The sequence below is a fragment of the Sminthopsis crassicaudata genome, chromosome 6, assembly GCF_048593235.1.
Source record: "Sminthopsis crassicaudata isolate SCR6 chromosome 6, ASM4859323v1, whole genome shotgun sequence".
In the NCBI taxonomy this organism is placed as follows: Eukaryota; Metazoa; Chordata; class Mammalia; order Dasyuromorphia; family Dasyuridae; genus Sminthopsis; species Sminthopsis crassicaudata.
Genome location: NC_133622.1, coordinates 177547458 through 177691636, shown reverse-complemented (window position 1 = coordinate 177691636; position 144179 = coordinate 177547458). Strand labels below are relative to the sequence as shown.

The 144179-nt window shown below is 35.6% G+C and overlaps 1 protein-coding gene and 1 long non-coding RNA gene across 10 annotated transcripts in view; one reads left to right on the top strand and one right to left on the bottom strand.

The window, feature by feature from the left end:
• Positions 1-37903, top strand: part of NRG1 (neuregulin 1) — an 888216-nt gene extending 850313 nt beyond the window's left edge. For 6 of the 9 annotated variants that reach the window (XM_074275397.1, XM_074275391.1, XM_074275396.1 and 3 more), the window contains 7 exons: positions 10563-10621; positions 16587-16610; positions 21882-21984; positions 24644-24770; positions 26321-26451; positions 28646-28852; positions 33593-37903. In XM_074275397.1, coding sequence (XP_074131498.1) covers positions 10563-10621; positions 16587-16610; positions 21882-21984; positions 24644-24770; positions 26321-26451; positions 28646-28852; positions 33593-34265 — 1324 coding nt within the window. In that variant the 3' untranslated portion in view covers positions 34266-37903. Of the gene's footprint in view, positions 1-9921; positions 9990-10562; positions 10622-16586; positions 16611-21881; positions 21985-24643; positions 24771-26320; positions 26452-28645; positions 28853-33592 lie in introns of all 9 variants that reach the window. The other 3 variants (XM_074275392.1, XM_074275395.1, XM_074275393.1) reach the window with 3 other exon arrangements.
• A 20358-nt stretch (positions 37904-58261) lies between these two features.
• On the bottom strand, positions 58262-134774 carry LOC141545817 (uncharacterized). Its single transcript, XR_012483145.1, has 3 exons — positions 134115-134774; positions 63419-63568; positions 58262-61390 (listed from the first exon to the last, which is right to left on the bottom strand). It is a non-coding gene; the product is annotated as an uncharacterized LOC141545817 (long non-coding RNA).
• Positions 134775-144179: the final 9405 nt, after the last annotated feature.

Sequence of the window (144179 nt, the reverse complement as noted above, 5' to 3'; positions counted from 1 at the left end):
TGTTGTCCTCTCCAAATTCAGAAAATCTCATGAGGTGACTTAGGGAATCCCCTCCTTCTTCTGTGTTTTTATTTTTCTGGCCTACTAACATAGCAAAAGGAATCTCCCTATGAATACCACTGCAGATTTGTATACAAGGCAATGACAGTGATAGAAAACATGGATATATAATGAGCGAGGCTATGTGGAGTACACATTTGATTAAAAATGTGACTCCAATCAAAGTACTCAGCATCAAAAATAGAGGTAGAGAGATTTAGCTTTATACCCAGCATTTCAGAGTTGACTTTGTGAGTCAAAATGTAAATTAATTATATAGATAGAAACTGAAAGTGCTGGCTTGGAGGGATTCCTTTCCAAGTTTTGGTTTCCTTACATAATGAATTAATATAATTTAAGCCTCAAAAATGAGTATTAGCATGTTGATAAATTGAGATTTTTTCTTGTTTACTTAAGAGATCAGAATGACTTGGATATGTGCTATAACCCCTGAGTGTAGCTCTGGATGGCAAGTATTCTCAGTGGAAGCTATATAAAGAGAACTGGGTGTTTCTCTGTGGTCATGTATAAGTACATAGGTAGGGGAGTGAAGAAATGGATAGAAAACTAAGGCAGAGTGGTCATTCCTAGAAGTTTTCTGATTGGATATTTGTTTTATTGATGGAGAAGACAGTTTCCCTTGAGAAAACCAATGGATTTTACAGTAACATCAAGCTTAGAGTTTAAACAGAAATTAGAAAAACACTTATGACCCTGAAGAGACTATGAATATGAATAGATAATAGAATGAGATTTCATCACAGAAATATGCAGACTAATAGTAACAGTGCATTGGGGAAAGAATAATTCACGACACAGAGATTTCGTCAGTGAGTGGGCGAAATCTGGCGCTAAGGCCGACTGGACTGTGGGGTGGAGAGAAGTCAGAATTTGCAATATGAGATTGCAGAAAACCAGACCAGCACTATTAGAACTGTCTGTCTGGCCAACTCAAATCTATGTACTCAAGGGAATGGAGAAAGACTTTGACATCAGCCTCCTGAACTCATGGAGAATCTTCAAAATATATGTGTTCAAGATCAGTTCTCATCATCAGTCATATTATCCATTTTTAAACTGAATGAACATGTAAACAAAGAGACCCAGTGTTGTCTCAAATAATTTCTGAGATGCAGTAGTGTAAGAATAACTCTGGTAAAAGTGGAGAGTTGTAAACACGAGAGTAGATACCTTGTCTTGTGTTCAGAGTCTTCTTTGTTGTTTTCTTTGCTGCCCAATTTCATTTGAAGATGTCATTTCAGAGAAATTCTGCAGTTAAAGCTAAAACGAATTCATCTTCACATCACCAGTTCTCACTTTGCTTGATTCTTCTTCACATGGTCTAATGAGAGTAAATCTGAACACTATTTGAAATGATGGTGATGTTTTGTTCGATATTAAAGTTGTCTTGAGAATACTTTCAGTGAACTTTCAGAAAATGAGACAAAATCCCAAATTTTGGTTGGAATATAAGAAAATCTCATTTTATCTAATTGTACAACACTCCATAGAACTTGGAACTTAAAAAAAACAATGACATCAGGTTATGTATTTTCACCAAATAGGAAATTAAAAAGACACACACAAAACAGATCCTTTATGCTTTGATGTCATTATCCCATGACATCAAATGTGATTTGGGTTCAAGAAATATAAACTTATTAACGTGTATGAAGAAAAGAGAGGGATGGAGGTTTAAAGCTTCAATTGCAAGGACCAAATTGAACCAATAAATGAACCTTGTAATTGCAAATATCTTGGAGTTTTCCAGACATGAAGCATTGAGATATCAAGGAGGTACCTAAATACATTAAGAAATATCCTGGCATCTTGAAATAAAATCTGAATTGGAAGAAGTAACTAATGTTGAAGCAGTCTCAATTTTATGTACAAAGCATAAAAAAGAAAGAGGAAAAATAAAACTGTTCATTAAACACAATAGATTCATCAATCAAATCAGATAGTATGTACTGTGTTCTATCCTCATAGTTCCATATATCTGTATTCTTGGTCTACTTTTTTAAACTAGGACCTGAAGAAGAATTATTTGCATCATCAGCAAAAACAGTTTCCAACTGTAACTTCTCACAATGATGAAATTTCAGGTCTGGATTAAAATGAAAAATAATAAGAAAAATGAGGCAGAGGGGAAAAACAAGTCACAACTATTGATCTGTTAGACAAATGGCCATGGTCCTTGATTTTCTCTCCCTAGTGCTTCCCTGCTGCCTCAGCCTATCTTCTTTTAAGGTGGGACACTTCCTCTCCCCCTCATGGCTCTCACAGCACATCACTGCTGCTGCAGTGTTTTGTTTTGTTTTTAAATTGGGTTGAAGAGGTATAGAAGATGCAGTCTACAATCCTAGATTGCTTTCCACATTGAAAAATCTGACAGAAAGAAGAAATGTATGATTCATAAAAAATCCAAGGCTGTTAGTTAACAATGGTAACTGGTGTTTATGTAGTGTTTATAGTTACAAATGACTTTATAGAATTATCTTATTTGATCCTCAAAATAATCCAGGAAGCCAGCCCAAGTATAATTAACCCATTTTGTAGATGAGAAAAATAAGGTTTAGAGAAGTTGGCACTGGCCCAATGTTACAAAGTTATTAAGCATTAGGCTCTAAATTCCATAGTAAACCCTAATCCTAGATTGAGAGCACCTGAGTTCAAAACCTAGTTTTAATACTAACTCTGTGATCATGATCAATTCTTGAGCTTCAGTTTCCTCATCTGTAAAATTAAAGACTTGGTCTTGATGGGCTCTGTGGTCACTTCCTACTGTAAATAAACAATCATATAAATGGAACCAATGGGGTTCTTGCAAATATTGAATTACAAACAAAATATCTTGTTATTTATCCATTTAAGTAGGAAAATATATTTACAAATCTGTGTCAGATTTGTAATCTGTGTTTAATAAGATTTTATAAATGCCAACTTTGTGAAATACCCTGGGATAAACACTGAGATGTGTTGTCTGTTTGTTTAACTTGGTTCAGACCTATGATTTCAAGGGTATGAAGAACTGAAGCAGATCAACAACTTCTCTGCAACTCAGAGTCTTAGAGAAGGGATTGGGAGCACTAGGAAGTTAAATGTATCAGAGGTAGAATCCTAGTGTCTCCAGCTCCAAATAAGGCCATCTATCCATTATACCTTGCTGCCTATACTCATGCTGGGGGTATACTACTACTACTATTACTACTGCTGTTGCTACCAGTATCAATGATAACTAAATAGTAACTAAGAACTGAATCTTAAAGTTTGCAAAATGCTTTATAAAAAAATCTCATTTGATCTTCACAACAACCTTGGGAGATAGATGTTATCTTTATTTTATAGATAAGAAAACTGAGTGCTAGAGAAGTTAATTAAATTGCCCAGTCTTATGGATAATAAGTGTCTCAGGCCAGATTTGATTGCAGGTGCAGTATTCCATTTTCTGTGACACTGAAACAGAAAACAATGAAACAAACAAAACAGTATACTTCCACAAAGAACTTCCACAAAGAAGTTTATAAATCTAAACAACCTCAACTTGTTTTCCTGTCTTTTCTTTCTCTTCCTCTACCAAAAGTGATTTTATTGATATCCTTCGTTATATCACTTATTTTCCTTTTTTTTAAATTTTATAATTATAAATTTTTTGACAGTATATATGCATGAGTAATTTTTTTTATGACATTATCCCTTGTATTCATTTTTCCAAATTTTCCCCTCCCTCCCTCTACTCCCTCCCCTAGATGACAGGCAATCCCATACATTTTACATGTATATCACTTATTTTCCAGAATATCCTTCCTTTCCCTTCCCCCTAAGCCATTACTTATTGAAAAGGGGGAGGAGGGAAAAGTTATGTATAGCTATTCAAAATACTGAAAAAGTCTGACATTACATGCATTATTCCACACCCATGGGTCCCTTTTCCAACTTTTTTGTTTGTTTGTTTTTGTAATTTCAATATGGTAAGAGATTTAAGCTTAATGTTTCAGTTTAAATGTTTCTCATAGAGATTCTTTAGACATCAGATAGTAAAACTTTGAGTGAGTTTATAGAAGGGAAGCGATAGATAAATATTACTTAGGATTATTGATGCTAAAATGTAATATAGAAAGGTAGAAAGAGACTTTAGCAACATATTAAAAAAACCTGTAAAATTACATCAAGAATTCAGGGAGAGTTTACTAGTAGGAAAAGTATAAGCATAATTATAACATTTTTAAAAGACCATAATTATGTTAAATATAAAAAATCTACAACAAAATATAGTGTTTACTTAATGTTTTTAAGAGATAGAAAAGGAATAAAGAAATCTTTCCAAAAATCATCAAAAATATGAGTTTTCTTAAATAGAATATAAACTTCTTAAACATAAGAATTATTAGTTTTGCCTTTGCTTCCCTACTATCTAGCACATAGGAGGTGCTTAATTAATGTTCATTGAGTAAATAAGTCAATCAATCAAGAATTTGCATTAATGAAAAAAAAAAAAACAAAACAAACAAAAAACCTTGAAGTTTTACCAGTAACATCAGGGATAAAGCAAAGATGTTCATTTTCCACTCTTATTTTCAAGAATATTAAAAATGCCAATTCTTGGTCACAAATCAGTGAACCTAAAAATTTTAAACTGAGCTCAGAGTTAGATAGATGATTTTTCACTTACATATGCATTTTTACATATAATTGATGATTTGCATTTTGCAAAAGAAATAACAATCACCATCATAAGCGTTTCCCATATGGTCTTAAAACAATCCTGTCTGTGTTCTCCAAACTTAGCTGAATGGCTAATGATGCTGAGTCCCTGATTTCTCAAGAAGAAGGAACTGATTTTAGTTTCATCCATGCATTCAAGGGAATATCATAACAAATGGTTTCTTAGAAATTCCTTAGTTCTCTTTTCATCTCAATTGCCCAATCAATTTAGAAAAACTGAGGCTACTTTTTCCAACACCACGTGTCAGGCTAGATCTGCAGCCAACAGAAGGAAAATAAATTTAGCACGTAGAGAGAGTGGATAGATAGTGTCAATGTGGTTCCTGCCAAGTTTGAAAAGGGGCATGAATAAGTGATTCCCCTAGTTTAAATGCCCTGGACTTCTGAAAGTTTCCTTTTATATAGACATTATCATGACATGTCTTAATGATTTCCATCCTTGCTTTGCAAATTATAAAGCACCATGTAGATATTTCTTATGTTCATGACTGAAAAAGCAAAGAGGCCCTGTAAGAAGGAGTTACTTCATCATAAAGTTACTGTAGTATCATAACACTGAATTTCCCTGGAGAAAACAATAAGAAAATATTGGCCAGATTTTTACCCCCTCTTCCCACCTGTTCTGTCTGCCTTTGCTTCCCAGAGCTCTGGATAATTAACCAATGTTTTCCAAGCATTTAAAAAATATATATATAATTGCTTCTCTGTCCAATAAGCACTGTGGTGGGTTGTGGGGTTTTGTGGGTTGTTTTTTTTTTTTTTTTGGCTCCTTTCTTAAACCTTCCATAATGGCAATCCTTGACTAGAAACAGAATGATGTAGTTTTCTTTTTCCTTTATCCAGCTGTCTGTTTCATCTTTTTCTGTGTCCTTCTATGTATATCTGTCTCTGACAAATACATACCCACCCAGCCACACACAAAAGTCCTCCACACTTGTACCTCATTTTTATTCAGAACAAAGTGGCTTTTAGCTGTTTATAATGTAGAGGGCACATTGAACCAATAAGAACCAATGAAAGTGACATAGTCATTGAAGAATGAAAGGGATAGACTGCATTTCTGTAAATTATTTTCAGATTTATGGTACATTTCTCTCACAACAACCTATGAAATAAAAATAAATATCATGATCTCTGATTTATATATGAGGAAACTAAGGCTTTAGTGAAGTCAAGTGAAGTGACTTGCTTGGGGTTAAACAATAATTATCAAAGCTAGATTAGACTCTTAGTATCTTCACTCCAAGTCTTGCCCTCTGGGCTCATTATATTGTGCTACCATGTCCTCAGTCTTCATTACTCCTATAGCATTTTCACAAGGACTTTTAAAATCTAGAAAAGTGAAAACAAAACACTTACTTTGAAAATTAGTTGGAATAGTTAGGTGGTGCACTGTATAGAGCACTGGCCCTAGAGTCAAGAGGATCTGAATTCAAATCTGACCTTAAACACTTAAAATTTACTAGCTGTGTGACCCTGGGCAAGTCACTTAACTTCACAAAAAATGAGTTGTATGTAATATATCTATTTCTTGTGAGTCATTTGTAGGCTACATAAGATGGCTATTATTTAATAGAAATCATATAACTTCTCATAAGTCAATGACTTTCCAAATATCTCTTTATGGACCTACTTATTGAATTTGTAACAAAATCAGTAAAAATAGATAATGTAGAGATGGGGCTCTCAGAACCCTAAAGGATCTATGAAAATTCAAAGCCTTTTAGTATCAGTAACATGTTACATTTAATCTAATGAAGTCCACAGTGTGGAAAGAATGCTGAAGTTTCTTGACCTCCTTTAAAAAGGTTCTCTTTACTCTGAATATACCAAAACTTATGGATATAGTCTAGTTTGTCAAATTTGGAAGTGGACGTAGAATATAAAATTTGAGAACTAAGAGGACCTTGGAATATGAATGGTTACCACAAATAATATTAGAATTGGAAAGGATTATGGAACACAAAATATTAGAATATTGAATGTGAGAGTTAGAATTGATCTTAGAACAATGACTATCATAATTAGGAAGGTGCTTGGAGTTGTTTCAATTGTATATGATTCTGTGTACCTATTTGGAATTTCTTGGTGAAGATACCAGAGTGGTCTGCCATTTCCTTCTCTAGCTCATTTTATAGAAGAGGAAATTGAGGCAAACAGGGTTCAGTGACTTGCCCAGAGTCTCAGAGATAGTAAATATTTGCTTAGGCCAAATTTGAATTCAGAAAGATGAGCCTTCCTGACTTTAAGCCCAGTGCTCTATCAATTGTGCAATCTAATTGTCAATCCTTAGAATATAGAATGCTAAAGCTGGGGTGACCTTATAAGGAACAAGAAAGTCACAGCATGTAAAATTAAAACATAGATAGTTAAAGGCAAAAGGGACCTTAAAATTTATAATATAAGAACATTTAATATTGGATTTGGAAGGGACCATGGACCAATGGAATGTTAAAGTTAAGAATGACCTTCAAGCAAAGAATATCAAAGAGGAATCTTAAAACATTTTTGTTTGTTTAGGGTTAAGTGACTGGCATAGAGTTACAGAGCAAGTAAGTGTTAATTGTCTGAAACCAGATTTGAACTCATGTCCTTCTGGCTTCAGGGCCGGCGCTCTTACCATTGTGCTATCTAGCTTTCCTGAACCTTGGACCAGTTTTAAAGCTGAAAAGAATCTTAGAACATAGAATGTTCCAGTTCTAAGAGGCTCTAGAATCTAATTTTGTACAACCAGAGGAACCCTTGCAGTTTCCCCTAACCCTTTTATTTCACAGATGAGGCAACAGATTCAAATAAACAGAAGGGATTGAAGGTCACCCTGCTAATTAAGCACAGAGCTAGGACTTTAATCCATGTCCTCTGACTCCTCCCCTAATAGAGGGCCTCTTCCATTCCATCTTTTTTGCCTTCCTTGCTGAACAATATTCTTAACATAGTATTTCAAAGAAAGTGTAATAGTAATGAATACCAGGTTTACCTGTATCTTCATAAGAATTATTTCTTACTCCATAGCAACAGCATCACTATGAACTGAAAAAGGACCTTACAAGTCATATAATATAATCCCCTGATTTGACAGATGAGGAAGCTGAGCTCAGAGTTATTAAATTACAAACCTGAAGTTACATAATCAGTATATCAAAATAAAAATTTGAACTTGGATTCCATACCCATAACTTTTTCCACGGACCCATTCTCCATCTGAAATGTTTATGGGGAAATGTTTTGTTATGGAAATGAAATGTTTTGGGGAAAGTCAGATCTTTATATGCTTTTTAGCTTTTTCTAATACAATGAAGAAAATCCTGTGATCCATAAATAGAGGTGTAAAGAATATATGCAGATAATTCTTGCATTCAGTGGGACAAATTTTGCATTGTCATTTTGTCATGCACAAACATACTCCTCAATACATTTTCCAAATACTACTCGGTATTGTTGACTTCATGACCTCATTTGAGGATTTCTTGGCAAAGATACTGAATTGATTTGCCATTTCCTTCTCCAGCTCATTTTACAGATGAGGAAACTGAGGCAAATGGGATTTAGCAACTTGCTCAGGATCACACAGATAATAAGTGTTTGAGACTGGCTTTGAACTCAGGAAAGGTTATCTTCCTAACTCCTGGTTTAGCCCTATCCACTATACCACTGAGCTCCCATATTACTTGGTGTGACTTGATCCTAAATCTATAGATGATAGGACTCCATTCATAGGTTTGTATAGATAAGATTTCAGGCTTCACTTAAATAAGGCAGTCAAGCAAAATTCCTGGGAATGACAAGATCTCAATACATATGAAAAATGGCCAAGTCAAGATTTATGCCATAAATTGTCTCTTAAAAATTTTACATGTATCTGGGGGGGGGGGAATATTTTTTTAAAAAATCAAGAGAATGGTCCATATTCAGAAATAGAATTCATTTTAATTTGTTATTATTATATTGTGTGTGATACTGAGCAAATGACTCAGACAATTCTCTGTATCTCTTCAGTTGCGAATGAGTTGCTGACCCTTTATTGGTAGAGGGAGATTCCATACCAGCACTTCCTTACAGCAATGAAATCCCAGATCCAGGCAAATTATAAATATTAGGTGAAAACCATGGCATGGAGTGAGGTTTTACTCTTATGGCTAAATGACAAGAATACACATTCTCAGAAGGGATTCATCACCAGAAGGGTCCAAAGTGAATCACAAAAATAAACTCCTAAAGCAGTGGTGTTAAATTCAAATAGAAAATATTATTACGTAAGGATCCCTATGGACTAACTGTTGATTTTTAAAAATCATTTATTACCATTATCTGTGTTCTAGTATATTTTTATTTTGCTAAATATCTCCTAATTTAATTACCTTTTACTTATATTAATTATAAGCATTAGTTACATTTTCATTTGTTTGAGCTACACTTAGCTGTGTGGCTGACATCTCTGTCCAAAGGCACTATGGGTGTCACTAGCTGCATGGACAAAAAACATTCTAGCTCTGTAAAGCATTGAACCCATAGAGTGCCCACTGTTGTGTGTGCCTCAGCTGGAGATCTATCCTTGTAGCCAACAAGGCAAATGGGAGGTGAGAATAAGGAACCTCCAGTAGATTTGGAGTGAGAGAGAGAACCATTTGTTGAGCTGATAAACACTAGAATATGAGGATATGGAAATCTTGCCGTATTCACCATCGGCTTTAGTCACCACACACAAAGACAGCTCTTTCTGTAAAATGTATGGCCTGTGAAATGAAAGGTAAATTGGAGGAGCTTTTTGGAAGGAGGGTAGGAAGAGGCAATGGCTTTTTATCTGACACAGTACATGTGCAGAAGCAAAGCTAAATGGTAAGTGCCTGATATATACAAAATACTCCAGCTACCAACCGGGGCCATATTCCCCTCCTTCATTCTCCACCTCAGCTTTATAGCTTTTTTTCCAATGAAATTTCAATGTATTGGCTTTTCAATTAAAAAACAAATCAACAAACTCTTCGTAGTCCTCAATGAACATGGCTTTCTAAATGTCCTCCATGTCATTTTTTTTATTACCTACTTTCATCCCTAAGCTTCCTTTGGGGACAGCTTCATAATCTATAGGAGGGGCATTGACAGTTTAATCACTGGGTGTCTTTAGCCTCTGTTGTTTATCACATTTCTGCCCTCTAGGTGCCAACCTGGATTCACTGGAGCAAGATGTACTGAGAATGTGCCCATGAAAGTCCAAACCCCAGAAAGTATGTTAAAAATAATCTGAACTTTGCTTTCTTCCCCAATCCACAGCAACAATCACTACCACTTGGTGGTTTGACCAACCAGGTGCCTGGGCTCTGCACCCATGGCTCGATGGCACAATGTGTCATTGTCATCACCTCCTGTCACTGGAGACAAGATCTTGATTGGGAAATATATACAAAAATACCAGCAGCTATAGTGGGCAAGCCAGCCATTGACTTCTGACATCTTTGACCACTGATATAAATCAGAATTTCTTGAGTTACCAATATGACTTGGTTTCTTCAATTTACTTCATAAATATTCTCTGCTTTAAAAGGATGCAAACACCGGGGATGTGGTATGCATATCTCCACCATCTGTACCTGTTCATTCAAATTTGTTCGAAACTGGTCTCCTTGGAGGTGTCCCTCATCCCTCGAGCCACACTGGGGCAAAGCTGAGACTGTTCCTGGAGGTGAACTCACCAAGGTCCAGCAGTTGACACTGATGAAGCTTCTTTCTTAGCACATGTTCACTTCTTCTCTTTTCTCTGTTTTCTCTACCGTTGTTTTTGTTTTTGTTTTTCCTCTCAGGTGCCCAAATGAGTTTACTGGTGATCGTTGCCAAAACTACGTAATGGCGAGCTTCTACAGTACGTCCACTCCCTTTCTGTCTCTGCCTGAGTAGGAGCATGCCACGCCCAGAGGGCACTGCTTTCTTGCTGCTGCATCTCCCTCCCCAGATCACATCTAGAGCTAGATTTCTTCTACCAGGTCTAACATGGATGGCCTCTGCCTGTCGCATGAGAATCTTAACCAAAATCACTGTATGAACTGCTCTGTTTATGCCATGTTGACACTGAGACGCTAATAGGCATGTGAGGCTTAGGAGGGATCTCAAGGTGATATGGACTAAGGATAGCTAGTTAGGAGTGACAATCATAATAACTATCTCTAAAGTTCACTTTTATGGAGAAAATACAATAAAATCATTCCACTAAATAGTCTAACTTCTTTATAAAGATGTCACCAGTCTGAAAGGGATCTCACTAACTTGTAACCCATAATGCATTTGAAACTATGGTAAGTTTGATATGGTACAAAATGTGTTATTTATATTAAATAAACCTGACAAACAGAGTGTAGATGTTTCTCGTCATTGCCCAGTCTGCCTTTACAGAATGAGGGAAAGGTGGGAGAGATGTTAAAAGTGATAGGAATTTCAACAACAACCCAGGATAACTCAAATATAGATGCCCTTGATTTGCCCCCTCATCAATAGTGCTAAGCAAACCATACATCTAGGGCCAAGAAAATTGGAACATGTTTTTGAACTGATTTATAAGTAAATCTTAAGAGGGGAAGAAAGAATCACCACCATATTTTGAATATTAATTGGTTTTTCTTTGAAATATGAAATGCTTGCCTCTAGAACATGGGAAACTGAGACCTTGGATCCATTCTTCAGTTTCATGCAGCAAGCACTGCCCATGAAAAAATAGAATGCATTTCCCAGATTGCACAAAAATGTGTTCCCTTACTCATGTAGAATTAAGGCAAAGAATTTTCTCTTTTCCTTTATGCACCATCATTTTAAAAACTTGGTTGAGATGTTATAGTCCCAAGGGCTATTTCTTAAAGGCCTTCTTCTTGGAATTTCCAGTGATAGCCTTTGGAAAACCTTATATTTAGATTGCATTTGGAGAATCCAACAAGAAGCACATTTATGACTTACATCTTTAGGAGCCATTCAGAAAGCTTTTTTAAAAGTTGCATCTTTTCTCATCTTCTTCTGAGGTAATACCTTAATTAATAATCTCATATTATCTGCCTGCCACTACACTACAGGTCCAAGGGGAATTAAATTAATGGTGGTTTTCTGTTTTGGGAAGAATTGGAGGCTGTAGGGGAAAAAAAGAATTTTGCCCATATGATGATTTTTTTTTAAATGGCCATCTATCCTAGAGAGAATAATATAAAGTAATATTCAGGTTAGAAATGAAGCAAATTACCACCACCACCACCACCAAAGCTTGAAATCAACCAAATCTGCAAAACAGATCCAGATTGGAATCTCTTGCAAACTTCATTGTCAGCTGTTAAGGAGTGTTGAGTTCTTATATCATTAGTGTGACATGCTCTGGTGTTGGATTATACATTCATGGACCACAGTACCCCATAAGTCAAGTCTTGAATTTTATTTGACAAGTTAAAACATTTAGGAAAGAAGGTCTTTCTTGGATGGCTTCCTTTCAGGAATAATTTGCCCTCGAAAAGTAAGTGTTATGGCAGGAGGAAAGGATCAAGTAGCAGCCAGTTCAGACCTCTCACTCACTGTCTCTTGGATGACGTCATGTTTTTACTAAGAACATGGCATTGCCCCTACTTACTCAGCCATGTGGCTTGCCTTGATGGATTTCCTTTCCAAATAGCATTGTATCAAGTATTCAAAAATATAAGGCATACAGCATTTGAATCCTTGTATACCATAGGAGGATTCATAACTGTAAGAGCTCTTGGTAGTAGATGAGCACCCATTTTCAATAGTTGGTCCACATTAGTAGGGTCTGAGTCAGGAAATGGATCACCAATGTGAAGAAATATGAACTCTAAATTACAGTCTCAGGTATAACAGGATGCTATTCATCAATGATATTTCTAATGAACATATATATCTGCTATTGAGTTACACACAATTCTGCATTTTTCAATTCCTTGAAAAATGTGTACACTTAAGTAGTTTTAGCAGGATCCTAAAAAATCTAATTTACTCTACCAATATTTTTGATGTATAGTCCCAAGTGTGTATTTCCATCTCAGTCAGAAGGATTCTAGGCCAGCAGAGTGGCCTATAAAGCATGGAAAATATCCATGCTTTTTGTGTCTGGGAACAAGCAGGATACATTTACTTATAAAAGTCACAGGCACCAAATCTTTCCACACTTTACAAATGAAGTGGCAGTGTAGTTAGTTTAATGTGAAAGCAATTCAGACTCATGGCTACCAATCCACAAGGTAAGTGATCAAGCTGTAGGAACAATTGAATTGGCTGTAGTTAAAATTGACAGAGATACAATCCAATCATTTAGGGCAGGATGTTGAGATGATTCATCTGGGCATTCAGAGGTTGTCTGAGCATTTAAAGGCAGTCTCTAAGGGAAAAATGCTGGGTCATTTCAGTTAAGGATGAGTTGTTATAGAACATCATTCAATTCCACAACAACAAAATTATAGTATCATGCTAAATACCGGCTTGCAAAGAATGCCCCAAACAGTGGTCCCTCTATATTCTTATTCTACTGAAGCTTGTATGCTTATTGGAGGAAAAGACAATTATGGACAAGTGAGGTAATGTAAGGAATAAAAGAGCACAAATTATTCTGAAATGTATAGTCAGGGTAAAGTATCACTTCCTTTTTTGGGGCTATTGTTTTGAAATATGGAACTCACATCTTGCTTATGTAGTTGGTAGTAAATAATCCCTATTTAGAAACAATGGAAAATGAATCCCTATTCCATCAAATGTTACATATTTGAATTATTAACCAGTTAATTGATTTTTAGAAAATAATTACATTCTGAAAGATTATCCATAACAGATAACTAAAGTCCTTATAATTTGAATTCATTTTGTGAGTGAGTACACAGTAGGGAATCAATTATTAAAAGAAAGCTGAATTATTTCGTAAATATAACAACCCTTATGCTTCTAAATCATTAATTTAATTTGGGTAAAAAAAGAAGTTCTAGAGAAAGCATCTTTGAAATAATGAGCAGGAGATGTTAGGTTAAATAAAAAAGAGAAAGTTATAAACTGTACATGAAGTGAAAAAGGTTTGGGGACATGTAGGCTATTTTCCTTGAATCAAAACCAAAGAACTAGAAGCATGACTGAATGAGTAGTCAGGGCACCAGAAGGTAATGCATGTTTCATTATTAGAACTTAGGACCTGAGTCCATTTAAGAACTAAGTAGCAATTTTCCATTGACTCCTTTGCAATGGAAGTTACCTGATATGAATATAGTTCCCCGTGAAATGAAATGAGTACAATGACTAAACCATGAAAAAGCAGTTACACATATGCATGGGCATGCTAGTAATTTTACTGCAGACTTAACCAAGCTTTCTATGCTACTAATATATGCCATTAGCAGTGTTCATGGAGGCTCACAGGAACAGCTTTCTGGAAATCTTTCTCTTGCAAACATCAGCAGCAACTGCCAAGGAATGTTGAGTTCTTGTATCATATAGTTTATCTTGTCTTAACCCTTAAAGTCTTCCTGACTGTTTGGGGAGAAGGTGAGCATGGGAATGGAAGACTCCACTGTAGTCTCCTTGTAGGATTTTATTTACTGTCATGTTTCCAAATTTATATACATCAAACAAACAAAGAGTGGCTGAAAAAGTGGGTATAAATTATCCATTGTGGTCCAGAGAGAGAGGAAAAAGAATGGATCTGAGTGAAATTCAGTTCAAGTCACTCTGATCTTCAGTCTGTGAATTGGTAAATGTTAAGGCTTAAGGGATCTCCTTTGGGAGTAATTGCTTTTGTTTTCCCCTTTTCTCCCCCCTACCCCCATTAAATTTGGCAAGTTCCTTAGAATCTCTGGAGAAATTCAGATCATTAGATGAACTTTGAATAAAGGCTCAGGAATGCTTGGAATCTGGAATTTAGGATGTCCTAGTCTAAGTGACTTCTTTCTGGACTTTGGGTCCAGTGTCACATTTAGTACATAAAAGAGTCCTTTTTGATTGCAGAGACTACTCTTAGAATGAGGCACCCTGGCTCAAGAGAGTAGAATCATCCTGATTCTACTAATCAGATAGCTCCTTTCTTAATAACTAATTCAAAAACTAATTTATTTATATATCAAGGACTTATTTGCCAGATATTCTATTCCAAACACTATCCAGAGTATTACAAAGACATAGATAATCAGGGTCTATAACATGCATACAAATATAAAAATGCTAAATATGTCCAAAATATAATCAAATGCATACAAAGCTAAATATAAAGCAATTTCAGGTAGAGGACCTGTAACTGTAATCATTTAGATACAACCTCAGTGCTTAAACATCTCTGTGCACAAAGAGCAAGGATTATTGTTCTTCTGTGTTGTATGATAAAGCTGAGGCTTCCCCAAGATCATCCAACAAGATGAGACCTAGAACAGGTGATCAGGGACAAAAGAGAAGCATATTTTGATGTTCTTTCCTTTCCAGTGCCTCCTATCCACTCTTCTCAAACTTCTAAGATTTCTCATTGAGAGGGTAGGTTTTCTGGCAGCCAAAGAGAAAAGTGATACTTGCCATTTGGGAGATCCTACATGTCCTTTGAGACCAAGTAGGCAAAGGCCATCCCTAAGTCCATAAGGAATCATTCTAATAGCCACTCTCCCAAAGAGGGGCTCTTTCCCTATGTGGCTGTCTTTTTTTGGGCCTTAATGTTGCCCAGTGCTGTCCTATAAGATTCTTTAAATGAAAGTTTCTAAGTTTCTGTGCAAATAATACTTGTCCTGGCAACATTTTGGGTGAAAGTGGAAATGGGGCCCCTGAATCTGGGAGTGCCCAAAGATTATCATCCAGTTAGCTAAATCTTCAAACACTATACTAGGGATGTAGAATTAGACAACATATTGCTGATTTTAAAATAGGCAATAATGGTACCAAACTGCAAGGGGATTACAATCTAATAAGATAAAACGTTTGGAAAACAAATAGGTCAAAAGGAAGCACAGATTAGTGGTGACAGTTCTGATTGGGATCAGAGGGCTTGAGTCTAAATCTCATCCATGTGCCTTATACTACCTAGGTGAGCCTAGGAAAGCCTAGCCACTCATCTAGGTCTGTTTCCTCTTCTATAAAAGGACCCAGATGATCTCATAATACCTCTGTCAGATAGAGAGTACCATGCCCATTTTAGAGAGGAAGAAACTAAAGGCATTGATATTTGGACAATGCCATATAGAAATACTATTGGAAGATTGGAAAGAGCCTCCAGGTCTCTTGATTCCATTCTAGAACTTTAGGCAACAGAGTCTGATGACAAAAGAGTAAAGGAGTAGAGTAGGGAGACATTGCAAAAATGGATTAATGTAAGCCAATAATGCCCCTCACTCTCCCCAAAAGAAGTTAATTCTCTCAAGACTGTTTGCAACCTGTCCAAACATATATCTTTATATGGTATAGGAGGAGGAGTTTGACAGGGAATTTAGCTAAGTGAGGACCTTTTAGGTCCTCAGTTTCTCTCTGTGTAAGGTGAAGATATTGACTTTCTAAGGGCCATAGCAGCTCAGAAACTTATAAACCAAACTCCTGAAAGGCAGCTCTTCTTCCCAGCCTCTCCATCAGTGAAGCCTTTGAAGGGTTAAGCAGAGCACCTTATATACCCTATGGTAGGTGGGTGCCAGTCTTTTCCAGGAAATGAAGTGCTTTTCATAGACTCAACCTTGATGACACCTGCATGAACACTGCTCCAAGAACCCTTCCCCACTGGTCCTGTTTTTATGTGCAAACAAACAGTGTAACTTTATTTTGGACTACCATGTATTGCTCTTTTCTGAAACTGTGTCCCTTTTCTTTCTTTTTTTTTTGTCAACTTTCTGCATTGGCAGAGCATCTTGGGATTGAATTTATGGGTATGGACCAATCATTCCTTTTTTAGTGCCTTCGAGCACATTTTAGCACCTGTGAACTTGACTGTCTCTTACCCTTTCTTTCCCCCTTTCCTCTGGATTCCTAACCAATGTCTTTTTGCTTTAGAAGGGATCATACAGTCATAACAGTGGTCTCTCTGGGCTTTTAGCTATGATTAGACATAACACTAGAGTGTTAGTGAGGGCAGCTCACTCTCATTTCCCAGGCCCCATTTCAGGTTTCCTATCCCCATAACCCATAGCCAATTCCCTTCTCTACCATAGTGTTTGGCCTGCAGATTTCATTTGTTGTGAAAAGGTTGATAAGGCCTTCAGGGCAATCAAATCTCCTGGGCTCCAGCACCCTCAGGGGTCTTCTACCAGTATAATCATTCCAGAAGCCTCCTCATGCCCATTTCAGGTTGGGAGCCAAAGGAAAAATCATCTATTCTTGGGGCAGGAAATACAGACTCTGGTGGGGAAATACAATAGTATGTGCTTGGATTAGATAATGCCTCAGGCTTAGTTATGTTTACCTTCCTTATCTTCTGAGCAAAGACAAAGAAAATATATAAAGAAAATAGGCTCTGTGGCTCTCTCTAGAGTTGACTGAGATTTTCATTGAGAATGTCTATGCTGAGGGAACAGAAGCCAATCCACAAGGATTTCCCAGACAACAAATCCTACAGGATTCTCCCACCACTAGCCTTGAAGAAAGAATCCTGAGTTATTCTTATGCCAGTCTGGGTGCTGATATGGTGGAGCAACTTGATGACTAAAGGCAGAGTTCCCAGAATTTCAGGGAAATGGGTGACAGAACAGATCAAATCAATTCTGAGGCCCTTGGTTCAAATTCTGGTTTTGCCCAATGCTATCTGTCTGATTATAGGCAAGATCTCCACTCTTTCCCATGTCAAGTCCCTGATCCATAAAAGAGAAAGAACAGAGACCCAAACAACATCAGCTCATGAAGAATGTATTATCGGTTTGGTTGCAGGCTGGTGTGACAATTGACTTGGATGAAGAATACCCTTGCTTTCTTTTCTTCCAGCCACTTTAGCGCTAGATGATGACATCTGAGTGGCCTCATTCACATACCTGTTTCCCCAGCTATGTTATCATAGGCTTGACTAAACAGCTTTTCACAAGTAAACATATAGTCTTCATTAATATAATAAACTACACCTAAGAAAATCTGTCACCATATCTTTTCTGCAAATGAAAATTTTCTCATCCTGGCTTAGTTACAAATGTTTAGCATTCTGTCTAAAGGACAACTTGCCTTTTGCAAGGTTTCCCATCCACTGGGGACTAATGCCCCAGAATGGTGAGGGCCCTCTTCCTAGGAAGATATTGGTGACTGCAGAAAGACCATCCAATGCAGTCCAGTGCAATTGAATTCAAGCCAACTCAACAAACATTTATAGCAAAAAACCACAGGGGAGCTCTTCTATGTCCAGGAGAAAAATGTTTTCATTCTATCCAGGGCTCCACCTTCTCGAAGGCTGCAGCTCCTATTAACTCCAGAAAGCTTAAAGACATAGGATCTAAAAGTAGAACAGAGTGAGATCATCTCTATGGAAGGATGGCCAGTACAGGCCAGACCAGAGCCAACCAGATTCAGAGTTCAGTGAGCCAATGCTGCAGTGATGCTGCAGGGACGTTTAGATGTTCCTATTAGCTCCTGGCCTATCAGACTAGTAGCTTTTTTTCCCCCTTTCAATTCTGCATCTGATTTGCTCTTTCTCTGCTGACCATGTAACAGCATCTATAGGGAGGAACAATATCTTTTTTCAAAGATATTGCCATAGCTTTCTCCAAAGATCCTTTCCTTAGTGTTTTTTGAATTACTGCCAAATCTATCACAAAAAAACACAATTAATGTTGTGTGATTCACCTGGTCATATAAATTGAAAGCAGCACAAATAACAGACTTCGGGACAAGATGCGTTCGTTTGGGTGTCTGTTGAAGTAGATAGACTGCAGAAAGCTCACACCTCCATCCTCTAACAGCTGCCTCCCTTCCATTGGCTAATTTAAGTGTGTCTGGATGGCCTTTACCACAAGGAGTTATGGGATTGGAGAGTTGGTAGAAGCAAAAACCTAATCCAACCCATAAATAAAAATAATCTACCATACCATATGCCTAATAAATGCCCATGCAGCCTCTGCTTACAGACCCCCAAAGAACAAGAGCTACCATTCCCTCAGGCAGCCCATAGAACTTGGGGTTTATTAATTGATTTTTTGGTCCCCCTCCCAACCCGCAAATACACTTTTAGTCCAAACCTAAATTTGCTTCTCTGTAACTTCCAGTCATAGGAAGAGGGGAAGTAACAGAACAAATCTAATCCCTGCTTCATCAATATAGCTGCCTTTTAAAAAAACTTTCTTTGTTCCTATTGAGGCTTCTCTTCTCCAAGTTAATCACGTCTACTTCCTTCAACCAATCCATACATGGAATGAACTCCAGGTACTAAATCATCTTAATTTTGCCTCCTCTAGAATGAGGTTCAGCAAACTACAGCCCATAGGCAAATCCTGCTCCACTACCTGTTTTGTGTAATCAGAACTAAGAATGGTGTTTTGCATCTTAAATAGAAAACTACTTTATTTCAAAATGTACAAACCATTCTTTATTGGAAGGTTAGTAAGCACTGATTTTTCAGTGTCTTGTTTAAGCTTTGGTTCCCACCACTTTACAAAGTAAAGATGTGGTTTTATGAGGTATGAGGGCAGAATATACAATAGGACTATCACTTCCCTTACTCCTGGATTGTCACTTTCTATATACTCATCTCAGCCACATCAGCTTCCATTTGACCTCTTGAATAAGGACAGAATGGAAATAAGGTATGTCCCTGGAGAGAGATCCACCTGCCCAATCCCAAGAAATGTTTTTAGGAAGAAAACTAGTACAAAGAGCACAATTCATTGTCCAAATGGTTATTTGCTGTTTCATCATTTCTGATACATATTTTTCAATGAAATTCACAGAAAAGCCCTCCTTGCTTTTAGAGCCAACAACAACAACAACAAAAATAATCCCAGCAAATGAAGCAATATGAAATTAAATTAAATTAAATTAAAAGAGTTGGAAAGAAAAAGAGAAAAGTGGTAGGCAAAAAGATTTGCCTTGTATCAAGGACAAAGAAGGGGTTGAAGTGGGTTACCTCTCATCTATGCCTTCTATTCAGACATCATGAACAAAAGCAATCACAGCTGGGCTAAAATATGTAAGAAAGTACTCCAATCGGGCCTAAAGCCCAGTGGGCCTGGCAATAGGAAAAGCAGGGTCCAGAGGAAGAGAGGCCATGACCATTCCCTCCTGGGGATGAAGGTGTAAATAAGCCATGACCATTCCCTACTGGCATGACTCTTGCTACTTTTGTAAAGAACTAAGGGCAAACTATGTCTCCTGGCCCCCTGGTCACTTGGTTTTTCCACTGCTATTCACAGGTTCCATTAGGCTAGTTAAGGAGTTATGCTGTATGGAAATCCCTGCCAACTTTATTTCCACCTTTTTTTTTCCCCAAACATCTCTTCACATTGTTTTCCCCAGTATGAAGCATGCTATGCAAGAGCCTACAGTTGACTTATTAACATTAATCTTTAACCTTCTCCTGCCCTCACTGTTACTCTCCTTTATCTCTATCTTTTTGTCCATCTGCCTCTGTTTGATTTTCCTTTCACCTTCCAACTCCAACTGTTTTTCATTTGTTTTGTAGTTGTCAATTGTTTAATCCAAGCCATCCTCTCATCCTTTTTGCCTACGGACTTTTCTTCTTTCCTTATTGATAATCAGACTTAATATTAATTGGGTTTGACAATGTTCTTAGCTTGTTAACTGGAATTTGATGACCATGAGCTCAGCTTGTGAAAGATGCCCTAAATAATGACAGAGTGCATTTTATCAGAGAAATTAAAATGTACTTGTTTTCAGAAAAGTGTTGTGCAAACATTTCTTCCAACTGAGAGAAAAAAATGGAAGGGAGTGATAAAGAGGATTTTGTCAAGGGCTGCCTGGAAAATTTTGTTTTTACAACATGCCCTGGTTTGTTGTTCACCAGCTTAATTAGGGAGACGAGTCTCCAGCTTTGACTCAGTAATTACATACACCAGTGGAGTTCTATTTTTGAATGTTCTTGTGAATACATCCTAATCACTGTAATTAATCCAGTTGGATACTCAATTTCTTTGAGATCTAGGCCACTGTTAAATAAATTCCATCTTGTGAGGGGCTCAACTCCAGTCTGACCTAATGCTCATTCCCTCCAAGAAGTAGGATACAACCCACCTATAGTTTGTACCCTCATTTCATTTCTATTGGACTTCATTCCTGAATTGGAGATCAGGTTCCCTTAGAGCCTTGGAAATTCTCCACATCTGAGCTGGGAGAGATGTACTTTGATATCTCAACATTCAAGAGTTCTTTGGCCAAGTGTGACCAACAGTGGCATGTATGGTCAACTCTAAGCCAAAAATGACACATGTTAATGATTTTTTTCCTAATGATTAATTATCTCCATGGCAGGGATGAGGAACACATCTAAGAATAGTTCCTTAAAAACAAGCTGACATTTTGGCTCAATCTCCCTTTTGGGGTTGTAAATCTAACCTTATTCATTGCATTTTCTCTGATACAATGGCTCAGGGCTCAAAGTGAGGCTTTTTGAGTTTTTTTTTACATTGATCTTGACACAGGGTCTTGCCTCATTGCCTTTGGTAACTACAAGCCAAGCTTATGTTTGCAAATGTTTTTGAGTTTGTCCTTTGTTTTCTTTTCACCTTTTCATTGATTAAAATGCTTTTTGTAAAGCCCGCTGGAATTTAAGAAGGTCTTTGGGAATAAAGAGACATCAGGAGGGATCCAGATAGTTCCTGGTTATTCATTGCCATAAAGCTTATTCCAGCTGTCTTTGCAAGAATAACAAACAAAACAAAAAAATCTACAATTATGTATTTTTTCTAAATCTAACATTTATGATATGTCATATTTAAAATGTCTATATTTGGCTTGTTTAATATAATCCCTAAGTATATTTGTAGCTTGCTCTAAATGGAATTCTGTTATTGGATATTTTGGTTTTGAATGGCACCAATATGTTGAAGTTATTCTCTGTGACTGGTTGCCATGCTTTGTTTTGTTTTGTCCCCCTGTTCTTTTCTTGTGAGTAGAGTTGGTACCAGATAGCATGCCAAATGTTCAGTCTGTTTGCTTTTTGGGAATGCAGAGTATACCTGGTAACATGATCTTCTTGTGCCCCTTTCCAGAAGCTGAGGAACTCTACCAGAAAAGAGTGTTGACCATCACTGGCATCTGCATTGCCCTCCTGGTGGTTGGCATCATGTGTGTGGTGGCCTACTGCAAAACCAAGTAAACCTTCCTCTTCCTTGTCTTTCTATCATTAACACAGATGGGTAAGAGGCAGAGAGATCTTGGGGAAAGAATAAGATCCCATCATCTACCCAGGAGCAATGGGGATTATTGTCCGTTGTCTTGACTTCTGTTTGTTTCTCTGGCTATGAATCATCCAGATTCATAAGGGGCCGTGTTCAGAATGGGGAAAAGAAAATCCAGCTCCTTGAAATATTTCATGATAGACGTGGACATAGCCAGCTGATTGCTACTGACTCAACCCTCCCCAAGTTGGGACTACAAAGATTTTAGAACATGTGCATATAAAAACACTGAAAATCCGATAGGAGGAAGACATCAGGTATTGAGTTGACATCAGCCATTCTCATTCAGTACAGATGTGCTGACCACAACAATGAGATCCAGAGCAAATATAGCGAAAGACAAATGGTTTAAGGGAGTCCCTAGATTCCAGTCTTTTCTGTTTTTGATCTTGATCTAGCTTTTCACTGAAATAGAGGAAGTCCCCAAATGAAAATGCCCAGTGTTGATGCTTATTGGTATTTAGAATCTAAGGGAATTCCCTGAGTAGTTGAAAGGTGGGGGAACTTAGTTAGCTCTGGTCTCATAGCTAGATTACAGTAGTCTTGACTGAATGATCATAAGATCACGGGTAGACCTGGAAAAGGAGCTTAGAGAATGAGAAAGATAAGGAAAGTAAGTCTGACAGAAATTAAATACCTTACCCAGGGTCACACAGCTAGGAAGGTATAGTCAGAAGGAGATCTTCCTATTTCCAGCTGTAATCTATTTCTTTTCACAATGTGGCATAATTAAAATAGTATTTGATTTAGAGTCAGAGGAAATAGGTTCAAATCTTACTTCTGCTACCTATATGAATATGGATAAATTATTTCCCCTTTATGAACTTCAGTTTCATCATTGGAGATTAGAATTAATGCCCTTTGTGGTACCTTATAATCCTAAACCTATGACTTAATGTTGGCTGTTTATATGGTTATGAATTAACTATATATGACCACATATAACCATATGTGAAATAGCCAGTTTGGGATATGGAACAATAATGAAGTATCCAATAATTATCTGAGGGCCAAAGCCCCACATCTATTGGGAAATGATAAAATAAATTATTATTTTGCTATTAAAATACAGCTTTATGGAATCTGTGTTGAAGTTTTCCAATTCCACTCAATACTGCAGTTGTTTACAATGTGATTAGTGAGAGTAAAGGGAATTTTGTGAGGAGAAAGGAGAGGATGGAAAGTCTTGGAAAGCACCATTTGCCAAGTTTGGAAAGCCCTATGCATCATTTTCATTGAGTTTTGTGTCCTCCTCCAAATTGTGCATGCTTATTAACAAACAAGGATTTCCTTTTGGGCCTCCATATTCCAATTCACTCCAAAGCTCAGATAAAATCAGATTAACAAAACCTTCTGCTACATAACAGCATTCTTCTTTTGACAGTACTTTTTTCTGTTCCAGCAATGATTTCCTCAGTGATGTCAGGCCAGCTGTTGGAGGAAAACATATTCTTGAGTCAGATACAGATGTCTTTGAAGAACAAAACAAAACAAAACAAAAAAAAAGATCACTTATATGCAGGGTACTATTCAGGATAGAGTGAGGAATAGGCCTTTTAGATAAGGCCCTGCTCTCAAGAAACTCACAATCACAACAAGAGCTAAAACACAAATAGAGATACACAACAATAAAATTATCATCAAATTAGAGTTAAAAAACAGAGTCCTTAAATCAAAGATTTAGAAATAGAAAAGATTCTAAAAAGCCATCTAGACGGAACTTACCATTTTATAAATGAGGAAACTGAGTCCCAGAAAAGTTAAATGACTTGCTGAGTTTATATAGCTCACAAAGTACAATAGGGAAAATGAAAGTTCTCTTTCAAGTTTGCCAAACACAATAGTAATTTTATTCCTAACTATAAATTGTAGAGGAGATTCTTGTTGAAGTACAAGTTATTCACTTGAGGTCTCTTTCTAGTGTGAAGTTCTCTGAGGTTATGTGAATTGTAATAATAAAATAAATGAAACCACACTTCTTTTTCTCTTTTCCACTAGATTGATTTGTCCTTAAAAATTCTTTGCCAATTTAGCCTTGTCTGTAATAAAGCATGCCTTCCAAAGTGGTAACAGCTCTGTCCATTTTCCCATCTTGATACAATTCATGGAACTTATAATCGGGAGGGTTCTTGGAAGCCATCCAAAGAAACTTCCCATTAAACAGATGTATAAACTGAGGAATAGTGAAAGGAAGTATCTTGGCTAGGATAACACAGGTACAAAGTGTACCTAGCATTCAAACACATGATCCTTATTTAAAATCCAATATTCCTTCCATTTTACTTTTACTTTGTCTTTTCTCTCTTATCAGTATCAATGAACACAATACCATTGATCAGGGTTTAGTGAGTGAGAATATATCAAAGATGTTCATTAGAATTTAAGGATTTGGGAAGACTTCCTTCTCCTCAGACTTCTACCTTTAAAGTCCCTTAACTCTATTTTCTAAATCTGCCTCCATAATTTGACACCTTTAATCTATAGACACAAGATCCTGAGATAGGATAATGATTTAATTATTTTAAGAAGTGCTCTATCTTTGACTAAAAATCTATTCTGTCTCTCATATGCAGGAAGCAGCGAAAAAAGCTTCATGACCGGTTACGACAGAGCCTTCGTTCAGAACGCAACAATATGGTGAACATGGCCAATGGACCTCACCACCCCAACCCGCCCCCAGAGAATGTACAGCTGGTCAATGTAGGTTGCTTGAGCTCTGAGAACAAATACTGAGGAATGCTGTCTACCCAACTGGGCTATGCCTTGAGTAAATTCTTATACAGGGTTTATGCTCAGTGACTACTACTCACGTCCTGAGCTTCCCGGAATATGGAATTTCTCCAGGAGGAAATAACAGGAACGTTCTTCAAGTGTTTTGGGTTTATGATAACACAAATATGTTTCCTTTTCCGGCTTTATTCATTAAGTGGTTGGATAATAACATCAAGATTTGTGTTTCTTTTGATAGAGTGCATGAACATCTTGCCTACTTATTTCATCTGAAAAATAATGTAAAGGAAAAGGATCATAACCAAATTAGCACTTGGCCATGAGGATAACAGGCTGTGTTTGGAATCAGTGAGATCTGATATTTACTAACGGTGTGGCTCTAGATACCTTACTTAATCTCTATGTGCCTCTTGCAATATCCTTCCCAAAATAAAAATCTAGTAGCTCATAGATTTCAGGGCAGTGATGGAAGAACTTCCCACACTTTGAGATCCTGTGCCAACAAAATCCTCATGAGCTGAGTGGTATAGTGGCTAGGAGCACTTGTCTTGGAGTCAGAAAGACCTAAGCCTGACCCCTGCTTCAGACTCTTAGTAACTGGATGACTCTAAGAAAGTCAGTGAATTTCTCTAAGTCTTAGTTTCTTCATCTGTAAAATGGGCATAATAAGAGCATCTACTTCATAGGGTTATTGTGAAGATCAAATAAGATAATATGTGAAGTAAACCTTAAACCACCTTACAAATATTTTTATTTAAATGTAACAATAGAAAAACCCCAAAAGGAAATACTCAACTGTTCCTGACTTCAATCCAGCACTTGGAAACTAGTAAACTGGGTTGTAAATAACCATGAACAAAGGGGTAGTATAAATAGAAGCCACAATGAAAGTGAAGAAAGAAATAGGGATTATAAGCTTTAGAAAATATGAAATGATAACATATTATAATTAGGTCAATTAATTTTAGAGTTCATTAATTTAAAAGTAGAGCACATCTGGTTTATGATAAGATCATGGGTGCCACCATTTCTGTGACTGAGATTTAAGTTGAGGAGTACATCACAGGAACTGAGTAGACTGAGGATTGAGAAAATTGAAATATTTTAGGGAATATCAGATGTATATATATTGAATTGTTAGGGCATGAGTTGAGATGAAGAAAAATATAGTAGATCAGCCATTGAATTTGCTGAGAAAGGAAGAGGAATGTTGTTAAATAATGGCCATGAGGATTTGAATTGAGAGATGAATTTGGAAGAATGAACCTCAAAGGAGGACAGAATATTAAACTGGTGTTGGTAGGACAAGAATATAGATGTAGCAATGGAAAGCAAGGAGTGACTTCATAAAACTAATTAGTGTCAAAGGCAAAATTCAAACCTTGATCTTCCAATTTAAAGTTAACAGCATTTCTAAGTTATTTCCTGAAATGTTTACATTCAAAATGTGGTTTCTTTTTCATTTCACTAAACCAAGACTATGCCCAAAACTTCCAATTGTTTCCTCTTTGTCTCTTTAGCAATACGTATCCAAGAACATCATCTCTAGTGAACACGTCATTGAACGAGAGACAGAGACATCATTCTCTGCTAGTCACTGTACTTCACCAGCTCATCACTCCATGGCTGCCACCCAGACACCCAGCCACAGGTATAAGGATTGATTAAAATAACTTAGCCTTGCAGAGTTATTTTCTATGGCAGTTATCTTATGATAAAATGAATGGGCTCTGGAAAAAATAGATTCACATAAGGGAATCAAAAACCCTTTTTTTATTTGTAGGGAAAATATGCACCCTTTACAGCAAGGTCTTGAAATCCACATGCATGTTAGATACTATGTTTTTTCTTATGTAGTTTCCCTACTCCAAATATGAAATTATAGGGCTTATCATGTAGTTACATCTCTTTATCTTAGAAAGCATAAAAACCTGAATATAGACCCAATATTTCTGATCAAGAATTTGTGTCCTTTGACATTGGACTGAAAGAGAAATGCTCTAATATATAACTCACTTTGTTGTTGCTATTGTTATTGCTATAGCATTTCTATGGCACTTTGTTTTCAAAGTGCTTTACCTATGTTACAGAATTTGATCTCCACAACAACTCTGTAAGGTAGGTACTATTATTGTGTCCATGTTAAAGATGAGGAAATTAAACTTCAGAGTTAGTGACTTGTCAAAGTAGCACAACTAATAAATCTTAGAGGCAGGATTTGAATACAGATTTTTCTGACTTAAATTGCAGCACCAAGGGAGTCACCAGGTGGGACTGAGATTTTGATTATTGGTCCAGAGCCTCGGTTATATATTTTGTTGCTTTCTTCATTCAAATTTTTCAACATCATCATCTTCTGAAAGACTGGGCCAATAATACTCAAGCTCTTATAGACCATTTCTAGCTATAAGATTATGGTTTATAGTATAACAACTTATTAGTTTAGTACTAAAAAGGACTTTAGAAGTCATCAAACCCACCTCTTCCAGTTTTACATTTTATAGATAAGGAGACTGAGGCTTGGGCAAATAAGTGTAAGGTTTTAAGATATGATTTGAACCCAGATCTTCCCAACTCAATTCTAATGCTGCAAATTCCAACATATTAGTACTGTTATTTTAGGTACTAAAGTTCACTACAATCCAAAAAATCACTAAGACTTTGTCCCAAGAAATCTGGGAAGAGCTTTCTACATATTTGGGGCTACTCTTAGAAGCTGCTCTAGGGACATGTGGATTTTCCAAAGATGTTTCTAGCAGATGATAATAGAAAAAGGACTTTACTGGTGAAGTAGTAGAAATTCTTAAGCTTCCACCAATACTCCAATAATAATAGCAATCACTAGCATTTATATAGCACTTTTGTGAATATGCACAACACTTTCAAAAATGCTGTCTCATTTGATCCTCACAACAATGAGGATCCTCATAACTATTATCCCCAACTTGGAAATGAGGAAAACAAGGCTGAAAGAGGTCAATTACTTTGCTCAACATCACATAAAACATATTTCAGAGAGGATTTGAACTGAAACTTACCTGAGTTCAAGTCTAGCACTCCATTCACTGTGCCATGAAGATGTCCACTCTGCATCTCTTTATGCACTCCTAAATTCGGGTGATGATCACCAGAGCAGCATGGTACTATAATGAAAATGATGTGCTAAAAGGAGGTGATAGAGAGGCAGCTAAATATATTGATGAAAGTGCCAGTCCTGGAGGCTGAACTGAATTCTAATCCTCCGTCAGAAACAGATGTTGGTGGGCAAATCTATAAGATTATAAAATCATCTATTTAGAGCTAGAAGGGAACTTCAACAACACTGAGTCCAATCCCTTCATTTTACAAATGAGGAAACTAAAGTACAGACAAGTTAAGTCACTTGTCCAAGATCATATAGTTAGTAAGTGCCTATAGTAGTCAGCGACAGAAAGTCAAAGAAGGGGAAAATGAAATAAACAAACAAAAATCTTTAATCTTCCTAAAATCCAGTTTAGTGCCCTATTTTATCTACTTTCTTAGCTACTAAGAACTTTGGTTTCCTCATCTGCAAAATGGATTTTAAATGACAATTATGTAAGTGTGCTATTATATTATTAGAGTAACAGAATTTAGATTCTTACCATCCTGAGCCTCCCCCAAGTGCTGTTTAGGCAAGACAAGGCTATCTTATTCTAAATTCAAACTTGAGAGCAGAGCATGAATAAGAGAGTCAAGAGTACTGGACTTTTGAAATAAGTATTATATGATTTCACCTGGTGGTTGTTTTATTATTATTTTTTGTCTATTATTTGAAAGTGTTTTTTCCCCCTTTCTCACTGTTTATTCTTTTTTTTCTCTTTCAGCTGGAGTAATGGGCATACAGAAAGCATTGTCTCTGAAAGCCACTCTGTGCTCGTGATTTCATCCATAGAAAACAGTAGGCACACCAGCCCAGCTGGGGGGCCTAGAGGACGTCTTAATGGCATGGGAGGTCCCCGAGATTGTAACAGCTTCCTCAGACATGCCAGAGAGACCCCTGATTCCTACCGAGACTCTCCTCACAGTGAAAGGTAAAACAGAAGGGAAAGCTACCTGCAAAGGAGAACCCCCGTAAGAGAATCACAGTAAGAACCCACTGTCTCATTGAAGGGCACTTCCTGGGTAGCAGTAATGAGAGCCAGGAGGTGCATGCTGGCCCCCTATTAAATAAGGCTATTTCCTTACATTTATTACCTTAGGAGGCCTAGGACAGGTCAAAGAATATAGGGGGAAGAGGTACTTTGGAGATTATCTAGTCCAACTCTTGTTTTACAAATGGGGAAAGTGATGTCCAGTGAAAATAATTTGTCCAGGGTGACAAGGGAAAGAACAGGCAGAACTACAATAAAACCCAAGCCAGAGAATCAGACAACCTCTAAATAGGAAAGGATGCCATAGCTCATCTAGTCCAAGCTATACTGAATCAAGAGTTCTCTTGACAATGTATGATCAGTGGCCATCCATACAATTCATTTTCTTTTCTGTTTAGTAACCACATAACAACTCTGTTCATAGACAGAGTCAATACAAATAGAATAAAAGCCAATCAAACAAATATTATATAGGTGCATGACTCCAGCTTCACTTAGTCCTCACAAACTATATATGGATCTATATCGAACTAACAGGTTTGGGATGTATTTCAAGAGTCTGAAGCTCAATCAGTGGTTCCCAGTCTCTCTAGGAGTGAACCAGAGGATTCATGCCTTAGGATGCCAGCTTCATCTAGGCCTCACAAAACATTTGTGGACCTATACTGAACTAAGAGTTTTGGGATGTATTTCAAGGGGTTGAAACTCAACCAGCTGCTCCCAATCTCTCTAGAGGGTTCATGCCTTAGGTGAGAACTTCTTAAACTTTTTCCACTTGTGAATTTTTTATGTGATCCTATCTTGAATCAGAGCTAAGGTGCTTTTGATAGCACTTATGCATGCACAGTGCAAAGTGCATATTGCCGATTCAGAACCAAAGTTACAGTGAAGTGCAACGTGGACAAGTTCTGCCAGAAACACAACAGATTCATTACACGTTTGATGTTACAATGTATTTGTGACTTCCAGGAATATCAAGTCAGCTGAGAGAATTAATCATTTGGATCCACTTAGCTCTTCTTTGTGGCACAAACATCTGTACTTGGGATACTTCTTGGTTCAGAGAGGAGTTCCTCTAGAAACAACGCTCAAACCCCAATCCCGAACTCTCTTGCTTTATCAGTCCACAAAAGCAAGCTTTTAGGTAAAGACTTACAAACTGAACCAGAGTGGTTCCTCTCTTTCCTGAGTATTGCCTTTAATCCTCTATCTCCTCTGTCACAGTTCCCAAGCCAAAAGGGAGTTTGCTCATTCTCACTCATCCCTAATCATTTGGAATCTTCTTATCTTTGGTTTTTGTACATGGGACAGAATTCACAATAGAGGGCAGGCATATTCTTGCTTCCCCCACTTTTGTGGTAGAGACTCTCAGGTCACCATGAGACCACAGTTGCATGTGTTTTACCTCACAAATTCCAAGAATGATTGTATCATTCATTTAATTGCTTAATCAATGAATCCAGCTATCTTTACTGTTGTAAGTATGGCTCTCTATCACAGTGACTATTAACACCACGGCTGGCTCCTGGGAAATAGTTGGATTTTAGCAGCTTAGGGCTTAGAAAGTTGAGTGTGAGCCACAAAAAGAGACAAAGAATGGAAAGAAGAAAGACACCATGTAGGTGTGAAATCACTTTTTGCTCATTATCTTGCCTGGCCAGGTCTTTTGTTTTATTTTATTTTTTTAACTTTTTTTTTTATTTCCAAAACATATGCATGGATAATTTTTCAACACTGACCCTTGCAAAACCTTGTGTTCCAAATTTCCCCCCTTTCCTTCACAGCCTCCCTTAAATGGCAAGTAATCCAATATATGTTAAACATGTTAAAATATATATGTTCAATCCAATATATGCATACATATTTATATAATTATCTTGCTCTGGCCAAGTCTTGTAGCTTTCACTTGTCCCCTTTTCTCCATAGAGAAAATGGAAAGTTTTTCTCACCCCACTTACAATCTGCCATCTTTTGCCCATCAAATCTAACATATTCAGAGACAGTTCTGTCTTCTTAAACTAATCCACAAGGTTTTCCAAGCATTAGAGAAGATGGAAGGTTATGTTAGCTCAAAGTGACATAGCCTATCTTTTATCTGTGCAGAGGCTTCAGTGTTTGGGCCAATAATAATAATTCATATCACATTATGAGATTTGCAAAACACTTTACAAATTTCTCATTTTATGCTCACAAAAATCCTGGGAGACAGGGTTCAATATTATCACCATTTTGTAAAGAAGAAAACTGAAGCAAATGGAGATTAAATGACTTGCCCAGAGTTACATAACTATTAAGTATGATTATCTGAAGCAAGCTTTGAGCCCAGGTCTTCCTGCCTCCACATTTAGCACTCTATCCATTCCACCACCCAGCTGTATATATTATGTATGCTAGTTCGGGTCTTCAGACCAGATTGAAGCCACCAAATATTTGTCTCTTACATTGGTCTCTGGCCTTTGCCCCAGGACCAGCTTCCAACTTTTTTAGGTTTTCTCATGTTCTGAATAATTTTTATTTGATGCTAGCCTCTTATCTCAGAGCTCCTGCATTCTACTCTTGTGGACTCTCACTGATCTCAAAAAGTTCCACTCTTTCTCCTTTCTGATCTTGTTTCCAGATAAAAAAATACCTCTCACTGAGCCATTATTTAAAATGATCCTTGTTCTCTAATGTAGATGCTGAAGTTGTAGTCGTATATACACACACACTTCTCACTGCCCTTCCTTTTTATGGGGCTCAGCAGAGCTGAAGATTCTCAATCTGCATACAAGATATACTTTTCTTTTTTTTTTTTTTTTCTTTTTTTTTTGCCACTCTCCACCTCTGTTTCCATGATGTCATACTTCATACCCAAATGAAGGGTCTTTTCTTTATGCTGGTTACCTATAGGGCTTCTTATGATATTGAAAGGATATGTTTTAAACCAGAACTTTGCTAGCAGCCTAAAGTTGCTTTAAAGATTGACAGAGTTTGGAAGAACTGCATATAGTGGATTTCAATATTAGTACCCTAAAAGGTCCTAAATCTGGAACCTCAGCTTTCACATACTTTGCTTGATTTCCCATGTTCTGAGCTTAGGTACTTTCATTCAGTCTCATAGCAAACTCCATCTGAATCAACACATACTATGTAGGAAGGGACTAGGATTCCTTTTCCTGTCTACTAGAGCACCCTTGATCACCTCCTTTGGGGTTGCAGACTATCCCATCGTCATTGCCATGAAAGCTCAGCTTCTGCTGAGATTTTCCCCAATGATTGCTGATTGTTCAGTCACTCTATAGTGACTGAACTAAAGTCTTCCAGTGAAGCTACAGTCATCCACTTTGATGTAGGAATGAAAGGAAAATTCCCCATGTATCTTGTAGTCAGTCACCTTTTGCCAACAAATAGATAATGAGTACGTTTAATCTAAATCAGTGCAATAGGAAAAACCTGCAGAAGTCTCTCTGCCTTGGACAGAGGTATAACAAGGGTCAAAGAGGAGAGGAGTTTTCTTTAGATACACAAAATGACAGGAAAAGAAAAACAGAAAATTTGCACTTACTATTTCCCAAAAAAACCATTAAGAATGTCTTTAGGACAAAAGGGCACAATTCTATCATGTTGCCTTAAGTGCAAATATCTTTAGCTATAAGGCTGAATAGAATTGAAATCCCACCTCAACTACCCTGTAGGTTACCCTACCTAGTTCACCTCTATATACTCAAATATCTTCATCTGTAAAGGGAGTAGTTTGGATCTCATGGTTTTTAGGGTCTTTTCCAACTGTTTTTTTTTTTTTTTTATGCTGAGGCAATTGGGCTTAAGAGACTTGCCCAGGGTCACAAGTAGGAAGTGTTACGTGTCTGAGATCACATTCGAACTCAGGTTCTCCTGACTCTGGACTGGTGCTCTATCCACTGTGCCTCTTCTTTTCCAACTTTCAATGCATGCATATGAACTTTTACTTGTTCAAATACATAACATTAGTATTTATATTTAAGTTTTTGCAAAGTACTTCACAAGTCATCTTATTAGAGACAGATCTTTGCCACAAAGCAGAACTTCATAGCTGAAATAAGGAGACATAAGCTACACAGCTCCAAATATCAGCAGACCTAGAATTAGCTAAAACTTATTTTTTAGCTGCTTCTATTTTTCCTTCCAAGACTTGCATTTCAGAACAGCTATTTAGATCATTCTAAGTATTTGAGAATACTTCTCCTCATGTTTCTCTTTCCCCAATTTAAAATGGTTTCAATATAAAATTTGAAAGATTTAGACCCAGTTGCTTTTGACCAGTTGAATTCAACAACCACTTATTAAGCATTGGATTATATACAAATCTCCATACTAAATACTAAGAGTACAGATGTAAAACCAAACCAGTCCTTTTCCTCTAGGATGTTACATTTTATTGGGGAAACTGTACCCAGATAAGTAAAGAAAAAGGCATTTGAGTAGAGAGTTTTAAAATGTTCATTCCTTATAAATGGGGGAAATAGCCTCATCTCTATCCAGTGATGTACCCAATGGACACCATACCTATAATGCTCATGTCTGAAAAATTGAAAAGTAAATAGTCTTGCTTCTCAGATTGAGTAGCTAATGATCAAAATCCCCATTTCCTAAGTTTCCCCCCAACCCTTCTGCGTGTGTTTATTCCCTCTATATTTATTGGAGTTTTTTGTGCTCTTACAGATATGTATCAGCAATGACTACCCCAGCTCGCATGTCACCCGTAGAATTCTACATGCCAAGCTCCCCTAAGTCGCCTCCTTCTGAAATATCTCCACCCATATCAAGTTTGACAGTGTCCATGCCATCTGTGGCAGTCAGCCCCCTTGTGGAAGAAGAGCGGCCTCTGCTCCTGGTGACACCACCGAGACTTCGGGAAAAGAAATATGATCACCACCCCCAACAATTCAACTCCTTTCACCACAACCCGGTCCATGAGAGCAATAGCCTACCCCCCAGCCCCTTAAGGATCGTGGAGGATGAGGAGTATGAGACTACCCAAGAATATGAGACCACCCAGGAGTATGAGCCAGCTCAAGAGCCCACAAAGAAACTCGTCAACAGCCGGAGGGCAAAAAGAACAAAGCCCGATGGCCATATTTCTAACAGGTTGGAAATGGACAGCGACACAAGCTCTGAGAGCAGTAACTCGGAAAGTGAAACAGAAGATGAAAGAATAGGCGAAAATACACCTTTCCTGAGTATACAGACGCCGATGGCAGCTGGCTTAGAGTCAGCTCCCACCTTCCGCCTGGCTGACAGTAGGACTAACCCAACCAGCCGCTATTCCACTCAGGAGGAATTCCAGGCCAGGCTGTCAAGTGTAATAGCTAATCAAGACCCTATCGCTGTATAAAACCCAAATAAACACATAGATTCACGTGTAAAACTTTATTTTATATAACGAAGTATTCCACCTTAAATTAAACAATTTATTTTATTTTAGCAGTTCTGCAAATAGAAAACAGGAAAAACTTTTATAAATTAAATCTATGTATGTAAAAATGTGTTATGTGCCATATGTAGCAATTTTTTACAGTATTTAAAAATGAGAAAGATATCAATGGTGCCTTTATGTTCTGTTGTTATGTTGAGAGCAAGTTTGTCCAGTTACAGTGATTGCTGTTCCACAGTATTTCTGCAGAATTTCCCATGGTCAGTTTTCCTGGCTTCTTGTACATTGCATCATCATGTTGAATGGATGTAGAATCCATAAGACTTACCACTGTTCCTCCTTTGGCTTATTGTCAGAGCCCAAGTGAGTAAGACTTGTGCTGGTTCACCTGTCTAAGTACCATCCTCCTTTGGTAGGAAGTTTCTTTGCTATCAGGATTTACTACATTGTTGGCCAAAGGCTTGTTTCACTGAGCATGGAAATAATAGTAGGTCCAGCAGCATGCTACTAAGAATTATAGGAAAAAGCTACATCAAGTCACATTTGAAGGCAGGAAGGAATCTTATAATTTAAAAGATGAACAAACCAATATTGTTATTCAGAAGGAAGCTTGTTCTTACTAGGATCTGCCTATTCTTTCCCTCCTTCCCTGTTTCCCTTATTCCTTCCTTCTCTCCCTCCTTCCTTCTTTCCTTCCTTCTTTCCTGCCTGCCACCTTCCTACCTTCACACAGAGCAATGACTCTTGTCATTTACTAAGATAAAGGGTTTTGTTGCCCATCAGAATGAATCTAACCCTTGATAAAAATGTTTGCTCACACTTGCTCTTAGTTTCTGGGGGAAAGAAGTAGCAACTGAACAGTCAAAAATCATACCCTAAATAATAAAAGTACAATTATCTTTGACTTGGAATTGAGGGTTGGTAATAACTTCTCAGCTTAAGGGGGTGGGGAGAGGCCACTAAGGAATAGAAAACCCAGACCAAATAAATGCTAATATAATGATGCCTAAGAGACATGGAGAATGAAATGTGACCTATGTAGTGGCATTTGTGAGTATATTCCCTTGGTCAAGAGATTAAGATGAGTGGACTTACAGGAGATACAGAGAAGGGAGTGATGCTAAGCTAACAAAAGACATAATTTGACTGAAATGATAAACAATTCTGCTAGCTTTCTTGCCATTAATATCCCTTCATTTTTTTCTAATCAACATTGGATTGAGCCAGCCCCCAATTATGCATGTTGATTTTTGTCAAGAATATGCAAATGTGCATGTGACATGTGACACCCTTGAAAGGGTGGTGGCTTATCACTGGAGTGGTTCCTATGCTGAGACTGCAGTACCTTTCAATATAAGCCCCCAACTAGCCCCTTGGTCCTTTGCTTTTAGATCACTAATTCCTCTTGTCACTTCCATCTGATTCATTTCATCCTCATTACCCTGGCACAAGGCAGACCCTCAGATAGGGCTCAGTTTTGCATGTGGTCCTGAGATGTCAACAGAAGAATGGCTGTAGGTATTAACATTTTAAATAAATGTTCACTTCAGGGAGACAAATGGGATCACAAACATCCATGTGCCTTGTTCTACACCTTTTGGGGCTAATCCAAGCTCACAGATCCCCTCAGCATTTAAAAAGAGACCTACTTAGAATGGAGCCATAACTGGTGGGGGGGAAGGGAGGAGAAGGGGGGAGAGACCATTGGATTTTTAGTGGCTTCAGAGTATTGTAGAGAAAATTTCAATCTCAAGTCAGCAAGGACCCTAGGAGAAGGGTCAATTCCTATGTGTCAGGAGATAAACATAATGAAATTTTATTTGGTGGTGAATTAGATTTATAGACTCACCCAAAGTAATTCAATAAATACAGAGTGACACAAGGGGCTGAGCTAGAAAGAAAGAAAATGAAGGTGGTTTAGTCACATATTTTGAGTAAGAAAAGAAGGCTAAGCACAGAGTTACTCAGAAGAGCAACTCGGGTAGCAACCAACTGTGTCTTAAAAGTATTGTAGAGCTTTTGCCAAGCTAAGGAGATGGCAGACAACAGGGTCTTGAAATCACTTCTAGCCCAAATTGTTAAATTTCTTTGCTTTCTGCATCCTACCTTCTCTTTGCTCAATAACTTCTCTGTTGGTTTGCCCACCATAAGGATTCCTTGGACATACAGCATCAGCTGCACTAAGGTCACTGGACCTTGAAAAGATGAAAGATTTTGATAGGAAAAAAAAAAAGATTAACCCCAAAGGTTACCACTCCTAATTCCTTCAGTGATGCCTTGGCAGGATCTGGCAAACATTCTGCCCATTCCCATGAGGGATTTCCTAATACTACCTTAGACCTTAATATAGCTGAATCAAAGTCCTAGATCATTGTGATCATATTGATGCTTGTGCCCTGGATATGTTAGTCAGTAACCCCAGGGCAAAGTCCATTTGATTCTCCTTCCAAGGATGACATCAGGGCTCCCAAATTGCCAAACTGCCTACATCATTATGACGGTGAGATATCAGCATCCTTACCTGAAATGGCTTATTGGGTCCATGGATAATTAATGTCTTCTGTCCCCAGGATCAAAAATAATCTCTATTGAAAGAGGCAAGGTGATTGATCCTGTTGCAAGCATAAAGCCGTCCCCCCCTCCAGGGTCATCAGGATGTCCCTGTGATGCTCAGTTACTGTTTCACTCTTTCTTTTCTCTTACAATGAGGTCAGTGCAGCAACCATCTGCAAGGGGAGAGAGAGAGGACCAGCATCCCTGGCTTGTATCGACCTACCCCATACTTTCTGTCAATGCAATTTGCATGGGACCTCAATAAAACTTGCTCCTTGGGAGTTCATTGTAACTGTACTAATCCCATCAGGGATTAATCAATCAATAAAAATATTTGTTACACACCTACTGTGTGCAGAGCATACAGTGCACCACATGTGTATGCAATGAAATGTGGTATATGCAAAACCCCCTTTCATTTAGACTCCCCATTTTATGTTTTTCGATCCTGCTACCAGATGTGGTTTGTTAAAAAGCATTGCCATGTGCTTTCTCAATCCAATGACCAGCTTTGCCAGGGATGTGTGTGAATGTGCCCATCAATGGAATGGCATCTCTTCCTCATCTTCCTCTCTACATATGTGGAGCATGCCTGCTCAGGGACATTGGTTCCCTTTGTGGCCTGTAGTCAAGAGGTGACAGGCAAAATCTGGTTTTACCCCTGGGTACTGGTGGGGTTCCACCAGCCACATGGATTTATTTCCCTTGTGCAAAGACCTTTGGAATGCTGCAGCAAAATGCAGACAAACTACAATGGCCACATATCACAATGCCTAGTCTATATTATTTTGTAAATACATACTGTACATTACTGAGATGTTTCCTTAAGTCATTCACTATCCTCCTGAGTTAAAGTCTGTTTGTACTCTCTCAATTTCCCATCACACTGTAAATAATCCTGACCTTTAATATTTATATTCAACCATCTAACATCTAGAGAGAGTCATTTTCCTATGATTTGTGAGACAAATGTCGAAAATGTGTTTCATTGTGTTATCTTTTCTTTTAAATTGTAATGTATCCTTTTTATTTTCATTTATTTTTTTCTTTAAAAAAAAAAGTAATTTATTGTTGAGGAGAAAGAATGTATCTGTAATGGAAAGTATTTGAAGAATGCACATTTGAAGGCCTAGAAGTACTGATAAACTAAACTAAAGAAGTGATTATCCCAAATACCAGGTCATCAGGAATTGTTGATTTATTTCATTGTCCTTTAGTCAGCTTCTGTAATAAAATGATATTCATCGTATATCTGGGGTTGGGGTTTAGACACTACACACTGGGCTAGACTAGCACCTTGGACAGCCTCATCTGAATATCATGCTTAGGAAAAACCCTAATTTGCATCACATAATATTACTTCCCCTGTTTCTCTTGTCCTGTTATTTCATTATCTGCCACCTACTTTACATTTCTCATAGTCCCCCAACTTTGTTTAAATATGATGAGAATTCTAGAACTTCCTCAAAGAGGGAGTATGGCTTTACTGAATTGTACACACAGAGAGAAAGAATAGTTTGATAGAAAGTACATTAGATTTAGCTGCTGAAGATCTAAGATGATCTTGACTCCAAAACTTCTCTTTGACCTTAGGGCTTATTCTCTTCCTCTATAAATTAGGGTGTTGGACAAGTGGTTTTTAAGACTTCTTATACCCAGGAAAGCTATGGTTATCATTTCAGAAAATGATCCACTGTTCCTAATAGTCTAAAGAAAAGACAGATGCAAGTCCCATGGTGCCAGCAGGATATTTCATCAGATTCATGCAAACTAAAGTGGTGATCCTTGTCACTGAGTCATGCATGCCAAAGGCAAATTCAATTGTTAGGGGAAAATGACCCAAATGACTACAAATCATAACTTCCTCAAGTCAGCCTTCCTCTAAAAGGCTCATTCAGAGTACTGGAAGTCATGTGGTGTAAGGGAAAGAGTGATGGACCAGCTGTCTTTATGCCTGATTTGAATCCCTTGAAATTATCTGAGTGACCATAGGCTTTGTCTCCCTGAGCCTCAATTTATTTATCCATTAAATGGGGATGAAAATAATCACCCTTTCTCCTTCACAAGATAGTGCAAGTAAAATGTTTTATAAAACCATAAGGTCACATAGAATGGAAACATCTAAATATCAGAAGTTTTGGAAATTGGAAGAAGTTACATCTAATCCATGCTTAATTTAGCTTAGGATTAGAGAGGCCAGATTTAATTCATATCAATTTGACTAAGGCCTACTATGTACAACAAATTGTATTAACACATCTTAACTGCCCAGGAGAGAGGGAATAGGTAGGAAGTTAAGGAGGCAGATGATTTCTATGCATCTCAAACTACTCATGTAATCTACATCAAAATTCAAATTTAAGGGATGTCACTCAGAAATAATTGAATATTTCTCAGTTAAATACTATAACAAGAAAGTTTTAAATGAAAATATTTCTAACACTAAAAAGTATTTGTCTCTCCATCTGTAAATTGGGATAATAATAGTACTTATCTCTTAGGATCATAGTAAAAATTAAATGAGGCAGTATATATATATATATATATATGTATATATATATATATATACATATATATGTATACATATGTATATATATATATATGTATATATATAGTGCTTTGCAGACCTTAAAATGCTATATGACTACTAATGAGGAGGAAGAAGAGAAAGAAGCCAAGGTCCAAACAAGAAATCTAATTTACCCATAGTCACACAGGTAACAATTAAACAGCATGATTCTAATTCCCATGGGTTTTTCACTAGTCCACAGTTTATATATCTATTGGCTTTTAAGTCTCTAACCTCATCAAATGAGCCTTAAAAACAAGTTAGAAGGACTACCTTCCTCTCAATAATCCCCCCAAATATGCACATCTAATGGAAGTAGGTAGTGAGCTTACCAATATTTTCAGAGTTTCAGTTTAACTTTATAAACCTGAGGGTAACTTGGCTCAAATAGCCTTGGGAACTTCTACCTGTGTACAAACTAATGGGGAGATTTGGAAGAAAGCTGCTTTGTCTCCCTTTGCTTTTTTACCTTCCAAACCATTTCACCTCTATGTTGTCTTTCTGTCAGCATTTTGTTTTAAGAGGCAAGGGTGAGGTTAGGGGTGGAAACACCAAAAGAAAGAAAGTAATAAAGGAAAGCATCACTTATTCTGGGCTGCAGTGGCTGGCTGTGCTCATAAGTACAATGACATCCAATGAAATGGAACACAGCACCAATTATGGACTGACTTTAGTTCCCAAAGCACTTTTACTAGCTGTCCTGATCACAAAAGCCATTTGGCTTTTCTTGCATCAGAAGGGGGGCGGAGAGCATACAAAATCCTTGTGCTTAACTTCTCCCAAGCAAATAGGTATACATCTAGATTCCCCCTGACTTTATAGTTCTTCCTAAGGTTTAGATGGAAACTCTTTGAAACCTACATGTGTCTCCAGATGTATTCTCTATATACTTTGTGCAGAAGCCTGGACTGAGTAGTTGGAGATACACAAACATACATACATATATATACATGCCAGTTTTTGCCCTCATCTAACAGACAAGTAGAGAATTCAGACACCCTCCTCCCAAGTCAGAGATACCACACATAACATTTCAAGTAATGTACAAGCTAAATCATAGCACTGAATAGGAAGACAGAGACCAAAGGGGATTGCTGATCTCTGGAGAATAAAAGGTCGTATCTGAAGGAAGATGATATTTGAACTGAACTCTAGTGAATAGAGATGGCTAGTAGGCAGCTAGATGGTGCAGTGGATAAAGCTCTAGACCTGTGCTCATAAAGACTCATCTTTCTGAATTCAAATCTGACCTCAGAGACTTATTAGCCTTGCATTCCTGGGCAAGTCACAACCCTATTTGCCTCAGTTTCCTCATGAGCCAGAGAAGGAAATGGCAAACCCCTCCAGTATCTTTGTTTTAAAAAAAAATAGAAAAGAAAACCCAGATGGGATCACAAAAAAGTTGGACACAAATGAACAATTGTGTAGTGAATAGGCAAAAATATCACACTCAAAGAGAGGAATTTTTTGGTAAGCATAAGGAACAATTTGTCCAAAAGAAGGAAGGCACACTCTTTGTTGGCTAGTGCATAAAGGAGATGGATGTCAATGTAGGTCTGGAGAGTAAAGTTTTCTAGTATAATAAGAGCATAATAAAGTTACCCTCTTTTTTTGGTTTTGATAATGGATGTTCCTGTGATCTCAATGTATACACTACAGTTCTAAATATGTAAGGGAAAACTTGGTGGCATAGCAGATAGAGTACCAGATTTGGAGTCAGAAAGATTCATTCAAATCTGACCCCAGATTTGTTCTAGCTGTGTGACTCTGGGCAAGACACTTAATCCTGTTTGCCTCAGTTTCTTCATTTGTTAAATGAAGCAAATGGCAAACTACTCCAGTATCTTTATCAAGAAAACTCCAAATAAGGGTCACAAAGAGTTGGACACAATCTAAATACTCAAACAGATATTGATATAATTGGGGAAAATATCTTGAAAAGGCCACCATCTTGCATCATTCAAGGCTTCTCATTTCTAGTGATCATCAACAACTTAATTGGCTTACCTAACCCCTCATTTCCAAGAGGTAGAACTGGCAGGAGATAGAAGGGTTTTTGGAGATGTCTAGGAATGACATAGACAGACCTGGACAATAGTTGTGTTTTTAATGCAACATAAATGCATTTATGTTGCATTTAAAGGTTTGCAAAATACAAGTTTTGCAAAAAGCAAAAGTTTGCAAAAACACAGTAACCCTGATTGGTAGGTTTTCTTGTCATCTGCATTTCATAGAGGAGGAAATTGAGGCCAGGATTGTGCCTTGACCAGGGTAATGTCTGAAGAAGGATTAGAACTCAGATCTTTTTTACTTAAGACCCAACACTACTCATTGCACTACCTTGCTGCTAAGACCTTTATCTTCTCTTAGACTCATTTCTTGTATTCCTCATTTGTAATGATATGAGGCAGTTGACCTAGGTGAACCTAATTGTCCCTTATATATCTCAAACTTGTGAACCCTATACTTACCAAAAGAAGCTAACTTTTCATAAAAACCCTCCTATTTCTTGAATATGTTTCTTACAACTATTTGAGACTAGGTTTTGGAAACAATTTTCATTTTACATATTAGAAAACTGAAATGTAAATTGTCTTGCCTTGCTCAGGGTAACCAAGTTCTATTGACAAGATTCAACTCCAGTGGATTCTGCTTCATGCCACCCAGCTCTCTCTCATCCTTTGATGGGATGGAAACATGCCTCTTCCATGGTACATCTTTTTGAACTGGCATTGGAAGCCTAATTCACACTCCAGGTAGTGACTCCTGAATTCCTCTGGAGTCTCATAGATCCTCTGCCTCTCTCAAAATGGTTAGTCACTTATCACAGGTATATGAGATGGAGACCCCCCTATAGGGGATCTCCATGGATTCCTGTTATATAAAAACAACTTGGCCCTTTTATCTCTCCATAGGTCCTAATTTCCTGCTAATATACTCACCAAAGACCAACAGAGTCAGAAAAAAAACAATGGAAAAGAGGCTCCATCTTCTACAACAGTGACCTTAATAACTGGGCTTGGTGGGCAGGAATTAAAGAGGAAGGAAAGCCCTTTTTGATGTCAGCCCCACAGGTCAACTTAGAGAGAGTCTAGAAAATGTCAGACCCATTACTCCAGGTCTATGATTATTTTGCTCTTAAGAATAATAGAGATGCCCAAAAGTTTAGGTCAGAAGTTCTTAATTTTTTTTTATGTTACAGGCCTTTTTCATGTCTGGTGAAGTCTATGCTTTCCTTTACAATGATGCTTTAAAGTAATTGAAGGGAATGCTAAATTTAAGTTGTTAAAATTAAATAAAATTAAAAATCCAATTCCATGGATCCCCTGAAATCTCTTCATAGATACCTTATGGTTCTTTGGATCTCAATTGGAGAACCCCTGTGTGAAAGCAGAATGACAGTTTCAAAAGCCTATTTCTCATTTTCTAAGTATATTAGGATTGAAGAAACCACAGGCAGAACTCAAAAAACCTTTTCTTCCTGTGTATCTTGTATATAGCTTGCTTGTATATATTTGTTTGGTTGTAGTTTCCATCATTAGATTGTAAGCTTTTGGGCAGGAACTATCTTTATTTTCCCCTTTTAAATAGTACTTTTTCCAATTACATGTAAAGACAATTTTTAGCATTAATTTTTATATAAATTTTTGAGTACCAAATTTTCTCCCTCCTTTCCTCTTTCCCTAAGACAGTAAACAATTTAATATAGGTTATATATGTACAATCATGTAAAACATTTCCATATTAATCATCTTGTGAGAGAAGAAAAGGGAGAAAACCAAGGAAAAAATAAAGAAAGTGAAAATGGAATGTTTCAATATGCATTCAAACTCTATCAGGTCTTTTTCTTGATATGGATGTGAAAAAAAATGTCATAAAGTCTTTGGAATTGTTTTGGATCTCTGCTGAGAAGAGTGAAGTCAATCACAGTTGATTGTAGTACAATCTGCTGATAACTATGTTCAATGTTCTCCTGGTTATGCTCAGTACATATTTTGCATGTACATCTTTCTAGGTTTTTAAAAAAATATAACTGCTTATCATTTCTTATAACACAATAGTATTCCATTACATCATATTCCACAACTTGTTCAACCATTCCCCAATTGATGGTTATCCCTTAATTTCCAAGTCTGTGTCATCACAAAAAGAGATGCTATAAATAGTTTTGTGCAGGAAGACTGACTTTTTAAATGATCTCTTAGGTATATGAACCTAATAGACCAAATGTTATATATAGTTTAATATATAAACCAAGTTCATTGAGGAACTGGTTTTTTTTGCCTCTTTTTTGTGTTTTCAGTGTTTAGCAGAGTGTCTATCACATCATTTGATAGAAAGAAAGACAAGTCACAGAGAGGTAAAATGACCTGTCTAACATCATTCAAACAATAAGAGGCAGAGATTAGAGTAGAGAGGTCAAGTTGGCCAAATTCCAAAGGTTTTCTGGATCTCTGTAATAGAATCTATTCTTCTTCTCAGACAATTATCTTCAATATGATCATTTCTCCAAAATTGGATGAGTCAAATAATCAATGAACATAATTACTTAGTATGTATCATATAGTGGGTAAAAAAGATAAATAGATCCTGTCCTTATAAAGCTCATAGTCTAGCAAAAAAAAAAAAAATATATATATATATATAGGCATATCTTCTATTTGCAAAATAAATGCAAAAATAAATATTAATTAGTTTGGGGAAAGAGGAAATTCATACTTGGGGGGGTCAAGAGAGACTGCAGGAAGAACATACTAGAATATATAATATTTTTCCAATTGCTTAGATCTGACTTTTCCCTTGGCAGATAGCTTCTCAAATATTTTATACTATTGACAATTATTTTAAACAGAATTTCTTTTTCTATCTCTTGTTGTTGGATTTTGTTAGTAATGTATAAAATGCTAATGATTTATGTGGATTTATTTTATATCCTGTAACTTTGCTAAAGTTGTGGATTATTTCCAACAGTTTCTAGTTGATTTTCTAGGGTTTTTTAAGTATACAATCTTATTATCTGCAAAGAATGATAATTTGATTTCCTCATTATGTACTCTAATTCCTTTAATTTCTTTTTCTTCTTTTATTGTCAAAGCTAGCATTTCTAATACAATTTTGAATAGTAATGGTGATAGTGGGCAATCTTATTTCACCCTTGACCTTACTGGGAATGGTTCCAGTTTATCATACATAATGTATGATGCTTGCTCATGGTTTTAAATAGATGCTACTGACTATTTTAAGGAGAAATCAATTTAATCCATAGACTTTCTAGTGTTTTTAATAGGAATGGATGTTGGATTTTATCAAATCCTTTATCTGCATCTATTGAGATAATCATATAATTTTTGTTAATTTGGTTATTGATATAGTCAATTATGCTAATAATTTTCCTAATATTGAACCAGCCCTGCATTCCTGGTATAAAATCCTGCTTGGTCATGGTGTATTATCCTGAGGATGATTCTCTGTAATCTCTTTGCTAATATTTTATTTAAGATTTTTGCATCTTTGTATCATTAGGTAGATTGGTCCATAATTTGCTTTCTCTGTTTTTGTCCTACCTGGTTTAGGTATCAGTACCATGTCTGTGTCATAAAAGGAATATGGTAATAATCCTTCATTCCCTATTTTTTCAAATACTTTATTTAGTATTGGAATTAATTGTTCTTTAAATGTTTGGCAGAATTCACATGTAAATCCATCTAGTCCTGGATATTTTTTCTTAGGGAGTTGATTAATAGCTTGTTCTATTTCTTTTTCTAAAATGGGACTACTTAAGTAATTTATTTCCTCTTCTGTTAATCTGGATTGTAAAGGGCTAGAACTGAGCAATGCACTTGGATAATGAAGCACGTGAGACTAATTGCCAATTGGACAGTTCCCTATTAACTTGTTTGAAGGTTGACCCTCCCCAGCTGTTCTGTGCTGACTTGATTGGTGGGACAAAGAGTGGGAAGTGATGTGTGTGGGAGGAGTAGGAGGAGGAAGAGGAAATTGAGATATGGATGCTGAATCAGTCTTTCCTGGCGTTTGAGGGAGGAAGGTGTGTGGGAAGATTGCTAGAAATCTAGCTAGAAATCCCCTGACCTTAACCATAAAAGATCAAGAATAAAGGCATTTAGTGATCCTGACTCCGCCTGATTTCTGGGAAGACAGAGTTCCAGCACTGGACAATCTATATTTTTGGAGATATTCCTCCATTTCACTTAGGTTGTCAAATTTATTGGCATAAAGTTGGGCAAAGTAACTCCAAATTATTGTTCTAATTTCTTCTTCATTGATGGAAAGTTCTCCCTTTTCATTTTTGAGACTAACAATTTGATTTTCCTCTTTCTTTTTTCCAATCAAATTAACTAAAGGTTTGTCTTTTTTTTTTTCTCATAAAAACCAGATCTTAGTTTTATTTATTAATTCAATAGTTTTTACTTTCAATTTTATTAATCTCTCCTTTTATTTTTTAAAATTTGAAGTTTGGCATTTGATTGGGGGTTTTTAATTTGCTCTTTTTATAGCTTGTTTAGTTGCAAGCCCAATTCATTGATATTCTCTTTCTCTGTTTTATGCAAGTAAGCATCTAGAGATATAAAAATTCCCCTGATAGCTGCTTTGGCTACATACACAAGTTTTGTTATGTTGTCTCATTATTATCATTCTCCTGGATGAAAGTATTGATTGTGTCTATGATTTGCTGTTTTACTCCTTCATTCTTTGGGATTAGATTATTTAGTTTACAATTATTTTTGGTCTATTTCTCCTAGCCTTATATTGCATATGATTGTTTGTATGCCTTAACACATGATCAGTTTTTGTATAAGTTTCATGAACCACTGAGAAAAAAGTAAACTCCTTTCTGTCTCCATTTAATTTTCTCCAAAGGTCTATCATACCTAACTTTTCTTTTTTTTTTTTTTTTTTCTTTTTTTTTTCTTTTTTTTTTATTTTATAATTATAACATTTTTTGACAGTACATATGCATGGGTAATTTTTTTACAACATTATCCCTTGCACTTACTTCTATTCAGATTTTTCCCTTCCTCTCCCAACCCCCTCCCCCAGATGGCAAGCAGTCTTATATATGTTAAATATATTACAGCATAATTTAGATACAATATATGTGTGTAGAACCGAATTTTTTGTTGCACAGGAAGAATTGGATTCAGAAGGTAAAAATAACAGTTTACATTCATTTCCCAGTGTTCCTTTTCTGGATGTAGCTGGTTCTGTCCATCATTAATCAATTGGAATTGGATTAGTTCTTCTCTATGTTGAAGAAATCACTTCCATCAGCTACATCCTCGTACAGTATCATTGTTGAAGTGTATAATGATCTTCTGGTTCTGCTCGTTTCACTCAGCATCAGTTGATGTAAGTCTCTCCAAGCCTCTCTGTATTTCTCCTGTTGGTCATTTCTTATAGAACAATAATATTCCATAACATTCATATACCATAGTTTACCCAACCATTCTCCAATTGATGGACATCCATTCATCTTCCAGCTTCTAGCCACTATGAAAAGGGCTGCCACAAACATTTTGGCACATACAGGACCCTTTCCCTTCTCTAGTAGTTCCTTGGGGTATAAGCCCAGTAGTAGTATGGCTGGGTCAAAGGGTATGCACATTTTGATAACTTTTTGGGCATAATTCCAGATTGCTCTCCAGAATGGTTGGATTCTTTCACAACTCCACCAACAATGCATCAGTGTCCCAGTTTTCCCACAGCCCCTCCAACATTCATCGTTATTTGTTCCTGTCATCTTAGCCAATCTGACAGGTGTGTAATGATACCTCAGAGTTGTCTTAATTTGCATTTCTCTGATCAATAGTGATTTGATACCTAACTTTTCTAACATTTTATTTACCTTCTTCACTTTTTTCTTATTTATTTTGTGGTTCAATTTATCTAGTTCTAAGAGAGCAAGGTTGAGATGCCCGCCACTAGTATAGTTTTACTATCTCTTCTTGCATCTCTCTTAACTTCTCCTCTAGGAATTTCTATGCTATACCACTTGGTACATATATGTTCAGTATTGATATTTCTTCATTATCTATGGTATCCTCTAGCAAGATATAGTTTTCTTCCTTATCTCTTTGCTTTTACTTGATCTGAGATCAGGATTGCTATTCCTTCCTTTTTTTCCTATCCCTGAAGCATAATATATTCTGCTCTAGCCCTTTACCTTCACTCTGTATATATCATTATGCTTTAAATGTGTTTCTTGTAAACAACATATTGTAGGATTATGTTTTTTAATCCAGTTTGCTTTCCAATTCCATTTTATGGGTGAGATTATCCCATTCACATTCATAGTTAAAATTACTAATTCTGTATTTCCTGCCATCTTATTTATCCTAGGTTATACTTTTCTCTTTCCTATTCCCCTTCCCTCCTCCTCAGTACTTTGCTTTTGATGACCACCTCAAACAGTCTTCTCCCTTTAGAGCCCCTCCCCTTTTACACCTTTCCCCCAATTCTTTTGTGTTCCCTTCTATTAATCTTTCTCTTTCTCCCCCCCCCCTTTCCCTCCTACTTCTCTATAAGGTAAGACAAGTTTCTTTGTGATACCAAATATATCTGATATTCCCTCTTAGAGCCAAATCTGATGAGAGTAAGATTCACACAATGCTCATCCCCCTCCCTTCTTTCCTTCAAGTATAATAGTTTTTCTTTGCCTCTTCATGAGATATAATTTCCCTTATTTTATCTCCTTTTTCCTCTTCTTCCATTATGATCCCCTTTCCACCTCTAGTTTCGTTTTCATATCATCATAAGAAAATCAAATAATTCCCACATTCTCTAAGTATACCCATAACAGAAATATAGTTCTCAAGAGTCCTTTCCTTTTTACTTTTTTATGCTTCTCTTGAGTTCTGTGTTTAGAGATCAAATTTTTGTTCAGTTCTGGTCTTTTCATTAGAAATAGGTGAAATTCACCTATATCATTGATTGTCCATCTTCTTCCCTGAAAGATAATGCTCATTTTAGCTGGATAGCTTATTCTTGGCTGCAATACCAGTTCCTTTGCTTTTTGGAATATGAGATTCTAGGCCCTTCAATCCTTTAAGGTGGAAGCTGCTAGATCCTGGGTAATCCTAATTGTGGCTCCTCAGTATTTAAATTATTTCTTTCCAGCTGCTTGCAATATCTTTTTCTTCCTATGATAGTTCTGAAATTTAACCATGGATATTCCTTGAGGATTTAATTTTTTGGGGTCTTTTTTTAGGAGGTGATCAGTGGATTCTTTTGATGACTATTTTACCTTTTGATTCTAAAATATCAGGGCAGTTTTCTTTTATGATTTCCTGTGAGATAATGTCTAGGTTATTTTTTTTCATCATGGTTTTCAGAAAGCCCAATAATCCTTACATTGTCTCTCCTAGATCTATTTTCCAGATCAGTTGTTTTTCCTAAGAGATATTTCATATTTTCTTCTATTTTTTCATTTTTTGTTTTTGTTTGATTCTTGATGTCTTATTGAGTCATTCATTTCTATTTGTTCAATTCTAATTTTTAGTGTATTAATTTTTTTTCAGTTATCTTTTTTAGCTCCTTTTGCAATTGGCCAATTAAATTTTTTGTTCATTGCATTCTTTTTCCATTTTTTCTATTCCTTCTTGCAATGATCTCATTTTATTTCCTCATTTTTCTTCTAACTCTTTCTTAAGATCCTTTATGCAGTCTTTGAAGAAAGCCTTGTGAAATGGGGACCAGCTCATGTCTCTCTTTGGGGCTTCTTCTGCAATTGCTTTGCCTTTAGAAACCTCAAGATTTGAGGTCTGTTCTTCTCTCTCTCCATAAAAGCTATCTATGGTGAGGGTTCTTTTTTTGTTTTTTATTCATTTTTTAAGGTTTGAGGTTTATTCAATGCAAAAGAGTGACAGCTGCTTTAATGTGTCCTGGGGCAATTTAGCTGATTGAGTTCCAGTGCTGGGTAAAGTTGCCTAGGTCTGGCTTTCTTCCAAGGCTCAGTGGTTAACAATTTGTCTTTTACAAAAGGCAAATCTTCCAAACCACCTGTTTGCAACTAGGAGAGAGTGGCCTAAGCAGTTCAAAGAAGATTCCCAGGTGCATGGAATATACAATGTTCTGACTCCTGGTCCCAGCTTCTTGCCCCCATCTCCTTCTGCTGTGGTCTGGGTTTAGCAGACTATCCCCCTGCCTGATTGAAACAAACATGTTCTAAAGTTCTTCTTCTAGAAATATGTTGTACTCCAAATATTTATGGATTCTTTGACTTCAAAACCAATTTTGAGGCTTAATCTGCTGTTAGTTTGAGAGAAGATTAGAAGAGGTCTCCTCTCTGCCATCTTGCTTCCACCTACAATATACTTTTAAAGTTATTCTAAATTGTTGACATTTTCTCCATAACTTTCTAAAGTCTAAACAAAAAATAAAACAAAACAAAACAAAAACAACAAATTAAGCCTGATTTCTAAGGTAGAGCCAAGATGGTGAAGTGAATCCAGAAACTTGCTTGAGATCTCACATCTTAAAACAACAAGAAGTCAAGCCTCTCTTATTTGAGTTTTAAAATTTAGATTTTATAGAAAATTATCTTACCCTACAGAAAAGTAGGAGGAGGAAGAGGAAAGAAAAGGAAGGGACTGGATAAAATGGAGGGAAGAAAAAGTAGGAGAAAGGAATAAGAGAAGGGAAGACAGGTGATAGAAGGGAGGACGGGTTGATGGATGAGATGTCCAGAAACAAAATACTGGTAAAGAGAGACAGAATGGAAAGAGAGAAAAAGTATAAATGGGAGAAAATATGAAGGTGGTAAATACACAGCTGATAATCATAATCATGAATGTAAATGGGATAAACTTTCCCATAAAATGGAAGTGGATAGCAGAGTAAACTAAAATCCAGAACCCTAGCAGATGTTGTTTACTAAAAACACATTTGAAACAGAGAAATATACATAATATCTCTCATTACAGGACTATCTACAGAGTAAAGGCAAAAGACTGGAGCAGAATATATTATGCTTCATCTGAAGCAAAAAAAAAACAAAACAAAGGTAGCAATTCTGATCACAGACAAAGCAAAAACAAAAATAGATTTAAATAAAAGAAATAAGGAAGGAAGGTACATCTTTTCAAAAGGTACCATAGACAATGAAGTAATATCAATACTACACATACATGCATTAAATGGTATAGCATTCATATTCCTAGAGAAGTTACAGGAAGAAATAGAAAAATTATACTAGTAGGATCCCTCAACTTCCCCCTCTCAGAATTAGATAGATCTAACCACAAAATAAACAAGAAATAAGTTAAGGAGGCAAATAGAATCTTAGAAAACTTATATACATGATAAACCTCTGGAGAAAACTGAATAGAGTTAGAAATACACCTCACTTTCAGTGGCATATGGCATCTATACAAAAATTGGTTATGTTTTAGAGCATAAAAACCTTATAATCAAATGCAAAAAGGCAAAAATAATAAATGCTTCTTTTTCAATAAATTACATTCAATAAAGAAGCAAGGAAAGATAGACTAAAACCATTGAAAATTAAATAACATAATCCTAAGATTGAATGGGTCAAATGATAAATAATTGAAACAATCAATAATTTCATTCAAGAGAATGACAATAATGACACAACATACCAAAACTTATAGAATGCAACTAAAGCAGTTCATGGGGAAAATTTAATATCTCTAAATGCTTCCATGAATAAATTAGAGAAAGAAGATATCAAAAAGGTAGAAAAAGGATAGATTAAAAAACCCCAATTAAATACCGAATTAGAAATTCTAAAAATCAAAGGAGAGATTAATAAAATTGAAAGTAAGAAAATTTGAATAAACCAAGCTGAGTTAGTTTTATGAAAAAAAAATTAACAAAATAAAATTTTAGTTAATTTGATTAGAAAAAGGAAAAGAAAAACACCAAATTACCAGTATCAAAAATGAAAAAGATAAATTTACCAATAGTTAAGAAAAAAATTAAAGTAATAATTAGGAGTTATTTTACCCAACTGTATGCTAACAAATCTGACAATCTAATTGAAATGGATGAATATGTACAAAAATGTAAATTATTCAGATTAATAAGAAGTAATACAACACTTAAATAACCCCATTTTAGAAAAAGAAATTGATCAGTTTATCAATGAACTCTCTAAGAAAAAAAATCTCCAGGGCCAGATGCATTTACAAGTGAATTCTACCAAATATTTAAAGAATAATTAATTTCAAAACTATATAAACTATTACAAAAAAAATTAGGCTCCAATTTTTAGAGTTTGCTGATTTCTGTGGTGTTACTCCTCATAATGAAAATTGAATAATTGAGTCTCTTAAAAGCCTGCTTGAGCTAATTTCAGCATACCATTTGTTCCAGGAATGTGGAAAGACAAAAGAATGAAAATGGGAGATAGAGCAATATAAAAATGAACCATCAAGTCCAATTTCATTTGGTAAGGCTGAAATGATTGGAAAGGTGATGAAGAGCTTGAAAAGTCAAACAGAGAAATTTGGAATTTAAGAAAAAAAAAGATTGTGAGATGTAAGGAAAAGGAGAAGAGAGAGAACTCACAGTCAGTGTCCTCAGGAATTCTCAGTAAAATACAAAGTAGATTATTTAGCAGATGAAAGGGAGATTGAAGAAAGAAGAAAAAGTTTAAGAAAAACATCTGATTGGGAGGAGGTGGAATAGAGAATTAATTAGGGGAAAATAAAAAGGTTTGCCTTAATTCAGGGAAGCTCAGTTTAAGTTAGATACGCTAAATTTGTACTAGGCCCAGTTAGCTTACTGCCTGATTCCAAAAAAAACCAAAACAAAAATACATTTTCAAAGTTATTTTGGATCCTTTATGCAATATTTATCATGATTAGTTTTACTTTTACATTTGAAGTTAGTTTCAATAACATTTCACCTGATGGCAAAAATACTTGTGATTTCTCTCAACTGGGCTCCTCATTACATGCTGCCTGCCTGTTAGTGTTTTCTGTTTCTCTTTTGCCTCTCTGATTCTGTTTTACTGCACAATTCTCCCTCTGCCTTTGTTTGATTGTTTCTATTATTCACTCCCTTCTTCTGATAGCTGTCTAATTTTGATCATCTCTCTTCCCCATTGCTATCATTCTGCATGCAGATCTTAACATACAGGGTCTTGCCTACCCTACTCAGCATCTTTTCCTAATATGGAATTCTATCTGTATTCCAAATTCTATCTTCCATACTAACAAGGTGGGAGAAAAGCTATAGTGGAAAAGTTTTTCTCTGATTTTTGGTATGATACTAAAGTCTTGGGTTTTCAAATTTAACATTTGAGAAGTTCACTTTCAAAAGCCCAACCTTTCAATTTGCACTACAATTTCCATAATGTTCTGATATTTTCAGATGACTGTGTATACCTGATCTCATCTTATTATTATAACAGTCTTCTATATTAAGCAGAGTGAGCAGCAAGTTTCCCTTTTTCCTTTCTAAAGCTCAGATAGGTATGCTATATGCCAAGTACCAAGAATACAAAGAAAGAGTTAAATGACTTGATCAGGTCACATAGCTAGTTGGTGGTGTGACAGAATCCCAAACCAATATGTTTTATTCTGTGCCCAGGGATATCTCCATTACACATATATCATAAGGCTGGCAATACACTATGATTTCTAGATATGGCTAAGAGAATCTGATGCTTTCCTCACATATTAGTTATGTTTTAAATTATGATTGGGAATAGAGTTGTAGAGGGGATTACTAAACCACTGTTAGTGAATTGAAATACAATGAAGAGCTCCTAGAAAAGAAGTTATGAGCATGTGATATAGGTTGTGGGGATATTTGTGTGTTTCTTTTTTTTTTTCCTTTTTTTTTTTAATTAAAGGAAACTGAGTAGAATGTGGAAAGTAGAGACTGGATGACTGCTTGCTAGGGACAGGATTCCTGGACAAATATTTGGACTACATTCTCCATGATTCCCTTATTCTTTTGAAATCTTTTGGTTCTATAAGAAATTAAATTTCAATGAACAAGCATTAATTAAGCACTCTATGAGTTAAACACTTTTGTGTTGGGAGTGGGATAAAAATGCAGTTTCATCAAAGTGACTTAATATCTAAAAATAAATTAAAGATGACTCACATTGGACATTTCTCTAAAGCAGGGCTTCATAACCTTCTTGTCATGAACTCATTTAGCAGCCTATCAAAATACAGGGGCCTTTTCTCAGAATGCATTCATGTGCACATGCACACACATAGCTTCATCATCATCATCATTATTTCCATTTCTCTCATTCCAATGTTTAGTAAGCAAGTAGCTATGAATAAGTTGCACTTTCTATAAGCCTTATTTACTCCTTGGTAAAATAGTATTTTAGGATAACTGCAGCATATCCCTCACAGAGCCTTTATGGAGTCCATGGATACATTTGTAAATCTTAAAATGTCATATTAAAATCAGTTATAATGATTACTTTCCTTTCAGACTCACTTTTCAATGAGACTCTGAGGACTATACTATTCATCAATTCAGATTTTAAAAGAAGGATTAAAATAATAATAACATTATTTACATATATTATATTTATATTATATATATTAATATATTATTTATTTATTATAACAATAATACCAATAACATTCTGTATTCTCACTTTCTTCTCATGGTTTCCAGGGAAGTCAGTGACTTATACATGAGGTACATGAAGTACTGAGTGAAACTGTGACATATTTCCTCTAATACAATGTCAACTCCCTGAGCATTGGTGCGGACCCCTCTTTCTATCTTTATAGCCCCATCACCTACCAGAGGGTTTTATACAGAGGATTTGCATAATAAATACAAGCTGCATTCAATTGAATTGAACCAGGATTGTAGATTCAGATTTTTTAGATGGTCTCATTTCAAAGAGGGTTGAACTGTAATGAATAGCATGAGAGGAACATCAGCTGCATATCAAGCTGTAAGACTTTTTGGCTGGGGTGGAACATCAGATCTCTGCCAAATTATCCATTTAGAAAATGAAGCTTTCTTTTAGCTCAGTCATTATGCCAAGTCATCCAAGGTTGGCCCAGTTATTTGCTTAGCTGGACATTAAAAAACTGCAACCATGTTGTTGTTTAAGCCTCACTGCATAAGATGTAAGAAAGGCTAATATTGCAAAATCTATCTTTAGTTGAAGAGATTGTGTATAGTCTATAAACCCAGATCAAAGGCAGAGATATTGGAATGTGGATTGACTTCTAAAACTCTGACCACATGGGTATGTTACTGTCACCCTGTTATACACAACATCCATGACATTGCTGGTAAAGTCCAGAACTTTCTGTCCTCACTTCTTCTGGGGTGAAGATTGCCTCATATATCTTGGCAAGAAAAAATGGCATACATCATGTACCACTTTCAACCAAGATCACATGCAGCTCCAATCTTGGCTGTTGAAAGTGGTCAATACCATGAACAACATTGCTCATTTTGGCATAGTAAAAAAAAAAGCTCTAAATTTTGTAGGACTGTGGTTCAGATTTCTGAGACCATTAGTAGAATATAATGCCATTGGATTGAGAGATGGATGGGATGTTAGGGATCTTTGGTCCAGTGGACCCCAGTATTTCAAGGTCCCCAATATTTCTTTTTTTAAAAAATAAATTAAAGCTTTTATTTTCAAAATATATACATGGATAATTTTCAACATCCACCCCTACAAAACCCTGTGTTCTAATCCCCCCCCTTCTTTCCTCCATCCCTTCCCCCAGTTGGCAAGTGATCCAATATATATTGAGCCTGTGCAATTCCTCTATTTGTATTTCCACAAAAATCATGCTACTCCAGAAAAATCAGATCAAAAAAGGAAAAAATGAGAAAGAAAACAAAATGCAAGCAAACAACAATAAAAAAGTGAAAATACTGTGTTGTGGTCCATATTCAGTTCCCACTGAGTGCAGATGGCTCTCTCCATCACAAATCTATTGGAACTGGTCTGAATCACCTCATTATTAAAGAGAGCTATGTACATCAGAACTGATCATTAGATAACCTTGCTGTTGCCATATGATGATCTCCTAGTTCTGCTCATTTCACTTAACATCAGTTCATGTAAGTTTTTTCAGACCTCTCTGAAATCCTCCTGCTGATCATTTCTTATAGAACAATAATATTCCATGACATTTATATACTATAACTTGTTCAGCCATTCTCCAACTGATGGGCTCAACTCAGTTTCCAGTTTCTTGCCACTACAAAAAAGGGCTGCAACAAACATTTTGCACATATGGGTCCCTTTCCCTCCTGTAAGATTTCTTTGGGACATAGGCCTAGTAAAAACACTGCTGGATCAAAGGGTATGCACAGTTTGATAGCCCTTTAGGCATAGCTCCAAATTGCTCTCCAGAATGGTTGGATCCATTCACAATTTTATCAACAATGTTTTAGTGTCAGGGGCAGCTAGGTGGCACAGTGGATAGAGCACCAGCCCCGAATTCAGGAGGACCCGAGTTCAAATGTGGTCTCAGACACTTAACACTTCCTAGCTGTGTGACCCTGGGCAAGTCACTTAACCCCAGCCTCAGGGGAAAAAAACCAAACAAACAATGTATCAGTGTCTCAGTTTTCCCAAATCTCCTCCAACATTCATCATTATTTTTTCCTGACATTTTAGCCAATCTGAGAGGCTGTATCTGTATCTGTATCTGTAATGATACTTTAGAGTTGTTAATTTTCATTTCTCTGATAAATAATGATTTAGAGCACCTTTTCATATGACTAGAAATGGTTTCAGTTTCTTCATCTGAAAATTGTCTGTTTGTATAGGAGGACCATTTTTAAAGCAAAAATCATTCATGGATTCCAAGGGGCAAAAGTAATATACTTAGCATCTCTCTTAGCATTGGTTGGGGGAGGGGAGGAGCGACTTATATGTTGGCCAGCAACTCTGTAAGTAAAATAATAATATTAAGTGCATTTGTCTTTTTATGAATTACAAGTTTTCAATATACTTTGGTAAATAATTAAAATAAAATAATTTCTGACATGAAGCATTTATTCAGTCTGTAGAAAGTATGTTTGCTGATATCTATTTGCACATATTATTCACAGATTCCTTTCAATAATTCTTTAGTTCTAATCATTCCTTCAATTGTAGGCATTCTTCTCTGTGCCTCACTCCAGATTAGTTACATTTCTTTCTCCACCCTGTCAAAGCAGCCTTATCAATCTGGAAGATAGATGCTTTTGTCCCTTTAGTCATTTCCTCTGAGTGATTAGTTTTTCTTGACACCTCCAACTTAAGGAAGTACACAATTAACCAGGTTCATCCCTTCATTGCTCTCCTGATTCTCCTCCTAAATTCTTTTATCTCCCATAGGTACTTCCCCATCCTCACTTTTCAGTTTACTCTTATATGGTGTCCTTCCCTTATATAAACTCCTTGAAGATGAGGGATATCCTCCTTCTTACTTGTATTTGTATTCTGAGAATCTGAGAGCTTCCCACAGTGCCTGAAGTACTGTATGCACTTAATAAAGACCCATTGATTTGATTTGGCACAATGACAAATGTGGTCCAGGAGTTGGAGACCACTGATATCATGCAACCACTTCATTATATAGATGAAGAAAATGAAGTCCAATGAGAGGAAGTGGATTGGCCAGATTTCTAAATCATCCCCCTCCCAAGTTGTCTGACTGGAATCCATCCTTTCTGCCACCGCTGAACCCACTTCCTAGAAAATGACTCCACCATTTTATTTCAAATCTAAAGATTATACAACTCAAGGTAATTTAGCAAAGGCGTGTGTGTGTGTGTGTGTGTGTGTGTGTGTGTGTGTGTGTGTGTGTGTGTGTGATATATGTAAGGTACTGGGGGGAGAAATACAGAAAGGAGATGGACAACTATACTTGATCTCAGAGAAATTTTTTCAGGAGGTCAGAGATTAGATTTAGCAAATAATAGTAATAAATAAACCACAAAAATATTGGAGGAGGGAGAGAGCACTATCTTGAAATTTCCTATAATTTCTCTGCCAGTGAAAATTAGATGGATGTCTAGGCATCGGCACCGTATTCATTAGTTTGTGAATGCTCAGTACTGGTTTTATTCCATCCTGTTCTACATAGCATCTCACTGCAATCAGGATAGATAGGCCTTTCTTTACTTGGTGGCAAAGTGCCCAAAATGTATGAAATGGGACAGAGAAAATGAGAAAGGAGGGAGCTTTCTGAATTTGCTTAAATGGTTCTCTTTGGAGAGTTCAGTCTAGCCTTGCTCCCAAGAGTTCCTATAGTACAGCCAAATAAGGGATATGAGTCCCTAGGATGTTAGATTTCAGTCCCAAACTCTTCTTCTCTCAAATTATGCTAACATAGTGCACAAATCTATTGAAATCAGATTCACCTTCATTCAAAAAAAAAAAAAAAAGTAGAAATCTCAACATAGAAATAATAGCTCAATCTATTTAGCACAAGCTCATTTGGATTTTGAGGTCATTGTGACTTGTTCTTTTTGCTCTCTGGCTCTATTTTCCACTCTAATCTGTAGCTGAGGATTGCTCATCTCTTCTCTCTCTGGAAACACAGAAGAATTTCCATTTTCCTTTCTGTCTCTGGACTAAAATGAGTAATCTCCATTTATAGGAAACTGATGCCTGGCAGGCAATCCCTGCTTTCACAAATTTTGAAGGTCAGAGATGGTATAGTTCTCTCCTGTCTTATTTTTTATTTTGTTAGAATCTTTCCATTGTTAAATCTTATTAGGAAAATGGAGTTGTGTATACCCTCTGACTCTGCTACCTCAAAAATTAATTAACTAAAAATAAAAGAGGGATCTGTGATGGAGCAATCAGGAAATGTAATGAGGTAAGATAACTAAGGAAACACCCTGAACAAGATATTTTATTATTACAAACATTACCCACCAACCAATAAAAATAATCCAATAAACATATGCAATATAGAATGAATTTTTAAAGACCCTTAAAGATTTATGCAAGAGCAATCATGGTCTGTTCATAGTCCCACTGCCTGCATTCAAGGTCACACTGTATCTTCAGCTGAATCTTGAAGACCATGTTCAATGTCACAAACTCAAACTTCCTGGAACTTTCTCCTCCAACATCAGTATATGTAGTGAAATGTGGATTTTGTCCAGAAGGAGCCTTTTTCTGGGAGAATACTCAAGGAGACCTTGAATCAATTCTTTTTTTATTTTGACAGATGTTGAGTTGCTTCATGCTAATAATAGCACCTGCTGTCATAGCATTTTCTATTTATACAAGTTCCACCTATAGCTTTGCACATAGCACTTGTTAAAGAGTAGAAGGCTAAGTGGTACTGTGAATAGAGCACTGAGCTCAGAGTCAGGAAAATCTAAGTTCAAATCCAGTCTAAGAAACTTAGTGGGTGAGCCTGGGCCTAATTTCTGACATTAATCACTCATAGCTTCTGTTTCCTAATCAGTAGAATGGTAATATTAGGACATACCTTCCATTGCTCCGTTGTTGAAAGGTTAAAATTTGCTTTGCAAACCTTAAAGCAATATATAAATTTTAGTTGTTGTTGCTGATATGATTTTATTGCATTCACTTTAAAGAAATGGAGGCAGGCTTTCAAAGTAGGGGATGTGAAGGATGACTACATATCAGAGTACAACCAGCACTCCAGGGAAGCAAAGACAGAAGCTATCCTATGGAGTTCTGCCCAGTCCAGTTAGTTAGATGAATGAGTAGAATGCCAGATGGACAGCAGAGATCTAGCAAGGCACAGAAATGTGGTACAATGTCCAATCCCATCTCATCAAACTAAGCCTTGCAACCCAGTGCTAACAGCAGCAGAAAAGTTGGAAAAGTGGCAAAGAGAGGGGACTAATGTGCTAGCCCTCTCATGTTTCCAAAGCACTTTTTTAACATCAAAATTATAAGATAGGTGACATCAATATTATTGTTTTCATTTTATAGAAAAGAAAACTGAGGCTCAGAGAGATGAAGGGACTTGCTCAGGGTCATGCAAGTTTAAGACCTAGGTTAGATTTCAAGCTCTGACATTGACTCCAAGCACAGAGCTCCAGTTCAACATACATTCTATCAATCAGTCAGTGGGTTGTATTGGAGAGAGGTTTGGCTTTGGAGTCACAAAGGCCTGAGTTCTAATCCTGCCTCTGATGCTTATTGGACAACCTTGGTATATTACTTCACATTTTCATGTCTCAATTTCCTCTTTTGTAAAATGGACGTAGTGATAATATCTCACAAGGGTTATCATGAGACTCAAGAGAAATAACTGTAAAGTGCTTTAATTGTTATAATGCCATTTAAATCATGATTATTTTATGCCATGTGACTCCACTTAGCTAACATTAAAAAAATTATAATAATAATAGCTAGTGTTTATCTACCATTTTAAGGTTTACAAAGTGCTTTACAAATATTATCTCATTTTATATTCATAATCCTGGAAGGTAGATGCTGTTATTATTCCCATTTTTGAGATGAAAAAACTGAGGCTGAGAGAGATTAGAATCACACAGCTAATAAGTACCTTGTAACAGTGTTGACACTCTTCTCTGACATTCTTCATCTACAGTATATAATATAGAGTCCGTGAGAGAATGGACTTATATGTCATAGCTAACAGAAGTTCACTACAAGTTTGCTACTCTCCCAACAATTCATTAATGTATATATTTCCCCTCATGGTTTCCAGTATCTGTCATTTCTGATAGGTGTGAGTGATGTAATACCACATAGTTCTTTGAATTTGCATTTCTCTAATCAATAATAATTTAAAGCATTTTTCACATGGCTATAGATATCTTTAATTCCTTCTTCTAGAATTGCCTATTCATATACTTTGACAATTTCTCAACTGGGGAAATGACTCTTATTTTTTTATAACTTTGACAATTCCCCCTTTTTGAGAAATGAGGCTTGGAGTTAATGTTAACAAATTGTATGTATTACTTCACTATTTATGGTTCCTTTTAGCAAAATGCAATTTCTCCAGTTATTTTTTTTCAGTTACATCTAATTTTGGTTTTGCTTTTTCTGAGGTCATGATTGCTACCCCTAAAACAGAACTTTCTAATTTGGAGTATATGGATGATAGAGTCAGTGAATCCATGAACTTAAATTTAAAGAAAAGATACATCTTTATTTTCACAGATCTTTGGTTTTCTTTGGCTTATTTTTGCTATGGATATCATTTTATTAATTTAAAAACTTTATTTTGAGAAGGGATCCAAAGACTTCATGGACAGCCAAAAGGTGCTATGACAATTAAGGTTAAGAATCTCTGACTTAAAGAACTGACAACTCTCTGTCTCTTCATTTTTACATCCTTGCTTCCCTGGATGCCAAATGATGTTTTGTAAGAAACCTTTGAACTTCTCCATATTCTTACCAACCTCCTTCTGAGACTGATTTATCGCATACATCTTATTTTTATACAGTTGCTTTCACATTGCTGAGTTTTCATCAATTTAGTCTGTGAATTCCTTGAGAGCAAAGACTGGTTGTTTTCTTTTAAAATTTTATTTCTGGTCCTTCTTTGTTTTCCCTGTAATAGGTACTAATAAATGCTTATTGACTGACTAAAGAGCGTGGAACAAGGAACAAAATGAGTTCAAGGTAAATTGTAAAAATGTACCTGTAGAGGCCAAAAGATCTGATCTAGGTCAAAAGAGAGGAAGATAGAGAGTGCGACAATATCCCCCAAGGAGAATGTGATGGAGGAAATATTTCCATTTGGTAGCAGTGGGTGGTCCAAGAAGATCAGCTGCATAAGGCATTGTCCATAGAAAAATGTGACACAAGGGAGAAACTTGGCAATCTTCTGGAACCTCTAGGCACTTAGAAAGCAGGCAAGATAGACTAAAAAGAAGAGAGAAGGATCATTGCAAGGGTCACAAATGGTCAGTTAAAACAAACTTTTCTACTTCACATTTTTCTTAGTTCCAGATCCAGGTATAGCATGAGGGCCTCCAAGGTGCTATAACATCCTGTTTTCATGTCATTAATCTGTAAAAGATGATGAAAACAGGAGAATTATTGTATGAATCTTGCCTGACTGGGAAAATGAGCACCAAGTTGTTAACAAAGCAATCACTGCTACATCCTAATGATCGTATTTCCCAACCCCAGTTTCATCTTGTATAGGAATTTGTCACTATGGCTCAGGCTGAATGATAGCAAAATGATACCATGCCCAGGAGATACCCTCCAGTGGATTGTTTTATGTCATGCACCATTTGTTGATATTATAAATTCAGCCACTGAACCTGTTTTTTATTTCCATATTTTCAGCACTGAAATTCATTATTCTCCACTGTAGTAGAAAATGAATCTAACTCTTCCAATTGGGTATTAAATGGGCAGTCAATTAGGCTAAATGATGGACATTAGCTCTGTTTTATAATATCACTAATTTGGGGATTCATTTCTCCAGTCTCACACATGATTTACTCTACATATAAATTTATTATTTATTTTGAGAGGCAATGTAGTGAAAAAAGATAGAAGACTGAAAACTTTAGAATGAGGGAGACTTGGATTCATATTCCCCTCAGTCACATGTCTGTGGTAAAATCATGGGGAATTCACTTATTTCTCAGTGCCTCAAGCAATTCTTTAATTTGCAAAGTGAGTAGCAGTCTGTAATGATAGAGAAAGTTGCTTCATGCAACATTCCCTTCAACAACAAATTCATAGGTTTGGATCAAAACAACAATGTTATTTATTACAATCCTAGAAAGGTTCTTTCCATATAGCCAGAGCTCAACAATGGAATTATGAGTTCTCAAAGTCAGAATGGAAATTAGGCATTATCTACCCAAAAAAGTAATTAAATGTTAGCTATGGAATCTTAAATAAATCATTATCCTTTCTCTAGCCTATTTTTTAAACAGTAAAATGAGTTAGAAGGACCTTCAGAGGACACCTCGACAAACCTGTATCTGAACATCCATCTCCTCTGAAATATACATGATGCTGAAAGGTTTGAAAGGAAGGGCTAAGTGATTGTTGATCTCCCAAGAAAGAATTTTCCAAGGTTCCTCTTTAAGATTGAATTGTGTTTTTTTAAATTTATTAATATTTTATCTTTCCCCAGTTACATGTAAAAGCAAATTTTAACATTCATTTTTAAAACTTTGAGTTCTAGATTCTATCTCTTCCTTTTTTCCTAGTTCTTTCCTCACCCCTCATTGAGAATACAAGCAGTCCAATATCGATTATACATGTATAGCTTAAGATTGAATTTAAAGCTAACCTGAAACTAGACTGTAGAGCATTATATTGTACAATGGGAATAATGCAGGATTTTAAATTAGAACATTTGAATTCAAATCATGTCTCTGTTGCTGAATGATAGTCATTCCTTCCCCCCAATGGATTCTCTTGTCAATCTACTTCCCCAATTTATCTTGCCCTGGTCCCTTTACTCCAATTAGACATTACCCTTATTCAAGTTCTCATGTGTTAGACTACAAAAACATTCTTGTATTTGGACTCCCTGTTTCCTGTGTCCTATCTGTCTTTCATGATTCTATAAAGTAATCTCCCTAAAAACAGTTCTTATTGTCATGGATCTTTGCAAAAAGGTTCTACATGTACAAGAATGGCATTTAAGTTCTTCACAGTTTTACTTCAGTCTATATTTTATTTAAAAAAACTTTTTAAAATAATATTTTATTTTTTACCAATTACAAAGAAAGGCAATTTAAAACATTTGCTTAAATTTGGTTTTGAGTTCAAACTTTTCTCCTTCCTTCCCACACCTCCCTCTTCCTTGAAATGATAAACAATTAGATATAGGTTCAGCCTATATTTTGTGAGAAATTTTATATTCCTTTTCAATCACTGGGTTCAACCCTAATCGGTCAGTTTGCTGATTACCAAACTTGGTTTTTATCTTTTACTTTGATGCCTTCACACAGAATACACTTCATCTTCACTTCTACTTCGTTGGTTACTTAGCTCAGATAGTCTGACTTCAAATCCTGTGTTCTTTCCACCATAAAGTTCTTCTTGCTAACTGATGATTGGTACCTTTTGCTCTTTGAAGTGATTGGTTTTGGAGTGTTCAAATTCCTTTGCATGTGCTTATTTTATTGTGACGGCCCACAACAATATGATCTTCTTAAAGATAGATGCTTCTTCTTTCAAGTCTTCATAACTCTATTTGTGCCTTTAATATATCTAGGAGATCCAAAAATTCAATGAAAAAAATTAAATGGAAAATTACTTGAAGGTTTCTTAGTCAAAAAAGTATTTATTAAGATCCTTTTGTTCTTCAGTTGTGTCTGACTCTGTGACACCAGCCACTGTAGCACACAAGGGCCTCTATCCTCTACTATCTGACTTTATGCCAGGCATAATGATAATAAGCAGGCTATAAAGAAAGGCAAAGTCATAACCCTGATCTCAAGAAGTTAAATTCTAATGAAAGAGACAATAAGCAAATTTTGTACCTATATTTATAGGTAAGAATAGGATGAAAGTCAGTGTTCCCTACTTAGGTGGAGGGCAGTATGAATAAGAAATTTAAGAAGAAAGGAAGAGGAGAAATCAGTCATGTTGTAAAGATCTTTAAAAGCCAAATGTAGCATTTTGTACTTGGTACTAAAGGTAATGTGCAGTCACAGGAGTTTATTGAGTATGGGCTGATTTGCATTTTAGAGAGATTGATTTGGTAACTATGTGGAGGATGGATTGGAGTGGGGAGATGCTTGTATCAGGGAAACTAGCTTTCAGAATATTGCAGTAGTCCAGGCATGAGGGAGTGAAAGCATATACTAGGGTAATAGTTTTGTGTGTGCAGAGGAAAAACATGTACAAGAGATTTTGAGAAGATAAGGATGCTAAAACTCGGTGATGATGAGTGGAAGAACACACTGAGGTTTCCAGAAGAGGAAAGAGAGAAAGGGAGAGAAGGTAAAGGCAGATGCATTCATTGGCATTTGGAAACTTGAGAAGAAGGAATGGTTTTGGGGGAAAATTATGAATTCTGTTTTGAAAATACTACTATTGCTACTACTACTACTACTACTACTACACTTCTACTATTTCTGCTACTACTACTACTTCTACTATTACTACTACTACTACCACTACCACCATCATCACCACCACTACCTCCACCATCTCTATCATTACTTACCAATATATATATATATATATATAACTTTAAGATTTGTAAAATTGTTATATATGTTATCTCATGGGTTCTATTACCCCCATTTTATAGATAAGTAAACTGAGGCTCAGAGAATGTTTTACTTGTCCAGGCTCTCACAACTGAAAACATCGAGGGCAAGATTTGAGTCCAAATCTTTACTCCCTGTACTATGTAGTCGCTATTAGAGAAAGCTAAGAAATTGTAGCCCATTTAGGTCAAGACATCTAAAATATAGTTAATGATGAGAGACTGAAAGATGAAGAGAGAGTCTGAAACTTTATAAATAGACATAGAGATGATAATTGAATTTATGAAAATGATGTCATTTCCATAAATTCATATCAAATGTAATGTCCCTGTAATATAATGCCCACAGTTAGGGGCCACATATTGAGAATTACAACAAAAGGCCTTCCAGGAGCCACATATACTTTATAATTAACTTGTTCTTCCACAGAATCTTTTTTATTTGGACTAGAAAAAGAGAGCCATAGAATTTTTATGTGTTAATAAATTTCTAATTCTCAAAATTAAAGCAATTAATCTATAAATACTAAATCATGATTATCTTTTTCCCTTCCTTCTATCTTGCCCCTCATCCTGTCTTATTACTCCTTTACTTTTAAGGGATTTTTTCTTTCCTATAAAATGACAGAGAGGGACTTGGCCATAAGACCCAACTATTTTTTTTTAAGAATCCAAAAAGTCAAGAGTATCAAGTGGTACTGGTTTCAGTCTGGAAATCCACAGACATTCAGTGCACACCTGCAACTAATAGTCAACATGAATAGCATCAGTTCATAAAAGAAAGAGCAATGGAGCTTTAAAATGTTTTTAGAAAGTGTGACATGAGGCTCAGTTAAAACAGATCATCAATGAAGTGTTTAAAGTCTTAAAAATGAAATTTCACTAACTGTTATTTTGAATAATCATGAGGAAAAAAGATTTATAGGTGAAAGTTATCAAATATTTAAAGACCAAGTCATAACTCTGCAAATTAGGCCTAGATTTAATTAAAAAAATTCTAACTGACTCTTTTGATGACACAAATATTGTTCTAATACTTAAATGAGGGAAGAATAAAACAGAGAGAATAATAGACCAATAACATTTGACTAACATACTCAGAGGAGATGATAGATCTATTTTTTCCTTATTATTGAAATGATCAGTAGGATGATTTCATAAAGTCCTGGAGAGACTTACATGAACTGATGCTAAGTGAAGTGAGTGGAATCAAGAGAACATTTTTCACAGCAACAAGATTATACAATGTTCTCAATTCTGATGGACATGGCTCTTTTCAGTAGTGAAGTGATTCAGGCCAGTTCTGATTGTCTCATAATGAGGGAGCCAGTTGCACCCAGACAAAGTACTGTGGGACCTGAGTGTAGATCACAACATAATATTTTCATATTTTTGTTGTTGTTTGCTTGAATTTTGTTTTCTTTCTCATTTTTTTTCTTTTTTGATCTGATTTTTCTTGTCTAGCATGATAAATGTGGAAATACGTGTGAATTGCACGTATATAACATCTAGGGGAGAGAATAGAGAGAAGGGAGAGAGAAAAAATTTTGAAACACAAATTTTTGCAAGGGTGAATGTTGAAAACTATCTATGCATGTTTTGAAAATAAAAAGCTTTAAAAAAAAGCCATATTTCAAATGCTCAATTTTTTTAAAAAAAGACGTTTGTCTATTCCTTCCACAAATTGCAAACCATTTGTATGTGGCCATCCATGGTATCTTGTCCATGACTATAAGTCTGTCCAAAAAAAGTATTTCCAACACTGTAGTCTTTCTTCAATTTCTACTGAAATAAAGGGATCCAGAAGAACATTGTGGCTATCCATCTCTTATCACTTGCTCTTCAAGCCCAACTTTTTCTCTTATAAATGGCAGTATAATTACCAGATGTCACTATGTAGAAAGGTTTGTAGTAGAAAGTGGAAGTGGAAAGAAGCACCACTCACTCTTACCTCCTGCACAGGAAGTAAGGAGGGTAAATCCTTTTAAAGGAGATCACACCATTTTCTTCCTACTGGGTACAAACAATCTTCCTTTGACCTATCTTCTCCACAGAAATGAGCACTGTGACTCCAGAGAAATGTTGTTATGCTCCATTGAACTGAACACAAGGTAGTGTCAGTTCCAAGAGGAACAGTTAGAGTGAATTCAATCCTAAGAGGAGTTCAGGTTGCATCAGCAGAAAGTAGCAGGAGGGCCAGTAAAGATAAATCATATTACGGGTAATGCAGGTTTGCCTCCAATGTCTGTCTATGCTCTAAAGGAAACAATGCTGTGGAGATTGAGGTTGAGGAGGATGGGGAGGATGAAAGCCTGGAAAAGAAGTTGGAGCTCACAGGGGTCTCTCCCTGGGGAGATATTTATAAGTACAACAAAAGTGAACCTCCCTCCTCAGTATTAGTAACACATAGACATTTCTACAAAATTAAAAAAAAAATTAGTATTTCTTGATTTTTTTATCTTTAAGTTCTGGCTGATTATAAGAGTTGTATAGAAGGAAGGCAATGGATTTTAATGACTGATGTGGGACAGTAAAAAACTAAAATATGCCATAGTTTTACATTTCTATCAAGAATCTAAAGTTTACCTAAAGGGGGATGAATTGATTATGAAAAAAAATTATGATTTGGATTTCATTAATAATCTAGCAGATATAGATAATAACAGCCCATCATTTCATTTACTCATAAGACACTAAATTCAAAGCAGAGAGTGGGGAATATTGCAAAGGCATTAGTCTTAAAGTTGCTAAAGTTTTTAAGGCAAGAAGGATCACCGGCATCATTTGGTTCCCCCTGCACTCACAGGGTATCATTTGGTTTCATTTGCACTCACTGGACATCATTTGTTCCATTTACTTTCATAGAATATGCATGCTCCTTTAGTTTATGAAAGAAGAAATTTATCTCAGTTATCAGTTAAGGAATACAGCCAGGGCTACTACTAAACCTTATTGCAATACCAACCTCCATTAAATGGGTAAATTCAAAACACTATCAAAGGACAAGAGGAGGCAATATGTTATGATAGAAACAATGGGGGAACTTGAATTAGAGGAGCAAAGATTTTCTAAATTGGCTTCTTACTTATGGGTAATACTGATGGAAAGAGACTATGAAGTTATTCAGTGGTTAGAGCATTAGCTTTGGAAGTAAGAATATAGAAGTGCATATCCTACCTCAGATATCTCTTAGTTGTGTCTTTGGTCAAATCATCTAAACTCTCTCAGCCTCAGTTTCCCTATATGTAACATAGGGGCAATAAAAGCAAGTACCTTGAATGGTTGTTGTGAGGGTTAAATGAAATAATATATGTAAAGAGCTTTCTAAATCTTAAAGCATTCTGGCTTAAAGCAATGCTGGCTATCATATTGACGATGAGTGAAGTGACTTCCATAAAAGGGAGTGACAGATTCTTTTGAGCTCTACATCCTGTGATATAGAATGCTTAGGGAAGGAGCACATGGTGAACCCACACTATCCTCTGATTACTTCCTTGCTGATGAATTATGTAAAAGAGAGACACAAAGATGTTGATTTTTCATACAATTGTGGCATACCATTCCCAAATCCAAAAGCTCTCCTGGGTCTCTTTTTCCCTTTTAGAATAAACTAAAGAATCTACTGTATTATCCAGTGTAATGATCCCCCCCCATTTCCTTGTCATGTTCCTTTATCCTCCTTCAATGCTCCAATGAAAGCCACTCTTGCATGCTGTTGATATGGCCTGCTGATTGTTCCCAGTACGTTTTAGCTGGTCCTCATGTAACTACAGGGCTTCTCTAATTACAGCAATGGGCCATTTCCTCTCTGGGGTTGAGACTCTATCAATTTTCCAGTCATTCAATCATTGTTTATATTTCTTTGAGTTATTAAAACCCATTTATTTATTAGCAGACTGCTTGTGTATAACAGGTATTGAACTGGGCTTTGGAATCATATTCTTAGATTCAACAGTAGTGTTATTCTTGGCTCAGACCCCACAAGGAATTTTCCCAATAGACCAGGAAGAAATCAGGAATAGAATAGCAACACATTTTATTGCTTTGGAATAACAAGACAAATAACAAGCAGAAAATCAAACAGTGGATTCAAGATAAACTCGCTAAGACCCAAAGGAGTTCAATCTTCTACAGATTTATAGGCCAATGGGAAAAGAAACAGATCCTGTAAGGATGAAAACTGATAAGGATTAGTGTAAAGGTTTTCATCAAGATTTTTAAAAAATGGTACAAATTCAGGTTAGTTGAGGCACATAATCATGCAGCTATTTGTCCAAAAGAAAAATATTTAGACATTAGACAGTGTACATTTAGTGATGTCACTTTGATCCTTTTAGAGAATAAAAGAAAAACAACCAACCTGTCAAATGGTAAGGACAATTTAATTTTCTCTACCTTGTACTAAAGAATCAATAGAAAGTAGGATAAATAGGTCTAAAAGAGAAATTTAAACTTGGCTAACAAAGGCAAACTTTTCCTCAAAAGAGAAGTATGTGAAATACACTAATAAAAATCGACTGAACAATTTCAAGATATAATGAATGTTGCCTCATACACCCTACCAGAGTTCTATATTTATATATTTTTAGAACTGCATGAGAGAGGAGGAAGAAGAAGAGGAGGAAGAGAAGGAGAAAGAAGGAAAAAAAAGAAAGAGTAAGGAGGAGGAGGAGGAAGAGGAGAAGAAGGAGGAAAACACATGAGAAAAGCAATAGTAGTGGCAGCAGAAAAAAAGCAATAAAGCAGTGAGGATGATTCAAACCACTTCTATCTTCCAGATCTAGACATCTTCCATCACATCTATCAACAAATGATCTCACTTCCTACTTTCCTGAGAAAAGAGGCTTCATATATTCTTTATCATCATTATTATCCTCATGACTTTATTAAACATTTGCTATGTATCAGGTATTGTGCTAAGCGTTGGGGAGGTGAAGAGGGAGAACATTGCCTTGGGGGACAGTTACTGTCTGCTTTTCATTTCCCTATTAAAAATCCTTCACTAGTACCCTTGATCTCACTCTCTTCAGTGTCTAAGTGGAATTTTGAATATGAGGCAGAGAGAGTATATGATTAATCTCTCATTACATCCTGTTTCTCTTTCTCCCCCCTCCCCTCTCCCTCTCTCTCTCTCTCTCTCTCTCTCTCTCTCTCTCTCTCTCTCTCTCTCTCTCTCTTTCTTTCATTTTCTCTTGCTTTTTCCTCCTTTCCTATCACTAATCTACCTTTATTTTTTCAGATTTATTTATTTTCATTTGCAATAATAGCTTTTTACTTTTAAAATATATGCAAAATAGTTTTCAACATTCACTCTTGCAAAATCTTGTGTTCCAGATTTTTTCTTCCTTCCTTCCCCTGTTCCTTCCCCTAAACAGCAAATAATCTAATATGTTAAAAATGTGCAATATGTGTATAGTTCCACAATTATCATGTTACAATGAAAAAGAAAACAAAAAGCAAGAAAACAACAACAAAAATGTGAAAATAATTACATTGTGATCCACACTAAATCCCTATGGTCCTCTCTCTGGATGCAGATGGCTCTCTCCATCACAAGTCTATTGGAATTGGCTTGAATCACCTCATTGTTGAAAAAAGCTATGTCCATAAGAATTGATCATTGTATAACCTTGTTGTTGCTGTACATAATGTCCTCTTAGTCCTAATTACTTGGCTCAGCATCAGTTCATCCCATCTCTCTTTAAAATTGAATACTCTATTTCAAGAAATATTCATGGGCAAGGAAAATATTTCAACATATTGGCCAAGTATGGACATGTATGTCTCATTCTACATTTCTAACCCAGCACCTCTCTGTCAAGAGGTAGAAGATGTGCTTTATCAGCAGATAAGATTGTGTTGCCCAGTTTTTGAACTGTCACATGAAAAAGAGATTCCTTGCAATAAAAATATCATTTGTGAGATGCTCGGCCAGCTCCCATTGCAGTATGCATGATAATTGCTGATAAGCAAAGACAAACCATGAGCTATCTTTCTACTTATTGAACACTTGACTTTTATTTATTTTCTGGTTTTGTTTACTGCAAAAATGTCCATAAATGTCAGTATAGTTCATTTCTTCAAATAACATATGGGAAAAATACAGTCACTATTGTACAGAGGTCTCACTTTTAAAGAGCTAACAGTTAATGAATGAATTGTATTGCTTTAGAAGGTAACTAGGTCACACAACCTATACAGCATAAGACTTGGAGTCATGAAGACCTGAATTCAAATCTAGCCTCAGATACTTACTAACTTTGTGACCATGAGCAAGTCAATTAACCTCTGGTTGCTTCAATTTCCTTATCTGTAAAATGGGAATAATAATAGTACCTACCTCCCACGATTGTGAGAATCAAATGAGATAATATTTATGAAGTACTTTGTGAACCTTAAAATACTATGTATATAAATACTAGGCTTGGAATCAGGAAGACTCATCTTCTTGAGTTCTAATCTGGCCTCAGACACTAGCTGTATGGCCTTGGACAAGTCACTTAACTCTATTTTCTTTGTTTCCTCATCTGTAAAATAAACTGGAGTATCTTTGCTCCAATATCTTTATCAAGACAATCCAAATGAGGTCACAAAGAATCAGAGAATCCTGAAACAACTGAGCAATTACACTATTATTACTCCTATCATATTTTGTCCCCTTTTCAGTCACCTTGCCATGGTCTGTAAAAAAAAAAAAAAAAAGGCAATTGTAAGGGACTGAGAGCCCTTTTTTCTTCATATCTTCCCATTATCAAGAAATTTATCATCTAGTTATTAAAATGGTCAAGTTTTAAAAAATGCTTTAAAATATTATGTCATTTGATCTTTACAACCACCCTGGGAGGGAATTATTATTATTATCCTCAATTTATAGATTAGGAAACTGAGGCACATAGAGGCTAAGTGAATTTCTCAGGGTCAAACAGCTAGTAAATTTCTTGGGTAGGATTTGAACTCAGGTCTTCCAGACATAGGTCCAAAATTCTTATCCTTTGGGGAAACTAGGTGAACATAGTAACAAACTGCAGGTACTATCTGAGTTCCAAAATTAAGCTTTTCCATCTTGTTGCCACAAGTTAGATATTATGCCCTGCTGGTTTCATATTCTATAATCCAGCATCCTCTCCAAAACTAAACTATCAGAGTATTTTATGGAGAATGTTATTTTTTAATAATTAAAGGCATGGTTCACATTGGATAGTTATGGAAAAAAGAAACTGGCTCTATTGGCCTATCTCTAGAGACTAGCACATTGTCTGGGACATAACGTGCTTCATAAATGCTTGATGACTGTTGATTCATGAGTACTTGGAAAGAGAAGCAATGACCACTGAGATTGCCTATTGGATACCCCATTGGGCATGACAAGATCACCTGTTACTGCTTTTCTCTTGTCACAGTTAATAGAGAGTTCTCTCTGGAGAATGCCATAGATCTGTCATCTGCAACTTGGGGAAGAAAGCACAGAATGAACTCAAGGGACATAAATAAATATTTACACTCAGTATTGTCATGTTGAACTTTATTAAAGTCTAACAATGTAAGCAGTGTGTATAATAGGTTTTGTGCAGAAAGTTTCATATTAGCAATGCTTCATATGTGCCTGATAGGAAAAAAAAAATCTGACTTTTTGGAATGAAATATGACCTTTCTTTTGCTGAGATGCCCTTTCTGGAATGAATTATCTCTGTTGTATGCTCTTAGAATTCATGAGATATTCAATTTGCTTCCTCATCATTTAGTTTTGGAAGAGGAAGGTATGCTTTTTTCATCTTCACCCATTTTTAGTATTTTTTTTCCTTTTAATGAAAGTACATTGTTGGCCAGATGCCCTACTACATTTAGATCAAAATAGAAGAGCATGTTGTTATGTGGATTAGAATAGTATGTGGATTTTTGTGATTTCACCTTCTATTGATGATTACAAGGTAATTTTTTAAAAAATCAGGAATGCATTTTGGACAGTGGATTTAACCAGCAGAATGTGAATTTCTAAAATATATCTGGGTGGGAATGCTTAAGAGAACTTGTGGAATGTTTTAAAATAACTCTCAACACATTATGTAGAGACCCAGGAAGCACCCCAGGCTTCTGTTTCTTTTGGGTTTTAAATAAGTCTTATGCTCTTTGTTACAAGGAATTTATAATTCTAGAAGATTTCATTATGTGAGCTAAGCCAAATATTTGTTTAAAACCAAAGGTTTCACATGTGCAAAAATATTTGTAACAGCCTTTTTTTTTGTAGTGGAAAGGAAATAGAAACTGAGTGGATGTCCATCATTTGGGGAATAACTGAAAAATTATGATATATGAATGTAATGGAATATTATTGTTCTATAAGAAATGATGAGCAGGACTATATGAACTGGAAAGACCTATATGAACTGATCCAAAAAGAAATGAACAGAAACAAAAGACCCTTGTATCTAGTAATACCAAAATTATGTGATGATCAACTGTGATAGACTTGACTCTTTTCAACTATGAGGTGATTCAAGGCAATTCAAGGAGAGAGCCATCTGCATCCAGAGAGAACTATAGCAACTGAATGAGGAATAAAGCATAGTATTTTCATCTTTTTGTTGTTGTTTGTTTATTTGTCTTTTTTCTTGGTTTTTTTTTAACTTTTAATCTGATTTTTCTTGTTCAGCATGACAAAAATGGGAAAATGTTTAAGTGGATTATACACATGTTTATCTTATATTGGTTTGCTTGCTATCTTGGGGAGGCGGTGTGGGGAGAAAGGGAGAAAAAATTTGGAACACAAAATTTTGCAAAGATGAATGCTGAAAACTATCTTTGCATATATTTGAAAAAATAAACTATAATAGCAACAATGACAATAATAGTAATAATAAGCAAAGACTTTTATTAATGAAAAATCTTAAAGTCCACTATTGTAGGGTAATGGTCTGGACCTAGATTTCCTTTATGACCTAGGCAACTCATCAAAAGAGAATATAGTGAGTTCAGGTGAGATGATACTCTCTAGTAACTAGCACTTAAAACATTTGCACAAAAAATGTCTTTGGCAACCCTTTTTGTAGTGGTAAGAAACTGGAAACTGAGTGGATGCCCATCAATTGGAGAATGGCTGAATAAGTGATAGTATTATTGTTCATTAAGAAATGATCGGCAGGATGATTTCAGAGAGACCTGGAAAGACTTACATGAACTGATGCTAATTGAAATGAGCAGAACCAGGAGATCATCGTACACAGCAATGACAAGATTATACAATGATCAATTCTAATGGACATGGCTTTATTCAACAATGAGATAATCCAAGCCAATTCCAATGATCTTATGATGAAGAGAGCCATCTACATCCAGAGAAAGCTGTAGGAACTGAATATGGACCACAACATAGCATTTTCCCTCTTTGTTGTTTGCTTGCATTTTATTTTCTTTCTCATGTTTTTCCTTTTTGATTTGACTTGTCTGGTGCAGCAAGATAATTGTATAAATATGTATGCATATATTGGATTTAACGTACATTTTTACCATGTTAACATATATTGAATTATTTGCCATCTAGGGGAGGGGATGGGGGGGAAGGCAAGGAAAAATTGAAACACAAGGGTTAATAATTGAAAAATTATCCATCCATATGTTTTGGAAATTCAAAAGTCTTTTAAAAAACCATTTCCACAGCCCTTTACAATTACTATCTCATTTGGTTTTCAGAATAACCCTACAAGGTGAATGCTATTATTACTCTCATTTTATATATGAGAAAACTAAAGTAGAAGCTAAGTGATTTGTCCAGGTCATATAGGTAGTAAGTGTCTGAGGCTGAATTTGAACTAAGACTTTCCTGATTCCAGGTCCATCATTCTATCCATTGTGCTACATCACATCATTGTGTTTCCATCAGAAGAGGTGGCTGCCCGGTGTTACTACTGGGATTATATTCCAAAGAGATCTTAAAAAATGGAAAGGGACCCACATGTGCAAAAATGTTTATGGCGACTCTTTTTGTTGTGGATAGAAACTGGAAATTGAATGGATACCCATCAATTGGAGAATGACTGAATAAGTCGTGGTATATGAATGTTATGGAATATTGTTTTGTAAGAAATGACCAGCAGGATGATTTCAGAAAAGCCTGGAGAGACTTACATGAACTGATGCTGAGTGAAATGAGCAGGATCAGGAGGTCATTACAACAATACAACAACAATACTATATGACTATTAATCCTGATGGACGTGGCTCTCAAGAAGATGAACCAAATCAGTTCCATTTGTTCAATAACAAAGAGAACCAGCTACACCCAGCAAAAGAACTATGGGAAATGAGTATGGATCACAACATAGCATTTCCACTCCTGTTTTTGTCCACTTGCATTTTTGTTTTCCTTCTCAGATTATTTTTACCTTATTTCTAAGTCTGATTTTTTTTGGTGTGTGCAGCAAAATAACTGTATGGATATGTATACATATATTGTGTTTAACATACACTTTAACATTTAACATGTATGTACCTGCCATCTAGGGGAGGGGTGGGGGGAAGGAGGGGAAAAGCTGGAACAGAAGGTTTTACAAGGGTCAATGCTGAAAAATTACCCATGCATATATCTTGTAAATAAAAAGCTATAATAAAAAAAGAAGAGATGGCTGACCCACAGCAGATACTAGGAGATACCCTTCACTTTCAGTGAAAGTGAAATAGAACAATATTAGCATCTTTGTCCAAAGTACTTATACATGACATGCTTGCAAACATTTCCATAAAACAGATGTCACTAATAATGAATTATATACTATGAGAAAAGAATGTAAGCATTTTTAGCAATTTGAAAGAAATCTTCACCAATATTTTCTATATAACCATGTCCAAGGTTTTCAAATCACAATGAAAATCAAATAAGATTTAAACCAAATTGAAAATGAGAAAAAATCAGAAACCTCTGAAAAGGCCTCAAATCTCATAAAAGGAAACTGCATGGGGGAAGCTGCCCCAGAACACTTGCACCCCATCCCAGACAAAAATTTCTTTTCTTTTTTTTTTTTTTTTTTTGGCTTTCTTAAAATGAAAATTTATTGCTTTATATTTCAAATCCTCTCATGCCAGACAAAAATGTCTGCTATGTCTATGGCATTGATGGGGAAATGCCTTCAGAACAGGGGAAAGGACAGAGAGGAGAATCAGCAAGGGTGTCAGTACATGGAGTGGTGTTCAGGTGAAATGCTTCCTATTTTGACTCAGGGCAGTAGATTTCAGTGTGTTCACTTTTGCAAGACTTTCAGCTCTGAGATTCTGGGAAGAAAAAAGTGAATTGAAGAACTAAAAATTGGTGTACAAAAATTCGAATTGTTCTTGTTCTTTTTTGTTCTTTGTTCTTGAAAAGGACCAATGACATCAGGAGGCTTACACTGTGACATAAAATATTCAAAGAGATCCCATGGGAATTAGAGCCAATGGGATTTAAAATATGATAAATAGATAGGTAAATATAACTCAGTTTTATATATAGTTATAGTTAACATAGTTAGATAATATAATTGGAGATAGGACAGGTAAATGATAGAGCATTGAGGCTTAAATCTGGAAGACTTTCTGAGTTCAAATCTGGTTGCAGACATTTACCAGCTGTGTGAACCTGGATAAGCCAATTAAACCCATTTGCCTCAGTTTTCTTATCTTTAAATATGTAAGATGAGCTAAAGAAGGAAATGTCAAACTATTCTAGTATTTTTGTCAAGAAAACCCCAAGTAGGATCATGGAGAATTCTATACAACTGAAAAATGATTGAATATAGCTAGAAATATAAAGATGACTAGATTGTACAGTGGCTAGAACAAAGAAAGTGGAGTCAAGAAAAACAGAACTCAAATCCTAATTCAGACACTACTTGCTATGTGACTTTGGGCATGTGACACAGCCCAGTTTGACTTAGTTTCCTCATCTGTAACATGAGAATAATAATATACACTGCAAAGATTGTTGTGAGAATAAAATGACAATATTTCTAAATTATTTTGCAAACATTAGCTGGTATAATTATTGTTATTTATTATTACTGTTGTTATATTGCTGAGCTCATCAAAGCATGGATGAAGAAAAGCAAAATGTAGCAGCAAATAGCACAGGTGGAGACCATCTTTGGCAATGGAATGTTCTGATCAAGTGGCTCAAATTGTGTCACTTCTCTGCCCAAGAAATTTCAGTGGTACCCTGTAGTTTTAACAGCCTGATTCTTAGGCAAAACTCATTCTCTTCTAGCGAGCTTTGAAATCCCTTCACAATCTGACTTTTCCAAACTTATGACATATTATTCTCCCTCAAGCACTCTATGATACACTTGTTGACCAACTTTTCCAACTGGCCTAATTGCTATTCTACCTATACTACATTTCATCTCCTATCTCTGTTCCTTTGTCCTGGATATCCCCAAAATCTGAAATGCTCTCCTTCCTCATCTCTGCTTCATGGAATCGCTCGCTGGTTTCCTTCAAAGCACAGTTTAGAGCCTGTGTCCTTTCAAAAGAATATCTTGTTCTCTATTGATATTGATATACTTGATCCAGAAATTACTCAATAACTATTTTGTATCTATTTTAAATCTAATTTTCTATGTATAAGTTGCTTTATCCCACTAATATTTTCCAAATGAGAATGACATAAAAATAAAAATCTGTTACTTTGAACATATATGATGATAATAATTGATTCTTTTGTTTTATTTCAAAATCCAATTACATAGAACCATGAAAATTTGAATCCTTGAAGGCAAAGTATTTCTTGTTGTTTTATTATCTAGCTTCTATCCTCATCACATGCTGAGTCAATGAACGAATTGATAAATGATCATCTTTTCTGCGTACAGAGAGAAGAAATTCTCAGATGACTGAAGAAGTGTCCATATCTTAGCAATAAAGAATGGTGCAATGATGTTGGAAAAAAAGCCTCATGAGAATCAAAGGCCATATTGACATTGAATTACAGTTTGATGTTGAATTGAAAAAAATGACTACAAGAGAGAATGAACAGTACTAATAAGGATTCACAACAGTATCTTCTAAGTTCTGCAAATTGCCTCCATGAATGACAGGAGCTAGACTTTGTTAGCTACATAAACAATGAAAGTGTCACAGAATTATCAAATTTTGGTGTTAGAAGGCACATCAGTGGCTACTTGATTCAGCTCACATACTTCTTCCCCCTCATTGCCCCAAAATCCATTCTAAAATGCATTAAATAATAATCCCCCAACCTCTCTCAAAGATGTACAAGAGAGAAAACCCACAACACCATCAATAGCTAATTCTCCTTTAGTACAGCTCTAATTATTAAGAAATATTATTGTTGTTTTTCATCTCATAATATCAAGCCTACAATTTTCTCTTTATAATTCCAACAGCCTACTCCATAGGAACAAATTTCCTAAGACCAGGTGGATTGACAAGTGAATTCTACCAAACATATAAAGAACAATTAATACCCATGCAAATAAAATGTTTGAAAAAGTAGGTAAAGATTTTTAATAATACTAGTCTTTCCCCAATTGATAAATGGTCAAAGGATATAAATAGACAACTTTCAGATGGAGAAATTAAAGTCCTTTCTAGTCTTATGAAAAAATGTTCTAAATCACTATTGTTTAGAGAAATGAAAATTAAAATGACTCAGGTATCACCTTCCACCTCTCAGATTGGCTAAGATGACAGGAATAGATAATGATAAATGTTGGAGGGAATGTGAGAAAACTAGGATACTAACGTATTGTTAGTGGAATTGTGAAATGATCCTACCATTCTGAAGAGCAATCTAGAACTGTGCCCAAAAGGCTACAAAATTGTACATACTCTTTGACCTCAAAGTGCCACTACTGGGTCTGTATCTCAAGGAAATCTTAAAGGAGAGAAAAGAACCCACATGTGCAAAAATGTTTGCAGCAGCTCTTTTTGTGATGGCAAAGAATTGGAAAATGAATAGATGTCCACCAGTTGGGGGATGGCTGACTTAGTTGTGATATATAATGGAATATTACTGTTCTATAAAAAGTGATGAACAAGCTGATTTTAGAAAGGCCTAGAAAGATTTACATGAACAGATGCTGAGTCAAACAAGGAAAACCAGGAATATATTGTACATAATAACAGCAAGAATGTGCAATGATTAACTATGAAAGACTTGGTTCTTCTCAGCAGTTCAGTGATCCAAAGCAATTCCAATAGACTTTGGACAGAATATGCCATCTGCATCCAGAAAAAAAAAAAGTATGGAGATTGAATGTAAACACATGCTATGTTCACCTATTTTTTCTGTTTTTTTATTTTTCCTCTCCCATGGATTTTCTCCCTTTTGCTCTGATTTTTTTTCCCCTCCCAACATGCAATGCTAATTAAAAATAAATAAATTGAAAAAAAGGAAGTAATAAGAAACACATAATCAAGTTTCTAACACTCTCTATCACTGTTATATATATACCATCCCTCCCTCTAGTCACATTTACATGTTCTGTTCCACACATTCAAGGAACAAAATTTAGTGTCATGTGTATCTTTAAAAAAAAGAAAAGAAAAGAAAAAGTAAGTAAAGAAACACATATGGACTTAATACCTAAACGAGGAGTAGTCAAAACAGAAAAGGACAACTGTTAACCAATTTTTCTAATTGATGCACATTCCCCATTGATAGAAAATTGTTAAATAAAATAGTAGTAAGAAGATTACAGGAAGGACTCCAGAAAGATGGCAAGTAGGTTGATAAATTTCAAGTCCTCCAAATTTCCTGCACAAGTAAAACAAATTTGCAATTAGGGTAACATAGATTGGCGAAAAATCAAGAAGACTTAGGGCAAAACAGTGGTCCTCCTGGTACATCCCAAAAAGATCTTAAGATCCTGGGTGGGGGATTAACCTGAATGAAGTGTAAGCACCAAATGGGGACCCCTGAGGCAAGCTGGGTTTGGCTAGAGACTCAACAGGAACCACAGAAACTTTCATCTCCTGGACAGCTTAAAGAATCAGGATCCGTGTCCAGGAAGATTGAGAGAATCTCTACTTATTAGGAAGTACTGGTTACCAGTCCCAACAGTGCTGCTGAGATGTGACCCTAGGTGAAGAAGAACCAGGACACCCATGAGTGCAGAGGCAGTGGGGCAGTGATGCTATTGTCTATAGGCACTTGCAACCAGGGATCTCTTGGCTTGGAGTTCCAGATCAGAGGGGAGAGGTAAAGAGAATCTTGAGGCACTATCCTCCCAACACATGAATAGAGGTACTTGAACTAATACTTCTTATTGAAAAAAAAAATGAACCAGCAAAGAATAACCCCACTATGAGAACAAGGAATTCTAGGGTTCAGCATCAGAGGAAGATACCAAAGTAAAAAAAATAAATAAATAAATAAAGCTTCTATCCCAAAAAGTAATATAAAATGGTTCCCTGCCCAGAGAGAATTTATAGAAAAACTCAAAATAGAATTTACACATCAAATGAGAGACATTGAGGGAAAACTAAAAAAAAAAATAAAAATCATCCAAGAAAAACAAGAAGACTAAAAAAAAAACAAAAGTTAACCAACTAGAAAAGGAGATAGAGTTTCAAAGATAAAAATAATTCTTTGAAAATTAGATTTGGACAAGGGGAAGCCATTAAAGCTATGAGAGACCAAAAAATATCAAAGCAGATTATAAAGAATGAAAAAAAAATAGAACAGAATGTGAAGCATCTTATAAGAAAAAAATGACAGATCTGGAGAACACATCAAGAAGAAAAAAATATAAGGATAATTGGACTGCCTAAAAGTTGTGACAAAAAGAAGAAAAGAAAGAAAGAAAGAAACAAAGAAACAAAGAAAGAAAGAAAGAAAGAAAGAAAGAAAGAAAGAAAGAAAGAAAGAAAGAAAGAAAGAAAGAAAGAAAGAAAAGAAAAGAAAAGAAAAGAAAAGAAAAGAAAAGAAAAGAAAAGAAAAGAAAAGAAAAGAAAAGAAAAGAAAAGAAAAGAAAAGAAAAGAAAAGAAATAATGGAAGAAAATTTTCCTGGAGACAAGGAAAAGTTGAAATAGAAAAATCCACTAATCACCACCTCAAAGAGATCCTTTGTGGAAAATACATAGAAATATTATTGCCAAATTCTGAAACCCTCAGATCAAAGAGAAAATTTTGCAAGAAACAAGAAAAAACCATTCAAATGCACTGAAGCTACAATTAGAATTGTACAGGACTTATCAGCAGCCACAATAAAAGATCGCAGATCCTAGAATCATATCTACCAACAATCAAAAGAATGAGGCCTGAGACCAAAAATATCATATCCAGCAAAATTATCTATAATATTGAATGAGAAAATGGACATTCAATGAACTTGCATATTTTGAAGACTTTCTATCAATCAAACCTGAACTTAATAGAAAATTTAACATAAAAGAGCTATTATCAAAGATCAATTTCAAGGAACCCAATATGGACAAATTGCTTATATTTTCTTACATGGGGAATATATACCATATGTTTAAGATTGACATCAACAATAGAATACCTCAAAAGATTGTATCAACAATAGAGTAGCTCAAAAGATTGGAGCAGAGTTACAATAAAAACAGAATGTATACAAATGAAGTGCAGAGGAAGAATAGACACAGAGACATTGGGTGGGGGGGAGGGCTTGTAGTTTTGAAAATCTAATCACATCATGAATGAGTTACTTAGAAGACACTACATCTATACCATTAAGGATATAGCACTCTCCAAAACCTATAAAGAAATAAAGGAGGAGGAATGGTCAAACAGGGAAGCAAAGGGTGAAAGAAGGAAGTTAAGGGAGGGATCCATGGGTGGGGAGAGGTTAATTAAGATCAAGGCAAGGAGCAAAATTAAAGCAAAGTGTTATCAGGAATAGGAAAGTTATGGGTGTATGTAGCTGGAAGGTGTGTGTGTATGTATGCACATATTTACATATATATATATCCTTTCTTAACTTTAGACTGCTTGGGGTTATGGGAAGGATAAAGGTGGGAGAAAGAGTAAAGTAAAAAAGGTGCACAAAAGAGAACAAAAGAACAATTTACAAGGAAGTAAAGAAAAGATGGACACTCATGAATATAATTTTTTCTACATATATATGTATGTATATATACATATACATATATATGTTATATATTTGGAATCCTTCCTGATGTTCTGCTAGCTGTTTTTATTTTTTCTTATTCTGTTTTTCTTTAACTGAAAGAAAGAAAAAAGATTATAGTAATATATCCCAGCGATCTTACACTATGACTTGTATTCGTATCACAAATGCAGTAATTATTCAGTATTAAGAAATTTATAAGTATAATTGGCCATGTTAAAAAAAAAACATCAAAACTATATCATATTGTCAATATACTTAGAGAAAAGTTCAGACAAAATACAATACCCATTTTTGTTATAAAAAGAAAAATATTACAAAGCACAGAAATAAATGGAGATTTCCTCTAAATAATAAGCAGTATCTTTCTAAAATCAATTACATTATCTGTAGTAAGGATAATGAAGAAGTCTTTCCAATAATATTAGGGGTGAAGCAGGGATTTTGCTCTGGAATATTATAATAGAAATCCTTGCTATAGCAAGAAAATAAGTGAAAGAAAGAATAAGCATAGGCAACAATGAAATAAAACTATCACTTTTTGCAGATGATATGATGGTTTACTAAAGTAACCAAAAAAAAAATAATAGAAACAATGACTTCAACAAGGTAGAGGGATATGAAATATGAAATCACCAGTATTTCTGTATGTTATAAAAAAAGCCCAACAACAACAGGAAGAGATAAAGAAATTCAAGTTAAATTAACTATTATAGGATAAAATACTTGGCAGTCTGTTTGACAACACATACACTCCAACTAAGTGAAGAATAAAACACTTAGCACAAATAAAAACATCTAAATAATTGGAGAAATATTGATCGCTCCTGATTAGACTATAACAATATAATTAAAATGACAATAGTACCTGAATTAGTTGACTTATTCAGTACCATTCCAATCAAACTACCAAAGAACTGCTTTATAAAATCACAAAAAATAATAAAATTAATCTGGAAAACACAAGTGAATAGCAATAACAACTAGTTTTATACCCTAAAGAAATCAAAGAAAAAAGAAAAGTGTAATGTTCTCTAAAGTATAATCGTTTTCTGGGAGCAGATTTCTTGGGGGGCTTCTGGAAGCAGCCTCAGTTTCAGTTCAGTTCAATCACCCCAAATGCAGGCAGGAGTTAAAGTCCAGATCCTTTATTTTTTTCTTCAAAGTCTTGTCTCTTTTCCTGGGCCCAGTTAGCTTTCTTAGAGGCCCCTCTCTCTGCTGGGTTCTGAAAGCTCTCTCTGAATGTCTCCAGCCAGCAGGAAGGTAGAAGTTGGAATGACTCAACTCCTTGGGCTTGTGGGTCTGGCCCTGAGAGCTTCTTTTTTATAGTTATGCCCAACTTGTGAATCTCCTCGATTTGTGAATCTCCTCGATTTGTGAATCTCCTCTTATATATGCTCTCTAAAGGTGTGAATTCCTTTAAAGGAGTGTACTAAGTACATAAGCATTAGTACCTTGTTTCAAGTTCTGCCCCATAACAGAAAAGGATTCATTTGTACAAAAATATTTGTAGCTGCTTTTTTTTTTTTTAGATGAAGAAATGGATACTCATCAGTTGGGGAATGGCTGAACAAGATACAGTATATGATTGTAATAGAGTACTATTGCATTATAAGAAATGACAAAGTGTATCATTTCAGAGAAACCTTAAAAGACTGAGCAGAATCAAGATAATTTATATAGTAACAATATTGTAAAGATAATCAACTGTGAAGGACTTAGTAATTTTAATTAACACAGTGACCAATCATAGCTCTAGAGAACTTTATGATAAAACATGCAACAACCTCCAAGAAGACAGCTTATTGATTCAGAGTGCAAATTGAAGCATATTTTCCTCTCCTTTCTTTTTCTTCCTTTTTTGGGGGGAAGGTTGAGAGGAAGAGAGAGTACGGCTAATGCAGACATTTGTTTTGCATGACTATACATATTTGCAATGGTTTCTGTTCTTCTTGACTTCTCAATGGGTAGGGGAGGGAAAGGGAGAGGAAAAAAACATGCAATTAAAAATAAAATAAAAAAGAATTAAAACCTAACTGCTTTTATTTCTTCTTTTTGGATCCAGTCTTATCTTTTTTCCATGTGATAATCCATGGATAGTGATATCCAACTGATAGCTTGAAGACAACTATCAAGAATCCCTGAGTTTGGGGCAGCTAGTTGGTGTAGTAGATAGAACACCAGCCCTGAAGTCAGGAACACCTAAGTTCAACTCTGGCCTCAGACTCTTAACACTTCTTGGCTGTGTGACCCTGAGCAAGTCACTTAACCCCAATTAATTGCCTCAACAACAACAACAACAAATCCCTGAGTTTTGTCCTTTCCAGATTAAAAGAGTCTTATCCCCGGTTCTTTCAATCAGTCTTCATATGGCAAAAATTCAAGCTCCTTCATATTTTGTTTACCTTGTTCTAGACACTGTACAGATGACTTTCCCACTCACCCTCTCCCAAACCATTATCTATACAAACAGCCTCAGATACCCTCTTGGGAATTTGTGATGATTTCATAAAAGGAGTTCAGTATTTATTAATCAAAATGCATTGGAATTGGTGTTGATGGTGTTTACCTAATGACAATTTAAAGCAAAGTTGCCATGGATTGTGTGATGCAAAATTTATTCACATCTGCAGTAACCATAGCACTAAAGAACTCCTGCTGGAAACTGGGATACATGTATTGAATTCATTAAAACTATTCCTGTTATTTTAAACATTCACATTTGTATTGAAATGTTTTGAAATTTACGGTTAAGTTAGTCAACAAACATTTAATAAGTTCTTATTAAGTTTCAACCATTGTTGTAAGTGCTGATGATACAAATACAGATAGAAAAAGAAACAGCCCCTGCCCTCAAGAAGCTTACATTCTAATAAGGGAAAACAATACATAAAGGAAATTGAAAAATTAGAAGTTGGTACCCAAGATGCGTTCTTCATAGATAATGTCGAATTACAACCTGGAGAAGAAGGAAGATATATCCTGGTTTCCCTCTTTAAATGGAAGAGATATCCAATCAGAAGGAAAACTTCAGAGTGGAAGGCATTTCCAGTGTTAATACTGGTATTTCAGTGAGCTTCCAGGATGAATAGATCTCTGTGACCGAGTGGAGGAAATCCAGAACCTGGAGATCCCGGAGAAGAAGGAATTTAAGAACTTTTGAAGCTCTACATGAGAAGATCCTATTATTGTTAGGGCACGGCCACCTTCTATATTGCATAGGTGCAAAACCTAGGAGCTGTCCTTGAATACTTATTCTTTCTCTCTTAGTCCTCATTCCTTAATCCAATCAATTTGCTTAAGCCTGTTGACTTTGCCTTCCTAACTTCTCTGGTATATATACACTTCCTTTTAGCTTCCCTAACATTGCCACTAACTTGATGGTGGACTTAATCTTCTCATACCTGGACCATTATAATCGGTTTTTGATTGGTTTCCTTTCCATAAATCTTTCCCCACTCCAATCCATCCTCTACTCAGCTGTCAATGTGATCTTCCTAAAGTTTGTTGCATTTGGCATTTAAAATATTTCATAATCTGTTTCTTTTCTACTCTCTATGCTCTCTTTGTTGTTGTAGTCCTGTCCAAAATTTCATGACCCATATGGGTTTTTCTTTTTTGACAAAGATACTGGAGTAATTTGCCACTTCCTTCTATAGCTCATTTTACAAATGAGGAGATTAAGGAAAACAGGATTAAATGATTTTCTCTGGATCACATAACTTAGTGAGTAGCTGAAGCCATATTTGAACTCAGGGAAAGGTTGGGTCCTCTAACTACTGCACCATCTAGTTGCTCCTTATACATTTTCTAATCTAATTATACTGGTCTATATACTATTCTAGTTAAACACTCAATCTCTTAAAACTTGTACATATGCACTAGTTTGTTTCTTATGCCCTGAAAGAACTGTCACCTCAAACTTACCTCTTTATACTTCTGATCCTTCAAAGTCACAGTTCAAGTCCCATTTTCTATAGTAGGCATTTCTATGTATTGCCAGATGGTAGAGCCTTCCCCTCTGAAATTACCTTCTACTTTCTTTCCTTCCTCTGCCTTCTGTCCCTCCTCTCCTTCCCTTCTCTCCTTCTGTCTACATAGGGTATCATACCCTTATTTGCAGATATTCTGCTGAAAGAAATATAAATGTTAATTGCTGAGACTTCCAAAGATATTTTGGGAATTATGGGCTAGATTTCTTTTTTAAGTACCATGCCTTAAACCTAAATCACTCTGACTCTCAACAACAGATCCCAGAGAAAGCCTATCTTGATCTGAATTGGGTTCTGATGATTCAGAGTAAATGTATATAGCAATTGTTCTGTTTGGGCTAGAAACCTTGAAGGTTTTCCCCTCCCAAATTAATTTTTTTTTTTTGAGGACCAGAGTCCAAATTAATTTTTTTGAGTAAATAAAAAGAAGCCATTTCTAGCCTTATCTAGCCTTAATCACTAATGGGAATTTCCTCAAACAAACTGAAACTTAGGAAAGACCTTAGCTTACAAAAGAGAATAAGACCTCACACTGCATTTTATCTTCAGTCATTCTGATTTATACCTTTCCCCTGAACCCAAATGGCTCAGGAGGAGAGAGGTTGATAATTTTGTACAGCCATGGCTTACTTAAATCCATGCACTTGCAAGACATGACATCACTTTCTCAGTGTCAAGGTCCTCTTTGAGGTTGAATGACAAGCAACAATCTTCTACCTACTCTGTATACATCTTATATGTACCTAGTTGTTTACATGATGTCTAACCCTGCAGTATTTGGTTGCATTTGGTTGCATTTTCATTGTAATCATGATCAATGTTTTCCTGATTCTAGTTCCTTAATTCAATTGATATCACTTAGTATATCTATTCTTTTACAAAACATGAAAAATATGTTTTCATATATTTATGTATACATGCATACACATATGCTTATTATGCATATACACACCTATAATAATACATTAAATAAAACTAATGGTCTATTATTAATATCATTAAGGAATCTTTTATTTCATACTGATCTGAACCAGATTCTCCTCAGGTGGCACTTACCCTAGTCTTAGATACACTTTAGTAGCCTTTAACATCTTCACTTTCTATACTCATAAACATTGTTTTTCTTGAGGAAAATTTTTCCAAGACACATATTAGATCAAAAGCAAAAGGAAAACTTTTTTTCCTGCATTAATCCAATTTACACTTTTCACATTTGGGGGTGAACTAAATTGGCATAGTTAGCTGATATATTTTTAACCATTTAAATTGATGCAATCTGAACTTTCAAGAACTTAAGAAAGTTTTAAACTGATTTAGAGTTTAAGAAAAAATAGAAACTGTTATGGGCCAGAACTCTGAATTTGAAACAAAAAGCTAAGTCAGTGGAATTGATGAGACAATGGTTATCTAATTTAGCATGGTTCAGTATGATTGATTTAATCTTACAACAAATAATGATTTCCTAGTGATATAAGGATTGGTTTATACTCAGTGTAGAGCATATAAGCAGGGACTGAGAGCCACAGAAGAGAAGCTTTCAGAGGGCAGAGAAGACAGGTGGGAGCTCAAGCTCTCTGAACCAAGGACAGACATTCATTCGATCTTAAATTAGGCCACTGATAGCAGGCTCTCCTCTTGCATTTCTCTACTGAGACCAAGGCCTGCAGGTCTGAAAGCCTCTTCAGAAAGCTGCCCAGCCCCAGGAAGGAGATAGTAAAGAATCTGGATTATAAGAAAGCTAACCGGGCCCCAGGAAAGGAGACAAGACTTTGAAAGAGATAATAAAGGATTTGGACTTTAACCCCTGGCTACTCTTGTTGTGATTACTGAACTGAAATGAAGGCTGCTTCCAGAGATCCCAAGAAAACTGAACCAGAGAATATTACAAGAAGCTATGATCAACTGATCATTTCACTGAATCATTTCAAATGATCAACTCTTCAGCCAAGACAAATCTAGGAGGGACAGCCAATATACTGAATGTTGTTCAAGATTTTAAAAGCTCTTGACAGGGTAGAATAACAAAAATCAAAGGGAGAGAGACAGAAATAAAGAAGCAGAGGGAGGAAGTGAGAAAGGGAAAAGGGAAAGAAAAGAAGGGAGTAGCATGATGCACTGAAATGGTTTTCAAAGTATCATTTCAGTTCTCAAGATCCTTGAGACTTTTTCAAGATTCCAAAAATTAAAAAACAAAAAACAAAAAAACCTTTATCAATGGTTATAGGCAACATTAACAAAACCTCTCCAGGGTATAAGGTGCTCGATAATTCTTAAGAGTGAAAAAATGTTTTTAGAACAAAAAGTTTGAAAACTACTGGCATGGGAGAGCCTTGGAATATAAAGATTTTTGATTCTGATACAAGTCAACCAATCTCTTGGAAGTAGTTAAGTATCAAAGTGGATTCAGTACTTAGCCTGTTACCAAGAAGACCAGATTTCCAATACTGCCTAAGATATTTAAGCTATGCTACCCTGGGCCAGTCACTTAACTTTTCTCTATTTCAATTCCCTCATCTGTAAAATGAGGGTGATTATGATAGCATCTATATCTACATCTCAAGATTGTTGTCAGTATCAAATGAAACAATTTTTGTAAAGTACTTAGTACAGTGTTTGGCACATAGCAAGCACTTAAGTTCTTGTATTTCTCATCTTTCTCCTTTCCTTCCTCTTTTCCTCTCCTTTCTTCCATATTAAAGATTTTAAGTTGCAAAGAATTACTTAATTTTAATGGCAAGGGGACATATGCCTACATCAAAGATATCTTAGGAGGAGGAGGAAGAGGAGTAAGAAAAAGAGGAGGAGAAAAAGAAGAAAAAAAGGAAGAAAGAAAGGAAGGAAAGAAAAAACAGAGGAAGGAAGGAAGGGAATGAGGGAGGGAGGAAGCAAGGAAGCAAGCAAGAAAGAAAGAAAGAGAAGGAGGGAGGGAGGGAAAGAGGAAGAAGGATAAAAGGGAGGATGGGAAGAAGGAAGGATGGAAAGGAAAGAGAAAGGGATTATAAAGTTATACTGAACTCAAAAAAATCAGTTTTATAAGTATCATTGGGGTAAAATCAGTAGGAATAGTTATACAATCTTTGCTGCATAAAAGATTCAGCTTTCAATGGACTGCAGACTCCCAGTATGATATATTTCAATATTTTAACTAATCTATAATCTGACCAATGGAATATTTCCTCCAGTGGCCCAGATCTTGACATATGCACATGATCTTTCCCCATGTGATTCTTGTTCATTTTCTTAAATGGCTCCTATGCAAGAGATCTAGCCCCCAAATGGAATTTTTAACATGTCACTGAGGACTAGGGCAGCACTTAGGCTATGCATCTATTAACATAGATGACCCTGAAAGGGAAAGTGAGGCAGGGGACTTTGCACAGCCCTTCCTCATTTAACTCCAATTCATCTGCATATCATGGCATTATTTCCCTGATGTCATAATCCTCTTTGAGAATGAAGGACAAACAACAACAACAACCCCCCTCTAATAAATCTCCCCTTTCCTAACAATACATTTGTTGAATAATAATCCACAGTAGTATTTTTTTGCAATCTATAGTCACTTATGTGATTGTAATGAAAACTATTGTAGAGAACTGTTCAGAAAGTTTGCCTTCTCTCCCACATTTTCATTAAGGATTATCTTTATAATTATGTAGAATATTTTATAAAAATGACAAATTAGGAATGTATATTGATAGTTATTGGGGTAATTGGCTTAATTGCAGTTGTTTATATTATGTTTCTTGTTCCCTTGAGATCATCATAAGTACTTCAAGATGAGATTTTCCATGGACTCATGTTTCTTCTTACCTTTGGGTACACAGTGAAAGCAAATTTGCCATTTCCTTGCTTTCTCTTCCCAGGGATAATCCATGAACACTGATTTAGCTGCTACTCCTCCGGTTATTTCAATAGTGAAACAATTTGTTGGTTACTGGACCATGAACTCTTATTATCCACAGTTGTGCTAGTGCCATCTCATGAACATTGTCTTCAATTTTTCCTATTTCTATTTTGTTTATACATCTATTTTGTTTGCATGTTGTCTCTCTTATAAGACTGTGAGATCCTTGATGGCACGTACTGTTTTTGCCCTTTTTTAATATCTCCAGTGTCTGGCACAAATTAGGTCCTTAATAAATACTTGCTGACTTGACTACAATTAGCTTTTAGATGTGACTTGTGCTTAGTACCCTATGGAAACAGAATGGGTACACATATAGTTAAATAAGCAATAAAGGTCCACCAGGGTCAAATTATTCATCATTTATTGGCCAGCCTTTTGGTCATTAGTCTCTTTGTACTTATCTGCCCTTTTACAACAGAGTCACTTTATCACTAAGATTCCACTTGAATTCTTTCTATCATGATAGAATTTTCTGGAGCTTGTGCTCATTTGGCATTGGCCTTCAAGAACTCAGGGCCACTCTCATGCCTTGATGAGACATTGAGGAGAAACTTGTGGATGAAAAGTGATACAACAACCACATTCTATTGTATAATTTTAGGCAGCATGAGCAAGATTAGTGTTCAGAATCATAGGAGTGATAATCCCACTACCCTCAGTTTTGATCTGCCAACCTCTGGGACATTGTGTCCAGTCCTTGGTGCTGCATTTTTTAGGAAAGATACTAACAAACTGGAATGTGTCCAAAGAAGGGTGGTCAAGGGCTGGCTACTCAAAAAATTGAAGGAACTGGGATGTTTAGCCTAGAAAAGAGAAGACATAACAAGCAGATAGGATATTGGAATTCAAGTATTTAAGGGCTATCATGTCAATGAAGGATTAAACCTGTTTTGATTGGCTCCAGAAGGAAGAAGTCGGAACAAAGTCTGCAAGTTCCAGAGAAGCAAAGTCAACTTTGAACAATGGATGGAAATCAGAGAGTGGCAGCTTTCAACTTGATTGAAAGAAAAACTTCCGTCCGATTGAAGCTTTCCAAAAGTTGAATGTTCTGCTTTGAGAGGTAATGAGCTGTCTATCATTGGAAATTACCCAACAGAGCAGGGATTCTTTGAATTGCTTTTGATTTTTTTAAGTCTACTCCTTCTACTACATTCCATTGAAATAAGTAAGTGAGAACAAATTCCAAGTCACTTGTAGTAAATCACATAGTCTAGAAAATCCAATTCCCACACAAGCATGTTAGAAAACTTGACTCTTTGGAAGATTGTAAGTTTTTTACCTCTCAGGCAGAAGATGAGCAGCATACTTTATCTTCAGCCCTCCAGACTCCTGATTCATCATGGCATTGACTAGATTTCAAAGTTTCCCAGTATTTTTACCCTACAATATTTCTATCATTATATAAATTGTTCACCTAATTTTGCTTACTTTGTCCTTTATAAGTTCATGGAAGTTTGCGCAGTTTCTTCATAGATCAGGGGTTCTTTACCTGGGATCCATGATTTTGATATACAAAGGCTGATGACAGATAGATCTATAGATAGGTTATAACATAGACAAATAGATGATAGTGTAAAGGCAAATGGATGGATGGATAGATAGCATAATAGTATATAAATAAGTGAATAGAGAGGAAGAGGGAAAGAGAAAAAGAGGGAGATAGATAAGTAGAGATATGCATATATAACTAGATATATAGATAGGAATATAAATAGGTAAATAAATGACAGAGAAAAGACATACAAATATTATAATATAACTATATATATATATATATATATATATATATAAAACTTATTTATTTATTTTGAAATCTATTTTTTAATCTAATAGACTTTATTTTATACATTATAATATTATTCTGAGAATTAATCTGTTGATAATCTCCAATCTATTCCATATAGATATTGTTTGTGCAGAGATGTTTTCAGGTTATTTTTCCCATGTGATTTAGAGCCCCTTGAGGGTATAGACTAGTTTAGTATGGGGTTTTGGTGGGATTTAAAACATTTGGTTTTGTCTTTCTTTGCATCCTCAAGACTTAGCAGAGTAACTAGCATATAAAATGTTTCATAAATGTTTGTTGACTAACTGAAAAGTCTATAGATTTGAGAAAATTTCTAAAAGTGTCCATTATACATGCAAAAAAATTAAGAACTGATAGAGAAGTTGGAAGATCATCCTTCCATTATACTGAAGGGTTTTCAGCAAACATTTATTAAGCCCATACTATGTACCAAAAACTAGATATCTTGATATTTTAGATGGTGTAGTCTGGCTATAGATGTACAAGGAACATTAAAGATTATCTAATTGGAGTCTCACTTCACAGATGAGGAAACTGAGGTCCAAAGAGAGCCATGAGATATTATACCTAGTAAATATTCAAAACTGAACTTCAAATCAATTCTAACTCTATATGTTAAACTATTTTACACCATAATATAGTGCCCCAGGTCCCTTCCAGCTTTGGTACCTGTGACATCATGGTCTGCCAATATAATGAACATATTTGAATGTAATATTATCTTACAGCTCCTGTTGCCTGACTTTCTTTAGTGAGATAGAAACTTGATTTAGAGTCATCATCCTTAAATCTAAGGACAGATACACAATAATGTAGAAGGAAAAAAGATTGTTTCTTCTGAAATAAATCTTTAATATTGACTCCTTTTGTCATCAGACAATTTGAAAACAAAGCAGAGACAAAAAAAAAAAAAAGTAATTAAGAGCCCTGATAGATTGAATTTGCAATGGAATACTATTGTGCTATAAGAAATGATGAGCAGGCAGATTTCAGAATAATCTGGAAAGACTTAAATGAACTGATGCTTAGTGAAGTGAGCCAAACTGGGAGAACACTATACACAATAACTTGAACAATGATCAACTATAACAGTTTTATCTTTTTTTCAGCAATAAAATTATCTAAGACAATTATAAAATATTCATGATGGAAAATGCTAACCACTTGCAGAGAAAGAACTGATGGAGTCTGAATGCAGTTTGAAACATATCGTTCACTTTCTTTCATTTTTCCCTTTTGTTCTGTTTCTTCTTTCACAATATGATTAATGTGGAAATATATTTAACATGATTGCACATGCAGAATGTATATCAGATAGAATGTATAGACTATATCAGATTGCTTCCTGTCTTGGGGAAGGAGAAAGAATAGTTTGAAACTCAAAATTTTATAAAAATGAATGTTAAAAACTATATTTACATGCCATTGGATAAAATACTATTTGCATAAAAAGACATAAGCATTTGTCACATTCTTAGAAAGATCTTGAATTTACAACCCACATGATACAGGGAAATGTTGCACCTAATTTCAGGTTGTTTTCATAGCAATGGAAACCTCTGCTCCTTGAAGAGATTAATTATTTCATGAGTTACTGGTTATCAAATTGGTCATTGTGCTTAGAAAACAAAAAAAAAAGAACAAAACTTCAGAGAAAAATGGGTCAAAGTACATCTATAATTTGGAACTATTCATGTATCAAAAAATAATAGAATTTCAGAGATTGAATGGACCCAGAGGACTTAGCAAAAAGAAATATCAATTATGATGTAACTGAGAAGACAAGTGGTCAGTTAACCTCTTGTAGGAAGATTCCAATTAGGGAAATGTCAGCAGGTCCAAAAGTAAGCCATTCTTCTTCCGCAGAGCTTTAATTGCTAAGATTTTTTCCTGCTGACATCAAACATAAATCTGCCTTTTTGAAACTGCTTTCTTTTGCTCCTAATTTTGTCTTCAGAAGTTAAATAGGAGCAAATCTGATCACTCCTCCTGATAATGGCCCCTCAAATACTTGAAGGTATAAATCATGTCCTGGCTAAGTCATCACTTTTCTTGGCTAAAGATATAAAGTTCCTTTAAGGCACCACCATATGAGATGGAATATTTGGCTTCACTGTTCTGGTTACCCTCTTATGGCTGCTCTCTAATATATCAATTTCCTTCTTAATCTATGCTGCTTAAAACTGAAAGAAATGCCAGATTTAGAGTTACCAGCAGAAGACAATAGGATCATAACTGCCATATTTTGGGAAGTCACACTTCTCTTAATGTGGCCTAACCTTTTGCTTAGTCATATCTCAGAATACAATTCTGCAATGTGACCAATTCATGATATATAATGTTTAGAGAGGTAACATCTTTCCTTCTCCCTTCTTATTGCTAGGACATTAGAAAAACAAAAAATCAAATGAAGATGAGATTTGAGGAAGGACGGTGACAACTGAATCCATTGCATGATTTAGAATAGTGTAACTTATTATACAATCATCTTGGGAAAGTTTTAACAATCTGATTATGAAGATCCTTCTAAATTTTCCCCAAGAGTCCATCATCCCGCAGGCTCATCTGGGGGCATTTGGCAGTAGACACTGATCAAGATGGCAATCACAGAAAGTGCCTATTAAAAGCTCAGGACTTTGCGATGAAGGAGAAAAGGAATAAACCATTTGTGCTAAATGCAAACTATCACAATATCTCTGGAGCTGCTTGTTTTTCTTAGCTGCCATATGTGATTGTGAATAGAAATATTGGCTAACCCTATCCCCTTCCCCCTGGTGATATCACACACATTTTTGTATACATTCATATTCCAAAGTCAGATAATCTAACAAGTTGATTGTTAAATGACAATCAGTAATGAGTTAACAAACATTTATTAAGCTGTGTGACAGCTAAGTGCAGGGGATACAAAGAAAGGCAAAACCAGCCTCTACTTCCACAGAGCTTATAGGACAATAGGGAGAAAATATGCAAATGACTGTACAAAGGGCAGCTAGGTTACTCTATAGATAGAGCACCTGGAGTCAGAAGATCCAAGTTCAAATTTGGCCTTAGCTACTTACTATGTGACTCTAGACAAGTTACTTACACTAGTTTACCTCAGATTCCTCATCTATCAAATGAGCTGGAAAAGGAAATGGAAAACCATTTCAGTATCTCTAATAAGAAAACCCCAAATGGGATCACAGAAACTCAGACACACTGAAATGACTGAACAACAACATATACAAACAAACTATATACAAGATAAATTAGGTGTAACAACAGAGGAATGTCATTAGCATTAAAGGCAACTGGGAAAGACTTCTTTCAAAAAATGAGATTTAAAGAAAAGGTGGAAGCATCTTTGACTTCTTGCTAACCTTTAGAAATTTCCACAAGGGCACATGATTTCCAGGACAGAAGCCAATCCCTAACTGTGACTCATTGAATTATATCAGCTTCAGGGGATTGTTTTCTGTATGTCTGGGGCATAATTTTTCTTATAAAATCCACAGCACACTTTGAACTAAAGAACCAATTGTGGATGGTCTTGTAAGAAGAACTATGTCCATTTACAGTAAAGGTTTCTAGGAAGGCTATGATTTGCTGCATAGCTCTGAGTTGTATGATTTGGAAAGTAAACTAGCTTTACCTTCCTAGGGGAGATGTGAGATTGTGTTTCAATGACTACAACACATATTTCAAAAAACTTTTTTTTTTTTTCCAGAGGAGATAAACTTGAAAAAATATTTTGGAAAACTTAGTGTTCTTTGGAAGTGAGTATTCTTTAACATCCCTCTTCCAAAATATGCTACATTATGAATTCATGACACTTCAATTATTTTGATGGATCTATAATCTAAGTGGTGTGAGAACACTGAAGTGGTACTTCATAGCCCTTTTTTATGTAACTCTTGCCTATATCCTTTCATAAATATTCCCCAGGTTCTTCCCCAACATGATAAAGTCTATTGTTGTCTCAAATAACAGAATTGTCTATATCTTACCCCTGGCTCTTATTATATGAGCAGCCCACCTTCTTTATACTTAAACATTTCTTAGGAATTTTATTTTTAGAAATTTTATCATTACAATGTTTATATATGCTATATAAGCAATGGGGAACCTCTGTTATTAACTGCTAGGGAAACTGGTCAGCGGTCTGGCAGAAACCAGATTTAAACCAATATTTTGTACTATCTATCACAATAAACATCAAATGAATAAATAGGTGACCTAAATGTAAACGATCATAGCCTAAGCAAATCAGAGAATAGGGGAGTGTAAAACCTTTTACAACTATGAATGGAGGAGAGTTATTGAACAAAGGACAGTCTAGAGAGGATCATAATTTAATAATATTTTAAAAGCTTTTTCACAAGCAAAAGCAATGTGATTAGAATTAGAATGGAGGCAAAAGGGGTAATAATTATTGTTCTATATGTTCTATATATGAGAATTTTGTTGGATAATTTGCTTTTGACTTTTTTCTCAATTCCCTGATTCCATTTTAATTTTTGCTTTAGAAAAATGTTCTTTCAGAAAGGATACATTACACAGTGTAGGTGATACAAAAATAGATATTTAAAGAGATTTGAGATATTTAGACATCATATATCTTAAACATTGAGGCATAGATGATTTTAAATTTTTTAAAGGAAAAGATCTGTAGACATTCTTAAATACTTTGTTCATATTCAGAATTTCTGAATTAGTTTCTTTTCCCTTACATTATAGTACTTAGTATAGTTTTCCTTAATTTTTTTTTCCCTAGGTGACCCTTAATCTCTCAAGTAAAGATGGCACATCCTAGAGAAGAGCTAATGTGATAAAGAATCAGTAGACCTGGGCTCCCAGCCACAAATGTCTAAGATAGTTTAGATTTAGTTGGTTTGGGAATAGAAATACAAAATGAAAACTAAAGTTCTCGCATATCAATTCATGATGAATTGCATGGTTCATATGGATTGCAATCAGAGGTTTCTTTTTTTTTTTCTTTTTTCTTTTTTCTTTTTTCTTTTGGAATCATGTGTGATTACCCCACCTGGGCAAAATTCTTTTATTTCAAGATTTGGGTTTGTAGGGTCCAAGAGATTTGTAGACTCTATAGCTCTCTCCTACTGGCACTACTAGTGCCAGTAGAGCCCAAGAGAATTTGTAGAGTGCACTGGAAGACCATGGTGAAAATTTTAGAAGTAGCTAGATGATAGACATATTGGATAGTATACCAGGCCTGGAGTCAAGAAGGAATGAATTGAAATTTAGCTTCAATTACTTACCAGCTGTATGCTCCTAGGAAAGTCACTTAAACTCTTCTTATCTAGCCTTTAATCACTAAAAGAGGGTTATCTTAGACAAACTGAGATCTGGGAGAGACCTTAGCTTAAAAAGGCCATGGTCTTCCAGTGCATTAAGTGCTATCATAAGTCATACAGACCTATGTCTTGCCACTGGACTCTGAAAATTCTGGAAGAGAAAAAAGACTGATGATTTTGCACAGCCCCATCTCACTGAAATCCAATCCATTTGCAAATCAGATCATCACTTTCCTCAGGTCATTGGTCCTTTTTGAGAAGAAGGACCACTACCAATGACACCAATAACAACAACAGCAAATATTTTCAGTGCCTAGCACAATGCCTGGCACAAAGGTGCTTAACAAATGTTTATTCATTGAGTGATCCTTGTTTTATATATGGTTAAATTGACAGACCTTAGCAACAGGCTGAATGTGGGGAGCCAGAAATAGCTAAAAGTACAGGATGATTTCTAATTTGTTAGCCTAAAGGATTGGGAGAATGGTTGCCCTCAACAGTAACAAATAAGGTACAAGAGTAGAGAAATTTTAGGTGGAAAAATGATGACTTCAGTTTTGGATATTTTGAATTTAAGATGTGTACTGGACATCGAGTTTGAAGTTTCTGAAGGAGTTGAAAATATGAGATTGGAGATATGTAGAAAAGTTGGGGCAAGCTAGATAGATATGGAAATCATAAATATATAGGAATTGTTGAAATCATAAAATGAAGTAATAGAGAGAGAGAGAGAGAAGAGAAGAAGGCTTATAACCAAAACCCAAGGGAAAGCTATTTTTAGAGGGCAAAGAAGCTGAGAAGCTGCAGTCAGATAAGAGAAGAACCAAGAAACAGTGGCACAGTGAAGAGAGTATCAAGGAGACAGAATGAACAATGTCAAAGGTTACAGAGAGATCAAGAGAATGAAAATTTGGTGACTAAGAGATCATTAGTTGCTTTGGAGAAAGTAAAATAAGGTCAGAATTTAAACTGTTAAGAGTTAAGTAGAAAGTGAAAATACAGGAAGGAGAAGCTATTTTGTTTTTCTTCTTTGAGGAGTTTAAATATAAAGGACAGAAGAGAATAGGATAAAAGCATAGATGGAAAGATCAAGTGAGGATGTTCTTTAAAATGGGAAAGACAGACAAGTTCGTAGGGAGTAGGGAAGGAGCCAGGACAGGAACAGAGAGAAATTAAGTGAAAGAGTCTGGGTAACAGAGGGGGCAATCTATTGGATGATATGAGATGGAATAGGATTGCTCAAATGAGTAGAGGAGCTAGATTTTGTCAGGAAGGAGGTCATTTCATCATGTGGGATGGAGGTGAAGGAGGAGAGAAGGACAGAAGGCTCTTGAGTAATAGAAAATGAGAAAGAGGGGAGCAGAGGAAACCCATGGAGAAGCCATATTTTTCCTATAAAATACAAGAAAAGTTTCTCAATTTAGATAATTTGGGGGAGTGGCAGCCATTGGAAATTTGCGGTGGTTTGAAAAGGTTTGGAAGAGTCACTGTGAAGAGTCAGTTAAGGAAGAGGGTATGGCAGGATTGCTTAGCAGTAGATAATAATAGTACCTCAGTGAGGATCAAATAAAATAATAATTGTAAAGAGCTTAGCACAGTGCCTGATTAGTAGCAGCAGCAGTAGTAGTAGTAGTAGTAGTAGTAGTAGTAATAGCAATGCTGGTAGTAGTAATAGTAGTGCCAGTAGGAGAACTAGTAGTAATAATACTGATAGTAGAAGTAGTAGTAATAGTGCTGCTAATAGAAGTAGTAGCAATAGAAGGGCTGTATTAAAAGTAATAGTACTAGTGTTTGTTGGTGGTAGCAGTAGTAGTGATCATCACCATCATCATCATCATTGTGTTTCTGTAGCACTTTAAGATTTGGAAAGTACTTTATAAATATTTTATTTTGTTTTCATAACAACATAGGAAGGTCGATTATTCCCATTTGACACATGAAGAAATTGAGGAAGACAGCAGGTAGATTACTTCAAAAAGCTAGTTAGTATCTGAGGCTGGCTTTGAATTCAGATCTTCCCAACTCCATGCCCTTTGCTATAACCACTGCCCTACTTAGATGCTTATGTGGGCATTGATAGCACAGGATGAGAAGAAGTAGATGATTTGATATCTGCAACATTTGTGAGATCAACTACCCTGATAAGATTAAAGAACTATCCAAATATCAAAGAGTTCAAATGCTAAGACCAATGCATTGGTAGAATGACTACACTGTCTATATGGGGAGTGGGCAGCAGGCCAGAGCACATTTGGAGCACATGGAGCACATTTGCAGGCAGGAATGTTCTCCTCCTCTTTGTACTAAATTATGGTGGTTCTGGGAGTGCTGAGCTTCTCATAACACCCATCTGAAGACATTAACACAAAGTCTTGGAATACTTGCAACTATTTTATTGAGGCAAATGGGATGAGTTCTTTTAACATCAGCTGAAAATAGCTCCTCAGTGAACAAAAGACTAGCTTATAATTGTATTTAGAGATTGGAAGATGAGCTCTGGGTGAGCTAGGCTGGAATCAGGAGCAGGTGGGCAACGTTTATGAGGTAAGATACAATCTTTTGGATTGTTTTGGAGCAAAGGCCCTGGCCTTTTTGTAATAATCTTGAAACCAAGAGAATACCTACTTGTCCAAGGCCTTCCATTAATATCACACTAATGCCACCTGGATATTTCTTAGAATAAGTTTTTGAACTCTTCTCTTAAAAGCATGAGGGACACAGCATGAGAAGATAGACCTGGACCCCAGTTCTGAATCTGCCACTAACCAGCAATGTCACATCGGGCGAAATCCTGCTCCAATCTGGGCTTTAGTTTCCATTCTTGAAAATTAGGTAATTGGGCTATGATACCAAAGTCCATTTGCTGCCATTTAATGGTGCTAAAATTCACTCATAGAGATATATTATTTAATGGAACAACATATGTAAAGTGAATCAGCCTTATTTTATTTGGGAAACAATGACAGAATTAGGAGTTATGTGTAGGTGTTAGAAAGAAGTGAATTTAAATTTGATCAATTCCATAGAATTAGAGCTGTCCCAAAGTCTAATTGGCTGCCTCTGGAAACACTAGATTCCCCCATCTCCTGATATCTGCAAGCAAAGACTGGATCATTACAGTTTGGGAATATTGTAGGAAGGATCCTTGTTTAAGAGCAGTTTGGATTAATTGGTCTCTTTGTTCCCTTTCAACCTTGAGATCCCACAGGATTCCTAGGATCTTGTGGAGACACACTGTGGGAATGTAGAAAAACCAACACTGGAATCATAGTCAGAAAAAAAAAAAATATGGAGTTCAGGTTGCAATTTGAACATTTATGGTCAGGGATAAGTCATTCAGATTTTATTTAATAATTATTATTATTTATAGATAAGAAATCTGAGGCTGGAAGTTCCCTCCAGGTTTAAATTATTTATCTGTATACCTACAATGGAGCATCTATGTGGTATAATAGATAGAACACTGGGCCTGGAATCAGGAAGACCTGAATTCTCAGATCCAACTTCGGATTTTTGTTATCTGTGTGACCCTGGACAAGTCACTTAACCTTGTTTGCCTCAGTTTTCTCATTTTTAAAATAAGCTAGAGAAGAAATCAGCAAACTACTTCAAAGTCTCTGCCCAAAAAAACTCTAAATGGACCCATAGAGTCAGGCACAGATAAAAACAACCAAACAACAACTATACTACTATAGTATACCTAATAATACTTATACTATATAATTCTTGGGATCTGAAAGTACTTTTTGAAATACTTATTAAATCAATCTGTCCTTTGCACTCTTCCAAGAAAACTACTTTACATGTAGGAAAATGGTGTTTATAGAGTGATATCTAGGGAAACAAAAATCTACAAAGTACAATGTCCTTTACTTAAATGAGATTTTATGAGACTCTCCTTAGATCTTGTATAGTAAGATTATTTTAACTACGGGAAGGTTAAACCTTAATCCTATTAATCACAGGTAAAGAGGGAGTAGGGTGGAGAACCCAAGAGGACAGATAAGCTCTCCCTGAGAATTCTTCCAAAGATCTAGAAAATGCACCAAATCCAATCCTGACTCTGAAGTTCAATGAAAAGTGACAATAAGGTATTTTGCAGCCCAAATAACATAATGGTAATGAGGTCAGTGGATACTAGGAATTATGTCTAGCCAGAAACATCTATGCATAAACTATTGTAGTTCATGGACTGCAAAAGATTGAAGCTATGTACCAATACAAGAAGAGTACAGTCACATGGAGGAGTTTGACCTCGTACCATATGCTAGATAGCAGTAACAGCCAGCTCTGCCGTTCACTACCTAGGCTCAGATCAGAAAACTCAGGCAAACCAAGGAGGAGATATGCACCTTGAAGCTGTATTCCAAGGTGAGAAGTATTCTTAGACTTTGGTACAAGGAGCAAATTCAGAAACAAGCAGTAACTATGTGGCCCTGACACTGGAAATAATAGGTAGTAAACATCTCACATGAAGCCTCCAGTTGAATATTAGTCTGTAGTAGAATAACCAAAAGAAGAAATCCAGACTAAAGAGGAATTTGCAAGTATGATACTGAATCAGCAGAACTCTTGAACTAGTTGATACAGACTGAGTCTAGTATCTATTTTCTGGAACTCTAAACAGGAGCAAGCCAAAGCCCAAGTGTTGATCAGACTTAATCTGAGGCCAGGAACTTCCAGAGCTCAGGCCAGGAAGGCAATGAGCAAGTTTTGTTCTAGATCAGAATACTTTAGAAGTACTGAAAACATGTTGGTTTTAAGCCTGAGATGCCCTGAAATCCTGGAGTATAATACTCAGTACTCTAAGAAAGAGCAAGATATAGGATGGCATAAATTCAGATGTGATATTTCTCTCAGAATTTTGTAAAGCCCCATTGTAACTCAGAATCAGGAAACAGACTGGGAAAATGAGCAAAAAGGAAAAAAAAAAAAAAGAAAAAGAAAAGAATCCCATAATAAATATTTATTATGGCAACAAGGACTTTCAAAACACAAACTTAGAAAAGAGAATGATTCCAAAAACATCTATAAGCAGAACTTCAATATAAAAAACAGTTTGAACACAAGTTCAACTAGATACCAAAATACCTGAAGCAAATGTCTTTTTGTAAATGAAATTGGAGTGCTAGAGTGAAAAAAATGGAAAAGAAATTAAACTTTGGGGGGGAAATAATTGAAAAGAGAATGAAAGAAAAAAGAAGTGAGATAGGAGAAAGCTTTGGGAAGGATTCCAAAGTAGTGAGCATGATATGATGAAAACCTAGAAAAGAAAACCAAAAAAGGTGGAACTGGAAATGGCAAGTATGCCCATCAGTTGGAGAATGGCTGAACAAGAAGTATATGATCACAATGGAATGCTATTGTACTATAAGAAAAAATTAGCTCAATGATCTTAGAAAAACATGGAAAGACTTGCACAGAATAATGAAGAGGGAAGTAAGCAGAACTAAGAGAACACTGAATACAGTAACAGCAATATTGCCTTAAGAACAACTTTGAATGACTAAGTCATTTTGAAAATTATAAATGCCCAAATTAACTACAAAGGACATATGAAGAAAAATGCTTTCTACATTCAAAGAATTGATAAATAGAAGTATATATAAAATCATTATGTGTGTATATGTGTCTAATAGTAGTCATCGCTGGGGGAGGTGAGAAGAAGGAAAGCGAAGAAAGAAAAAAGATTTATATGATAATTATGATATAGTTAAAAAGAATAGCAAATTTCACATAAAAGAACTGCAGTTCCAAGTGCAGTCATCTTTTTATTATATTATGTTATAGAAATTTTGTTTTACTACATACATTTAAAATGAAATAGAGAAAAAAGTGAGTATGAAATGAGATCCTTAAGATGATGTTTACACCAGAAATCACTGGTTAAAGTTGAATATTAAAAATAAACAGAGAATTGACCCAAATATATAATGCCAAGAGCTATTCCCCAAAGAATAATTGATTGATGTATATCAACAATTTTGAAAAGAATTGCAAACTAAAAATTGATCACATTAATATATGTTAGAAACCACTGATATGAAAAAATGAAATTTTATTCCTCTAACCTTTTATGCACATTAAAATTCTCAAAGGTGACAAAATATGAGAAGTCAATGTTGGAGAGACTATGGGAAGACTGGTACATTGAAGCACTTTTGAAGTGTGGAGCAACCATTCTGATTTTCAAATGAAATTATTCATGAAAAATAATTGAAGAATCCACATATTTTGACCCAAGTAGCTAAGCACCAACTCAGAGGGATACATCCAGTGGCCTGAATTGCTGAGAAGAGTGCATAACCAAAAAATGGCCAGTTGAGGTTCTCAGACTGGCTAGAGAGAGTGGGTTAATAATAGGTGGAACAGCATAGCTCCATTACGTCAGCAGGATGACATAACAGGAAGATGCTGGAAAGAGGAAATAATTAAGAACCCTCCCTCTCTAGAATAGTGATGGTGATGGGGGACAATCAGTATAGAACAGTGTACTCTTTGAAACTATGTAGACCATATTATGAAATCTAATTGCATTTATACTCTTTGTATCAGAATTTTTGCTTAATTGTTTTTCTCAGTCACAAGGAGGGATTCAATCTGGAGGAGGTGAATAGTAAATATCAAGATGCAAAGACAAATCATAATTAAATATATTAAACAAAACATAATTAAACAAATACATAATTAAGCATATTTATATATCTGTTGCTTTATGAAGGATGAGTCTAATCCCAAGGAAATTACATCCATAGGAAAATGCATAGTTATGAAAACAAGAAAAAAACAAATATTTACTCTTCATCTAACTAGATTAAATTTAGGAAAATATTAGAGAATTTCTTTCTTGAAAAAAAAGTTACCTTTTGTTTTTTAATTTGTTTATTTAATATTTTTTCACAGTGACATTAAAAGCAATTTTTTTTAACATTTGTTTTTAAAACTTTTGAGTTCCAAATTCTCTCCCTCATCCCCACCCCCCAAACCCCACTGAAATGTTGCTTTCTTGGAGATATTAATAGTTCTGTTCATTGCATTTGGTCACCGAGACTGTTATCTCATCCCCAAAATCAAATAATTTCTCCATTGTCTTCTAAGGAAAATTGGGGCTTGGGATGTAGGGAGGGAATCAATAGAAGAAAGATTTCTGCTATGAGATCAATAGTAACAGTGTAATTATTCTGAGACAGACTCATTCTTATTCTGCTCATTTCTATATGAAAATGAAACTCAACAGTTGTAATGCATGAAGCGTTCATCTGCTCTTGTATTAGAAAGGTAGCCTCCTCCATTTTCCAAAGGTCACTGCACACCCACCCAGCAAACCCATGAGTTTCAAAATAGATACATGTTGGATTTACATAGGGCAATTGTTGTTTAGATAAACATAATTAGTTCTGCTAATTAACTATGTTCTTTTAGGCAGCAAACCTATCTGACAAAGTTCTTGGCTCTATATTTTTACAGCTTTTCATCAGAGGGCATCAATGTGTCTGTTTGTATCAATACTAATTAAGTAAGGTTAGCCTTACTTAGCTTGTGGAGCTGAAAGACAGTTACTAATTCTGCCCACATAAAAAGCATTAGTAACTCCACAGGGGAAACCACCACAAACTTGGTTCACTGTCAAGTTCATTAGCAGGAATATACTTTGGGGTCATAACTAGTTGTGTTCTTGGCTACATGAAATAAAGCCATATCTGGATGGTGAAGGTTGTGTTGTAAATAATATTTACCTGACTTAGAAAATAAATCCCCAGTGGTTTCCTTGCCCTAAAAAGACACAAGCAATTTGGACCCTGTTTCTGCTAAATGCATTTAGCATAATACTGACGCAAACTGCCCTGTAGTCAGGAAAAAAAAATTTCATTATATCTCAGCTATTCAGTGTAGCACATATTCCATGGGCCCTGTATGCTTCTTTCCTACTCTCCCCCTTCTTCTGCTATCTATCTCCCAAGGTTCTGAGATTCACGATGCTTCCTGCATGATAAAGCAGGTGTAAAAGCACCATGTTTCACTTCTCTAAAGGCTCTATAAAAGTAATCATTTTGTGTTTGAAGGAGACGCTGCTTCTGTGTAAGGGCCAGAGAGCTAAAAATCTAAATAACTATAAAACCTTTATGAAGCACCTACTACATGCAAGTGCTGATATGCAAGTTCAGGTGATGGATTTATTTCAAAAAGATCAATTTCTGTAAAAAGAGGGCAATTCTTAAAGAAAAAAATACAAAATTTGGGATTGTTTGTGCTTTGCTTTTGAAAAAACCTTGAAAAGCTTCTATGGGTCCCACTGTTAATCACCGCAGTGTAAAAACCCAGAAGTCAAAATCCCAAGGTAATGAATTTAAATCACTGAAGATATTTCAAAAAGAAAGAGAAATTAATGTTGTACCAAAGTCTCCCTGCTGTCTTTTCTTTTTGGATAAGAGGAAGATAAAAATTGACACAAGTGTTGTCTTCAATGAGATTGTATCTTCTAAGGAAGGTAATCAATACCATGGTTACATCAATAAGCAAGGATGAGAGCCCTAAGCAAAGGAATATAAGAAACATAAAAAGGTGTAGAGGTGGAGGCCCATGGGTGTGGAACATTACATATATTTTCAGATGAAGAGTAAATATTTAGTTTTTATAATTATATAAGTTTATATCTTTCTATGCATAATATTTTGATATATTTGTTAATCTTAACATTTCTATTTTTCTTTTCTTTTTTTCTTAAAAAATATTACTTATTATATAGGCTGGATCTTTGGAAAGGGACAGGAGAAAAAGAGTGAGATACAAGAATAAAGTCTGTCAATCTAAAAAGCAAGATTTCCATGAACATTTGTTTAAAAAAAAATCAAGAAAGAATCACTTAAGACTTCACGGATTAGGTAGTGCCTTAAGTTAATTCCTAAAGGAAGAGAAATATACCAATGGGCACAATTGAAAGGTGAATGATTTTCAGGCATGGATAAAAAGTTGTTTACTTTAGGAAAGTGCAGGGGAAGAATTAATTGTAAGTGAAAAGTCTAGTGTGATGGCAACATAAAATAAGTGAGAAAAAACTAATTATAGAGGTTCTCAAATGGAAAGCTTGTGAGTTTTATTTTGTCCTAGAGAAAACATTCTAATAAGATATATTCTTTTGTTAATTATAGCTTTTTATTTTCAAAATCTACACAAAAATAATTTTCACTATTCACCCTTGCAAAATCTTGTGTTCTAAACTTTTCTCCCTCTCTTCATCCCTCCCTTAGACAGCAAGTAATCTGATATATGTTAAACATGTGCAATTCTCCTATATATATTTCCACTTTTATCATGCTGTACCAGAAAAATAAAAAAGAGGAAAACTGAGAAAGAAATAAAAAACAAGCAAGCAAACAACAACAACAACAAAAATATGAAAATACTATGTTGTGGTCGACATTGAGTCTCCACAGTTCTCTTTCTAGATGCAAATGGCTCTCTCCATCACAAATCATTTGTCTTGAATCACATCAATTTTGAGAAAAGCCAAGTCCATCAGAATTGATCATCACATAATCTTGTTGCTGTGTACAGTGTTCTCTTGGTTCTACTCATTTCACTTAACATAAAATGTATTCTTAAAAATTAAATAGATTTTTTGTTTGTTTGTTTAAAGATTACCTTTTCTTTAGATAAGAAGAAAGAAATACCAGTGGGTACCAGGAAGAACAACCAGTACAACCATGTAATAGTTGACCTGGATTCAGAACCTCATTATGCTGTTTATTACATGTTTTGACTTTGAACAAATCACTCAGTAAGTCTGGGCACCTATAAAATGAGATCCAGAATAACCTAAATTCTATATTGCTTTGATGATATTAGAGTGTGATTTGTTAGAATAAAAGGACCAAAATGTAGAAGTTTTCCAATTCAACAAGAGGGAGGGAAGGATCAAGAAAGAAAGAAAGAAAAGAAAGAGGGAGAGGAAGTAGAAAATAAAGAATAAAGGAGAGAGGAAAGGAAGAAAAATTAAGAAGGGAGGGAGGAAGAAGGAAAGAAAAAGGAAAAAAGAAGGGAGGAGAGAACAAATGAAAAGAAAGAAAGATGGAGGAATGAAAAGAAAGAAGAAAGCAAGGGAAAAGAAGAAGGGAGGAATAAAGAAGGAAAGGAAGGAATGAAAAGGATGGGAAGAAAGGAGAGAGGGAGGAATTGAAGAATAGAAAGGAGGGAAGAAGAAAAAGAGACAGGAGGATTAGAGAAACCAGGAAAAAGGAAAGGAAGAAGAAGAGTAGAAAGAAGGGAGAGAGAGAAAAAGATTAGGACTTACCTCTTTGCCTTATTATATGTGGACTTATTAAAAAAAAAATACCTTCAGGTTTGAACTACACCGTGAATCAATATTTACCCCCCCCCCCCGCACCCAAATCATTCATAATTTCCACCGATTGTCTATTTGTTTACCAACTATACAGCCAGAGGATAAATTGGATATTTAATAGTATGGCAAATGAAATGACAAGAAAAAGTTTCCTCATGTATATTCTCCCCTAGATTATCACATTTCTCAAAGGGAAAGATAGATACACACAAATAAATGAATGAATTAATATGTACAATTATTTACATATACATATATGTGCATGTATGTATAAAATGTAGGCACACATATTATGTAATTATATATGTATATCTATTTCTAACTAAATATTGATGTATCTAACTACTGTAAGGATGAGCATGAGAGGGTGCATCTTTGGGTTCCCCATATTTTTTCCTTGACTTTGTCCATGTTTTTCTGCTTGGTTCAGGAATTCTAAAACTTCTTTTTATCATGGAGCCTTTTGTCATTTTAATAAAACTTGTGGAATCTCTTCAGAATAATGTTTTAAAAGCATAAAATAACATGAATATGATTATAAAATATGCCAATTAAATAGAAATGAAGTAATGTTTTTTAAAAGTTTATGCTTTGGATAGTCATTTCTTCACTTTACCTTGTCTACTGGCTCTTACATTAAAGATTAAACATAAACTTTGCTTTTTAAAAACTGATTAGTTCTTAAAAGTCTTTCCAAGCTGCCTTCAGTGCAGCTTTTCAACATTATTAAGCATTGCTTTTTTTTTTTTTTTAACACTCTATGTTCCAGCCAGACTAACTTTCTTGTTTTTCACATATGATACTCCATATATTTGAACTATCTATCTCTCATGCCTGGATTGCACTCCTTCCTGACCTTTTGGTCTTAGAATTCCTTGGTTACTTCAAACTTTAGCTCAAGTATTACCTTGTACCTGAAGTCTTTTCTGATCTCTCATTGTTAGTGCCCTCCATTTCAAAACAGTCTGGTATTTTTTATTGTGTATATATTTTGTACATTCTCATCCATTTCCATTACATAATTTAATAATTTCCTTTAATAAAATGCAACTTCCTTCATCAGAGACTCTTTCCTTTTTGGTATCTGTATCCTTAACAACTGGTTAAGTTACTGGTATACAACAGGCATTAAATGATTGTTGATAGATTAGATAAAAATACCCAACTTATTCTCATCTGAGTTCATTCTGCAGTCTCCAGCTTGTGGTGTTGAATCAGGCAATGTCCACATCAAAAACAGGCATCAATACCATTACCTGTTGCCTAGGTCCCCTCTTGATATTTATTAGCTCAGGACATCTATAGTCTTTCGTTCCTTTTTTGTGACACTTCTGATAAAGCTTTGAAGCTTCCCTACTTCTACCATGTTATTAGCTTGCATTCCACTGCACAGTAGATAATCTGTATTAAATCTTGTGTTACATTCACTTACTAAGTGAATGTTTAATTTCTTCTTAAAGTTCTCCGATAAAACAATCTTCCAGAGCTAAAATTATTCTAACTCTCCCAAGTTGATTTTATGAAAGTTAACAAGTATTCATGAAACAGTTGTTGAGTGCTAAATTTCTCCTTTAGATGTTATATTCATGTTATACTTCACCATCTTAATCCAAACATTATGGTTACCCCCTTCTTCTTCTTTATTCACTCCATTTGAATTGCCAAGAACTTTGTCTTGGAATTTGGTTTACTAGGAAAGAAATGCTTTATTCAATCAGTAGTACACATCAAATTGAGTTTCTTTATACTTTTCCAGAGACTGATGCTTTCTAGGCTAGCTCTGCTGGAAAGATCATAAGAATATAGATTGAGAAGTAATAGAATTGAGAGGCCATGCAGTCCAACTCCCTCATTTTATTGATTCCTCTGTGTGCATTTCAAAGTTTCTAATCAACTCTGGTCTTTGTATCATGAATGTATGATGCTTTATTTTAAGACCACATGTCTCCCATGCCCCAGTGCTTTAAAGTCAGGACACTGAAGTTGTTTTACTCAAGGAATGATCATGGGCTTTTAGTCTCTTTATGTGTACTCTAGCGCTTTCCTTTTGTTTTTATTTTTTATGATTGGGTTTTGTTTGTTTGTTTGGATAAACAAACTTATTGGTATTTCTCTTTGAATTTCTTGGTCAGGGCAATGTAATTGTTTTACCCAGTAAGAGATCTCCCATAGCTTCCTAGCCTGCTTACATGCACTAAGGCAGTTTTTGCTTTTGTTTTTTCCTGTCACGAATGTTCTGCAACTGACTTTAGCAGACAGCTACTTGGTAAAACTGAATCTTCCAGACCAATTCCCCACTTTTATTAGTCCTTTCAGGTTGAACAGTAAAGGTAAAGTCTGTGTAACTACCATGGTTCATGCCATGAAGACCCCTGCTACTAGGTAATCCAATTGTAGAGGATGAGGTATGGCTTAGGGGCCAAATCTATAAGCACATGACATTATCATGGAACCCCTCCCTTCCTGACTTTACATATATAAGAGGCCCCAATCATAACTGTTACCAAGGCATTGTAGGGAAGAAGGCAATCCCTGATCTCACAGAGTTCAAATTCTAATGAGAGGGCAGCATCCCAACAAGTGTATGCAAATAAGACATAGACAGTATAAATTGGAGATAATAGAAAGAAAAAAAAAAAAAAAGGACCACCATTAAAGGAATCCTGGAAAGACTGCATTGCAGGTAGGTGTTCATGCTGCTTCCCAGCAGTTCCCAAAGATTAAGGTGGAATTAGCAAGAATAATGAATTGAAACATGAAGCTACCAAGTGATACCCACTTTCTTCCTCTCCAGAGATGGTGGCACACTTTGTGAATATTGCCAATATTTGTTCCTATTTCTGATTTATAGCATTCTATGTGCCCAACCTTTAGTCCATACTTCCTGAAGTTCTCCTTGGCTTTCAGGAAATGGACATCATTCCCATTCTCAAAGTTCCACAGCTCCTTCTCTTTAGTTACTGGCAACCTGCAGCTCGTCTCCAACAATGCCATTGCGTTTCTAAAGATTTTTTTTCTATTTGGATTTTGAATGAGAATGGGCAATCTGAGAAAGTGAATACCAGAATTAGACCATATTTCAAATGTTCATTTGTGATTAGGGTGTTTGGAACTTGTAGAGGAAAAGATTTCATACACTGGAGGAATGTTTGAGTGTGGAGAAAGCTTGCCCATTTGTACCTCAGTTTTACTCCTATCTCAGTCCTGGAAAGAGGTATTCAAATTGCCTGGGACTAATTCTTTAAAAAAATACAGAAGCAGGAGGGAAGGGAACCAGAGCTTTGTTTACTCGTTCTATACACTAGTTGGAGAATGAATTGGAGTTGTAACTGCATTGTCTTCCACATCCCATGCCCACTCCTGGGTAACAACACTCCACATACCAGACAGCATCTAGACATTTTGCTTACTTTACCTCTCTTGGGTCCTGCTTTTTCTTCAAAAACAATGGTTTCAGGCCCCTTTAACACTTTTTTGAGATCAAGAGCTTGACCTATTACTGTAATCAGGAAGCATATTAACTTCCCCTGGCTTTCAGGCTACATCTTGCATCTGATGGTGATGAGTACACCATAAAGCATAATATGCATCAATTTGCAAATGTAGCTCTTCCCTGAGGGATATTAAGAGGAGGGACAAAACACAAAAGATCCTCATGTCTCTGTCACATTTTTTTTTTCCATTGCTCCAGATTGCCTAACTAGCTTTGGGCATTTACCTGCCTGTCCAAATTTGGATAAAATACAGGATGGAGAATATAGCTAGGAGGAGTCAAAGTTATTAAAGCGGGGTGGGACAAAAAAAAACCATGTCCATAAATACAGACGGCATGTTTTTTTTTTTTAAAACAGAATCCTTTCCACAGGAATTCAAGCAAAGGGGGGGATAAAATAGTTGGGCAAGGTCACTTGTAATTCAGCTTAAACATAAGCTCAGGAAACAGAGTAACATTTTCTCAGAAGGCTGATTTATGTACTTAAAGTAACGAATTCCCAGGTGCCACAGGAAGGAATACAAATGATAGAAATGCTTGAGTGAGCATGCATGCTCAAGCTAACTGATTAAATCAATTTCTGCCTTGCTCTTAAGACATTTCAGGTCTAAATCTGCTATTGTCTCAAGACTCTAGCAAATGAAAATGGGGCAATATGAGAAAGTGAATACTGGAAATGGACTGTGTTCCAAATGTTCATTTGTGATTAGGGTGTTTGGAACTTGGAGAGGAAAAGGGGAATCCCCGTGGCCACATCAGTGGGAATAAGACTAGAGCCTGGAGCCAAAGAAGTTGTTTAGGTAAGAGATGGCCATATCATACATAAGTAGAATATTTATAAATCAAGGGCTGTCTGTCATATCCACACCTTATGTCAATCATCAGTTCCAATTGCACTCCTCAGGAAAACATTTACTACAATGTAAAAAGCAGTGAAAAAATGCCTTTATGATTCAGAGGCATTCACATTCCTCCACCCCACATGACTCAAACGGCTCACGGACATCTGCCCCGTCCTGCTTTTTTTTGGTTGCTACCCCTCCTGTCTGCAACCCGGTGCCATGGAACCACTTATTTATTTAATGTTCTCAAGCACTTAATGTCTCAGATCCTGAATTCTGGGATCATTGGGATCACAGTTTCTCATGTGGATACTCTAAAACTTCAGGCAGGAACTGCCATTGGGGCATTTACCTGTCTGTCCAAATTTGGATAAAATACAGGATGGAGATCCAGGATTCTGCTGAATTCAGTATATTTGTATTATGTCTGTATCTGTCAGAAATTTCCCAAATTTCCCAAATACCAATGTCCTTTATAAGAGTAGGCACTGGGACCCAGAACTAAGACTCAGTTACTCTGAAAAACAACATAAACATGGTAGAAATGCTTGGAAAGATCTCTTTGGGCTGTATTCTCCCAAATGTTTGCAAAGATCCAAGATCAAGAGACTTACTCAGATAGTTGGTACAGTGTATAGAGAATGGGACTTGAAACCAGGAAGATCTGCATAGAAATCCTGCTGTATAATTATTATCCCTGTGACTATTTGCAATACCTTTAACCTTTCTGTGCCTTGATTTCCTCTACTAGGAAAGTGAAGAAAGTAAAGCAGCTAATCTCCCAGAGTTGTCATGAAGAGCAGATGAAATGACATATACAAAGCACTTTGTAAACTTTAAAAAGCACTCTATAAATACTAGCTGTCATCACTACCACCACCACCACCACCACCACCACCACCACTATTACTACTACTACTAGTATTACTCCTGTCATGACTATTATTATTCTAGAGGCTCCTAAACTGTGAAATTCTACACTAGACATACTCTTGTGCTCAGTCCCATATTGTCACATTCTTATGCATACAGTGCCTTATTGTTCCACTATGCATTGCACCAACCACAATGTCTTCATTAATTTAGACATTCACACAACAATTGCTAAACATATTCACACTTTCTTTCACATATGCTGCATCCCAAATGCCCAAAGGTGACTTTTCACACATGATTAATCCACCTATTACCAGTACCAAAACAAACTACTACTGCTCCTTCAGAGGCCGTCCCTTTAGGAAAATTCCCAATTTGTGGCAAACATACTTTCCTTATTAATGGATGACTGATCTTTAAAGCCTTCCTTTTGCCTTCAAACATAAACTATCACTCTAAAACAAATCCTGGAACAGCAGAATCAACAAAAAAGATGGGGTGGAATAATTTTTTGGCCAAAGAAACTTGGGAGATCAGCAGAAAACTTTTGTCTCATTCAGGTAAAAGGGGAATTCTATCCAGGACAAGAAGTATTCCAGCAAATCAGCAGCATGTCCCAGCTCAGCAAACCAGCAGTAGATCCTGAACCCCAGTAAAGTGGAGCAGGCAAATACCAAAATCAAGATCTCTCAAATGCCTCAGCATAGCCAGGGGGAGTGGGCAGACTCCACGTGTAGGAATCATGATGTACTTCAGCAAAGTCCTGGGCAAATAGGCAACCTTCAGCTGCTAGACTTCCATGTACTTTAGTGTAGCTCCATGTAAAGAGGTAGACACAAACTGTATGGATACCTAAGCAAATAGGCTACCACGAGTGTAGGTCTTGCACTCATGTGTTTCAGCATAGCTCTAGGTAAATAGGCAGTTACCAGTGGCCAGACTGTCACATGCTTTAGTGTAGTCTCAGGAAATCCAGAAACACCTCACTTGTTTCAGCACATGAGACACAAGTACCAGGAACCTGTCTCCACAACAGGTAAGCTACCAGACCCCAATCACCTCCAGCAGCATCAACTACCCCCCAAACCACTTCCTTAATATATGAGATATATTATGATATCTGATATTATGAGATATGAGAGTCCCCTCTGGCACCAGGGTAACATTAGTGTGGCACCAAATAAATTACCATGGCCTGCAGACCTTGACACAACAAGAATGAGATAGTAACCATTCTACCTCAGGAACAGAATTCAATTTACAAGTAAGGAAAAAGGCAACAACAACAACAACAACAACAAAATGTGCAAGAAATAAAAGCAAAAGCAAAAAAGGAATCCGCCCATAGAAATTTCTTATGGGGACAGAGAAGATCAAAACATAAGTTCAGAAGAGGACAACAATGTTCAAACACCTATGCAAAAAATCTCAAAGAAAAATGGGAAGTTGCTTCAAACCCAAAAAAGAACTTGTAGAAGAGCTCAAAAAGGAGCTTAACATCATATAAAAGAAATAGAAGAAAAAAATGGGAAAAGAAATGAAAGTGATGCAAGAGAATTATGAAAAAAAGAGTCAATAGTTTAAAAAGAAAACAGTTGCTTAAAATGTAAAATTGGCCAAACAGGGGGGGAAAGCACAAAAACTAATTGAGGAAAACAAGTCCTTAAAAGTTAGAATTGGGTAAGAGGAAGGAAGCTAATGATTTTGTGAGACATCACAAATCAATTAAATTCAAAAGAATGAAAAAAAAGAAGAAAATGTAAAATATTCATGGGAAAAAAACAATTGACTTGGAAAATAATTCCTGGAGAGAGATTGTCAGAATCACTGAACCATTTGAAAAGCATAAACAAAAGGAGAACCTGAACAACATCTTTCAAGAAATTATCAATTGATAATTATAATTATCAATATTATAATTTCAAGAAATTGTCAATAAATACCCAAATATCATGGAACCAGAGGGCAAGATAGACATTGTAAGATTCACCAATCACCTAAAGAAAAAGATTCCAAAGAACTTTATAGCCAAAATTTAGAGTTATCAGGTCAAGAAAAAATATTACAAATGGCCAGAAAGAAACAATTAAAATGTCAGGGAACCACAAGCAATATTACACGGGATTTAGCAGCTGCAACATTAAAGACCAGAGGTCATGGAACATGATATTCTGGAAGGCAAAGGAACTAGTACTACAATCAAGAATCACTTACCTAAAGAAATTAAGCATAACACATCAATGGTTACTCAATGAAATAGAAAGATTCATAAGGAGAAAACCAGAACTAAACCAAAAATTTGACCTTTAACATTAAGACTTAAGTAGCAGGAACAAGTAAAAAGGAAAATAAAATATAAGGATTCAACAGAGCTTAACTGTTTACATTCCTACATGGAAAGATAATATTTGTAATTCTTAAAAATTGTGTAACTAATAGTACAGCTAGAAGAAATATTTATAAAGGATACAAGTATATGGAAAATTTGAAGGAATCACATATAAATAATAAAGGGATCAGAAAGGAGAGTATACTGGGTGCCAAAGGAAAGGAGAGGTAGAATGAGGTAAATTATTTCATATAAAGAGATTAACTGGCAATGGGCATCTCTTGAACCTAATTTTCATCAGTATCGGCTCAAAGAAGAAATTATATACATGATCAATTGAATATACAAATCTATCCTACATGATAGAGAAGTAGGACAGGAGGACATGAAGTAAAGGAGTGTGGGAGAAATTTACAGAAGGGAAGGCAGATTGAAGGAGGTGGGGAATAGAAGCAAAGCACTGAGAAGGGAAAAGGTGAAAAGAGAGAGAAAACAAATAATAGGGAAAACAGGATGGAGGAAAATCCACCATAAGTAATCATAACTGTGAATGGGAATGGAAAGAGCTCTCCTAAAACAGAAATGGAGAGCAGACTGGATCAAAAACCAGAATCCTATAATATACTGTTTCTAAGAAATACACCTAAAGCAAAAAAGGCATGCACAGAGTAAAGATAAACGACTAGAGTAGAATCTATTGTGCTTCAGTTAAATTTTTAAAAAGCAGTAACAGAATTCTGATCTCAGATAAAGTAAAAAGGACAAATAGACCTAATTAAAAGAGATAGGAAGGAAACTACATCTTGCTAAAAGACAGCATAGACAATGAAGCAATACTAAATATATATAGCTTAAGTGCTTAATTATATAATGCATCCAAATTCTTAAAAGAGAAGTTTTAAAAAGTACAAGAGGTAATAGACAATAAAATTTTACTAGTGGGAGCCTCAACTATCTACTCCCAGAATTTAATAATCAAAAAATAAACAAGAAAGAAACTAAGAAGGTAAACAGAAAATAACAATTTTGATGTGACAGACTTTTGGAAAAAATTAAATAGGAACAGGAATGAATGTCTTTATTTCAGCAGCACATGACACTTATCCAAAAATTAACTATATATTAAGGCATGAACACCTCAAAAATCAAATGAAGAAAAAATTATTAAATATATATTTTCAGTTCATAATGCAATAATAATTGCATTCAACAGATTGATTAGAAATGAATTGGAAACTAAATAATCTAATCCCAAGGAACAAGTAGGTCCAAGAACAAATCATCAAAACAATTTATAATTTCATTAAAGAGATCAACAATGAGATAATATACCAAAATTTGTAGGATTCAGCTAGAGCAGTTCTTAGGGGAAACTTTATTTCTCTAAATTCTTATATCAACAAAATAGGGGAGAAAACCCACATCAATGAATTGGGCACACAATTTTTAAAAAAGAACCTAGAAAAAAAAATATATATAAAAAAACCAATTAAGCATCAAATTAGAAATCCCCCAAACCAAAGGTTAAATTAAGAAGATTGAAAGTAAAACAAACAAACACAAAACCCCAGCAACAAAAACTATCAAGCTAATAAATAAATCTAGGAGCTGTGATAAATACACCATTAGTTAATTTGATTTTTTTTTTTTTAAGAAAGAGAACCAAATATCAGAAATGAAAAAGATGAAATTATCACCAATGAAGATGAAATTAAAACACTCATTAGGAAATATTTGGTCAAATGGTATTCTAATAAATTTAACAATCTGAGCAAGATTAACAAATATTTAGAAAATAGTATTCACCAAGATTAACAAATTAAGAAATAGAATGTCAATAAAAACTCATCTTAGAAAAAAGAAATTGAACAATTCTCTAATAAAAAAACAACAACCCAGGATTATTTTTACCTTCTGAATCCAATTCTTCCTGTGCAACAACAACAACAAAAATTTGGTTCTGCACAAATATATTGTATCTAGAATATACTATAACATATTTAACATGTATGAGAATGCCTGCCATCTAGGGGAGGGGGTGGAGGGAAGGAGGGGAAAATTCGGAACAGAAGGGAGTGCAAAGGATAATGCTGTAAAAAAAATTACCCATGCATATGTACTGTTAAAAAAATGTTATAATTATAAAATTAATAAAAAATAAATAAAAATAAAAAAATTCCCAGGATCATATAGATTATAAATCAAATAGATTATCTATATAAAATTCTACCAAACATTCAAAGAATAATTAATTCTAATACTATATAAATTATTTATAAAAATAGGTAAAAATCATGTCCTATAATATTCCTTTTGTGACACAAATATGGTACTGATCTCTAAAGCAGGAAAAGCTAAAACAGAGAAAGAAAATTAAAGACCAATCTCCCTAATAAATATCAATATAAAAATTATGAACAAAACACTAGCAAAGTGATTATAGCAATATATCACAAGACTTATACATTATAACCAGGTGGGATTATTTTTTACCAGGAATGCAGGGTTGCCTCAATATTAGGAAAATTATCAACATAATTGACCATATGACCATGTGATTATCTCAATAGATGCATTAAAAACTTTTGACAAAATACATCACCATTCCTGTTACAAGCAATAGAGAGCAATAGGAATGAAAGAAGTGTTCCTTAAACTTATAAGCAGCATACATCTAAAATCTTCAATAATCTTTATCTGTAATTTTCGGGTTGGTTTTCTGGAAGCCTCTGTCTCCTTGCCTGGGCCCATTTAGCTTTCTTGAGGCCCTTCAGAGGGGCCTTGGTCTCAGTGGGGGGAGCAGGAGAACATGCCAGCTATCATGAAGCTGATGAAGATGGAATGAATCTGTCTCTGAGTCCCATCCTGGCTGAGTTTGTCCCAGTTTATGTGCTCTATTATAATTAGATAATTTACAGTATACTTAGTATAAACCAATCATTATGTCACTAGGGAACCATTATTTGTTGTATGATTAAATCAATCATACTGAACTACAGAAATATTAATCACCATGCTAAACTAGATAACCATTGTATTATCAATTCCACTTAGTTAGCACCTTGTAAGAACCCTTGTTTCAAATACAGAGTTCTGGCCCATAACAACCCCCGCTTTCTTTTGTTTTAAAACATAGGTGGTTATGCCCTTCCTGACTTCTCAGGTAGGTGAGAATCCCAAAAAGGAAGTGATCACACCTTCCCTGATTTCTCAGAAAAAAAGGGTGAAAACACCATAAAAGGAGGTGATCATGCCCTCCCTGAGGTTTCAGGAAGGGAGATGAAAACACAAAAGGAAAATGGGGAATCAAACCAGATTAATGAATTTCTGAGGGGTCTTACTTGAAACAGGTATGCATAAATCCATCAACATGGGAGGTATAGTAATATAACACAGGCTAGTAGTGATGTAACAAACATCATGAATCTATGTGAGGAACTATTCATGTCCATAAGTCCTAGAAATAGTCCTAAACCAATCTATTGTCCATTACTTCATGTGTCAGGGAATCCAATGATTCCTGCAGATTTTGAAGTCCTGCCTCAGTCTTATCAACAATTTTTCATTTCAGGGAATCCAATGATTCTTTCGGGTTTTGGATTTCTGCAACAGTCTCATTATCAGCCATGCTCTTTCAGTGTCAGATGTTTCTTAGGTCTTCCCATTTGTTTTGAGGTTTTTCTCTTTTTCTGTCTCTCTCCAGGTGCTCCTTGACGACCATATGATTCCTTCTCCATCTGTAGAGATACAAGCAAACCCTTTCCCCCAAGCAGTTAACCTATCTAGTCCCTTCCATTCACCAATTTCTGGATCTCTCTTCATCACCTGATGATTATATTGGAGCTGCTCACACTGGACACCGCTCTTCTGTCTGGTTGAAAAGCCTATATTGTCCCCAATTATAATATTTTTCTCCCATCTAATTGGTTCTCTGCTGATTGATCATATTAGATCACTGAACTTCTACAGACTCTCTGGGTGTGAACTTGGCTGCCATCATGCCCCACCTGTTTTTGGTTTGAGCTCTTGGAGCTGGGCCCTGTCTCTCTTTTTTCTGGGTTAGTCTACATTCTGAGGTCCAGTGGAAGTCTTTATTACATTTTGGACATAAGGCTTTGGGTTTTTTTTTCTCCCACTCTGTTTTCTCACTCTATCTCTATGACTACATTGAGCTTTCAGATGCTCTATTTTATCACACTGAAAGCATTGATGAATCCCCTTGGCAAGAGGGATGCTGTCTTCCCATGTTCTGCATCATAGCTTGGGTATAAAAGGCATTTGTGCCCACTGTGGCACAGCATCTTATGATCTCCTCTAAAGGAGCATCCTTGTGTAGTCCCAGAATAATTCTTCTACAAACCTCATTAGCGTTTTCTCTAGCAAGTTGTCTTATCATAATTTCTGTAGCTGCATTTTCTCCAAAAGTTCTTGTGACAGCTGTCTACAAAATCAGCAAAGGGTTCATTTGGATCTTGCTCTATTTTCTGGAAGGCTTCTCCTTGATCTTGTCCTGGGAGGGTGCCCCATGCTTTCATAGCAGCAGCAGCAATTTGCTCATATGTTATCAAAGGTTAATTAATCTGCGCTAAAGCATCTGCATACTGACCTTTACCTGCTAGTTGATCAAAGGTGATTTGTATATTAACTCCAGTTTGCCTATTTTTGTTGGGCTTGCATTCTACATAGTTTAATATACTCCAAAAGCCACAACAAGTTTTGCCAGGCTCTAAACATGTCCTTGCTATAGAGTCCCAATCACTAGGGATTAGAATTTCATAAGCCAAATTCTCTATCATCTTAACATAAGACAATGTAGCCCCATAAAGAGTGCAACCCTTTTTCAAATCTTTGATTTTTTTCCAGCTCAAAAAGAGTGTATCTTCTCCTGGCTTGACCTGAAGAATCAAATTCTTCAATCACAGGGTATGCTTCTATTAAATCAGATATATTATAAAATTATGAGAATGTAATGGAATTCTATTGCTCTGTGAGTAATGATGAGCAGATGAACTTCATAAAAACTTAGACTTATATGAACTGATGCTGAGTGAAGTCAGCAACTCCATAATATTGTATACAGTAACAGTAACACTGCGCAGATGATCAACTTTGATAGAAATTGCTCTTCTCATCAATACAATGACCTAAGACAATTTTGAAAGACTCATAATGAAACATGCTATTCACATCTAGAAAAAGAACTATGGATTCTGAATGTAGATTGAAGCATACTATTTTCAATTTTTCAATTTTTTTCCCTTTCTCATAGTTGCCCCTTTTGTTCTGTTTTTTCTTTCACAACATGACTAATATGGAACTATGTTTAATATAATTGTATATATATGACCTATATCAGATTGCCTACTATCTTGAGGAAGGGAGGCAGGTAAGGAGGGAGAGAAAAGGAAGTCAAAATATTATAAAAAATATTGAAAGCTAATAAATTAAAACAAAAAGGGATAAGAGAAATTTCAATGAAAATAATTATATATAAATATTATAAAATCATATATATTATATAAGTATAATTGTATATAATATAAACTATTCAACAGTCTATCAGCCAAGACAAACCTAGGAACTATATGAACACAATTTCAAAATACTTTTCACATTAATAAAGCCATATCTAAACAATTTGAAAAATATCAATTGCTTAGATTGAACCAATATAATAAAAGTGATAATTCTGTTTAAACTAATTCACTTATTCAATGCCAGACCAATTAAACTTTCAAAAAATTATTTGATAGAGCCAGGAAAAAATAACAACAGCATTCATTTGGAAGAACAAAAGATCAAGAATATCAAAGGAATTGATGAAAAAAATACAAAGGAAGGTGGCGTAGCCATATCAGATCTCAAACTATATTATAAATCAGTAATCATCCAAACTGTCTGATACTAAGAAATAGAATGGTGGATCATTGGGATAAAATTGGTACATAAGACACAGTATTCAATGATGATAGTAAACTACTGCTTGATAACCCCAAAGACATTAGCCATTGGGATAAGAAGTCATTATTTGACAAAAACTGCTGTAAAAGTTGAAAACAATAGAATGCAAAGTAGAAATAGAGTAAGATCTCACAATGTATATACCAAGTTAATTCAAAATGGATGCATGTTTTAGACACAAAAGATGATAATATAAGCAAAATAAAAGAGCAAAGAATAGTGTATCTGTCAGAACTTTAGAGAAGGGAATAATTCATGACTAAAGAATATTACAAAATATAAAATAGATAATTCTGATTATAGTAAAATAAAAGGGTTTTGTATAAATAAAACCAATGCAACCAAGATTAGAAGGAAAACGGAAATCTTATAAACAATCTTTACAACAAATGTCTCTGATAAAGGCATCATTGCTCAAATATATAGAAAACTGAGTCAAATGCAAGAATTTGATTCCTCAATTGATAAATGTTCAAAAGATATGAAGAGACAATTTTCAGATAAAGAAATCAAAGCTATCTATAGGGATATGAAAAAGTTCTCTCAATCACTTTTGATTAGAAAAATACAGATTAAAACAACTCTGAGATACTACCTCATACCTTTGAGATTGGTTAATCTGACAAAAATAAAAAATGATAAACTTTGAAGAGGATGTGAGAAAATTGGGAAACTAATGCACTATTGATAGATTTGTGAACTGATCCAACCATTCTGGAAAGCAGTTTGCACCTATACTGAAAGGGAAATCAAAATGTGCATACTCTTGAATTTATTAGTACCTTGATTAGACCTGTATCCAAAAGAGATCATAAAAAAAGAAAAGAATCTACATGTGCAAAAATATTTATAGTAGCCCTTTTCCTGGTGGCAAAGTATTAGAAATGAAGGGGATGCCCAGCAATTGAGAAATGTCTGAACAAACTTAAGTGATGGAATAGTATTATGCAATAAGAAATGCTAAAGGAGCAGATTTGAGAAAAAAACTGAAAAGACATGCATGAACTGATACAAAGTAAAATGAGCACAATCAGGAAAACATACACAGTATCATGGTGTAATGAACAATTATGAATGATTCAGCTCTTCTCATCAACACATTGAGCCAAGACAAGTACAAAAGAGTAATGAAGGAAAATGCTATCCACATCCAGATAAAAAAACTGATGAACCCTGAATGCAGGTTGAAGCATATTTTCTTCACTTACTTTATCTTTTTTCATGAATGTGTTTTTTTCCTTTTTGATCTGTTTCTTCTTTCACAACTATGACTAATATAGAAATATATTTTACATGATAGCACATGTCTAAAGTATCAAATTGCCTACCATTTTCAGAATAGGGGAGGGGAAAGGAGGGAAGGAGAAAAATATTTGGAACACAAAATCTTGCAAAACTGAATGCTAAGAATTTTCTTGATATATAATTGGGGAAAAAATAAAATGCTATTAAAAAAATCTTCCTCTTACCTGTGACTCCAAGAAGCTATAACATGGACAGTGGCCACACTCTGATAAAACTGTCTTGATGGATGGGCTGAACGAGATTGAGGGTAACCAATAGGCTTCCTATCCATTGAAGAGTTAGTGAAGCATGTGAAGACTTCCCCCAGTGGAATACCCAGCTTATTGTGTTTCAAATAAAGCATCCACAAAGTAGCACATTTGAGTTCCTTCAATAATCAGCTCAGCTTGTTGAGTGTGGCATAAATCTTTTTCCCCCATTGCCCAGAAAACAGATAATAACCATTCTTAAAAGGTCAAAAAAGATAAATTAAATGCTTACTATATGTAAGATGTGCTAAACTGTGTGACTACAAAGACAAAAAATGAAAAATAGTTTCTTCTCTCACGAGGTTAACACTTTATTGGGTCATATCAATACACTCCAAAAAGTCTTTAATGTAAGGTAGAGAGCTAGGAGGACCAAAGAGAGATAAGATAAGGTATTAATGGAATGTTTGGGAAGGCAAAGAAAAATTTTACATGGGGAAATCAAAATAGGATACATTAAAATGTGATAAGTTCGGTAAGCCTTTAATGATGAAAAGGAATCTGAAAAGTTTAAATAAAAAGGCAATTGATTCCAAACATGGAAGTAAAACTTTTTTGGTACTTGAAGAAATAAATAGAAATCTAGTTTGGTTGGAATGTGAAATGATTTTCCTTCTTCATTTCTGAAGAGGAACAATGACATCAGGGGTAATATCATTGCTTTATGGATGCATTTGATTTAAGTGAAGCACAGTTGCAGAAAGTCATCAGATTCCTATTTCCAAAGTCTTTAAAATCCAGTGGCAAGATGAAAGTCAAGACAAGCAGAGAGGGCTTGAGATACAATGAATGACCCTGGTGTTTTTTATGGCTGAGCAAGAGCTCCACAGAAACTGCTCAACTCACTTCTATGGCCACTGGAACAAATTGTTCTCATCTGTCCACTTCACCTGGGGTAAGTCTTTATATGCTTGGGGGAAGTACCTTTCTCAACTCACCAAGGAATGTGAGGCCAATTGGTGATTCTCAACCTGGTTTAGCCCATCTATCAAGACAGTTTTTACCAGGGTATAAACACTTCCCATGCTACGGCTTCTTAGAGGAACAGGTGAGAGGAAGAGGTTCAAGATTCATCATCAGTAAGCATTTGTTAAGTATCTTCTATGTGCTAAATGCTGGAAAAACAAAAGAAAACAAAAGTTTTCCCTGCTCATGTAAACTCACAATCTTGTAGAGAAAATCACATCCAAACAAGCATGTACAGGCACTGTATAAATGGGATAAATTCTGCAACAGAGTGAAGACACTGTTACTTTGATAGAAGAGTATGGAGGAAAAGAGTATTCAGTAGAATAAGAGATTCATGATTTCAAGTTGGCATGTATTGAGTTTGTGAAACCTTTCATACATGAAGTTAGAGATATCCATCAGGCAGTTGGACATTTGGACTAAGTAGAGTTTAGAAGAGAGACTAGCACTTTCTTCCCTTTGTATCAATTCATTTCTTCACCACATACATACCATAGGCAATAAAACTTTCTGGCATTAAAATATATGTGTACTTTTTGCCCACATCACTGTTTTGTACCCCTATCCATAGTTCTGCCTCTTTTTAAAGTCTCCATCCTATATGTATAAATTTAAAGGGGAAAAATACACAGCCTAATTCATTAAGATATGCTAATTTGTTTTGAAGTGGTTTGACTGAATTGATCTTTGTTTATTTTTTCCACCATCTAACTATGTGTATAGATAGTGCTAGAAATGCATCAGAGGGCACTTCTGGCCTGAGGCATTAATGAATTGATAATGTTGACAATGCATTGAGAAGATAGAAGTTTCCTGGAATTTGGAAATAACATTTTTCTGTAAAATACTGGTACTGAATTGCATATCTTTTGTGACAACTTCTCAATCCAATGACTTGGATTAATCATAGATTGCATGCTTGTCATTTATGCTATTTTATAAGTAACAGAAACATGGAAGTGAGAGCTAACCCACTATATGCTAAAGTCAGGATTCAAAATGTCCTGCCAACTTAGAACATTTGACCAGATCAAATATGATTAAGCTCAAGAAATGCACACAAAGCATGAAAAAATAGTACAATCAAACATAAAAATATGCCAAACATTATTGACACATGGAAAGATGAGTGTAGAGGACTGAGTGAAACTATTAAAATGCCTGAAGCTTAAAAACTTTCCTAAAAAGAATTGAAAACAGTTTCAAAGAAGATTGAGAAAAAGAAAAAAAAAGATTAGGAGAAGGTGGATAATAGCATTTAGTACTAGAAAAGATACAAGAAATCATCTAGATAAGCTGAGACAGTATGGCTCTAGAGTTGGAGAATTCCAATTCACACCCTGCTCTTGATACTTTTAGGTTTCTGACTCTGAGTCCAATATCTTCCCACTGTTCAAGGTGATTCACCCATCAGGGCTTGTCCTCAGTTGCTCCTCTACATATTGATCCTTTTGTCCTTTCATGGTTATACTGGTGGCAGAATTCATGTGCCTTACTGCAGATCTTCATTAAATAAATTTATCTCCTTTCACTTCAAATTTTGCTGAGATTCCATCTTACTACATCTTTTCCTTTCTAGTAGGTTACATGAAGATAGTCTAATGATAGTTCATGACTCCCTGGACTATGCCAACAAATATGATGAATGAATAATAGACATATTGATCATGAGCATTATGACTACCCCTTTCTTTGTGTCCATGAGAATAGTCTAAACAAGCACATGAACAATAAATAAGTTAATAGATAAATCAGTAAATAAGCAAATGAAGAAATGAATGCCTAGGTAAATAAATGAATACAAAACAAATGAGTAGATAAATAGGTGGCAGATGGCTAAACAGATAGGACAGATAGGTAAATCAACAATCTAGGAAATGGTTTATACATGATTAATTTGTCTAAGCTATCCTTTCACATCAAAGCTGTACTCAACTAAACCTTGGTCTTGGATAGAAAGAGATTCTAAGAGAAATTCATCCTCAAATCTGGCTTTATTGGGTCAAAAATAATAATAATAAATAAGCAAATTCAAAGGACCACTTTAATCCAGAAGCTATTCATTCTCTACTTTACTTCCTATCCAATGTATTCATATTGAAGTCAGATAATTTTTCTTTTTTTTTCCACACTTAGTAACTTGTTAGTTAAAGAAACAATATTTTCCCAACTAAATTTAGACTAGATGATCTTCAGGTGTTCTTCTTAATCTTAACTCCTAAGAAGTTACTTAGTGAGAGCTACCTTCTTTGAACAGCTTGGGGTTGTTATTGAGTGACTATGAAAAACAGCATAGACATCTGTAGTCTATTTCCCATGTCCCCCTTCTCCAAGGAAGATTTTTATTCCTTCAAGAAGGGGAAGCAGAAGGTCATAAACTTGGCCATTCTTTTTCTCAGAGAGAGGAGATACTAGAATAGAATTATATCTACCTACTCCAAAGTACTTTTGAACTAAGGACTATAGATTTCACATTCAATATAACTCCTGATTAGAAATTGGGTGACACACAGGTGACTGGAGACCTTTTCCCCAACAGTGCTGATTTAAAATGGAATCAGGATCAAAATAAAACATACATTTTTTAAGGAAAACTTCATTTATTCCTCTGTTCTCTAGTGTTTTACACAAAAATATATTCTGTATTTTGTCAAAAGCTTTTTGTGCATCTATGTTCTAAAAATTAATTTTATAATTATAACTTTTTTATAGTACATATGCATGGGTAATTTTTTACATTATCCCTTGTACTCCCTTCTGTTCCAAATTTTCCTGTCCTTCCCTCCACCCCCTCCCCTAGATGGCAGGCAGTCTCATACATGTTAGATATGTTATAGTATATCCTAGATACAGTATATGTGTGCAGAACCAAATTTCTTGTGCACAGGAAGAATTGGATTCAGAAGGTAAAAATAAATAACCTGGGAAGAAAGACAAAAATGCAAACACTTTACACTCATTTCCCTTCTCTGGGTGTAGCTGATTTTGTCCATCATTGATCAATTGGAACTGAATTGTATCTTCTCTTTGTCGAAGATATCCACTTCAATCAGATATATTCTGATCCTCATACAGTATTGTTGTTGAATTGCATAATGATCTCCTGGTTCTGCTCATTTCACTGAGCATCAGTTCATGTAAGTCTCTCCAAGCTTCTCTGTATTCATCCTGTTGGTCATTTCTTACAGAGCAATAATATTCCATAACATTCATATACCATAATTTATCCAATCATTCTCCAATTGATGGGCATCCATTCATTTTCCAGTTTCTAGCCATTACAAAGAGGGCTGCCACAAACATTTTGGCACATACAGGTTCCTTTCCCTTCTTTAGTATTTCTTTGGGATATAAGTCTAGTAGTAGCACTGATGGATCAAAGGGTATGCACTGTTTGATGACTTTTTGGGCATAATTCCAGATTGCTCTCCAGAATGGTTGGATTCTTTCACAATTCCACCAAAAAATGCATCAGTGTCCCAGTTTTCTCACACCCCCTCCAACATTCATCATTATTTTTTCCTGTCGTCTTAGCCAATCTGACAGGTGTGTAGTGGTATCTCAGAGTTCATGGTATCATACATTTTTTCAATATAAATTATGAGGAATTATTTTTTCTTTTTATCTGACTGTATATTTATCATATTTACATCTTTTAAATAGGTATGAGAATGAGAAAAATAAATGCTTATTAATTGACAAATAAGAAGAAATGAGTGAACCAAAATTATATTGAAGCATTCATCTGGCTCTTACCTTGTGGGTAGTCCCACCCACATTGTATAAGCAATTCATAAAGCCCCCTATAGCAGGCTGCAGTTTTATGTGAAAGCATCTTTCAGACAACAGCAATTTCTATTCTTGTGAGAATTTTGGCAGAAATCTACTCACTTTAGGGCACAGAAAGCATAGGAAGCCATGCATATCCTAAGGCAAGACAAAGGGACTTCAAAAAAAAAGTCCAAGAAGCTGACTCTGATCAAAGCTTCACTTAGGGATAAGAACACAAGGACAGAATTCCATAATAGCATCAGTTTTCCAGTAAAGAAAGTTTAGGTTAGTGGAGATTAACCTGGATAGCTTAAATCTTTTCTGTTTCTGAAATTCTATAATTCTGTGGAAAGAGAAAGGGTTTTTTGAGAAACTTACTTCAGTTCCCTGACTCTATGTAGAAGAAGGTCTAAATTCTCTGGTAAATTTTCCTGGAGATAACCATGGATAAAATATCTAATAACTTCCTTAGCATCCTACTCCAGTATCTTTTTTGCTGATATCATTCATCCCTCCATCATTCCATATGCAATTACTCATTGAGCTTTTGAGAAGTATAATCCAGAGTTCTTCCAAAAAGATCTGGCAATTAAGATGGAAATTTGAAAAATACAAAAGTGACCAGGCATGGTGGCATGCCACAGGGATAGGATAAGGGTAGGTGATAATTTAAGATTTCCTTCTGAACTAAAGCTGATCAAGTATCCACATGAAGTCCAAAAGCAATCAGGTAAGCCTTTAAAAGTAGGGCCATTCTACTAGGCTTATAATCCCAAAGAGATCTTAAAGGAGAGAAAGGGACCCACATGTACAAAAATGTTTATGGCAGCCCTCTTTGTAGTGTTAAGGAATTGGAAACTGATGATTCAGACCAGTCCCAATGATCTTGTGATAAACAGAGCCATCTGCACCCAGAGAGAGCACTGTAGGAACTAAGAGTGGATCAGAACATAGCATTTTCACTCTTTTTTGTTGTTGTTTGCTTCATTTTATTTTCTTTCTATATTTGTTCCTTTTTGATCAGATTTTTCTTGTGCAGCAAGATAATTATATAAATATATTGGATTTAACATATGTTTTAATATGTTTAGCATATATTGGATTACTTGCCATTTAAGGGAGGGGTGGGGGGAAAGAGGAGAAATTTGGAACACAAAGTTTTGCAAGGGTCATTGTTGAAAAAGTATCCATGCATATGTTTTGAAAGTAAGAAAAAGTTGGGCTATCAATATGCCTAAGGAGGGATACAACATTTCAGATTGGGTATAAATAAGGTGAAAGCTTCAATGGCAACAAGACCCACAGGTGCAGCTTGGAAGAAAGAATCAGCATTCAGGCCTTAATTCTTCCTTATTCAAAACAAAACCCAGATGTGGAGAATATGATCATCTATGAATAGGAATGTGGACGTATATTGTGGTTGTCAAAGGGAAGCAGAGAGGATAGGAAAAGGGATTCTGGGATAATTAATCTTAACGTACCAAAGGTACATTAAAGGGATAGCAATTCAGACCTAGAAGACAACACATTTTAGAAATCAATTAGTCTAGATTCAGAAAATTCCAGTATTAAGAGGGGCTTCAACAAGCCATTTAGTAAAACTTACAATGGAGTGGAATCCATACTATAATAAAGCAAGAAGTGGTACTCCTGTCTTGGCTTAAGGAAAGAGCATTTTTTAGGTAATCCAGTTCACCTTGAAACAACTGACAATATTAGAAATCTTTCTTGACATCAAGGTTAGTAATTATTTGAAATTTCTACATATTGTTTTCAGTTTTGTCATCTGGAATTTTATAAACCAAATATAATTGACACCAAAAATACATACAGATAGACTATCATGTCTCCCTACTGTCTTCTCTTCTTCAGGTTTGTTGTTCTTCAGTCATTTGAATTGTGTCTGACTCTTCAGGACCCCTTTGGGGGTTTACTTGGCAAAGATACTGGAATGGTTGGCCATTTTCATCTCCAACTTATTTTTATTAGTGAGGGAACTGAAGCAAACAGAGTTAAGTGACTTCCCCAGGGTCACAGAGATGGAAAGTGTCTGAAATCAGGTTTGAATTCAGAAATTTGAATCTTCCTGACTCCAGGGCCTGATCCCTATCCACTGTATTTCCTAATTGCTCCTTATCCAGACTAAGAATCCCCCATTGCTTTATCTTGTTCTTATGTTTCATGGACTCAATGTCCTTCATTATCTTGGTTTCCCTTCAATGAATTCTGCTTATTGTTATTATTACTATTTTATTATGTTATCAATATTATTTTATTACTAAGAATAAATTTAGACATATTAGAAGTATACATATATAAGTGAATTCAAGTATAGGGAACTTCTGGGTGAGAAAACATGTTTTACCTTTGCAAATCAGCACCTTCTCTGAAATGTTAGTGTTTAGAAACTTGACTTAGAGTACTGAGAGGTAGGATGCTTGCCCGGAGTCATATGGCCAATCTAGATGACAGGACTTGAACTCAAGTCTTCCTGACTCTGAGGCCAACATTCTATTTATGATGTGATATAGCCATTCCAAAGATTAATAATAAGAGTAATAACAACAACTATTTTAAAGTTTATAAAGTACTCTATGCATATGGGTGTATTTAAAATTTCATCAACATTCTTTTGTTTTGTTTTTTCTTTTTAAACTTTTTTATTGAAGCTTTTTATTTTCAAAACAAGAATAATTTTTCAACATTGACCCTTGCAAAACCTTATGTTCCTTCCCCTTCCCCTCCCCTAAATAACAAGTAATCCAATATATGTTAACATAGTAAAATATATATATATATATATATATGTATATATATATATATATATGGAAATAGAGTATAGATGTGCATGTTTATACAATTATCTTTCTGTACAAGAAAAATATGATCAAAAAGAAAAAAAATGAGAAAGAAAATAAAATTCAAGCAAACAATAAAAGAAGTGAAAATACTATGCTATCAACAATCTTAAATTGTAATACTCATAGCTAGAATCAGCCCTTCAGGGCTGATGTGCTGATGACCCATAGCCTCTTTGTTCGTAAAAGCCATGCTTTTTAATTAAAAAAAAAAAAAACACCAAGATTCCATTAGTTTTTCTGATTGGTACATCATACTCTTGACTCCCAAGGTCCTTGGATGTAGGATCATAGATTAGAACTTGAAGTGTTCCCAAGGCCATAGAATCCACATCCCTCATTTTGCAGATGAGAAACTGAGGCACAAAGAGGTTTATATAATTTGCTCAAGGAGACATAACTAATAAATTTCAGAGGTAGGATTTGAGCCCTAGTCTTTCTGACTTCAAGTTCAAGTTCAAGTTGAGTGCCTTACATATTACATTAGGCTGCCTCTTAAAAATTGAGGTGTCAGAAATTTTATTGATCTTTCAAACTACAAACTATTTGTTTTCATGCAAGTGTTAGTCTTACTATGATTCCCATATTGTTTCTCACAAATTTGATTTTTGAACCTTAGGGTAAGACTTTACATTTATCTGCAATGAATTCCAATTCTACATTTAATTCCATGCTCTAGCAAGCAGGGGTGTACTGAAGCCAGCTTGAGCCATCTAGAGAGAGATAGAGTTAATTGTTTGTTTTACAGTGTCAGGATTTAGATCTCAGAAATAAGCAAACTCTACAATTCTGGGCTTCATTTATTATCTTGCAAATTCTGTATATTTAAGAACATAATGGATAAAATATTAATAATGTAAACTTAGATTTGTGTGTGTAACCCTTTTCCTTTCCCAGAAAGCTAGTTGTTAAACACTGATCAATATATCTCTAGCATGTCAAGAACTTTGTGAAGCCTGGTTCAGCATGTTAGCTAATCTTTCCTGCTTTATGTCATCTGTACATTTAATGAGCTTGCTAACTTTCCCTTAACCATATGGCTAATAAAAATATTAAACAGTGCAGGTCCAAGGACAGATCCCTAGAGCATTCCACTAAAAAACTGAAGCCCAAGTGACAATGTGTAACACAATTCTGAACCCATTTGATTGCATCATTGTCTTTTACCAAACTTTCCATCTTCTCTACAAGAATGAAGTGAGATTCTTTATTTAATGGTCGTTGAAATCTTGGCAAATCTCCCTTCATCTCCCAGTTTAGTAACTGTCAGAAAAAGAAAGAAGGGTAGTTTTATGTGACTTGTTCTTCTCAAAACTTTATTGCCTCTTTGCAATCACTACCTCTCTTTCTGATAGTTCATAGACCATGTTTTCAATGATCTATTTGAGAATAAATTTCAGCTATCAAAGTTCAGTACACTGAAGTACATTTTGTAAGTTCCATTCTCTTATTAAAAAAAAAAAAAAAAAAAACAAACAAACCTCGGGCATAACCTCTCTTGGATACTGTTTTGCCTCTCTTTTCCATAATCTTTCAAATATTCCTGACAGTGGCTGCATCACTAATCAATTCAAATGTAGTTTATCTGGAGCATTGACGTCCTCAATGGCAACTAGGTTCTATCTTATTGTTTCCTAACATATCTTGGATAACTCCCTGTTAGCTACTTTTTGTCTGTGTTTTCCATTGCAAAGATTAATCTTCATGACAGGGTAAAAAGAAGAAAAACTGAAATGAGTAGCTCTGTCTTCTCTCTTATATTACTTACTTACTGTCAAGTCATTCACTACTAGAGGTCTATCTTTCTTTTGATTCTCCTATTTCTTCTCCAAATAGCTAAGATAAAAAACAAAAACATCACTTTTGTGTTCTTTAGCTTCTCTCACCACTCTCAGTTTATTCTGAGCTTGAATTCCCCTGACACTATATTTATAGACCATGCCATGCTCTCATATTCATTTTTTGGAACACATGTTTGCTTCTAATTTATTGACTTAAAAATGTAGTTATGTGAATGAAATTGCTCAGTAAACAGCAAGTATTATACACACTTATATGGAGATATTCCTACTGGTAGATCCTGAGTGGGAAATAACTGTTCCAGAACAGAAGATGACTTTTTTACAGCTTCTCCTAATTATTAATTATTCTCCATTTTTTCACATTCATTATTCTCCTATTCTCTTATTGTATAAGAATACTCAGGCTGTGATTTTCTGATGCTGGCAAAATACTTGTGGCTACAAAGCCATCCTCTGATCTCATAAATTTGTGCCGAAAATACTGAATGCATAGAGGAAATGGGAATTCATGTTATAAAAGACATTGAATGAAGGAATGAAAATCTTTTATTTAAATGTTTAATTAATTAATCTATTAGTAACCTCAATTAAAAAAAGATAATTTATTAATAAATAAGACTATTGATATATTATTGCCTTTAGAGAAATTATTGATAAATGATTGAAGAGAGAACGTATTTATCATTTATTGTTTGCTATGTACTATGAATTGGAGTTAGAAATACAAAAGTGGAAACAGTCCAAACTCTTAAGGAGGTTCCTATAAGAAAACTTATATAGAAAACCTCCAGGAGGATGGGAGTCAAGAAATAATATTTTGCAATCAGAAAGTTATAAGAATGATGAGGGAAGCCATAGGGGAGTAGCTTGATATGCCCTTTTCAATAGAAATCCAGGATTTATTTCATTGTATTTTTAGAACTGAAAAGCAGGCTTGTGCTTAGCACACACACTTGCTTCTTACTTATCAACTTTTAAAATGTTGTTATGTGACTGAAAGTGCCCAGTAAACAGCAAACATTATATACACTTATATGGAGATATTCCTACTAGTCGACTTTGAATGGGGTCATATATTATGTCAGACTAAGTGGTTAGAAGACAATAAGGAGTTAAGGTGAAAGTTGGTTGGAGTTGCCAAGAGGTAAGGAGTTAAATGAAGCAAGTCTGGACAGTGGAGTTTCAAAAAGGGTGTTCTGGAACTAAAATGATTGAGTCCTCCAGGGTATGGTCTCTGGTCCCAGAGGCTGGTAGAAGTATACTTGATGAGAAGATGACTGATGAGTAAGGAAAAGTATCTAGGGAAGCTATAAGAAAGAGAAAGGGAAATAGAAAGATGGAAAGAGGGAGGAAGAAGATGGAGGGAAGGAGAGAGGTAGAGAAAAGAGAGAAGAGAGAAAAACAGGGGAGAAGAGACAGAGACAGAGAAACAGAAAGATAGAGACACAGACAGAGACCGAGAGAGGGGGAGAAAGGTAGAAAGAGAAAGAGAGTTGCATAAAAGCATATGTCATTACATATAGTTTAGGGGTATTTTTGGTTTTTATAGAGTATATGTTATTGCAAGTAGCTTGGAAGTATGTTTGGATATTATGAATGTCTGGCAATTTGTGGGTAAATCCAATAGATCTCCAGAGATTTGATTTTACCCTTAAAATGAATCTTGATTTTTAGTATTACAGAGGAAGTGAGTCTTAGAAATTCATCCACTAGAGGCTATTATGCTTTCCTGATATGCTCACTCTGGAAACTATACCTACTCTAGACTTTAGTGTCATCTCTCAAAGTCATTCTAGAATTTAAGAGTCAACAAGGAGAGAGAGCAAATATATGCCATCTGAATGTCCCCAGTTCTGAGTTTCCACTCGTGTCTACTCAAGAGGAATAGGTTCAAGAAAGAAGGTGGTCCAGAAGGAGACCTATAACTTGGAAATTAACTAAGAAAGAGCTCTGATTACGTTGGTGAAATCATTAGGATCAGACTTTACCACATCTCATACAAATATTTTGAAGAAAAACTAGTTTTTCATGCACACTCGCTTTATACAAAGAAACAGCTAAAAACAGCAAAGAAATAGTGTGCTCTACAGAAGGTGTCCTACCAGAGAAGCTCAGGCAATCTCTATGCTCAAAAACCTATAAGAATGGATCAGAGATGCTCAGTAGCTGATAGAGCTATTTATCAGGAAGCAGGAAGAACATAAAATACTCTGATGAGGAAGTCTTAAGGCTCTTGGAAATTAAAAAGAAAAGTCTAACTAAAATGAAAAAAAGCTATGGATTGAATGAGCTCCCAAAAGCAAACCAAGATGATAAATCTAAAGGAAAACTAATTATTTCTCTAGAAAAAGTTTTCCTCTAAGCTTCGGAGGAAGAAGGAAGGATGCTTTGTAGCTCCTTCTTCTATCTATCTGTCTACTTATTTTGCTTTGCCGTTTGAATTTGATTTGAATTAATACCTTTGATGTATGCCAATTGAGTCTCCTGAATGACTGTTATTGGGATTTGCACTTGTAAAGGCTTATTAACTATCTTTCAGAGAGCAAACACACAGGGTTGTCCTTAGAACCAGAGCTACTCCTAATCAGCCTAACTCTGAGCACCCAACTCTTGTGTGAGTACAAGTTGGGGGAGTTGACAGGAAGGGTATTCCACTTACCTATTTATCCCTGAGAAGTAGTTTGAGGATGACCGTCTAGTGAGTTCTTTAGAGCTTTTTGTGAAGACAAAAATAAATATAAGTGATAGGTATCATTAAGTTATTGCTCATCACCATCTTGCGTTGTTGCATCTTCTGTTCAGTAGGTACTTTTAGTAACATCTAGACTCATTGTCTTTCAATGGTATAGACTATAAAGTAAGGCTGACATCTTTTTGGACTGAGGTATTTTTTAATGTAGTGAAGATAAGGAAATCTCATTTCTTCTGCTGCCATTTCATTCCTTTGGGGAATAGTAGTCAGTATAATGGAACTGAGAGTCCTGCTTTTAAATTCCAATTTTGCTTCTTGCCTTTCTGTGTGACTTCAAGGCAGTCTCTTCCCCCATCTGGATCTCATTCTTCTCATCTTCAAAATGGGGAGGTTGGAACAGATGATCTCTAAGCTCTCTTCTAGTTTTTAGTCCTTTGATGCTATGAATTAAGTGATCAAAATTCCAAGTGTGTCTTTTATGTTCAGTCACGATCTAGGAGTATTGAACTGTCAGATATATGTTCCCAAATCCCCAGCTTCTCTCATGAGAAGCAGAAAGGGAGGAAAGAAAAAAGTAGGTCATGTGAACATCCTGAGTCCTGAGGGAGTGATTAAGGGAGAAAAGGATCTGAATGAGTTAGAGGCTTTGATTTTGATCTCATTTTGCTATTTTCTGGCCCTATGACCCTAGATAGGTCATGTGATATCAAGTCACATGGATCAGTTTCCTCAACTGTAAAATAAGACTGGAAATTCACTTTAAAGTGTCTTCCAGTTCTAAAGCTTGTAATTCTGTGATCATAAGTGATATAGGAACAGGGAAAGCTGTCTGTTCCTGAATGGGGTGGGAGCTTCTTTTTGCCTAGAGAATTCCTACTGATTCTAAACTTTGATAGAGAAAATAGGACTTCTCCAGCACTGGGGAATTTGGACAAAACTGGCTTCCCAGGTTAGGTTTATTTCTTTTAAAATAGTATATTTCTGAGATAGAAAGGAAATCCAAAGATCATCTGGCTAAGTGTCTTGTTTCATGACTTATAAGGAATAATCAGAAAGGTCAAGCCATACAGTGGAAAGAACATTGAATTTACAATTGAGATTCTAACTGCAATATATTATTCCAAGCCTCAGTTTCCTTCTTTATAAACTAGGGATGATACCATTCACAAGGATATTGTAGAGAAAGAGCTTTGTAAAGTATACTGAATATGAGATTATTCTGATTCCCCACAGCACAGATTCTGATGGCCCTCCCAGAGAAGAATAATGTATTTTCCAAATTAATTTGCTCCATAGATTATGAGGGGAAGAAGCTACACCAGAATCTAGGTTTCATTAACCTCCTCTATATCATGCTAATGATTTGTGTTTCTCTTCATAGTATTTGGGAAATGAGGGGTTTTCCAACATTTCCATTTCTAAACTTCATTGAGAAGGCTGAGTCCCATGGACCACCTACTGCCTATCGAAACGATTGACTGCGTGACCTGCCTTCAGTTTTTGCTTTTCAGAAATGAGGAAGATGGGGCTTCATGGAACCTATATCCTACCAAATCCCACATGGCAGACATTGATGATAAGGAGGCTAGGCTAGCTAACTTGGAAACTATACCACTTGAAAATAGGGGTGTTCTGACTTCCTGTGATCCCTAGAAAATGAATACTTTCATGCATGTTTGATTAAACAATATTCCTCAGAGGCTAATTTTTTTTTTCCTTGGAGGAGCTCTTTCTTGAAATTCTTATGAGAGCAGGAACATGGATCCCTGTTGTGAGAACTCCCACCAATTGGGCCGTGACATCATCTGAATTATACTGGAGTATTCTTTCTATGTTTTTTTTTTTTTTTTTTTTTTTGTTAATATGATATTCTTGGCAAAGATGGAGATGTTCAAGTCAGAAGTGAAAATTGATGGGTTTTGCAGCCCACATCCTTGCTCTCTTGCTGGGATAACCAGAATTTCATATCATTGTATGCAAACATGCACAAAAACAGAATTATGATGATTCTGGGAATCTAAACATAACATTTTCTAATGTGAGTGTTCAAAACAGCAAGTTTTCCCAGCTGGCCTATGAACAAGCATTCTGTATTAGCTGATACTCTTATATACACACATGATATAGATTCTAAAACTCTTTATAGTTTAGTCCACTCTGTTACATTGTATAGTCAGGAATTGGGCTATTGGCATTCCAGGATACTCCAGGCATCAAATCTATAAGAAGCACTAATTATGTGCACAGCAGTGGGTTATACAGCGTTTGTGTGGTGGAGGGAATGCAAAGTTTCAATAAGACTTACAGTACTCAAGTAGATAATGTAATTTACTCAATCAGCAAGTATTTGTGAAGCTTCTGCTAGTTCTAGACAAGCAAATGCAAAGGATGAAAATGGCCTTTCCCAAAGAAAGCATGCATTCTAAAGAGGAAAACTGGGAACTACATAATTATGTACTGCATGAATATAAAATAAATAAATAAAAATATGTACATATTAGTTTAATGGAGGGGAATTTAGGAGGCAGAGAACCAGCAGTTTGGGGTGGAGGCAGCAGGATAGACTTCATACAAAAGATTGCGCTTGAATTTTGTTTTAAAGGCAGAGGAAGGCTCCAAGGGGAAGAAGCTAGTACATTTCAGGCATGGAGAATTTTTAATGCAAAAGCACAGAGATGAAGGATGGGATGTAATGAGAAACAAGGAGAAGGCCAGTTTACTTGGATTGTAGAATATGGGAGAGTGTGTAATATCCAACGAGGTTGGGTAGGGCTCTAACAACTAAACAAAAGAATTCATATTTTACCCTAGAGGCAATTGGAAGCCAGTCAGATCTATCCTTATAGAAAATTATTTTGGCAATGGTGCAGAATAGAATGGAGCAAGGGAAGACTTAAGGCATGGAGAATCAGTAAGAGACTTTTGCAAAAACCCAGAAGAAAAGTGTGATGAAGGGCTGAATTGGAGTGGCAGTTGTGCAAGAGCAGAGAGAGGGTCAGATGAGAGAGAGAAATACTTAAAAATTTACATAAATTACCTAAAATGACAGATGACAGAGAAGCAATAAAGGAGAGGAGAGGAAGAAAGAGAAGAAGAGGAAAGAAGAAAGGAAAAGAGGAAAAGAGAGAAAAGAAGAGAACAAAAGAGAGGAGAAAAGAGAAGAGGTGAAGAGATAATGAGAGGTAGAAGGAAAGTGCAGAAAAAAAAGGAGAGAATGAGAGGAGAAAAACCTATAGCATCTCTTCCCCAATTTATATTCCTCTCATGGGTTGGATCCACAGAAGGTAGTTGTTACCCTTAGTTTCTGAGAATTCCTGTAGGTATACATTTCTAAAATTGAAATTTCTAAATCCTGAGTCCCAATAGGTAGGTGAGCTTCCACTACTAGCCCTATGCTATGAACCAAGTTAACTCAAGCAACTCTTTAAGCTAGGCCAAAGACTCCTAGTTTAGAACAGGCAGCAGCAGAGGTCTTTTCTCTTTGACTTCATCAGATGCTCAAGAGATTCTGAGGTTCATCACTCTAGGCAGGATTGGGAATGGTTGTCTCTCCTTTTTAAATAATCTTCATTGCCTCAAAATAACTTTCCTCAGTGAAGCACACTTCCTTGACTTATGATGGCCCCAATTCAGCCATTTTTATCCATTTGGAGGAGAGGGGCATAGGGAGAACTGAAATTTTGAGAACAATAACTACCAGAGGATCAGGAAAAATCTAGCTTAGAAGATGGTATTTCATTTGAACCATGCGGGATTTTAGGATTCTTAGAAGAAGAGGTAAAGAGAGAGAATATTTCAAGTGTAAGGGCTAGCTATTCAATACCAAGACTGCAGAGAATATCTTATGTAATAGGAACAAGTTTGCAATCTGTGGAAGGTAGAATTTATAGAATGTGTCCTACCTGACCTGGAGTAACAGTCAAGCAGTCTGGAAAAATAAATGGGAGTAAAAATGTGAAGGGATTGAACTGTCAAACACGAGTTTTTCTTTTATTGTGAGGTAATAAGGCAAGAAAACACCAAATGAGGTTATGAAGAATTGGACACTACTGAGTTTGCTGGACAACAACAAGAGGCAATAAGAAGCTATGGAATAGCATGATCTGACTTATGTAACCAGGAAGTGTATGATCAGAAAAGAAAGTGTGTCATGTTGGCCAAGCATTGCTCTGGTTACCAGGAAACACGGAGAGAGCTACTTGAAGGCCTTAACTGGATTGGACATATGGTCTATGGCAGATTCCTAGCAATATGGGGATAAGAATTGTAATTCTTTCTCAATTAGCTGTACAGGGGGTGATTGTTCAAAAAAATTTCTTGAAGATTTATATATTACACATTATTTTGGTCATTAAAATTATTAAAGTAAGAAAATATAGAGATTATGAATTATGTTGGTGAAAGAAAAGATTACCCACCTCAAAATGACAGATAAGCTAAATGTCATTTGATTTTAACTGTACAACCCTGCAGTTTACTGTTACTCCAGAGACACTTTCTTACCTCTCTTCCTTTCACACTCTTACTTTCCTTCTTTTATACATTATTTGTTTCTTGCCTGCCCATTTCCCACATCTGACTCAAGTAGTTTTCTGTGCAAAATCAACATGAGGCTATCTGTATCCAGTCATTACTGATCCTTCCTCTTTCTGCTTCTATATATCTGTATTTCTGTTCTTTCCTGTACTGCTTTTTGTCTTTTCTTCCCCTCTCACCCTTTTCAGGCATAAAACAAGACAAACAAACCAACTCAGTTTAGGATACTGGGGCTGGAATTTAGCCTGGAGTTCAAGGGGAAAGAAAAAAATCATCTCTCAATGGAAATTATTTTGCTAAAGAAAAAAAAAACTTTTGCTTTGTTCTCCTTCAGGTTATTTAGTGTTACATTAGTCTAGCATTCCCCCAACACTCTTCCTTCATTAGATTACTGGAAAGTTGATAAATCAAGGATGTTTTAAGTTGTTTTTATTTTCTTTTCCCCTCACTCTTCTTACCCCTGAGTTGTTTTTTTTCAAAGGATTAGCCAATTTGTATTTTTTAATGTCTGAAGAAAAGAATGGTGTCTCTCAGTGATTAGATAGAGACCAACTCACTCTCAGGATATGGCATTCTCTTCAGTCGCTGGCAGGGGTACTTTGGACTTCCTTCTTTGACTCAAATATTATTCTTTATCTAGACTTTTACTGAGATTAAACTAGAAAATGGAGTTGCAAAACAGGATGGTCCTGGCCTTCCATCATTTTTACATTGTTTTCCACTGAAACAGAAAATCTGAGAATTGAAAAAGAACTTTGAATCCATCTTGTCTCTCCTCCTGATTGAGGGAAGAAAGCTCCTCTTAATATACCTGGCAGATGACCATCCAGGCACTACTTGAATACTTTTAGGAATAGGAAGCTTACTCCCTTGAAAAATAATCTATTATATTGTTGGATTAGAAAGCTCCTCCTTATTTTGCAGTGCAGTCTTTAAAAATTTTAGTGTCTTTGCAAAGTGGAGTAATGTGATGAGTTTCTCTTAGTTTTTCTGAGAGAATTTACAGTTCAGGATGCCTTTGGGATTTCTGTGAGCATTGGCTTACTGAAAATGCTTCCAAGCAATTCTTAATCTTATGGAACAATGTGGGAATATAGAGGTGGATGGGTATTTTTTGGCTGTTAGAGAATAATTTAGATATTGGAAATATAAGTATAGAAGTGATCATGATTAATAGAAACAAGAGGAAAAGGATTTGTGAAGAACAAGAACAAAAACAAGAAGAAAAGAAAAAGAAGAAAAAAAGAAGAACTAGAGATGCCAGATGATTTGGGGATTATGAGATATGAAGATTGTGGGTATTGTGAGAGAGGGAGAAGGTGAATGGCTTTGATATTTTTATATTCTTAATTAAATATGAGATGGAGACTTGAGCTGAGAAAATAAAGATTTGGTGCTGTGAGAGATTTGAGGAGAGAAGAAAGATGTGGAATAGGTGTTATAGAAAATGGAACAGGAAATAATTGTGGAAGAATAAAGAATTGCTTTGCAATGGTGAGGGCTCAGTTGAAATCAAATAAATTAATAATGGGCTCCAACATAATTGAAAGTATTTCTCTAGATCCATTCAGCACCACATGAGTAAAAAAAGGGAATATGGATGAAAGAAGAAATATAGAGTTTGGGCTTAGCAAGGCATGAATAGCAAGCAATGTATTTAAGGACATATGCCAACGTAGAATTGAACTGGTTTACTAAGGTAGTGGCACTGAAAAGGAGAGACAAGAGCAAAGATAATATGAACTGACCTAAGGAAAAGATACTGGAGGGATTTGCCTGGGGCCAGATTCTAATTCTATCTCATTAGTTGAGTGATCCTGGATAAGTCACATGCTTCTCTGGGACTCAGCCAAAGGGTAGAGATATTATAGACTACAGTGAAGATTAACAATATGTAAAAGAAGACATGGATTCATCCAAAATTGAATATAATTATATTACAGTTCTTGATGAGGGAAAGAGAGCAATTGTGAGTGATATGCTAGATGAAGGTGTGCATAGCTAGAGAGGAGAGTGTAGCCTTCCTTGTGTCCCTCACCAACTGGTGTTCATCTTTGACTTCTGTGATTTTTCACTGGTTCTATCCCACAAATGGACATTCATCTCCATTTCATAGAATTCCAATTCCTTCAAGGCTTACATGAAGTGCCTACTTCTAAATGTGATATTTTTTCATTAATGTTGTGGGATGCTTGAGGAAAGAAGGGACTAAGTACATTCATTTCTTATATGTATCATGTTCATGTCTATGTTGTCTCTGCCAAGTAAACTTCTTAGGAACAAGGATTTTATTTCCATTTTGTTTGTTTCCTTAGCATCTGTAAAAATGCTTTACACATCATAGGTGCTAAATAGATGATTGTAAGTTAGTTAATTTATTGATATTAGGATGTCATCTCCAAGAATATTTGCATAGTAACTGGTATTCCAGGAAACACTTTGCCTTAGCCCTCCAAAATGCATCTCAAATGGTGGCCATTGCAGATATTGTGGAAGGTAGGTGGAGGAAACTGCAAACAGGGTCTGCATCTATCTCCTCTGTCTCCAGCTAAATGAGACATAAATGACTTGGATGTTATATATGTCCTCACATGGCATGTGGGTCATTTGCAGCAAGAAAACCAGACAGCCCCCTTTCTGTTTCCAAGATGAGTGAGAAATCAAGATTTCTCTATTGGGAAGCTGTTTCCTAGGTACTGGGCTTTGGCTCAGCCACCAGAAAAAGCTGAAAAGACATTTTGTGGGGTTTCCATAGGAACCAAAAAAACAGGGACCACATGTACTGAAATTTATAGCCTCTGAGGTTGGTCTGGGATATCAGGAGCTATTCTATTGTAGGGGTTACATAGATTCAGAGAGGCCATAAAGACCAAGGGAAGTAAGAAAGAGTGTATGCTCACACACACACACACACACACACACACACACACACACACCCCACAAATTATTATGTCCTGAAGACTAAGACCTCAGATAAAACATTAATTAGCAGAGTTAAGATTATCATTATCATTATCATTATTAAGACAAAAGCCACCAAGCAGGAAGTGTGTCTCCTCCTCTCTTTTAGCACAATACCATGTAATCTAATAAGCAAATTTAAGTTGTTTTTTATTTAATGTCTCCACGAATCATCACAAAGGAATGTTATCCATGGAATTTTCTTGGAAAAGATACCAGAGGGATTTGCCTGGGGTCAGATTCTAATTCTATCTCATTAGTTGAGTGATCCTGGATAAGTCACATTGCTTCTCTAGGACTCTGTTTCTGAGGAATGAGGAAAATAATACCACTACCCCTTATCCTTTAGATAGATAACAACCTCTTAGGATTGCTGTGAGAAAGTGCTTTTTACCTTAAATCTTTGCAAAAATGAGAGTTATTACTTATATATATTTGCAATTATTTTTGTAGAAATATAAGGGGACCAGGGCATAAATCTGGGGTCACCATTTCCATTCACATTCTAAGGTAATAACTGAAAATTTAAAGCAAATATAAAATTTTTCTGTCCCCTACCTGACCTCCCTCAGGAGGTCCCTAATTTTTTTTTGTCTTCTTCTGATTTATTTCTGTATATGCATAAAAGTTTTTAAAATTAATTTTATTTTTCCCAGTTATGTGTAAAACATTTTAAAAATTATATATGTACATTCATTTATTTAAAAATATTTCCTTAGGAATCATGTTGGGAGAGAAAAATCAGAACAAAATAGAAAAAAACATGAAAAAAAAAACAGAAGAAAAAGAAAAAAAAGTGAACATAGCATGTATTGATTTTTATTTAGTCTCCATAGTTCTCTCTCTGGATGCAGATGGCATTTTACATCCAAAGTTTATTGGGATTGCCTTGGATCACTGAATTAATGAAAAGAACCAAGTCTGTCATAGTTGATCATTGAAGTCCTGCTATTGCTGTGTACAATGGGGTCCCTCCTTCTTGTCCTTGCCCTTCCTCTCCAGTGATACACCTCCTCTCCTTGGGACTTGTGGCATCAGAGGACCAGGCCACTTAACCAAACCTCTTTACTTTACAGATAGAATAATTTATGTTTCTATAAAATATAAGGGCTGATCATTCTAGAGAATTGTAATGTTTTGTTGTCTCCAGAAACTGCCGATCGCTCTCTGGGAGGAGATCTGCTGTCTCAACTCAATCTCCCGGCCAGACTCTCCTTCCTCCAGAGAGCCATTCCAACTCTGGCCCAGACAAGACTCTCTCCTTGCTCAATGGTGTCTTCTTTTATCCTCCCAGAGAATGGGTATGGAATAACTCAGGGGTTTCTGGGAAAAAATACTTCAACCAATGAACTTGCTCCTCGTAAGCACACAAGCTCCTCTCCAGAAGTTCGAAGGGGTAAAACTCCCAGTAAAGGCCAGAACTAGAGAATTGTTAAGTACCAACTTAGCACTTAGTAAGAACCTATTATCTCATTATCTCATTAGCACTTAGTAAGAACCTAACAGAGAACAATTTGGAATTATGCTCAAAGAGTTATCAAACTGTGCATACCATTTGATCCAGCAGTGTTACTACTGGGCTTATATCCCAAAGAAATTTTAAAGAAGGGAAAGGAACCTGTATGCGCAAAAATGTTTGTGGCAGCTCTCTTTATAGTGGCCAGAAACTGGAAACTGAGTGGATGCCCATTAATTGGAGAATGGCTGAATAAATTGTGGTATATGAATGTTATGGAATATTATTGTTCTGTAAGAAATGACCAGCACGATGATTTCAGAAAGGCCTGGAGAGACTTACAGAAACTGATGCTGAGTGAAATGAGCAGAACCAGGAAATCAACAACAATACTATATGATGATCAATTCTGATGGACGAGGCCCTCTCCAACAATGAGATGAACCAAATCAGTTCCAATAGAGTAGTAATGAACTGAACCAGCTACACCCAGTCAAAGAACTCTGGGACTATGACTATGAACCACTACATAGAATTCCCAATCCCTATATTTTTGTCTGCCTACATTTTTTATTTCATTCATAGACTAATTGTACACTGTTTCAAAGTTTGATTCTTTTTGTACGGCAAAATAACTTTTTGGACATGTATACATATATTGTATTTAACTTATATTTTAACATATTTAACATATATTGGTCAACCTGCCATCTTGGGGAAGGGGTGGGGGGAAGGATGGGAAAAATTGAAACAAAAGTTTTTGCAATTGTCAATGATGGAAAATTACCAATGCACAAATTTTTTGTAAAAATTAAATAAATAAATAAATTATATTTTTTAAAAAAGGTTTTAAAATAAAATAAAATAAAAATATCAGGGCTGATGAAGCTTCTTTGTCACACCTGACCTGGGAAATACAATAGGGAGATTGCTGAGATCTAAGCCTAGGCTGTCCTGTTCTCTCACCATATGGACTCTGAGATATTCAGATTTATGTAGTTATGTATAAAATCTCCTCCTCTATTTCCCTCTCTTTCTCCATCAGAAAAAAAAACAAAAACAAAAACAAAAACAAAAAC